Here is a 144179-nt window from a genome sequence, read left to right as displayed (position 1 = left end):
CAGTTTGTATTTGCAGAGTCTCCTGGGACTCTTTAATTCCAAGTGGTAAAAACTTCTTACACTGATGCCATCATCTGTGCTCAATGCCCATCTACAAATGCCATGAACACATCTGGGTAATGGAGCACACCCACCTTGGTGACCTCCCCTGGGCTGCCCCACACAGAAAGAGGAAAGAGGAGCAGCCACGGTGCACAAAACTGCTTCCCATGTCATCAGCCTTTCTCCAGGCAGGGTCATCTTCTGTTTGTGTTATAAAAAGCCTCCATTTTTCATGGATGACAGTCAGGGAGCTCCACATTTGGCCTGGCCAGCTCAGCAGCTGGTTCCCTGCTCCTCCCGGCCCAGCTGTATCCTGCTCCCACTGCAGATCCATGACACCCCGAGGGTTGCTGCTATTTTGTTCCTCCCAGCCTGACGTGCTTCCCACCAGAGGGTGGGTGCTGGGCTGGGTGGAACCACAAGCAGCTGTTCAAAGTCTGTGCAGAGACAAAAATCCCCAGCTGTAGCTGTCTGTTCAAATAAAGGCTCTGAGGCCAAGGCACTGCAATATGAGAAACACATTCCTAGAGGACATGGATTCACATGGGGTGGCATATGAAGGGATCAGGGGAGAGCAGCCCCATGGCTGTCAAAGAGGTACCACACAGAAATCAAAGTGCTGAGCTGTGGCCACCTGCAGGATGCAGCAGGTTACCCAAACTTGATTTTCAAAGTGAAGTTTTTACCAAATTGCATGGAAAATTCTGGTATTAAAAATAGCCTAATTTTTCCTGGTGAAAATCTAAAGCTTAGGATTCAGCTGGGTCTCACGAACAACCTAAGGAGCTGGAAAATGAGGAGAGTGGCTCAAAAGTATCTTCCTCATCTCCTCTCCCAATCTCATGGCCATGGAGTGCTAAACAAGCACTTGGTAATTTAGACATTTCTTTGACTTTTCTGAGCAGGGCATTGACTCCACCTCTGAAGGAAGCCTCCCATTCAGAGCACTGCCACTTCTCCTTGTCCCTCTGTGGTGCAGAAGCAGAAGAAGCAAGGGAAAAGCAGCTGTGGAGGACTTAGCACAGAGCTGGAGCCCAGTCCTGGATGCCTCCTTTCAGGAGGAAAGCCTCTGTGTTCTCTTTTAGGCAGGTCTAGTGATGCTGAAGGGATGGGAAGGAACAGGGATTTGCTTCTCTCCAGCAGCTGACCGGGAGCAGGGAAGCCAAATGTCTGAGCATGGACATCTGCAGAGCTGCTGCCTGTGTTAGAGCCAGCTGTCTGGGACTCCCAGCAAAGTGAACAGAGAGAAGCTGTTTGAGGATGTGATTCATCTCTGATGCTGTGGGAGCCTGAGTCAGGGCAGAGGAGATGCTCTGTTGCACTCTAGAGGAATGACTCCCACTGAGGGCTCAGAGTGAACTCATGGGCTTGTCAAGAGTTGGGTTTCTTGTTCATATTCTGCCACAGGGTCAGTGCACTGGGCTCATGATCAGCTGAGGAGCCTTCTCTAGGCTCATTCCCAAAGAGTCTCAAAGATGTTGGGTGATGTGCCCGGGCAAGGGCAGTGGCAAGAGGCAGGAGTCTGCTGCACATTGTTCACTCTCACCCTGAAGCCCTCACTGGAAGCCTCCACTGCATGATTCCCAGGGAGAAGATTAGTTTCTGCATGATTCCAAAGGAGAGGATGAGTTTCCTGCAAAGTTCCTTTGGTTTCTGGGTGTGTAATGGTGGCTGCTTGGTTGTGTCTAAGGGCTGCAGTTAGCATGTGGATTGCTAGCACAGAGAGATCACAGTGCCACGGAACTGCCCTCATGGATCTGCCTGTGGGGCTTGGCCACATGTGGGACACGGTTTGGACACTCTGCAGTGCTGCAGCTCCTGGGGCCCAGCAGATGTGGCACTGCAGAGAATTGGCTAAGCTGGGGCATGGGAAGGTGAAGTAGTAGGTACTACAACTCTCCAGGTCTTGAATCTATTGCAGAAAATCTGTGGGAGCTGGGGTGCAGTTGTGGCCCAGCTGGGCTCTACAAGGGAACAGCACAAAGGCTGTGGCTGTGGCAGCCAGGAAGGCTGGGATGGGACAAGGCTGGGGAGGCAGGAGTTTGCACAGGACTGTGGTGTCAGCTGTGCTGGAGGTGTGAGAGCAACCCTCAGAGAATTAAACATTTCTGAATGTGACTTCTGATGGCAGAAGTTTTGGCCATGCCCCAAAGAAGGCATGGTGATTAAAACAGGTACAAGGCCATGGTTCTACTCTGAGGGTTGTCAGTTCAGTATGAGGGCTACACAATTTATTGTACCTATAGCATGATGTGTCCAGACTCAGAAAAAGGAACAGATAATACTGTAAGAAATTTGGAAGGTGAATTTGGAGAGGAGGTGGGGAATGTTTTGATCCAAAAGGAGCATGGCAGTGAAAGGGTTGCAGCCTCCAGTTCAAATGTGGAAAGAAAGTGCTGAAACTCTTGCCAGATATGTACAAGGTTATGATCTTGGTCTTGCATTCCTGTCTTGGGCAAGGTTGAGGAACACCAGCTGCTTTAGCAGCCTCTGCTCCTTCTTTCAGGACAACTTCCTTGCCATGGGGACCTCACCTGAAGAAGAGTTTGTTGTGCAAATTGTGCTGCTTCTCACAACTTTTGGCCAGCACAACCTCACTGGCACTTACCCTGCTGCATGGGAAGCTGAGCTGCACACCCAAGCTGTGAGATCCTCCAGAGAGAAGCTGCTATGCACAAATAAAGAACGTTAGAGAAAGTATAAGGGGATGTGGCAGGTGTGTGTGGGCTGAAATGGAAAGCCAGGGGCTGGTGTGATAGATTTATGACAGGACTGGAGGAGAGGCTGAGGAGATCTACTTATTATAGTTTAAAAAATGGTCCCATCAGAAGACTGCCAAGAGTGCTCCACTGTGCAAATTTATGACATGCAGTGGGAGTGATCATGTGTTCTGTACGAGCTAGCTAGAAAAACCCCCACCTTTTTGCCATGAATATTATTCACAGAAGTGCATAGATTAAAAATTAGAATTTTTTTTCCCCCAAGGAAGTTGTTTGCCTATTAGTGGGGGAAAAAACGCTCTTACATTAATGATAACCAAAAACTGACTTGCTTTTTGCAGTTGCAAATTTGAGGTATAATATTTGTTTGAAATTCTTTGTAATTCCAGTTTTTAATTTTAAAGCAAATACATTTTGTTTTTCAGAAATGCATATAAATGTGGAAAACCTATTTTTTCCTGCTCAAACATATTTTACACTGGGATATGTCAGCTTTTCTTCTTAACCATTATTGATACCTACCAACAAAAATAGCTTGCATACGTTGCCATATAACCTGAATATGATATGATTTAGTAATAAAAAATAAATATTTCAGGGTCCTGAATTTAAACAATTCTTCATGGTAAGCAAATTTGGGATTTGAAGCTCTCTGGAAGATTCTTTAGGAGCATAGCCAGGGAGCATTTTGCACCTAAATGTCCCCAGTGCCATGAGAACTTGCCCTGTGAGACACTAAGGGGTGTGGGGGTTCTCAGTCTGGGATAAAAAACCCCTTTTTGGGAAGCCTGATGTCAACCTGCCAGTGTGTGCTGGAGGAGGCAGAGCTATCCTCTTTGTCAGGGTGTGGAGCAGCAAGAAGAGAGACAGTGGTCACAAAATGTTCCCGAGAGGCTCAAACACATGGAGAAGAGGTTTCCCCCCTAAGGACAGTGGATCCCTGGAGCAGATTATCCAGAGAGGTTGCACAGACTGCTGGGCTGGCCTGTGTGCAAGTGAGAAGGGCAGTCCTTTCCACCAGGGGTTATTTACTGAGAGGAAACTGAGCTGTAGGCTCTGCATTAATGAGTTTTTGGGAGAGAAATGGCAAAAAGCAGGAGAAAGAGTCCCACAGAAATGTCAGAAGTTTTGAACCTGGGCATTTCTCTGTCCATGTCCCACCAGGAAGGAAGAGGATTTGTATATATGTCAGCAAGATAAATATGTCTACAACTGAAAAACCAGACAAAATTTAAGCAGATCAGTGTTATCGCATGTATCTTATGATGAATGCACTGAAATGACTGAAACTTCATATTAAGGGGCAAATCTACTGTTTCACAAAATGTCTTACATCTCTGTTTTCCCCTTTTCATCAGGTAACAAGATTGGATGGTGACTTTTCCTTTATTTTGATTAAAAATAGCCATTTTCTCATAAGGGCTAATGATGAATTCTGAGTGTATAGAGTGATACAGCATTAAATAAGAGAAGAGTTTATCCCTAAGAAGTTTTATTGTTGGTGGGGGTTCACAGGTTGAAAGCTAACTTCAGCCCCTGAGTAGAATTGCTCCTCTAAATGTACCACATTTTTTGTAAGCCAAACAAACATGTTATATGCATGATAAGTAGATAATTTTGCACTAGTAACAATTATGGGCTGTCTTTTTCAAGGCTGGATTTTATACGTGAGGGGCACACATAGAGCATTTCACAAAAACTGCCCTCTTTTGACTCTTCAGGAAATCAGATAATTTTAAAATTATAATTTATACATGTTTTTCTTAGTGAGTTTTTAATTATCATTTTGTGAGTGTCCATCACCTTAAATGTTTCTTCAAATCCTCAAGCACAAAGCTGGAAAACAATGACCAGGTCTTTGCAGAAACCAGAAACCAGATTTTCACATTCATTTATTGTAAGAAATAAGTTCCCCTACACTGCCAAACTGAAAAATCTCTACAAGATTTCAAAGAACCCTCTAATGCCAAGAAATGTGCAGCAATAAATTGTCTTGGGTTTTTTTCTACATCCCATGAGGACAGAATAAGTTCAAGGACCCAATTGCATAATTAGTTTTGAGATTTGAAGAACTCCTCGATTTTAGAGGCACCTGACATTTGAGGCCAGTCGGGGGTAACAGGGTCAAGTAGAAATAATATAATAAACTCACTGAAATTTATAAATCTGCAAGTTAGACTGAAGAATTTGCTTTCATCTTCAGAGCATCTGCTGCTTCTCAGGAGGACAGGCAGGAATTTTTCCCTTTCTCTTTATGTTTCTTTTTTCTAAATTTCAATCACAGGGACTACTTCTAAGTTAGGACTTAAGAAGCTGCAGAATTTCTTGGTGTCTGTTCTGGATTTAATTGACTAATGATCAGACTGGAGACACTGACTCTTCTGATTTTCAGTATCTAATGTTGGTCATGCTGTGGCTGAGAAAAAAGTAGCTTTAGGAAATGGCCTCAGCTTGCATGACTGTGAGGGGGTCTAATTTCTGCTGCATGAAGAATAAACATAAGTATATCCTTTTCCAGGGCTGCCAGTATTCAAAGGAGTGGATTTTGAAGCAATAAGGTGACTAACAAAGTCGCCTGGTCTGAGGAGCTCAGAGCCTGGAGGGTGGAAAAGATGGATTTCTTTAAGGCACAGATACTATAACTATCCAGAAATGGCATTCCAAAGACAAAAATACACAGGGAAGGGCAATGCTAGGGTAAGCAGACAGCAAATGAGGTTCAGTGAAAGAAAGAAAATAAAAGATGACAAATAGATATAGCTGTGTCAGAGGCAGGGAAGAGGAGATGTAAAATGAGAACTGCTGAGTGGAGAAATTAGTTAGACCTGACAGAAATAAAGTAGGAAAATGTTCTTTTCCCATATGAATAGAACAAGAAGAATGGAAAAAGCACCAAGTACGGACCAAGGATGCTCTAGATACAGATCCCAGAATAAAGAACCAACACTCAAGCACCTAATGTGAGACTTAAGCATAATATAAACCCCCAAGCCAGCTGCCTCCCTTTCTGTAATGACCTGGCTGCAGGTCACAGGGGCTCTTCTGTTTGCATGTGTCCATGCTGCCTTCCTTGCATGCTCTTACCTGCTGTGCAAATCCCCATTTGGGAAGGATTTGCAAGGTACAGAGGATCTGAGGCAGGCAGGTTTGCTCAAGATGGCATTTGACAGCACAATAACAACAGACAGTCATGCACCTCAACCCCAGCAGTGGAAAAACAAGGGGTGAGTGAGCAGACAAGGCAGTGAAAGCACAGAGGAATGAATCAGATAATACCAGCATAACCACACAGGCTGCGCACAAGGTCAAGACCACAGAAATGAGGGTGGGGAGAGCTGCTATTTAGACTAAGAGGAGCTGAGTTTTTAGCAAATGCAGTACATCCAGGAGTTAAAGGTCTTCTCAAAGGGTGGTCTAGGAAAACTCTGTTACTGTGGTTGGCTAAATCTGCCTGATTCTCTTGCTTCCAGTAGTTACAGCACTCTGGTATCATTTTAGGAGATTTTCCAAAAAGCTGTTCCTGCTGTAATGTGCAGATAAAATGTCCTGCTTTAGCTGCCCTTGCTGGTTCTGTCCCCTTCTATTCTGGTAGTCAGTGGTCAGGAGATTAATCAGTACTTGGGGAGATCCTGTTCCCTGTGTTTAACTTCATAACAAGATAGAGGCAGTCAGGTATATTGATCCAGAGCCACTTGTGATGCCACATCTGCTCTGCTGTTCCTAAGGACTTGGGCATAAGTACAGCTCATGCTGTTGTTGGGGTCCATGTGTTGGGGAGGACAGTGGTCAAAAAAAATAAGACTGAATTTGCATTGAGATGATCTGAAATAAATTCTCAGCTTGACTGAGATTTTATTTATCTCTGTCTAAATGAAAAAACCCAACAAAATAAAACACTTCCAGGCCACTCATTTGTTTCTTACTGCATAGCATCCGGAGAGAGGAAATGTATAAAATATCTTGTGAACCAGCAAGACCTGCTAGGAAACCCTATTATGTTTCCCTCTCTTCAACAGGCTGGAAAGTCTTAATGTTTCCTGTCATCTTATACTTCCTCTTTGCTTTATAAATAATTCCTGGATGCAAAACATTTTCTAGTGCTTTGGCCCTGCACTGAGGAACGCATGCTGAGACAAGCTCCCTGAGACAAAAAACACTCCAACAATTGTCTTCTTGATGCACTGCCAAGCAATGGAGATTTTCAAGCAGGCCCTACAAATTGAAATGCAGCTATGCAGACCATCATCACTTGGAAAAAGGGAAAATTGCTTTACAGGATGAAGGGTCTGTAGAACTGGTGAAAATAACTTTCTGTATCTCATGCTGATTTGAATGGAGAAACTGAGCCAAATTGCCATTCGATCCTGCTTAGGGCAGAAAATCTGGAAAAGCACAAACCAGTGCAGAATATCTTCTCTCATATACCCAGTGTTAGGGAAAGGTCAGTCCTGGATCTTCCCTGAGAGCATCCAGGACCCGGAGCTGGGAACAAAGAAGGAAAGACACCTCAACTCCTTTCTCATTCCCCTCTCTGCTCCTTGAGCAAATCCCAAGAGGTGAGTGAATCTGACAGCTGTGTGAGCTGCCCAGATCAGCAGGACCCCCAGGAGCTTTCTCCTGGGTTTGCTCCAGGGTATTTCACCTCTGCTCATTCAGTGTGGGCAGAGCTGGGACACCACAGCTGAATCCTTCAAAACCAATCTAAACCTGCTCACTGCAGCAATCCTGCTGCTAATTCATCAGGTTGATATGTAATTGTTTCTGTTGCTGGAAGGCTCCATCACCCCCTTCATTAAAATGCAAATTTTACATTAATTAAAAATGCTGGGAGCACTTGCACAATTTATGACCAAATCTTAGAGTCCAGAAACCCCCACGCTGGGGAGAGGCAGCAAGACAGTTTTGAAACTGCTAGAATAAATCCTTATCTCAGAACACTGAGGATGTTTTAGCTGATAAAGGTTCTTTGTGGACTTCTAAAATTAATTTGTTCCACTTAGATTAGGAAACAGACAAAGCAGAAGGCATTCAAGCAGAATTATATTCCTACAGATAAATGCATCTAAAACTTTTCACACACAAGAGAAAGGAAGAAGAAAGATCCCATTTTATGCTCTGATGCAGCAGTAAGTGATCTTATTCCTTCTCAACCTTCCTTTCCCAACCAGAATTTTTGCATATTCCCCTGTATATCTGACCTACTGCTGTTACAGCACTGGGAACTCGTCTGCTGAGATTCCTCAGTTTGCTTGGTGTGAGTCCCATCTGCTCCTAATTAGTCAGTAATGGTAGAATTTCTACCTGAGATGTGCTGGGGTGAATGGGGAGCTGCTCCTCAGTGACACAGAAAGGGCCAGCAAGGGGAGACCCTCAGGCTGTGGCTGCCTGGTTTGCATGCATTGAGCTGGCACCTTTCTAGCTGAGTTCTGCTCTGGGGTGGGATCTGGAGAGGTGCTGGGGGAGCCAGGGCTCACAGGTGCTCCTCAGTTGCTCCCTTACAGGTATGGCTGCAGTGGGGTCTGTGTCTGGCAGGGGGGAAGGTGGGAGTGGGTGGAGTGGGAAACCCTCTGTGAGACCTCATGACACATCATGGCATGTGAAGCCACCTGTGGCATCTTGGCATGACTGGAGCCTTTCATTCTGCCCTAGGGGAGGAAGCTGTGTGATCTCCCTGCTGGGAGGCACCTGGAGCGAAGGATCAGGCTGTAGGAAATCTTTGCTCTTCCTCCACAGGATACCTCAAGGCTATGGCCAGAGGCTCTGCCTCCTCATTCAGCTAGCCCAATTTCAATTTCCAGTGCCTTCATCTTTCCTGAAAAGCAGGCAGACACAGCCTGAGGGTCTCATCTTGCTGGCCTGGTACGTGCCACTGAGATGAAGCCTTCTCTTCTATTTTCTTTAAGCCATCAGTTCTTCCCACCTGGTTTACACCCTTCTGCCCCAGGGAAACCTGTGGCAAACCTGGTCCTTACTTCTTCTGGGAATGAACAAATCACAGTGTGTCACTGGGGAAAAAATATCCCTACAGTTGCAAAAATAATCCTGAAGTGAAAAAAACCTTCTGCCCTGGAAGTGAAAGAAATGGCAATGGAGGGTGGCGGGTCTGGGCACACCCTGGCCCCTTGCAGGAACAGGAGAAGCAGGAATGTGACCAGCATCCAACAGTGTATGGCAAGAGCTAGGCAGGCTGGCACAGGGATCTCTCCCAGTGTTCCACTGGAAGTGGCTGCCCCTGGTGCCTCCATGCCTGTGCTTGAGGTTCCTGTTTCTGTTCTTCATCTCCTGGAAAGAATAAACATGCACTCCTAACTCCAGCAGTGCCTGTTTCTGGCACACATATAAATCAGCAGCAATTTCTACCAAGGTAAATTTTGTTAGTCATTATAAAATTATTGTAAGTTAGGTCAGAATCCAGCCTCCTGAGGGCTGCTAATGGGCCCTGGGGAGTCTGGGCATGCGTGTGTATGTGCGTGGATACGTAAGCAAGCAGAAGGGAGGCCAGGACTCAAACCACTGCTGTTATTCTCATTGCAGTGCCTGTCCTTGGAGAGATGGGCTCCTCTGGTGCCAAGCTCTCTGCAAGCCAGGAATAAAGCAAAGGTTCCTTCTGCAAAGAGCCCACTCTGGAGTAGTGACAGCTGTAACAGGTGAATGATATGGAAATGTGTGAGTGTGGAAGAACAGGGTGATTATGGACACTTGCCTTTGCTCGGTCTCACTGTGGCACAGTGGCACTGCCAGTCCCAGAGCACATGTGCCTTTCTGCAGATGAGATTAGTGACTGCAGATGGGTGAATTTCTGCAAATTTAGGGCATTGACGAGTCTGGTCTGTTATTTATGCAGAGTGATCGAACACAGACATTAATTTCTGTGAGGCAAGGCTTTTTATGGCTCCCTATGGATCACAGAGTGGATACTGGATTGCTGTCCTTCTGGTTGTAGATAAATTGTCTATGAGAATCCAGGATGATCTGAGACTACATTATTAGGATAGTTTCCACATCCTCAGCCCTGGTACTTAAACACAGTAAATAAAGAAAGGAAAGATGATTTGTTTTTCACTTGGTTGAACTATTCTGAGGTTTCAGGGGGGGAAAAAACATCAAAAATCATCCTGATAGGTCCAGAGTTAAAAATAGCAACACAGCATGTACTGGGGAAAATGCTGCATTCCTCTGGGTTCTTGTAAGAAAAAGGATTAAGAGAATGTGAAACTCATAAAATTTATGGTGGCCCTTGGCCGGATGTGATGTGTCAGTGGATGCAAGGCACATACCAAACGTGAAGTCAAGCAGGCACTGAGGATTTATATCTGCTGCATCTCTGTCCCAATAGCACCATATGTTTATATGGGCTGTGCATTTATTACTGGAAATTGAAGGACTGCCTCATCGTTTCTCACTGGAATCTCACAGATTTGTTTTCTGAAGGACACTGAGAGCAATCCATGCTCCCACTTATATCCTGGGTCTATTTTAGTTTAAAGTAAAATCTAAAATATGTGTTCCTTCTTCTCAGCAAGGAACAGGATTCCTGAAATTAGAGAATGGGAGCAGGCAGCAGCCAGCCACCTCATTTCCATGCTTCTTGTTGTGAAACCTTGTCTTCATATGTAGGATTTTATAAAAAATTTACATTTTCCTGGTACTGTACACATATTCCATCATTCGAGCCGGGTGTAAAACAACTCCCCCGACTGAAAAGCTGCCAAAAATCCAGGAGCATCCCCGGTCTGCACCAGGAATAGTCCTGGAAATCTGTCAAAGCAGAAGAAGTGAGAGATGGGGGCTGGGGTGTGTGTGCTTCCCCCCACACACACCCAGGCTGAAGCTTGGCCCCAGTGCCCTGGTTTGCCCCATGGGTGGCAGGGACAGAGTGATGGGGCAGAGCTGCTGCTGACAGAACTCCCACATGGGTGGTGGAATGGTGACAGAGTGCTGCTGGTGAGAGGGACAAAATGGGAAGGGGAATGGGCAAGAGAAAGTCCTAATGTGCTGTGGGACATGATGGGCAGGGTGGCTCAGTGAGAGCTGTCCAGGAGGCACTGCCCAGCTCAGAGCCGTCCCTGAGCAGGCAGGCAGCCAAAACCACTGTGCTGCTGTTTGGGCTACCTGTCCTGTGCAGCTGGAGGGATGAGAGCCATAACATGCCAGAGGAAACCAAGTTGTTTTCCCAGGCACTCATTCCTGGAGCTGGTGGCAGGTGGGGATGGCCTCGGGATAGGGGCCCCCCCAGCCAGGGAAGGGAGGGTCCCTCACACCCTCTGCTGAGACTGAACTTGTGCCAGCAGCAGGAAATGATATCTTAAACAAGCACAGCCATGGGTACTTGTGGTAGCTAAAAACAATATTCCAGACTCCATGGAGATGGGATTGTTGTGGTTAACCAAAGTGTAACTCACCCTATTAAGCGGTTCCTGCTCATGGGGAGGGTTACTTTATGCTTAATGTAATTTTACTTACCTACAGTCTAAGGTGTTGCTTTTTTCCTAGTCTAACTCAGGCCTCTGTGAATTTGTCACTTCTACTCTGCAGAGCTGCTGTTAGGTCGCACTTCTCCCAAGGATACACACACATACACTTTTAGGGTGTATCCTCACTGGGGAATTTAAACAGCCAGGAGGTGTTCCTCAGCCTTAGGCAGGTTATCTGCCCATTGGTGGCATCTCCACATCTCCAGTCAGGCTGCCCACATTCAAACAGCCAATTGGGAAGAGCCTCTGGTCCCTGTTAAATCCTAAACTGTTCCCAGGGATTGCAAGGGCCGTGCTGGGGGCCCAGCCCTGAGCTATGTCAGTGCTGCCAATTTAGCAGCATCTGTGATCAAGTTTCAGGGCTCAAACCTGCACACCTGGACCTTCAGGATGAATTTGCTGCTATGGATGTAACCTCTGCTTTCTTCATGGGGAAGGAGAATAAACAGGAAAAACCTCTCACTTATTTACATAAACTATTATGCTGCTTACCCAAAATGCTGCCTACTAACACATTACCTTGCCTGGAATCTGTTTAGCTTTTGATTTCACAAGTGATAAGAGGCTCTGCACGTCACCACTGCTGTGAAAGGAAAGGGCAGCAGCAGCAATGGGCATCACCCCATAGCTCAGACCTGGGCTTTCAAGGAGGGCAGCACTACCTGCAGCATGGTCTGGGCCAAAACCAATGTGCCCTCAGTTAAATGGTGTGCAAAATCCAGCTGAAATAGAGACAGGGATACCCAGCTTTGAACTAACTGGTCACATGCTTAAAAGTTATCTGACCCCACACACAACAGTGTCACTAAGGCTGAGGAGGTCTTGCCTCTTGTGGGGTCTGGCCATCAGAAACACATCTGAAATCACATATGAGATGTTTGGAAGAAGCAGGGGTGGAAGCAGGGCCCACCCGAACCTTGTGCAAATAAATCCAATCTCTGTCTCACCTCCCTAAGTTTGATTTTGTGCTGCAAAGACCCCAAACACCTCCTGGTACAAAGTGAAAAGGAACAGAGAGTGATGTTTATTCTCCAGACTGGCAGCATTTCAACCCTTGGACCAGGCTTCTAAGCTAAAAATTGCCGAACTAGCTGAATACCTCCTTCTGTTCCTGGATTAATGTGTTTGGCTTCTGCTGATTTATGGGAGCCGTCACTCCCTGACCTCAACACGTGCTCTAAAGAAAGTGAATTTGTGCTAGATACCAGGAGCTACCCACTGGAAAACAAAGCAAAGAGAGATGGATCTGGTCTGTAATTGAGCCCTGTGCCTGGGGCTCAGGTGTCCTGTGCTGTCACCATCACAGAACATCTGTGGCTGCTCAGCTGGGAGGAGGGAGACAGAGAGAGATGCCACTTGCCATTCCCTTCCTGAAGTGCTCAGTGCCTTCATCCCTCCATAACCCCACTGCCTGCACATCCTCAACTGTTCCCAGCATCCCTGGGGCTTTCCTGGAGTGTCTGATCCAGGGGCCAGAAGAATGCCACTTGATTAGAGCATGATCTGATCACAGACACTCTGATGTATTTTCCATATTTGAGTGGAAAAAACTGCAGCTCTGCCCCATTGTAAAGGTAAAAGACTGACCTGGTGGGTCTGCAGAAGGAAAATCCTCACAGGCTTTCAGCAATGGAAAAAAGCAGAAAGACAGACCAGTGATAACAGAGGAACAGCTTTCCATACACACTGAGCTGGCAAGGACACAAAGGACACACACAGAGGATTCAATATTTTTTTCTAATTCCATCTGACATTTAGCAATCGTAACTTTTCATTTGAGTAATAAATGGATTTGTCCTTTCCAGCAAAACTGCTGTGGACATATTATTCCCTTTATGGTGTGTTTTGCTGAATTCCAGATGTTGCTGTTTATTCAAGTCAAAGTTCAACCAAAGAAGAGTCAAAAACAAAAAAAGTTTTGCTCAAAACAAAAAAGGAAATAAAAGATTTTGAAAGCAGTTAGTTTCTGCAGGTATTACTGTTATATGAAACTTTACACTGAACTGAATCGCAGCAATGCAGTGTATCATTCCAGGGGAGTGAAAATGACTGTCAGTGCTTGCTTCTCCCATTAACCTTTTATAATGTGAGCTTGTAAAATAATATGTGGTCTGGGAGATGAGGGAAAAAAGAGTACTCATTGAGACAGCCTCCACAGGAGAAATTGTCATCTTTCCTGATGTAATGATGAAGGAAATAACCCTTTGCTTATCTAGTCTACACCTATATCAAGTGCCTCTCTCTGCAGGAAGATTGAGCAAACAGAGGAAACACATGGTTAAAGATGGGGCTTGTTCAGGTTATGCCCAATTGTTTCTTTCTCAGGTGAAATCCATGTGCTCAGTGCTGCACAAAGCAAAACCTGATCCTCACTAGAACACTGATAGGCACCTCAAGTCCTTGCTTAGAGATAAGAATATGAAACATCCTTCAGATGCTTCCTCAATAATTGAAATGTAATTGCTTTCATTTTAACTAGATTTTAATCTTGGGAACCAGTCCCTCTGGAACCAGCCCAGGTGGCTGCAGAGCAGCCTTGGAATAGCAAACCTCTGACTACACTTGTGTCTTGGTTCTGGAGTGAGAAGATGACATAAAGCTGAATTTTTTCTCTCTGCATAACCGAGCTAAGGCTGCGCATTTGCCTCCAGTTTTGATAGATTTCCTCCATATTGCAAAGGAAAATAAGCAGAGCAAAAGCAAGAGATTTGTTTTAATCACATGGAAGATGTTCAAAAGAGTAGCTTGCTACCTGCTGTTGCTAGCTGAAGGCTGCTGAGATATTTAGCAGCCTATTTGAACTAATTGCATTCCCTGGGACTTCATTTTTAGATCCTAAATCAGCCTTTCATCCCTGTCAAGTGGGATGAAATCACCCCTGGCGGGTAACCCACTCCTGCCTGAGGAGGTTTTGATGTGTGCCTACCCATCCTTCACTGGCCTGCTGCGATGAAGGACAGAGGTGGAAAGACAGAGTTCCCTGTGACATATGGACATGATGGAGAGGTTTCCTGAAGCCATTGGGAACTGGGAACCACCTCCTCAGGAGGCCAAGAGGCTGATACCTGCCTAGTCCAATGGAGGTGAAAATAAAGGTGTGTGGCATCTGGAGTGAAGAGACCTTATACTGGGCTGGAAATGAACAGCAGTGCAAAATCAGCACAAAGCACAAACAAGAGGTTGCTTTTCCCTGGCCAGTTTTAATGTTTGGCCAGCTCCTGAGCAGTCTTTCCCTTCAGTAACCCTTGGAGCACTCCAAGAGCTCATCAGGTTCTTGTGAGCTGCTCTTGCCCTGTGCAGACATGAGGGATTAGTCACAACTGGGGGAGGCGTGCTGGAATGGCCTGTGCCCTCCAGCAGCTCACAGCTCTCCCTCCATCCTGCAGCAACTGTGGGATCATGGAACCATTCAGCATGGAAAAGACCTCTGAGACCACCAAGTCCCACCATTAACCAGCACTGACAAGTCCCCCACTAAACCATGTCCCTTAATGCCACGCTACACAGTTTTTAAATACCTCCAGGGATGGTGACTCCACCACTGCTCTGGACAGCCTGTTCCAGGGCTTGACTACCCTTTCCATGAAGGAATTTTTCCTAATAACAGATCTAAGCCTCCCCTGGTGCATCTTGAGGCCCCAGCAACCCATCTTGTGACAGCTTTGAGGTGGCCTTGGTGGCGGTTTCTGGGTTCAGGAGACTGCCACACAGAGAGAAATGCTGGTGATGGCAAGTGAAGGGCTCCTTGTCCTCTGGTTCTGTGTCTTCATTCCAGGTGAGACATGACTGGGAGACCAGGAGGACATGTCAGTGCTGGGAGTGGTTGCCTTGAGGCAGCAGAGCTGAAGTGCAATTGAAGACTAAAATGTGAAATGCTTGTGCTCAGACAGATTTTTTGAGTACCTTTGCCCCTGCTCATGGGAGGTTTGGTCTTATTTCACTCAGGAGCACTTTCTCCCCATTCAGAAGGAGCAGAGGCACTAATGGGTGGCTGCCCTTATGAACCTTTGTGGCTTCCTGCCACAAAAAACTACCAGAAGTCATTTGACAGCTCCCTAGGGCTTCTGTTTCCCTTAGGTTTGGTTTCTCCTTAATTAAAAACTTACTAGGTATCAAACGGATTTTTATTTTCATTTGATTTGGCTGCCTTTGAGAAGGGGGAAGGGGAAACAACCTTTCCTCTACTTCCTAAAAGGAATATTTGCCTATGGACAGAGCCTAATCCGATTTTCAAGCAAACAGATCAATATTTGCTTTTCACCACATCGAAACTTGCTGTTAGCATTCCTGGTACAGAAATTAATACATGTTGATGTTAGTTAGGGGGCATTGATTTGTCTGGTGTATGTAGGTATAGTCTGCTTCAATTCAGCAGTCAGTAAATTCCATCAGAGAACTTGCCCTCATATATTTCACAGTTGTATCAAGCTTGGTTTCCTAAATGAAGTTGGAATCAAGATAGAAAAGAAATGATGAATGGAAAATTAACTGCATGAGATCAAACAGGAATCAGCATGGGCAGCTGGGGGTGTGGGGGAGAGCCTCATTTTAAGGAGGGGAGTGCTTTTGCAGGCTGGGTTACTGCTATCCCCTGCCTGACTGCCTAAACCTGCATATCTCAAGTTTCCCAGGTCACAAGGTTATTCATATTTACTTCCATTATAGCCTCTGCTGGGGCACTGATGCATCACTCCTTTGGTGTTTGCCATGAGGAAATACATAGCATTAGTCTGCCTGCAGTCTACACAGACAAGGTAAGTAGAAAGTGATAATGCTATTGTTATTTATGAGCTGGGAAGGTTCAGGGAAGGAGATTAAGGGACATGCCTGTGGCAGTCTGTGGCAGATGGAACAGACTGATCTCCCAAGATCCCTGTTAGTGTCCTTCATGTATGGCCACCTCTCCCAGGACAGCACCCTGGTCTCATTGGGATAAATGAAATTTGAGCTGTGCCAACTATTCCTGTAAAATGAACTTTCCAAAACATGAATGTGTTTTACAAATAGATAGATAGACCTTTTCTTTACAAATTAGTAATAGGAACCCATTAGACCTGCTGCAGGTATCTTTGGCCTAGTACCAGTATCACCAATGATGCTTTGAATGTTGCCATGGGCAGGACTTTCTTCCCTGGGCTGGTAAACACTCCAGTGTGTAATACAGTGGCTGGTGAGGAGTGGTAGCTTGGTGAGACATGGGTTCAATCCCCAAAGAGAGCACTCAGGACCTGGAACACGTGCATTGCACTGTAGTATGATCTAAGAAGCTATTTAAGGTCTCAGCTGGAAAACAAACACGGAAAAGATAACCATGGATTACAAGGCTGTTTGAGATCTACGTAGATACACTGTTTTGACAGCAGAAATTATAAACAGCTCATTTTTGTTGACCTGTGCCCTACAATCTGTTTGAAAGCAATTCCTGCTTTTTATCTGAGAAACCCATGGAGGAAAACATTGCTTGCATGGAAAATATTGTCTGGGTCACCTCTTGCCCAATGGTTTGTTTCGAAATTCTGATTAACCAGGCTCACTCTTCCTTGGCAGTACCTGAGTGTGAGTCCCCAAGGCTGAGGCTGACTGATGGGTCTGTGCTGATGAGTCACAGCCAACATGTCTGTGATGGACTGATAAAAGGAGGATGACACTTCAGACAAAACAAACCATGAGAGACCGACACACATCAGCCTGTTCCACGATACTTTCACCAGTGGTGGAGGAGGAAAGTGGAAAAGGGAGATGGGGTAAGGAGAAAGGCAATAGGAGGAAAATCAGGGCATGGATCAGACATTAAGAAACATTTCCAAAGCAGAGAAAAGTGGCTCCCACACAGAAATCTGCTCTGCCTTGTCCTGCTTACTTAACAGAAGTGCTGCAAGCTTCCCACACCTCTCTTTTTGTTACTGGTGACAGAGAACCAGGCTGTTTTAGCATGTTTCTCTTACTCACTAGTAGACTTGACTTGCTGTCTGCTCTTTCCTTTCTTGGGAGAGTGACAAGGTGGAGGCAGGGGACTGGGGTTCAGAGCATCCTTGCTGGAGGTAAGGCCAGCAAGGCAGTAAACATGTAGGTTTGGGCAGGTTTGACCAAACAGCTGTTGCTGTGTTATCGCCAGGTGCTATGAGCAAGGCAGAAACTATAAGGGGAGGAAGGAAAGTCTCTCAGACTGCTAGAAGCAGTGTCACTGCCCTCTGAAGTGTGCAGGCAGGGCTCAGTGGTACCTGGAGCAAGAGCATTGCTGCACCTGTGACAGGTAGAGGATTTTGCTCAAGAAGTCTAAAGAGATTAGACCTCCCTTTACAAACCTGGCTGGAAAAGGAGAATAGCGGCTCATTTTAGACACTCCAAGTGTGTTTCTCTGGGACTGAGGTTCAGCAGGCTCTGAGAAACTCCTACCCAGTGAGAGAGCCATTGCTAGACCTGTGTTGACCCAATCAGGGGTCTGCCCAGTTAGCTCTGAGAAACCTTCTTATGGAACTATCATTGCAGGCCATTTGCTGGTGTGGATCAGTGCCTGCTTTTTGCACATGTGTTTGTCCTTTGACCTTTCCCCAGCAGCATTGCTGCCAGGGCCAAAACTGGGCTTTCATTGTTGCAGTTCTAGGAGTCATTCAACCTGCACAGGATGCAAAGCTGAAGCCAGGCCAGTCTGTTTCTCTCCAGAGACTGTTTTTCATCTGCATGTTATTATGTTAGAAATCTGCATTTATGGAAGATACTCTTAATACAAGAGCAATTGAGACCTCTTGTCTGGCTGTGTTCTGCCTACCCACTGCTGGCCAGACAAATTGCTCCCAGGACATGACAGCCATGGATGCCAATTCCAATCTGCTTCTGTAATTTCTAAAGCACTGCTGTTGATCATCTCTGACATAAGTCAGTTGTCACCAGCACCTCCCCAGGTTCATGCCATAACTGCTCCCTGTGCAGGTTAACAAGCCCTGATCCTCTCTCCAGCCAGGTGTGCTCTCCCCTCCATCCTGAGGCCACCTCAGGTAGGGTAGACACAGAGAACCTGCCTGGTGGGCATAGTCCATATTTCACACCCTGTGCAGCAGTTGCTTGTGAGAGCATTTGATGGTCTGAGGACAAAAACCATGCTGGCAACAGAGCTAATATTCTATTGATATGGAAGCCTCCAGGCTTGTGCCCGGGTCCTATCTATTCCCTAAATCAGACATGGCCCAAATGACTTAGCTTCAGTAAGCTATATAGGGGAAATATCAGTCTAAAGCACCATAGAAGAGAGACCCTCACTCTGGGAGTGTAGCAGATCCTACCCAAGGCTTGACAAAAACCCTGGGGGCTCTTGGTGCTGCAGGCAACACAATAGCTCTGTGCCCACACCAGTGCTGTTCACACCCATGGGGCAGCATTTGTGCTGCTACCTCTATGGTCTTTGGCTGCCAGACACAACTCAAAGTTAAGCAATCCCATTTTTAACTCAGTATCTTCTACTCTCGTGGGTTCTTGCAGAGCAGGATCTGAGCAGGAAACATCTGCTTCAGTGACTGCAGCAGCCAGAGCCTCAAGTGGGCTCTGGCAAAATAGGGAGTAAACAAAGCTCGTGCATAACAAAGTGGTGTCCTGCAGCAAATTCTTCCTATCGGAAAGAAAACTGAATCTCACCCTTGTTTCCCTGAATCCTGGCTGTTTACCGGTTAAGCCCCAACGATTTCAAGCATCCCAGGCATGCAAGGAAACACTGTTGATGTCAGGCAGGCTGCAGGCTGGCGGGAAGAGGGGATGGAGCTCAGGAAGTCTGGGCCCCTGGCAATGAAACAAATACTGTGTGGAGAGCATATTCTGGGTCATAAAAGGGTTTCCCCAGTGTTCAATCTGTCTGAGACAATTTTCTATTTAAACTCCCCAGCTGTAGCCTGAGGAAGGGGCAGTGGAGCACAAAGTGAATCACCCATCCTGTCCAAGAGAATCCTGAGGTGGGAGATTTCCTGCCTTTGGAAAGAAAACAAGATACACAGTCGGGGCTGGTGCCAGAGGGGAGTCCAACGCCATCTAACTGGAACCTCAGTGAGGCCATCCATGAGCCCAGGCATTTATTCCATCTGCCATTGATGCCCCATGGTCAGGAAAACGTGAGCTGGGGGCTCTCTCACTGATGGTCTGCTGTGCTGGAGAAGGCCCACAAAACAGGGCAGGCTGTCCCAGCACAAAGCCCAGCTGAGTCAGGCTGTGCCAGTGGAGGAGGTGCTCACAGACACCAACACCATGCTCCTCCTGGCCACTGGAAGCAAGGGGAGCCTCCCTTCCCTGCTCCATTCCTCATGGAGGCACACTGTTGGCAGGGCAATCGAGTCCACACTGGTTCATGAGCTGCATAGTGTGGAACTCCCTGCTCACCTCACCGAAGGACTCCTACAGAAAATTACTCATCAGAGAAAGGTTCAAGTTACAAAACACCATTATTCACTGAATCAGCACTGAATCATGTCCATACTCAGCACCTAAAGCAGACTTTAGCCACAGGAATGCTTAAACTGCTGACTGTGATGAAGAAAGTTGTGAAGGTGATAAAATGTAGGGCAGCATTAGCTGAGCTACACTTATTGAAACCCAGTTATCTACAGCACTCAAGTATTAAATTTGTACTTCAGGCTAAATTTTGTGTCATTTTGTATATTTTAAATGGGATTAAGGAAGGTACTTTGAAAATGTTTTGGGTCTATTTTCCCCCACATTGAACCATTGAGAGTTTCAATGGGAGCATCCCAGGGAACACAGAAAAGTTGTAGCTATGTGTTTCAAGAATCACTGCAGTCAGACATGCAAAATGCTGACCTGCTAAAAATTCAGTGAACTGATTCAATCATGCTCATATCATTTTAATTAGTTACCTTTTTACAGGAAGGTTTCATATTGGATCAGACAGTTTTTATTGTGTCACTCCAGCTTCACTTGACATGGAAAAGCTGCAGGTGATGCAGGTCACCTGTCTGTCAGACAGGGACTGCCCTACAAGTACTGTTTTTGGGAACTTGTTCTATTTAATAGTGAGTGATATTTGCAACCATTTTCTGTACCATGTTATGCTAACCAAAAAAAACATTTCCATTTATTTGACTAGCTTTGCATTAGTTCTAAATTAAGCATTGTATTTAAATATACAATTTAATAATATGTCCTTATTTTATTCATTAGAGAAGTAAATTTCTAATTGAAATATTTAGTAAACAAATAAGGGGAAGTATCTTTCTCTGCAAGTGTGCTAGAGGTATAGTCCTCAGTCATGGTGTCTTTATGGAAAAAGTTTTTGAATGTTTGACAGGAAAGGTGGGAATTGCCCAACCAACTCCAGATGTTCACACTGTAAATTTCTGCCTGTGGGCTAAGAGTCTAGAGTGTTTTTATAGTCAATGGAAAAATACAGGCACTTCAGGATGCATTTCCCCTAATCCTAATGTCTGCAACAGCTCTGATATCACACCCTGAAAGTGCCTGCTTCTTTCTCCTGGCTGTAAAAGGAACCCCTAAAGTGACTGGCACTGATGCAGATTTCAGGCTATGTCTGCACTAGAAAACTAAAATGCCAGGGATCATCCCTTGGCACTGAAGATGAGGGGCAAAGAATGGCACAAAATGCTCTTGCCCTCAGAAGCAGTGAGGTAGCCCTCAAGTGACTGCTACTGCCCTGCTCTGAGCCCACCAGGCCTTTGGGAGAGCCCTGGGTGGCCCAGGTTGGAATATGGGAATATAATGCCCAGGACAAGCAGCTGGGATGGTGTAGAAACACTGTGGATGGCCACAGGAGGCAGCTGCAGTAGCTGGCCCAGGAAGAGAATTTTGTGTTGTAGACATGCCAAAGAATAGAAGTGAATCCTACCAGATGTCTTGGGGATGTTCAGGTGCTCCTCTTCTGCCTTCTCTGCCTGTAATTGTGAATTATTTGGTTGCTGCTTGGAGGCTGTTGGTGTTTCTTCTGCAACAGAACTATGGTTTCTGGTTAATATGTGGCTGTTCTGACCTTTTCTCTTATTCTTCCTGAAGCAGAAAGGTATTTTTTGTCAGTGCCTCCAGCTCTTTTCACAAACTATGCAGGAAGAGAATGGCTCATTTACCTCCATAGAGATTTCTCTAAATTGATTTGCCTCTAGTGGATTTGTGCTGCTGGAAGGATTAAGGTTTTCACTTCTTATTTGGTGATTATGAAAATCACTGGGGACAGAATTGCAAGATCAAGCAATGCTAAACCCAAAAGGCTTCCTGAGTGAACCTTTGCTGTTCCTTTGATATCAGCACATGACTCTCCTCATCCATACCACAGTCAGTTGCCAACTGCACCCACAAAAAGCACCAGTATCCTTTTGTAAATTCTCAGTCTGGTTGGAACATAGTTGTTAATATAATGGAAAAATCTAATCCTTTATTTTGTCTAGGTTTCATAGTGGAAGCACACTGTTTTAGGTTTACTCTTTGCCTCGTAAAAACTGCTTGTTTGTAAACAGTTTCATTATTTTGAAACAAATTTTCTCATTTTTCATCTTTCAATAGCCCTCTCTTGTGTCTGCAAGACAGAAATATCACTGTCACTATGATCTATTGATGTGGGTATGAACTATGTATGCTAAATCTATCAGACTCTGACCACAGTTTTAGTGCTGCAAGTATAGCATGGCCATGATCAGAGTCTGTCTGCTGGGGAAATAACACCTGAGTTAATTTCATGCAGCTGGGACACCTGATTCTTCACATTTTTTTGCTTTGTCTCAGCAGTTTCAGAGAGACTTCTCCATACAGCAGCATAAATGAGAAATGAGTCTGACCCCAGACACTGAGGACAGACAGAAATGAAAAATAAAGCTCAAACCCAAGGAATTGATGTTTCAGTTCAATTGCAACATAAAAAGTAGCAGAAATGGGATGTGAGAATCTGAGGGGAATCTAGAAATCCTGACATGTCATTACAACTGCTTCTTTTTAGTATGAAGTCTTGTTCTTTTGATAATACATTACTGAGTAATTTTATCTATACACCTTCTCTTCCATGTAAAAATACTGGTTTTTCTATTAAGGAAGCTTACTTTTGTTTTGAGTAGTTAGATTTTATTCCTGAAACTTTAAAACAGAATAAAAAATATTGATAGGAAGAGTGCTCATATATATCACAGGCAAAATTCCTAAAGACAAGGAGTTCTTGAAAATTGGTCTCTAGACCAATTTTTGCACAAATGAGAAGTGCTGTGAAAAATGATAATCCATATTAATTAAATCTTTTGGTGTTAGAGAACAAATTGAGGCACATCTGAAAGCTGAAGGGATTTGTAATGTGACTCAGTCTTTTTGCCTCTAGGTCACCACTTCAGAGTTGGTGCAGGCTAGTAGCAACTGAAAGTCATTATTCTCTGACAGCTGTTTGGAGACCTCTGGGAAATGAGTTTGTGCTATCCTGCTAGCAGTGGTAGTGACTGATGCAGCATCAAGTAATCTATCCTCCCTGAAGGGGGTAATTGGTATTTTCCTCCATCATGGCAAACAGAGAGTCTGTAGCTAAACCTGGCATAAACCAAAATTATCATCCTCTCATTGTATCACCAGCATCAGCCACATATTTTAATGTTCAGCCCCCAAAGTGCTGATGCTGTGTGAAAATTATCACCATAGGGGCTGGGCTCTGGTCACTGGCACTGCCAGCAGGAGGGACACCAGGACTGGCACTGTGCTCCTGGGAAGGGAAGGGAAGGGAAGGGAAGGGAAGGGAAGGGAAGGGAAGGGAAGGGAAGGGAAGGGAAGGGAAGGGAAGGGAAGGGAAGGGAAGGGAAGCTCTCCAACCATTTCCTAGGATGTGTTGTTACTCCACACCACGCATGCTGCCTGCAGTGGCACAGCTCCTGTTTGTTTCTGTTCATGGAACTTGGGCTCAAAGCAGTGTAAATGGCCAGTTGGTCAGGTTCCTCCTGCTCACTGCCTGACTCCCTCACCATTCACTCCTGTCCTCCTGAAATTTTGGGTTGGTTTCCTGATTGGTGGCACCAGCATGTGTGCAGCTGCTGTACCTCTGAGCACAGCATCATGTTAACCAGAGGACCTAAAGCAGCTTTAGATGGGCACCTGAAGTTAAACATCAACAAACTTTGGGTGAGAAAAAGCTGACACAATGCATTAGGGCCTTGTTGGCATTTTTTACATTCTTGTAAATATTTTGCAATCTTTTTTGCAAAAAAAATTGCAAAGAATGAGTCTCCATCACATGTTTTTATCTAGTACTAACACTCCCTAAATTCCAGGTTTATTGTCCTTTGTCACTTTTAGAGACTCTGACTCACATCTCAGTCAAAGCTCTCTCAGTTTAACCTGACCATGTATGAAAATTGGGGTCCAGCCTCCACTGGAATTTCCTGTTATTTCCCCTGTGGGGTCTGACTGAAGGAGAGATCTCATCTAGAGGCACTTTCCTGGCAGACTTTTCTTGCCATGTTTTTCCCATCTACGTCCCTGTGCTCTCAGGCTCGCTGTGCTTTGTGACTGATGCAGCCTCCTGCAGACACTGGTGGTTCACTTAATGCAAAACCAATTCAAACCAGAAGTGTTGCCCTCCAGAGAGGCTTGTCTCACCCCACTGTCTGAGAACTGCTTGGAATGATGCACTCACACTTATGTGTGTGTACCTCTGAGGTGCCTGGTAGAAGGAAACCTGCATCTTAGCATGTGCATTTCTGGAAAGAGTTAATAAAATGGAGCCAATATTCAGAAGAAATTTTAAAAAATACTTTGTAGACCTGGAAAAATATGTTAAAAGATTTAAAGTGATCAGTTTGATTTATAAAGGAAGATTTAGTGGCAACTCAATTTACAGTCAATAAAAAGGCTGCAATGTTAAAGAGCTTTTTAAATCTAATGGAGAAAGACATGACAAGAAACAGTGGCTGGATGCTGAAGCCAAATTCAAATGCAGTCTCATAAACTGTAACTCCCATAAAGCACTGTGCAACCAAGGGGAAATGAAGTTTAATTATGGTCCTAACTCAAAGCAGGTCATTGCTGGGAGGTGACAGTTGTGCCACCATCTACAACAAATTTTTAAGCATTGGGACTATCTGGATGTAGTGATCAGACTCAACCGGCCAATGTGTGATCTGAGCAACCACAGTTAAAACCTGGGATCCTCATGCCATTTGAAGAGTTCTGGGAAGTCTGAGATACCCAGACAGGACTGGCCAGACATGCCATAAGACCTACAGAAGACCCTTTTGGAGTAGAAGCTAGAAACTGGAAAGGATACATGAATGAATCTGCAAGGATGCTGGACTATGGCAAGGAGATGGCTGAGTCTAGTCCCAGTTGCCAAGAATCCTCTTACAGACAGTGCAGAGCTGTAAGTAGGTTACTGGGGGCTCTGAAATAAACCTGATGAACCATGACATGAAAACAACTCTTTGTCTTTGTGCATTGTACAATGAGAGCAGGAATTTGGAAGATATTGATACCTTGCTGTAGGCATCTAATACATATGAGATGAATACAGCACTCAGTGATTAAATGAAATGCTCTGATACCATAGCAATGTTTTTAGATATGCTGGATTCTAAATTTTTAATTCATCTGAATTTTGGATAATAAAAAAACAGCTGTAAATTCAATGTTTTACCTTGTCAAACTAAAAAAGTAAGATAAGAGTACAAGTTATTCCAGTGCTCTCAATGAAAAAAAAAAACCCAACAAAACAACCCAAAACAAGCATACACCCATTGAAATCAGAAATTCTCATTTCTCTCCCAGAAACATCCCAGGCCAGCTTGTGAAGTTTGATGAATGTGTAACTACTGATGTGCCGTGTATTGCTACGGCCCAGAAATCCCTTTGCCTGAGTACAGAATCCCAGCAGTTCAGTGACAACCCCATGCCACGTGTGTGTTGTTGTGCAATGTCCAAACATAAGACTGAATGTTGCCCAGCAATGTACAGTGAAGCAATCCTGGAAGAAAGGGAGAGGAGGAAATAACCCAGCCCACAGTAAGGGAAAGATCAGAAGATCCTTTGGTCCAGTGGCCTTTGAAATCCAGTTGCTGCTGTAGCTCAGGCAACATAAACTTTCTGCTTGGGCTCTCCAGCTGGAACAGAACATTGTTCCCTTTGGATGACTGCATTTCTACCACTCCTGCACGAGATTAGTTGTGTAGCCCAGGTCTGAATTGTGATGGCAAGTGGCAACAAAGACAAAAGGTGTGACCAAGGCTGGCAGAGGTGTGGGACACTGAAGCCAGCTGGGTGCAGAGGAGCAGCACTTTGCCCTATGCACACCCAGTGCTGTTGGAGAGGCACAGGGTGGTTCCACACCCTGCAAACACAGAGCTGCCAGTGAGCAGAAGCACGCAGGGGTCAGGATTATTTTTAGAGACATGAAATTAATGGCCTTCTCTCCTGAGTCATTGGAAAAACATTGTTTGGGGGCAGTTTCTGCTAGGAAATGCACACCACCTTTACAGGTGTGTTTACCTTCTCAACACCTTTAAATGTTTGTTTACCTGCTGTACATATGGGTTGGGCTTCACAGGACAGACATACCAGAAGAAAAGGCAATCTCTCAATCACTCACAAGAAGGTCTTTTAGGACAAGCAGATTATCACATTAAATTGTTCAACAAGTGCTGGAGCCACAGGCCAAGATGTCCCTATAGTGCCTAAAGGAAAGTGGGCCGTGGTTTGAGCCGTGACATGGCATCTCCTCTTGAAGAAGTGATTTTTAAGGTGTCAGCAAAGCCTGTCATTGTTTTAGCAGGCGTTGTCTACAACTCCCCTCTCCCTCACTGGCTTCCCCTAAACTGACTATTTAAAAAAATTTTGTCTGCAATACTATTTTAATGCTATTCATTATTACTCCAGGAGTGCAGAGTAATTTCAACAAGTTTTCCAACTTCTGGAAATTGAAATTGTTCTCATTTAGCAAAAGATGGGTCCTGGTCCTGGCCTCACAGGGGATAGAGGGATAGGTGACAGTGAGAGGTGACTCAAGACACATCCTTGGAGTGATGCAGTGTGGACTTTAGTCCTTGGAGCACAAGTGCTTCTGCATGTGCTGTTACCTGAGCTGGTCCTGAGCTGAGCTCTCCCAGCTCTCTGTGGAGGGAGTGCTCTTGGGTTTGATTCCTGAGTGCTCAGGGTGCTCGAGAAGTCTTATGGCATCCATGTCTTGAGAGAGCCAAGCAGATGGATGTGTAACTCCTGCCTTAGTCCCAGGGTCCTGCAGCTCCAGGAGGGCTCCCAGACTTCAGGGCTAAAGAGGAGTTACACATCCATCTGCTCAACTCCACCAAGAACACAGCACTGGGCCAGCTCCCACTTAGATACTGCAGAAATTCAGAAGGTAAAACACAAGGCTCTGGTGGGGTTTTGATGCCCTAGGGCAAGGCAACATTGCAGGCTGAAGTTCTGGATCTAAAAATTCCCCACTTTTGGGGAAGTTTGGGTTGCATCTGCCCTTCTTAGGGTCAGTGCACTGCAGTGTCCCTCAGGTAATGCCACAACACATCATCATGCCAAAGTCCTCAAATGAGCCAGGTGGCTGAGTATTCATCCTTTGCCCTGTGATGATGGGAAGGTTGATGGCTGGATCCTGTCCAGGTAAGGATGGAGATCCTGGATGGAGCACATGCCAAAGCACTGGGAGAAGAAACATCTCTCACTGGCTCTCATCCAGCCTTTCAAAGCAGCAGAGCCAAGGAAATCATGTGAAACCTAAGCACAGTCAGCACTTTGAGGGCTTCAGAACTTAAACCATTGGCAGTCACAGTTGAAAGTAAAAACTTAATTGACCTCTCTGTCTGATACCTAGCTGATGCATTCCACCAAAAGTATGCTGCTTTTTTTTTTTTTTTTTTTTTTTGGTGAGCTACACTACCTTCTTAGGTAAAAATTTAGGAAGAAAATGTCCATTAGCAGTCAAATGAAATGGCAATTACTGTATAGTCAGACAGCATGGAGCCTGTACTTTTAATGCAATTAATTCTCTCATGGCTTAATAAATTAATTACACTAGTGTAGTTAAGACTGAAGTTCGAGAAGCACAATTGTGAGAGTTCTTTAGTTTTTAAATACATAAGCATTGAGATCCTTAAAAGGGAATTTTGCCTATTCCGAGGCCTTGACTGCTGCATTATTGAAATAAGGCACCTAAAAAATATGTGCTTTTTTGACATGGTATTTTTATTTTTTCACTTTGCATATGCTTTACAAAATTGGACTTTTTTTTTAATGTAAATTGAATTTACCAGCATTTTTGTATCCTAAAATCCTTTGAAAATGAAAAGGAATTCTGCTTTGCTATGCACCTGTGTGTCAGAAGAGCAGGGCTTTTGCAGGTGTTCACCCTTCCTTAAAGGAATGCAGGAGACACTTATATCCCTTGTAGAAACATGCTCCCCGTTTTTCTATAATGGATGACATGGTAAGAGGTTCAGAGGAGATAGCAGGAGGTTTAGGTGGGAATCACCCAAATCTCAAAAACATAGGCAGCATTAAGTCACAGTCAGCGGCAGGCAATTCTCACCTTCCTTGCCCAGGCTCCACCCCCTCATTCCCATCAGGCTTCCTGTGACATTTTAGGGCTCTTGCAGTTGTACAAGAAACAGATCTGGTCTCGTGGGAAAAGAAACAAAAGTTGCCTTCTGGTGGATCTGTTCCCTGAACTGACTTGGTGCACGTTTTTTGGCTTTTGTATTCCACTGGCATGAACCATCTTCCGATGGCATTAGTCAATGCTACATGGGCTTCTCTTCATTAGGCAGTGCTAGTCAATAATTGTTCCTTTTGCTTTGAGGCTCTTGGGAGTACCAAGGCAGAGAGGCAAAGTGACTTTTCAGGGCCCACAAGGACCAGTCTGTGTTTCTCAGCCTGGTGCTGGGTGTGAGAGCACGGCTCACTCTTAAGGAATATGAAAGAACTTTTCAGAGCGAGCTGTTTAGATTCTTCCATGCCCACACAGCCACAGACCAATGTAATTTCTGCAAAAATGATAAAAGCTTCTTAAATCCTGGCTTCCTATGGCTTAGGCATAATCTCAGATGCCTCAGTGCTCATTTTAATTTGCTAGCTCTGAACAGCCAAGGAGCAAGGTGAGGGGATGTGCCACAGCCAACAGGTGCTCACAGGCACTGTGGTTGTGGCTCACATGCTGAGGGCATTTACTCACACCTGCAGCACTGGTGGGTGTGCAGGATGTCTGCTGCCTCTTCATGGTGGTGACAGCTCTGCACAGTCTCATCCCTCGGTCACCTTGTTCTTCAAGGACTGATCCCCATGACAGGTGGAGGGAGCATTGCCATTTATCAGCACCTAGCTGGGGCCTAGTATGCACCTTGGTCACTGCACTTGCAGAAGGAGAAGCTGGAAGAGCTTCAGAGGGGAGCAGCATGAATGATTTCAGGTCCAGAAGATAAAATTTGTGGATTGTGAGAAACAACTGCTCATTTTGAAAATTTAAAAAGGTTTATTAAACCTTGACAAAAATACAACAAAAAGACTACATAAGGAAATAGCTGCAGCTGAGAACTGCCCCTCATGGATACCACGTGGCCAGTTCATCTTCAAGATGGATGCTCAGTCTTTTATACTCGTGGAGGTTGCATCAGCTAACTCTGGCCCCTCCTAAAGTCTGTCAGTCAGCTCTTCTTTGCTATTTATCAGTGGAAACTGCTTTCTTGTAACTTGGTTGGAGGTCAGGTGTTGCCATGCCTCGCCCCCTAAGCAACCCCCTGAGCTTTTCCATTCCCAGCTGCCCCAGGTAAGGGACATGTGTGCAGCATTCTTTGTACCTGTCCTAGGCAACCCCGGCTGTCTGATGGTCACAATACAGGGGGGAAAGGAGAACAGAGGACATCTAAACTACAATAACATAACTATACATCACTAAAGCTTTTTTTAATATTCACACAATAGTAATCTTTTAATTGAGAGAGCCAATAATCTCATTATCCATCTATAACAGATTCAAAGGACTTGGGGAACACCAGTTTGGGCAACAGGTGACTGCCAGGGAAAGATAAATGTTTGAAACAAGGCAAAAATGCCCTCAGAAAGGAAGGGAATAATCCATCTGTGCCTGGAAAGGGGTCAGAGATTATGGATTTTAACTACAGCAAAGACTTCAGTTAGAAATTATGAAAAACTTTCTCAACCTAAAATATTGAAGCAAGGAGTTGGACGCCCAAGGGAAGCTGTGAAATCTTCACACCAGTCTTTTTGAGGACCGATTAGAGAAGCAGCTGTCAGGATTAGTTTCAGTACTGTCAAACTTGTCTTGGGGCAAGGGATCTGTATAGTGACCTCTCAAATTCTCTTTCAGGCTGGTTTTCTCTCATGATATTAACCTGTGAAACTTTGTCAGTAATCTCTCTGCAAGGATGAGATGCAGCCAGGTGGTACAACAAGGCATGGTTGTAAAGGTGCCACAGAGCTGCTCCAAGCTGGAGTGCAGAGCCCAGGAACACAGCACAGGAATGCAAAGCTGAAATGGGAATGAGACTTTAATTAAGGGTGCAGCTCTTGAGAGGGGTGTCCTGCAATACTTAAGGACTGCAAATGGTCAAGACCTCAGTCAAAGATTTGAAAGGGACTGGGTATTGATTTCTCTAGGGAATCAGATTATATTTTCCCTAAAATTCAAAGCCATTGCAGACTCCCAAAGGACCATAAACTGTCTGCCTTGCTGATTCATTTCTGTACAGAGGAGACTTCCTCCCCTAACAAGCCAGTGAAAACTTGTCTCCTCCACGTGTACCTGAGCAATCACCAGTAAATGTAGTTTTGTTCAGTAAACCTTGACCCATGATGTCTGCAGGATTTTGGAACTCTAAAGCCAAATGTATCATTTGCAAAAGGGCTTTTCTTATTCAGATGCCACAGAAATGCATGCTCTTTGAGATCCTGCACTTCATTTGACATCTCTAGAGTGGTAGATCCTGCCTAGGTAGTTGGAAAATAGCATGTCAGGAGTTTTCTCATTGTAAACACATTATGAGCTGAGATAAATCCTGGGCAAGCCAAGCTCACAGCAGATGAAAATAGAAACAATGAAAAGTTTTCTAGTCCCACAGAGGGGGTGGAGCTGTCTCTTCTATTCAAATGGGGGGATATATACCTCTACAGGTATACACAGGAAATGAGAGGTGTTCCTGGTAATCCTTTTTCCAGTTGTGAAGCAGTCACAGTTCACAAGCACTGCAGCCAGGCTGGAATTTCACCTCTTGTATGTAGTGTGTCTGCACAGGGGAAGCTGGAATCAGGAGAGGACCTGGCAGGAGAGGGAGGCTCTGAAGGAGGGATGCAGACCCAGAGCAGGAGGTGGGAGAAGAGGAGGCTGTGCTGCACCCAGGTGCCTCACATGAACTCCAAGCACAAAGCACAGGATCCATCATGGGACATTAAGCCCATGGGTAATAAAAACTGCAGCATCTCAAAGTGTCTTGAGGCTGTGAGGAGCACCAGTCAGGCATGTTGTGGTTGTGTGGGCATTTTTACACAAAACCCCTACTGATTGTGTATAGATCATTTTAGTTTGGGATCATCCCAGTGCAAACATGATCTGGGTTCATATGCACAATTTTCAAGGGGCACTGACATGGCAGACAAAAAAGGGATGTATCACAATCCTTGACTCTCAAAACCTCACCAGCTGCCTCCCCTCTGTTCTCAGTGATGCACTGATCAGTGATGCCAGCCTCCCTCCATTCCCACCTGGAGAGCCACAGTGGTCCTGCACACACAGCTGCTGTTACAGGCTCTGTGTTTCAACCAGCCCTTGCTTCACAGTGCAGCTTGAAAGAGGCCTTGGGTGAGCCTGGGTGTTTTGGGGCACCTCTGAGAACCAAAGGTAATGGAAGTTCCTTTTACATCATCTGTCACGCTGCTTAAGTTAATGTTAGCACTGGTGTGAGCATTTGCCACAAAAAGTTCCTAGAGAGTAAGAGAACCAGCCAACCCCTGTGGCATTATCAGCAAATGATATTCACTAATATTTCTCTGGTTTTGAGACAGTGAAAAAAGATGTGATCTGGCAAAAAGCTGTGGAAAGAAAGACCGTATTTCTGACCTGCCAAGGCTTACATCATCATCTCCAGGAATTTCTTCTCTGCAGGGAGCACAGAGCAGCCTTTCTCTAGAAGGTCGACAGGGTTACTTAAACTTGGGTCATTTTACACAGCTGGCCAAATGAATCTGGTGGAACTGAGGTGGCAGAAGCCTCTGTCAGTGAGACTGGAAGGGATGAGAGACAAGGATGACTGTCTGGAGCTACAAAGCACTGATAACTGACTGTTCCCAGTTGAAATAGCTGGTCTGATGGTATCTTTTCCATTGCAGCCTTCATCACCCATCACTTGTTCTGGGATGGGAGTACCTGACCAAGAGACCACCCAAACCCAGTGCCTCTTCTATTTGCTCCATACATTAGGGAATAACAATGGGAAAGCCTTAGGAACCATTTCTGGACTGCAGCATGCCCCAGGAGCTGCTCCAATTAGCCAAGCTGAGACCAGAGTGCTCATCCTGGAGAAGATGGATGCATGCTGAGCAGAGAGTGGTGCGTGGGAGGACTGTGCCCACTGCAGGAGCAGGGTCTGGTTGCACATTCCTCAGCCCTGAGTCATGTGGGGCTGCCTGCTGACCCCTAACCTCACTCCAGCCCCAGGCACAATTTTCCTGCCTTAATTCTGTGGGAGAGAGTGCCTTCTCAAAGAGGAGTGATGAAAAGCAACCACTGAGGTCTGTAAAACACCACTCCTCTGACGCCACACTGTGCCAGCAGGGCTCAGTTGGAGATGACTCACTAAGGGTTTTCTCCTTTCACTCCTGGCCTTAGGGGGTGAAGGGGAGCCCAAAAAGCTTGTTAATTTTGCAAAACATGTGAATGGCATTATACAACAATGGCAGACATCTGCAGAGCATGCAAATGAGAGTTTCAGTCTTTGTATTTAGCAGAGGTTAATGAATGATCAATAGATGATCATTAGCCAGATGCTCTGTTAGATGCTGCTCATAAACAGGTAGCTTTGGAGGTTGCTACAAGCCCAAAAAGGCCTCATTAAAATGTTTCAAGAAAAAGCTTCTATAGGTAGAAACTGAGGCACAATGTTGACAGTAGCTCCACACCAGCTCAATCCATGTCTGATGTGATCATGACTTCTTGTTGCAGACACAGAGTTCCCATCACAGGAGTTTCCAGCCTCAACAAGGTCACAGAGGAAAGGCCAAGACCCAAGTTCTGGCTGCTAATATTTCTCTATCTTCCATCTGAGTTTAGTGTTGTGACTTCCCCTGCCAAGTGGAACCCATCAGGAGGGGCTGGTCTAAGCAGTTGTGCCCATTGAGCTGTGTGGGATCTGCCTGACAGGCAGCAGACAGAGCTGCATTTCCCAGGGATGATAGAGGGGTTGGAGCACTTGGAGCCTTGTCCCACCACCCCACTAATCACTGCAGATGCTACAGCACAGCAACACTTAAGGCCAGGAGGGGAGGGTGCATTTCATCTAAGTCTTGATGCCTGCTCCATCTGGACTAGGAACTGTAAAATCCCTCTCTGGTTATTACATAGAAAAAGACACTTCTAGAATTTGGTTCATTTTCAAAAAGAAATAAAAAATGAGAGAAACTAAATTGCTCTCTCATATCCCTGCACCTGACCTCCATGAGCAGAACAGACCCATGAAATCTTCCTGCATTTTCCTAGCTCTCATCTGAAGAACTTCTTGTGTTGGCTATTCTTCTTTAAAACAAAAAATTAAAAAAAAAATCTGGATTCTTCTTTAAACAAATATTAAATGCAGTAAAAAGAGCTGAAAATTGCCAGGTTTGCTATCCTGCTGCAGGTATGTGAGTAGTTAGTCTTGTATAAAAGGAACAGATGTTGCTTTTTTCCAAATGGCTCTGCCTATGCTCAGGGTGCAAATATAACATTGTGCAGTGATGGTGACAGGGAGGTGATACCAGTGGGTCTGTACATGTGCATGGCAGTTAAATACCTGCTTAAATGCTCCAGCAGGCTGCAATCCCAGCTGACAGGTGAATGAATTGGAGTAGAAGAGAAGCAAATGTAGATGGTGTTTTTCCAAAGAAGGAGCTTTAGTCTTCACCCTTCCCTTACCAGCCTAAAAGGAAATCATTGTCTCAGAAGACAAGCAAACCATATTCCAGATGTCCAGAGTATTTGAAAAAGGATGTTTATTAATGACCTGGGGACTGAAGATAAACAGGCTGCACAAAAATAACCCTGAGATACAATGGTGGACTTAACCTCTGCATGCCAGAGGTCTGGGTAGCCCAGGGAGGGGGCAGACAGGGCTGCACAGGCTGTGGAGGCAGCTTCAGGCACAGCTCAGAGCTTCTACTCACAGGTAGTAACAAATGCAGTGCTGCAGAGGGTGAATACAGATCTGCAGGAGAAGTGTCTCCTATTGTCTGCTTCCATGATCAATTATAACCAGAGAAAATCCTGCCCTCATCGCTCATGTCAAAAAGAGCAGCCAATCCATCTTCCTGTAGCAAACACTGCCATGAGAACAAAGGGAGGTTTTACCAGTCCTTCCTTTTGGACACACATAATTTATAAACCCACAGCAATATTTTTGCCAGAACAACATCCATGCAAAAGCAACAACCACAATAAAAGAAATCCTCTTTACTTAGCTTTGCATGCCCCCACCTAGCACAGAAAAGCTGCCTCTCAAGATCAATAATTCATGTTCTGAGCAGGGGGAGATCCACCTTCCCCCTTCTGCACATGCATATTCCCACAGGGAAAGGCCCAGGGACTCAGATTCCTCTTCTGAACTGCATTGCACACCCTGAAACTCAGTGAGTCTGGGCTCTGTGATAGCTGTAGAGGAGAGATACTCATGTCAAAGACACGCTGCTAAATGGCCTTCCTGCCAGCCCAGATTAGGCAGTGTCAGCTCCAGCTGATTACACTTATCACAGGTCTGCCCAGGAAAAGCTCAGCTCCATCCACCTGCCCTTTGGGGTGGATTTACCACACCTGTTCTATGGCTTAGTTGGTACCCAGTGTGAAGGGACACAGCAGCAAATTGCCTCTACTTTAAAAATTGCTTCTGCCTTAAGAAAGTTTATGTAAATAAATGCATAAATGTACATATAATAAGTTTACATAGAAACCAAATAATGAAATATAAAATTAGTAATATATAACTTTAAAATAAAAACATTTACATACATAAATAAACAGCTTAAAGAAACTCACAGCCACAAAGGTTTGGGTTTATATTGGCTAGGGCTCCCTGCCCTGAGATGTGCCTGGCTTTAGTCAAAGTCTGCACTGCTCTCAAGTATGTGCAAGGTGCTCTGATGGATGCAGGCTCAGGACTGGAGACAAACCCCTTCTACCACTTCTGAGGAGCTCCCATCCTATCCAAGCTACTCCCTGTATCTCCCTCATCTACTCCCTGTATCTCCCTCATCTACTCGCTGTATCTCCCTCATCCCAGCCCATTTCTCCTTTCACCTCAGTCTCAACAGCTCTGATCCTCATTTGTTCTGTTTTCCTACACTGGCCTCTGACATCTCCCTTCCCTAGCCATTACTCACACTCAGCAACTGATATTTTGGATTTGAGGATCAGGGCTGGGGAGAATTCTTGCTTGACCTTGCCTAAGCCATTGAATTTCTTTGTATCAGTTTGTAAGCTGCAAAACTGAGCCATAATTCCCATGTCAAACTGTGCATCATCTACTGAGGCTTCAGGGAAAATCCTTAAATCTCTCTGGTATATAACTCAAGAACTGAATATCCAAATAATGTGGAAGACTTGGGCCAAAGCTCTTTTGAGATTGTGTAATATCTTACTACATATAGGTGTATAAATCTTTGTGAACCTTGGTCTTAGCTGAAACCTATGCTGAGCACTGATGATGTTTGTGCAAACCAGGAATCCCATGAAGATGTGTCAAACACCCATCCTGCCCACGCACAAGGAGCTTCTCTGGCTTATTCCCAGGTTTTCCTGGTAGAAAATGGTTAACATGACCTTTATGTTCCAGACATAATGAGACCAAGATTTAAGACTTTTCAATATATAAAAGAAAACAAAGGTCAGGTAAAAATAAACTGATGACAATGCCTGGTACATGGCAAAGTAAATGGAATGGCCCCCTTGTGAAAACTTCATATTTGACCTCTTCAAAAAGGTATGAAGAATACTTCCCTGACTCATCAACTCTTTACATCATTTACCTGCTGTGTGCAGTCTTCCCAGGCTAACTGGAGTCAGCTGGAATTCAGCTGCATTTGCAAAGCTGCTGCTGACGACTAACCTAATAACTCATCATTTCTGCCAGTGCCTTTATCTCATCCAGGAGAAACAATTTCACATTTGGCTGGAGTGAGGGCCTGTTGATTCAGGAGAGCCCAGTCTCCCCAGGCTGTTTGTGCACTGCTGGCTGAAGGTCCCCTCGGCAAACATGCCACAGTGTCTGCAGTCTGTGTGCTGTTTACCCAGCCCATTTCTGGGGCTCTCCCCAGAGGAAGCCCCAGGCATTATCATCAGTTGACACTAGTTAACTCTTCTGCTTAATGCATTCCCACAAGAGATATTGCAAACACACATATATCAGCTGCCATTAAGCTGGAAAATAACTCAGGCCTCCATTACAAGCCATGGCCAGTTGTATTCATGCTTTACTGCAGTTGCTACCTTGAGGTCAAAAGTTGAAATAAAAATGTCTAGTTGGTATTGTATTTATAATGTTCTTATTGGCAATGAACTGAGCTGGCTGGATCATTGTACTAATCCTTGTATTCACTGAGTGGAAACTCCAAAATATTGATAAAGTGCTGCTATTTAATCTCCAGGAATGCTTTTTGTTCTAAACCAGAGGCCTCTAAGACATTACAAATGATACCAAGAGGCCGCAAGTTTATCACAGTATCCCAAGGTTTGGAAGAGAGAAGATCCAAAATAGAACTGCTTGAGAATTTTTAAACTCCCATTTTTCAACCATTGCACATCAGCTTTTTGAAATGGAAGTTTTTAGTGGAAGGATACTAGTTCTGGTGAAATACAGAGCTGTAGCTTCACAGTTCGCTTTGTGTCTGTCACTCCTGAATGAATACACTTCACTCAGAAAATTAGAGATTGGCTTCAGGTCTCTGCTTCTGTTATTCAGAGCAAAGAATACTCTGGAAATGCCATGGTTCAAGCAAGTGTTTCACTAACTATTGCTGCAGGCTATTTTGATTAGCCTTGTTCTTTTAAAATGTCCAAAAAAAATCACAAATTAAAAATGATCATTTTCTCCATTGACCTTCTCTCCAAATGGACATCAGATGAGGGAAGGGATTCCCCTTTCTGTCCAGGGTGTTCCATGTTCCCACTGCCCTGCGAGGTGGCTCAGCAGGCTCCTCTCACAGGGCTGTCTCCTGCCTGCCAGTGCTGAAGAAGATGGCTGAGGAGGAAGGCCTAAATACTGAATCAGCAGGGGAGCAGTCTGGAGTGAGTCCATCCCGTCAGCAGGGAAATAATGTACTTGGTTCTTCAGTGGCTACCCACATCACTCCCACTTTGAGCCACCAAGCAACCAGTCAGGTGAGAGTTACCCTTTCCTTGCTGTCAGAGCTTGGGTGAGGTACCACTGCATGGAAGATATCGAGCCACCACCATCTTTCCCAACTTCACCAGCAACTTACTGCTGATGGGATACACTGTCCTAATAATACTGTGGCAAAACCAGTGTTCTGGGGGATGCTGGTCAAGGGCTGAGGTGTCAAGAGGGAGCAGTGCTGGCACAAATCTTGCTGTGCCATCTTTAAGAAACACTCAAGCACCTGGCTGAGAGCCCAAGCTCCACCTGGCTGAGGGAAGCCTCAGATCCATGACTACTCTGTCCCTGCCTCTGCTGAAAAAAGCCAGAGGAAGTAAAATTTGGAGATTTTGGGTTCCTTCTGGGCTTCCATTTTCCTCTCTCATACTCAGTGTTTTGTGAAACCGAGTATTGTTGTTTTGAGGAGCCTGTAAATCTGCCACTGGGGAGCTGGTTGTCCTTGGAAACAGATTGCAATCTCAACATGCTTCGAAATGAACAAGAAATATCTGGAGATTGAACTGAATTTGTGGGACAGAAAGAAAAGCCACTAGCCCTGTGCTTTAAAGCTGCCAGGGAAGATTCAGTTTCATGAGGACATTAACAAAAAAACCCAGCCAAGAACACTTTCAACATCCCCAAAAGAATATGAGCTTCTTTGTAATTAAGTCCTTCCTGGATGCTTATATATGTGCAAAGTGAGAGGGTCCCTGGCATGACAGTAGCAATGCATTTTGTTTGGCAAAATACCACTTTCAGTGTGTTTCAGCTCATAAGTGATTGTTTTCCCTGCAGGCAGCTTTTAGCCTTGATATAGCAACCTCCAGCACACAGGGGAAAAAAGCACCTTTCCTCTGAGCAGATTAGCAGCAATTAGGGAAGGAACACAATGAGTTGGTTGAACAAATTCTTTCAGCTCATGGCTGCTTTCTGAAACCTAAACAGTCTTTTGGAAGGGAAGCACAGCAAGGCTGGTTGTGTTTATACTCCAGATTTAAATATACTGACATACTGCCAGGTTTGGAGCTGTGTATCAGGCGAAGGTCAGTGAAAACTCAAACTCCTTGTGACAGGTTATTTTGCGCTTAAATAAATTCAGATAAAACATACAATGAGTTTATCTGTAGCTTTCAAAAGACTGACGTGCACCATAGCAAGGCTGCAGGCAGTTGGCCAGCTGGTGAAGGCAGTGGCCAGCATGGCCCTGGACACAGCTGTCTTATTGGAGTACAAATACCTGGAATGAGTATCTTTTCCAAAAAGAGGAAGCCTCACAATAATGAAAAATGCTGGAATATTGATGATATTATTTACACTTGTAACATAAGGCCTGCTAGTGCTTTCAAGTTATGTCCCAAGTAGCCCAAATATGACCATATTTTCTCAGACTGTTTTCTGTCAGTGGTTGGTGGAGCCTGCAGAGGAACCAGTGTTCTACTCAGCCTCTGTGGATGGAGATCACACCTGTTCAGCCTCAGCATCCTGTGCCTGCTCCTTCTGACCTCCAAGGCGCTCTTTCTTTTCAAAGCCCATGCACAGATCTTGGCTGCACAGCTCAGCCATTTTCATGCTTTTTCTTCAAAAAATGGAAGGACTTGATGTGTCAAACCTGCTCCCTGATAGCATTGTCCACTTTCAATAGCACTAAATTGTCAAGTGTTCAGTTTAGAGCTGTTCATGCTTTGGCCAACAAGCAGAGCCCCTCTCCCCCAAAACCAGACAGGCAAGGAGCACAGCAGGTTTGCAAGGAGTTTGTTACATGATGGTTCTGCAATATAGGTTTTATTAATTGAGATGACTACTCCAGTGTAGCAAATTATAACATTAATTATTCATCCTTTAATTCTCTCCTCCCTGCTTTTTTCATTTCAACCTGTTTCTTTCTTTTTCTCCTCAATTGCTTCAAGACCAGCAACATAATCTTCTCCCTGTTTTGCAATCCTTTGTAATTACGGTTTGGCCAGTGTGACCCCATGAAAATCCTTGCACTGTGACAAAAGGAGTCAGGGTTGCATATTAAGCAGAGAGAAAATCTTCATTTACTTGTGTCTTAAGAAAGACACTCATCAGAATATAAGCAGATATCAAAACTGTTATTTATCAGACCCAAACTTCTATTTAAGGGAAGCAATGATAAAGCAGTAGGAGTAAAGTGGAGAAAAGCCTTGCAGGATTCACACAGCATTTGTCTCAGTAGAAGACAATGAATGAATTGTGTCAGTGATGTTCAGCTTGCTCATCTTTAATTTCTCCTCATTGATTTATCAGAATTCATTTATACTGCCATTAATCAGGAATAAGCTGCTGCTCTACAATTACATGGCAGGATGATTATTTCTCCTGGGAATCAAGGACTGTATCTGCCTGTGCTGCAGGATATTGGTAAAATACCTGGGAAGCTGGGCTGGAATATGAGGTGCAATGTCCAGCTGCACTAAGTCTGCATTTTGAGTAATAGAATCACAGAACTGCTAAGTTTGGAAAAGGTCTCTAAGATCATTGAGTCTGACAATTAGCCCAGCATTGCCATGTTCACCAAACCATATCCCCAAGTGCCACACCCACACACACTCACATACACACACGGGTGTCCATTTTGAACACTTTCAGGGATGATTTCACCACTGTCCTGGACAGCCTGTTCCAAGACTCAACCATTCCTTCCTTCAGTGGTGAAATTGTTCCTAATAACTAAACTTCTTCTGGTGGAACTTCAGTCTGTTTCCCCCCATCCTGTCAAACTTCTGCCTTTGGTTGGGACACAAGTTTTCACATGTAGAGAGGGAAGTTGAGCTAGGAAATCAGCGCACACACCTCCTTGGGAATTGGTGCCTCCTGAGGAGTATGTCCCACTCTTCTGCAAACACCAAGACTGCATTCCTCAAATCCACCTGCTTTTCCAGGCACTGGCAGGGGTAGTTGCAATGAAAGCTGTCTCTCTTTGGAGGACATACTTTGGTGTGGGTGGGTGTAGTGTGGATTTTCTCCATCCCATGTAGTTCTCACCTGGTTAATCCAGGCTAAGGCATGTGCTACTCAACAGCAGGAAATGAGCTGGGGAAAGGAGAGTCCAACCTCCTGGGAAAGGCGTGACAAAACACATCCTTCTCCTCTGACTGACTCAGAAAAAGGTCCCAAAGTTAGCTGTGGGATTGAAGAGGGTTGACCAGACAGTCCTGATCTTACCCATGAGCAGTCAGGTTTGCTCGGAGGCAACCAGCCTTCCCGAGGGGAAAACAGCCATCTGTTGGCTGTTGCCATCTGTTGGCACTTAAATCTGAGATCCATGTCCACTGGCATTTTCCATTGGGACAAAGAAACCATTCCAGAACAGTTCTGACAGTTAGGGCTTTCTACACATGTTGACATTTTGTACCAGTAGTCAGAAAGCTGGGAGGGAATGTCCTTCTGAGAACACACTAGGCCCTATCATGAGGTTTTTATTGACATAGCACTGTCCCTTTAAGGCAAGCCTGTTTCAGTTCACAGCGTTAATAACAAATTACATTTATGTTTAAAACCATACCAGTATGTAATTACTCCATCATCCCTTGTGGATAAGTCCTCCTCACGACTTTTTATGAGCTATCCATAAATACCAAATGATTTATCCAAGTACGACCGTGCTGTAAACTTGGTCACATGGAACTGTTGATGAGGGACAGCCATAAATTTTAATTATGCTATTGATTCTTGCTAAAATATTAACTTGAAGCTGGATATAGGATACTCCAGCCACTTGAAATCAAATGAAATTATAAAATGTCCTGTACTTTGAAGATGTGCAGCATGTACTTTTCAGGTAGTGACCTACAGGAAAAACCTTTCCTTGCCTGCTGTAAAGATAACCTTTTGTATTAGGATTTAATGCAAGCAGTTATAAAAATCAGAGCCAAAAAGGATCTATTAATTCACCTCCTGATTCTCTGCCAGCATAAGTTTGTTCCAAAAAAATGTATTATTGAGTGTTATTGGTATAGCAAAGCTTTCAAAGGGCCAACTAATGGGAATTCCGTAACTCTTTTTGGATGTTGTCCCCCAGGCTAATAGACCTTGGCTTTGGAAAAAGCAGCTCTGACATTTAATCTGCAGCTTCTCTTTTTCAGTTTCACCTCACTGCTTCCAGTTGTACCTGCTTGAATCAGCTTGAATTTTGGCTCTCCAGCCCGGGTGTTGCACAACCTCTAACACAGAGCCTTTCTGCTGTTCTCTGAAGAGCCTGGGTGCTTGGATAAGTTTTTCAAAGCAGGCTCAAGGATCCAGATACAGCTGTAAAGGAGAAAAACAGGAACAGACCAGATGATTCAGCCATATAACTTTTCACTTTATTTTTGTGGGCATCATGTAGTTGCTGCCCAAAATTAGCTTTGAAAACCTCACCTGTCTGGTTCTTTTTGTCATGCCGAAGTGGACATCCCTCCCAGCCTCCAACTTGATTTTCCTAAGGTTTTTAAGTTTTAATAATTCTAATGTTTAAATATTTCTTTAACATCACTATCAATGAAATTACTAGGCCAACTTCCACATTACTGAATTTTGTCTCCTATTATGCAGTTTGCATAAGTAGTTATATGCACAGACATATATGTGCACAAATCTATAGTGGCACAAACCCATGGGGTTGGTCTTATCTGCATCTACAAGCATGTTGAATTTCTTTGGACTAACATTTTAGGGGGCTGGGTTCTGTTAAATTCCACAAAATGACTGTTTTTTTTCATCTGCAGAGTGTAGTAGACATTCAGCAGGCTGAAAAGCCAACAGCACTGGAGTGGTGATATATCTGCCTAATTTGCTTATGGCAAATCCCCACAAAGTCAGACTGGCCTGGAAGCAGATCATCTTCACTTCTTGTGTCATTACTCCCCATTTAATGCCAGTCTCTCCTCATCTGTAGGCTGGTTTGGAAGAGCCATGGATGTTCCTTCCTGTTAGTGAAGGAAACAGATTGCTTGGAGGAACCCACAAAGATGATGAGCAGCACCCAAATGCTGACTCAGGTCTCACCTGGTCCAGATGAAAGAGCCTTGTCTTTCAACACAGATGACTCAGTTACTTTGGAAAGCAGCAGAATAGCCATCAAGAGCTAAGAAATCTCGAACAAATGAGGATATTTTTTATGGCTTGTGGCTCCCTGTATCTAAACAGTAATACTTTAAATTGCAGATTAGTGTTCCTCTACCAACTGTGAGAAGAGTCACGTGGATCATGTGAAGTAATCTCCAGAGGTAGTTCAAAGCAGCCTGAACTCAGAGTTGAACTTACTCATCTGAACACAAAGTAATTTATGAGGTAGTAAAAACAAGGTTATAAACTGTCATTTCCACTTTCTCTCTCATAGGACCATCTGAGTTTGGTCACTGAGGAACCTGGTGCATCCCAGGCAGCCGTGGCTCAGAGGTGATGGGCACCTCTTCACTCTGATACAGAGCCACAGTGAGCAACTAGGCAGAAAATGGAATTGGGTGCCCCTGAAGATTTATTGGGTGTGACATGTCCATGAAATGCAGTTATATTAATCTTGCTATGGACTATAACAGCACATCCCTGCTTTTGGGAGATTCCAGCACTGCAGTAAAACATCACAGATGTAATTCTGATCTATTTAGGCTTGTATTCCTGGGTTTCACCTCAAGGCCTTGATATTGCACCTGCAATGATTTCCAGCAAGCAGGGGAGATGCACTGCAAACATGAGCTGTTTGAATAAGTCCTCAGCAGCTCCAGCTTTAATGACTTATTCATGAAAGTAAATTGGCAGATGACAGGCCGCCATCTCTGGAACAGAAAGGTTGCAGCTTTAATTAAACTCTTTAATTGGCATGGCCATCTCCTCCCACCCAGAGCAGACACTGAATAAACATAGAATGTCACCGCATCCTTATGAACAGACATGGAGCCATTTCAGAAAATCAATGACAATGATTAAGAGAGCTTTCATCCCTTGCTCCTACCTACATTTTGCTTTCCACACCAAGTGTATTGACTAAATGTCTCCTCCTAGAAGGTTATGTGTACAGGCTTTCAGCAGACAGCACCAGCCAAATTTCTTGTTAGAGGCAGGCAATATTGCTCAAATTCCTAGCTAGCACCTTCCTTTGCTTTTGCAGTACAAATTCTGTGGGGTCTGGGCACTGTATGAGCCTGGCAAGATATACGCTGACCTCAGACATCTTCTGGTCACTAGGACAGAGTAAAAGTGGTCAGGGATGAAGTGAATTTTGTCTGCTTCGGGAGACAAGCAGTAGGAGAGGGCATATGGCTCCTGGATGAGGACAGAAACCTCATCTTAGAGTCTCCTTTCACTATCCTGTAAGCAGAAAACTTCCTCATCACAGAGGTCAGGCCAGCCACTGTACCATCCCACAGCTCAGCCAATTCAGGAGAGTTGCTGTGGTGTCTGAAATGCAGCTGTAAGAACACCACGTCCAAATGAGTAAAACTCTTGAGAACTGATGGGCTTGTTGGCCCAGTCTTAGCCATCCACTCCAGCTACTCTGCAGTTCTGGTGATGTTCAGGTCTGGGCTTGAGTCTCAGTGTGATACAAAGCAGATGGAGCTCAGTGACAAGTCTGACTCCCAGATAATCAGACTGCTGCAGAGCAACCTTCTTGAAGAGCTGTTTCCTGTTTTGCTTAAAATCAGCAGCCAATCCAGATTAGGAGCTTTTACCATAAACAACAGTATTTTGTACATAGTGCAAAATTTCTAAATTTTTTTTTTAATATGTTAAAAAGTTTTATTTATTCACCAAAGTTTTATAGCTAATTTGTCACATAAAGTCCTAGGGAGAAGCATCACAACAAGTACTGGTGAAACATGCTTCAGCAGCTCCAGCAAGGGGCAGAACAGCCTACATCTTGTTTCCTTACATGGGTTTGAATCTGTATTAGGTTAAGTTAAACAAACCTTCACCTCCTCTCCTCAGAGCTCCAATGAACACAGATTGCTGTAGTTGATTCTATATATGAAAGGCTCAGAGCCTGGGCAATAGTGACAATCCAGCCTAATACTGCCAGCTTGTTGATGCCAGCTGAGCCATGGTGGCTGTGCTGCTGCTGGCCAGGTTTGCCCTTCCAGCCCATCTCTGGAGCAGAGACTGCTGGAGTACCTTTCACCCCATCAGCTGAGAAGTAAAGTGACTGATCTTAGACCTCAATAAAAGAGGTTTACACTGTGTTGCACATGAAGACTCAGCAGATGAGTACATGAGCTTCACTGGCATCAGCTGATGGAATGTAGTTCATTGAGCTTCTTTCTGCAACTCAGCTATGTGTCCTAGCACTGAGGGGTTGCATATATGTATGTGTGTGTATATATATATATATATATATATATATATATATATATATATATATATATATATATATATATATATATATATATGATGTAAATATATGCGTGTGGAAGTGTCTATCACAAAGTCACCAAGGAGCTGAGGTTGGAAGGGATGTCTGGAGATGATCTAGTTCAATCCCCTGCTCAAATCAAGGCCAGCTACAGCAGGTGATTCAGGGCCATCTCCTGTGAAGTTTAGAATGTCTCCTAAGGCTGAAGCTCCACAGCTTCTCTGGGCATCCAATTGTGGTGGAAAAGCATGAAGCCAGGGCTTTAATGCAAGCTTCATGGCCTCTGCAAACCATTCCAGCACTGTAGATGGCCAGGACAATGTGCTGCCTCTCTGCTGTCCTCCAGTGAAGGGAGCAACTTTTGTGATGCAAATACACTGCTGAAGAAATCTACACATATATGAACATAGTTCTCACCTCCAAAGCTATCAAAGTATTTTGGAGTCTTTATTCTTTTGAAATGCTTCGGGCCTAAAAGACCTTCATAGTTGTGGGGACTATTTGTAAGGCTCCAATCATTGTAGCCTAAATGTCCTGTGTTCTTAAGAACATTTTTCCTTATAGTGGCCCAGGATATGTAAAGAAGGAATTAAACTATTTGTCCCTGTCAGAGACACATCAGTGACAAGGACAGCAACTTGCTTCACCTGAGCCCCAGACCTGGGACCTCAGTTTGTCTTCCCTCAGTTCATCCATTCCAGTAGCACTCTACAGATTGGCAGCTTTAGGGAAAGGGAAGTGGCACATGCACATGCACAGGGCTTCAAACTGCAAATATTAGAAATGGATTCAAGCTCTTGGATCTAAATAACCCTGGATCTGCATGCAAACCTCACAGCTGATGCCTAAGAAGTGGGAAGGATTTGTAAATTGTGTCTCAGGAGACATCTCAGAGCTACTGATACTCTTAGTGGAGGATTTGAATTGTGCTGCTGATTTTGTTATCAGGTCATGACTAAGTAACAGATAAAAACTAAACTATGCAAAGTTATGACTGTTTCGTGTGGGGGCTGAATGACTTGGCCAAAAGGCAAGTGTCCGAATGAGCACTGAAACAGAGCAGCTGCTGTACTGCTGCCTTTCCTCCTCCTCCTCCTCATTCACCTCCTCCTCCTCCTCTTGCTTCTCTGCAACAGTTGGAGCTTCTCAACTGCTCCCCAAATCCATGAAAAGCTGTGAGAGCACAGGAGATACTGCTAGGCACAATAATTCAGTTTTTTTCTGCCTTTTGGCATGCAAAGGCCCTTCTCCAAGTTCTCTCACATGGATATGTATTTTGTATCCATCTGCAGGCTTTGTGTGTTGCATATAAATGGAATCATAGAATCAGAGAATAGTTTGGGTTGAAAAGGACATTTTAACCCCTCTGCAATGAGCGGGGACTTCTTGTTTTGTGGAAATACTGAGGGTGGGCCCTACACCTCTGGGCTACCTTAGAGAGGATGTACCCATGGATGTATCCACAGAGGCTGGGTGAGTCACAGTCTGATTGTGCTGGACAAAGTGTAAATGTTCAGACAGGGTTTGGGGACAGCTGAGCTCTGGGGGTTAGGGATCTGGACTGCTCTGCAACAGCAACTTTCTGTCTAGCAATTTTAGGTCTCCCACCACAGATTTCCTTTTCTTAATTAATTTTTTGCACAACTGCTTCCAAGTAGCCCAGAAACCTTCCAGGACCTGCAGACCACAGTTGAAAAGCACTGGTTTAAAAAACAAAACATTACTAATAGTTGAGACATACAAGCATGGAAAAGGCAGAAAGAAGTAAATTGGCTCTGCATAGTTATTAGCCAGAGCAATTACCACAATTTCTTGCCTTCTAAACCATCCTCAGGCTGCAGTTCATAACACATGCTGTGGAACCCCTTATTTTAATTTATATTTTTTTCCCCCATGTTTTAATTTCTAACAATGTGTATGAGGCCAAGTCTCTCAGGAAGCCACATGCTTACACAGCAATCCAGGGAAAAGCACAGCAATTGGCACTTGTTTCCCTGAGCAGCTGTACCTCATCTGATGTGCACAGGGTCAGTGTGGTCAATAAAAGAGCTCAATGGAAGGTAGGAATTATTAGGCTCAGCATCACTTCTGGTGGTCATTATTGCCACACTTTCCTGTGAGTTATTTAGGAGGAGAAGAAGCTGGACAGGAGGTCCTTGTGGGTCAGTGAGGGCAGTCTCTCAGAAGGCACCAGCCTCTGCTGTCACAAGCCACCCTGTCACACATATCCCCAGATGTGCGGCCATCACCTCCCAAAAGGTGATGAAACCAAGATTCACTCCTGCATCCAGTGCTCTTCCTGCTTCTCCTGTTGTATCTGAAGCACTCTCCTCCAGTGATTACAATGACTTTTAATTTCAAGTCTAAAGTTTTCTGTGGCTGGCTGATATCATTTGTACTGGTGCCAACAGTGGCTTTAGCTTACATGGTTTTTTTCATCCTCTGGTGTGTATCTGCTTGATGTATTAGTAGACAGCACAAGTTAATTGCTTCTTAGCTTTTGTTTTGTCAGACTAAACTGGCCAAATTCACTCAATTTCTTCTCACTGGACATGTTTGCTGTTCCCCCCAATATTTCTTCCTTGCATGCCATCCATTTGGGATGACTCTGGGCTAGAGGAGCCCATGATTAAACACTTTTTTCCCCCAGAAAACATTGTAAAGGAGCAAAAGGATGCTTTCAGAAGCCTCTCTCCTGATGCAAGCTGTGACTGTATTTGCTGTCTGGTGCACATTTCGTGTTTGATCAGAAACACTGCTGTTTCTTAGGCCACATTTATGGCAAGCCAGTACAGTGAGCCAGGGCCTGATGGTGAGGCATGGCTCACATCCATGACTCTCTTAATCTGCAAACCAGAGTGACCTCATCCCCACAGCTCCTTGGAAGCTGTCCCTGGCCGCTGCTAATCCCCAAACCATGCCTGGGCATTGTCTAGCAGGGAATTGCTCAGCCCCGTCAAACAGTGCCAGGAAGCACATAAACATTTATCCTCACTGGTGATCATGGGGCAGTTCATAAACCTGCCCTGGCTCAGTTTAATTAATTAGTGTAGAGGGAGCCTCAGTGCATGCCAGGCACTTTGAACTCTTCACTCCAGGTCTGCTGATCCAGCTCTCCAACACAATGTGTTTTTCCTTTCTGCTATTCCCGATTCACCGATGCCTCCCAACCGTGTTTGTCTGCAAATATCATTAGCTCTTTCTTAGTTTTTGTTCCAGAAGAGAACTATCTAAAACTGTCTCCAAGTAATTTCACCCATTATGTCCCCCTGGTCCTATCATTTTCCTTTCAGAAGAACCTGTTGTGTTTGTTCTTTGCTGTTTCCTGACAGACCTTCAGCTCAAATACCAGTCCCTGCTTCTTCCAACACAAACAATGATTTCCCATGTGGCTCTTTTATCAGAAGTGTTGCTGAAGTCCAGACAGATTAGATCTAAAGCATTTCCCTTGTCTAAAAAAGCCCACGGAGAACTTTGTTTGCTCTTTTTTTTTTTTTTATTTTCTTATCAAGTCAGTCTGACTCAAGTGACCTTGGTAAATCCTGGATTTATTTTTATCATATTTTGTCTTTTACTACCGTGCCTTCAGGTGTTCCTTCAAAATTTGTTTGCATGTTGTCCAAACATCCAAACATCCAAGCATCCAAACAACCCTTTTCAGGGGGTTCAGCCCTTTTTCTCTGAATTCATGTAAATTCAGTCCCTAAGTAGTCTGTGTCACTTACATATCACAGCCTCAGGAGGTCTGAAATTCTCCCTGCTGTGTGAGGACCCTCAAGAAATGGGGCTATTTTAAGATGAGGGGCAGAAAGAAAACTCAGAGCTAGAGCTACCTCAGTGCAGTATGGGAACACCCAGCCTCACTTGTGCCAAGCTAAATATCCAGTCATGGCAGAAAAAAATCACTTGCATACTAATCCCCATCATAATTAACATTTAGGCCAATGCCCCTTGATTCTCCAAGGGGGTTTTGCAGCTCTGTGCCTGCCCTACTGACCAGTCTGTCAATGCTTCGCCGCCCCAATCCATTCACATCTGAGTTTGCAAAGACAGGTGAACAAGGACCTGCAGGGCCAGCACTGACACTGCATAGCACAAGGCCCAGCTAGTTTGATGTGAATTTTCTGGAACACTCATCTCAGAATACAGTTTGGTCAGGACTTGTGGTCCCCTTTTAAGGGATTTGGTTGCTATCCCTAGTGACTGTGACAAGTGCTGCAAGTGCTCCTAGGGTATTTATTTCAAGTCTTTTTTACTCATGTTACAGCTCTTCCCTGGCAAACCTGTCCCTCAATCAGTATCTTTCCATAGCCTCCTTTGTGTACATAAATACATATCAAAATAAAGTATATGAACATATGTGTATATCTATCTATGCATATGAAATCAATGTATTTCCAACAATTCCCTGTCTCTTTTTTTTTGCCCAGTCTAATGCACACACAGCAATAATGCAGGAGAGTCCCACCAGCTGCAGACAAGCTCCTTCCCCAGTCTCCATCAGGCTCTGATCCAAAAGTCTGCTGGTCTTAATCTGGGACAAAGGAGCTCTTTCCCTATTTAGCTGGAGGGTAGCTATGGCAACATGGCACAAAGACATCTCAATAGCTGGCTAAGGCCAGACCAGCCCCCTGTCTAGCAGACAGACACTGCTTGCTGGCACTTTAATTCTCCTTTTTTTTTTTTTTTTTTTGACAAAGAGAATGTTTATTACCAAAAACTGGGCCCCTGGCTCAGAATGTCCAGTAGCTGGAAGTGAAAGCAAGCACTGCAATTCCCTCGACAAACGGGACATTTCAGGGGATGTCCATGAATAGGTCTTGTAGTGGGTAATGAAAGAAGCAGTGGAGAGGGAGGGGAGGAAATGGATGAGCAGAGACTGCAGCAGCTAAAGAGAAGCTCGATGCAGGAGACGGGAAAGGGCGCTCTGATTTATGGCTTGTCTGTCTGGGAAAGTTGCACTGATAGAGCTTTCCTTTTTTGTCTCAAATGTGCTGCCTGTGGCCACACACAAATTGTCTCCCGTCCTTTGGTCCCACCTTTCAATGGAAATGCTGCTTTCTTTTCCTGCAAGGGCTGTTCCCCTCCTTTGTGTTGTAAAGACAAGGGTGCAGCCACAGCAAATCGCTGTCTGCACCTACCAGCCTGCACGTGTGGCCATCACTGGCCTTGGGGCTTACCAGAGGCATGTTTGGGAAAGCTTTAGGGAAAAATGGCCTCTAAACATCTCACATTTAGCAGTGTACCTGAAGATCTTTTGGGGAGCACCAGCACAGCCACAAAGGAGCTGCACTTCCACATCCCCACATAAAACTCCACTCCCACACTTAACCCCCCCATGACATTTTATCTTTTCTCCTATTTCTAACTTCTTCATTTTGGGGGATTACCCTGGCAAAACAGACACTGTTTCAGCCTGTAGGCTGTGGCAGCTCAGAAGTCACTAGAGCCCCCTCTGCTCTTGCCATTGCTCTGGCCAGAGGGATCCCAAACACACCAGTTCTGAAGACCCAAGGCAAAGGGCAGTGCAGAAGCCTAAACCAGTAAGCATCCTTTTCTTTCTCCTCCTAGACACTGGCAGCATTCCTCCCTCCACAATCTTGGACTACAAAGATGCCCATGCTGCATACATAGGCCTGGCTGTGCAGTGTGGGGGCACAGCCATGGGATGTGGGCCCTGTGGCCCTGATCTCACCTAGCATGTGCCTCAAGCAATCCCACACATTTATTAAAGAAAGCTGGGGGTATCTCCTGCTCCATCCTGCCTCACAGTGTTTCCAGCAGCAGCAGGGCCAGGAGGTGCCATCCCTTTGAGCACTCCACTACCCAGGTAGGCTCATGTCAGCAGCCATTGGTGCTGGCTGACATTAGGGTTGTGGTGTCACTGCTGGCACACACAGGCACATTTATCACCATTTAGTTTCCTTAAGAGTGCCATGGAGGCTGCAGAGCCACCAGGCCCAGCACAAGGCCATCTGTCTGGCATTCCTGTCCCTGTCACCTCCTGATGACAAGTGGCTGGAGAGTGGCACAGCAGCTGGTGCTCAGCAGTCACCGCTGCCAGCAGGACGGCTTCGGGCTCTCTGTGTGCTCCCAGCTCCACCTGCTCTCCCTGGGCCCTGAGGGTGTCAGGGAGTCAGCTGTGCTGCTGGATCAGCCTCACCTGCCTGAGCCCCAGCCCAGCCAAGGCTGGAGGCAGCAGGCAGGGAGTCAAGGAGCTGCCTCGTGCCCTGCCGAGAGAGGCAGCACCAGCTGGCGACCAGCCTGTGCTGGTTGTGTCCTGCACTGACACATCCAGGGCGTGCAGAATCCTCTCTGCTCACTTGCAGGACAGCTGGAGGCATTCAGAGGATGGCTGTCACCTCACATGGCCACCAGTTCAACTCAGCCTCGTGCAGGTGTGGAGGTGATCCATGACTTGCTTCCAAACATGAGTGCAGGAGGCTCAAAAACACCTGAACATGATGTTAGCAAACAGCTCATGGTTTATGTTTGCTGCTGAGGAAGGCTGATGTAGTAGCAAGCTGTTTGCAAGGCAATGATCAGTCATCACTCAAAAATATGCTAATATATTAGATTGGGTAATTTATATTTCATCTATGCTCCTCTGTATTTCCATAAGTAACCTCCCTCCTGCTATTGAGCCCAGCAGACTGTACTTACCTGAAGCAAGGAATTGATTCAACTCATTTAAAGGGGAGAGTTGGCTGCTGCCAAAAGTCTAACACTTTTTTGGTTCTTCTTGGCAAGCAGCACCGGTTTTGGGACCAGTGGGGATGCTTGTGTGTACATCCATGAGAAACCTGCTGGCACTTTGGTACCCTCCTGCTTCTCACAGTTGCTGTGGTGCGCCCTAACCCTTTAATTGCCTGTTCTCTGGGCCTGCCCTCTACTCTGCCTCAATAACTCAGCACCATCTGCTCCCATAGAGTCACACTCCAGCTTTCACCACAGTCTGCCTGAGCCATCTTGGATGCTAATGCCATTGAACGCCACTCATTTGCTTTTCTGCATGAGGGTGCTGAGAATTCCAATGTACCCCAAAGCTGGGGTGAAGGGAGGTAGAGGAAAGGGAGAAGGACCCTCATGACCTGGGTGTCAGCATTGACATGACCTCTTCTGGCTCCTCAACTTGCTGCTTTGCCCCAGGCACATTACTGTGTGCCATACAGGTCAGGATATTTTTTCCTGGGCAGCATCAGTATACCTGTTATTATTTTTCTCTTTCTTCTTGTGGGACCAGGACCCACCTTTTCTGAGACCTTTGCCCAGCACCTTCAGCCAAATTTGATGCAGAGGCACTGAAGGCGCTAACTTCCAACAAATTCCATGACTGCAAAGCAGCAGGAGAGAGAGAGAGAGAGAGAGCAACCCTCTGGAGAGGGAGAACCAATGGATGTTTCAGGTTGCAGGGACACCAGAAGGCAGGCTGGGGTCTGGGGCACAGACACCCACAGTAGGTGTGTATGTATGTGTGCCTCCTGGCATCCAGCAGGGTCCAACAGCCATGCTCTGTCCAGTAGGGTATGTGTCATCACTCCAGGGTCTGGCCCCTGGGAATGCCAGGAGGGATGTCCACCAGGATTGTCCCAGGTGCCTGTGGGGATGGCAGAGAGATACTGAGATGCTGCTTTTTGGGTGATGAGAGTTGTTTCCCCCCACTCCTGGCAGATAGGAGTGTTTCCAGCAGCCTGGGACACCTCAGCTGAGCCTCCCAGGTGACCAGGGACAGCAGACACTTGCATTTTTTAGCTTTATACATCAGACACCCAAGGAATGACATCAGTATGACTTTGTCCAGACAGGGTGGAGGCTGGATCCCACCCTCCACAGCACTGCTGCTGAAGAAGCTCAGCACACAGGGAAAGGGAAGCTGAAGGCTGCAGCTTGCTCCCAGTTTGGGCATGTCTTGAGTGCAGACCTTTTCCTTTCCGGTGGCCTGAAACAGGGAAGACTGCTCTTATCTAAAGGTCAGCAAGGAGACAGCTGACAAATACCTCTGTCTTCAGCCTGTCACTGTGCACATCACACAGATGCTGAAATAATCTGCCTGGGGGTCTGCTGGGGGCGTTGGAGGGGTTCTGATTAGTTCTAGAGAGAGATGCATTACCTTGTGCTAAATGCTGTGCTAAAGGCTGTGTTACAGCCTTTTCCTCTGCTGGTTAGATGAAAGGGGAGGGGAGAAGGAGGTCTGGAACTTGTAGCCTCAAATAACTTAATGGTCATGATCTGTACTTTGAAGCAAGATAATAAAAGATGTCTTTTTATGCTATTCATTTCAGGAGCCTTTACTCTTCAGCCAGGATTTTTCTGCCTGCTGGGAATGGCCTGATGGAAAAAGTTTTAAACTTTCAGAAATCCCATCTGAGGCTTTTACTTTGTTCTTTACCTCTGAGGTTTATGTAGCATTTCTATGGCCTTATACATCAGACAGGACAATAAACATCAAGAAACTCCAGGTCCCACAGGGACCAAATTGCCAACTCAAACTCAGCTGATCTCTTATAAGTACCAGATGCTGCACCAGAGCAGTTTAAACACCAGAGAGCTCTGGAAAGCCATGGAGAACTTATCCCTCAGGCTCTGACTAACTCCTGAAGGTGCTAAAACCCAGTAGGAATGACCAAACTGAGCATCCAACAACAGGCCTTGATGATGGTTTGTTCATCACTGCTGGCATATGCTGCAACATCTGACTTTGAGTTCTGGAAGAGTTTTAGGGAGCTTACACATACATGTGAGAGCTGAGCCTTAAATTGGGGTCTGAAATGCCCCAAGAGACACCAAAATGAGACATTGCCAAGAATTCTCTTTTAGGTATCAAAGATGGGGGTGTGATCATGAGGCAAATGTCAGCTGCAGCAGCAGCCCCAGCACCCTGACATAGCCTGGGAGGGCAGGGTCACACGAGCAGGTTTGGCTGTAAGGTGGACTGAACCCAGCTAAACTGATGTTTCCAGTCATTACAGGAAGAAGTTCTGGTTCTTCAGAAAATTCATGGTAAAATCCTGAGTTGCCCATGCAATGCAGGAACCTCCACAGACAGGCAGAAGCTGTGGAGATATCTACAGAGCTGGAGGTCAAACCTAGACTAGGTCTGAAACTCCAAGTCTGGACTTGTACACATTTTGTCATGGTTTTCCCCTATTTCTCTAGTCAGTTGGAGGTTAATGCAGACCATCTTAGCTCTCTTCCAGACATATCACTATAATAAGCTGTTCAATTTTTAATGAAGCCAAGAGACTGCTTTCCTAAAGACCTTCTGAAAATCAATAGTGCTCTTTACAGTGATACTACTTTACAATGGTAGGTCAATAAGGAAGGAAAATGCAAGGCCTCTGTGGGAAGGCTGCCTTCTTACCTGAAATGATGAATTTTATGTGACAAAGTTCAGTTAGACATATGAATGATTTGAGGATGCATCACCACCACGTCACTTGCTCTTTAGAGTTATTAAATTGGTTGTTGGCAACAATTAATTATTCAGAGGTCAGAGATGGTTTAGTATTTTAGAATTTTAGTACAAGATCATTACTGGTCTGAATTTCTTATAGCACTTCCTATACCATTGGGGCATTATTATTATTATTATTATTATTATTATTATTATTATTATTATTCTGCAAAAAGCAATTGGCAAATAGGAACACTTTTAGGTAACCTGTTATTAAACCTGAGCATCTGTATTCGGACTTGTCATGTCAGGATAGGTAATCATCTGGAAAAAAAATTAAACTCTGTGGTAAATTCACATTAGTAATAAATGTCTTCATTGATTAGTTCAGAAATGCTTTGTTTGATTAAAAAGTCAACAACTAAATTAATCTGGATCCAATATGGGAATTCATATAAAACTCTTCTTCATATGTTTTTTCTTCTTTGATTTCAATGAGATTGAAAGAAATGCCTGAGGTTTTTCCTAAATTTGGAAATTTCCCAAGCTGAAGTGTATGTTTGTGAGCTTTGACTCACGCTGACCAAAGCACATTCACACTGCCAACATTTGGACATCTCTGCTGGAAGTGATTTACTGGTGTTCCTTACACCTTTAATGGGGAGAGCTGGGAGCTGCTGAGCAAGGATGAAGAAATCCTGGATCTACTTACATGTAGTGACCAGCCTCCCTCTCCAGCCCTTCCCAACATTCTGCAAACTTTGGGATTTTCTCCACTGCTGCTATTGAACAATCTTGGCAGCTGCTGGCGCCTTTGACTCATCTGTGTTTACTTGGTCTGTCCCCAGTGTGGGGGAGATGTGACGTTGGAAACAAAATCTGCTGGACTTGTCTCCATCCCACCCCCACTTCCCTTTGCACCCTTGGGCGGATGTTGTCTGCACTTAATGCCTTGTCAATACCAAGAGGCTTGAAGCCTTCACAAGCTATTTAAAGGTTTATCTTACAGACTTCCTGATTTTTCTGCATTTCTCTCTCTAAATATCTTTTCACCATTTTAGGTAAAAGCCTGTACTTCTGAGCTTTGAAAACAATGGCCCAATAACTCTGTTATTACTTTTTTTTTTCAGTTTATATTTTTTCCCTGTATCATTTCTGCAAGGAAAAATCGCTTCTCCTCTCCTAGTGACATTAATCATAAGTTTTCATATCTTTTTGGTTAATCCTGCTGTCCAGGGACACTGGGTCTTATTTTTGTCAATTTTCTTCTTCTGTGTTTTGTAACTTTCTTGAAGTTTTATTCCCCTTTCACCTTGCTCCAAAGTTTTTAGGTGAGAATAGGTATCATACATTCATGGGTCACCCTGGAAACTGAAATGACAAGGCATTAGAAGTTGAATTGAAGGATAACATTGGATTTGGGTGCTTTGGATTTTAACCCAGTTCTGGCAGAGTGGGATCAATAGCCAGGAGCAAATCACTCAATAAATCCATCTAGTTTCAGCTGTCTTTGAAAAGGGAAGAATTTTTGCCAGTCTTTTATTGCAGCTCATTTCAAACATAACACCTTGGTCAATCGTGGTTGAAGGGCACTGGAGAGATCTCAGATAAAAGTGTGGCTGGGCCCAGGTAAAACACTGTACAGGGAAGAGACAGTGAGATAGGAAATTCTCTGCTAGTACAGCTCATGGACACCAATGTGGCAGATGTACCACAAGTGTTCACAGGGGAAATAATAGGATGAACAAAAGCAAAGTAAAATGAAACTTATGTGATGCATTTGTTTTACACCAAAATCATCAGGTCTTTCCTTGGTGACATTAATATGGGATTTCCTTACTTTAACACAAAACCCAGTTTCAACACCAAAATAGGTGACAATTCAGCTGGTATCTGCATCCACGCTGGACTTCAAAAAAGCAATGTTTTCTTTACAAAGAACCTTGTTGTTTTTTGGGACTTTTTCACTGAGCTTGAGATGAGGTTCCTGGAGTTGAAATACTCACAGTGGATGTGCAGCCACATCTGAGAAAGGGATTAAGCATTGCAAGCCTTCCCACAGCACTACAGTAGGGCATAAAGATAAAGGATTCTATATCCAGGAGAAATCACATTTATCTTGCAGTGACAAGCAGGAGTGAGAACAATGCTCTTTATTTTATCCAGCATCAACCCCTTCTCATCTCCTTTGCAAAATACTTTCAGTGGCCAACTGGGCTGTGTCCTGGAAAACCATATTAGAGATTAATTAGTAATGGATTTTTAACAATAGTGGAGAAGATATGCACAGGAGAGAAAGATCAGGCAGTTCAATTGAATTATTATATTTCCATAGGTTTTCAGATTGACTACTTTATGCTTTTGATTAAATTATTATAATTTATGTGCTTTACAAGTAGCAATCTTCTCTGAGAGATTATTTTCTCTTGACCCATCTCCATATAGAATTATTTCCATGGTAAAAGTTTGAGTGATTTGTGAAACGAAATTATGATCTTCCATTACTATTGGGATAAAACCCTAAAATTTTAGAACCAAAATACAGCAGATTTTGGCTTTATAAATGATAAAGAGTAGCGTCTGAAGGAGTCACATTTATATAAAGAGGAAATTGAAACTTGATCTTTCATTATCTCTTTGCAACAAAAATGTTATCTTCCAAATAGGGTTATAAATTGCTATCATTAGACCAAATAAATCTCATGTTTATATGCATTTGAAAGTATCTTTGAAAGTATGGGGTTTAAAATACACAATATTTCTCCTGAGTCAGCAGACTGATAAATCAATGCATAATAACTACTATTTGGTATATCCCTGGAAATTTCCTCAGTGCTGAAATGTTTGAATCAGTTAAAGGTTTTAAATGTGAGGCATAAATTAGAGAAATTAGATAAGCCATGAGAGGCAGATGACAATCACCCAAGGGTAAGTGAGGGATCAGCTGAAGTGCTCCTTGAAACATTAACAATCATCTCTGAGTGCAAAATGAGGGTGGGAAGGGGAGATCCCAAGAGGCCAGAGAAGAGCAAGCAACAGAAGGAAATGGAGAAGGATGTGGACGGAGAGAAGCTAAACCAGTCAGACTTGCTTTGGTACCTATCAGGATTCTGTGAATTATTTACAACTTTATAAGCACCAGCAGGATAAAATGCAAATACAACAGAAGCAGATTTTTCAGCAACAAGTCACATGAGTCCAGCCTGATTCCTTTCTTTGGCAGGATAACAGGTCCCAAGAACAGGGAAGAACTAGCTGCTGTGTTGCATCATGACTTCAGAAATGCTTTTGTCCTGGCTAGATGACGTTCTTACATACTTCTAACAGAATGTGAAAGAGATTAAATCATAGCAAGGTGGGAACTGAACTGCTTGGCATATGGCCTTGAAGGGCAAGCTGTAAATAGTTTGCTCTCTAAAAAATTTGCAGTGTTTTTAGTAATTTTTTTTCACTTTGAATTCATGGTGGAGTAAAGGATGCACTTTCATTTGCTGAGGGATAAAGCCTCTCAAGGGAATTTTCAAATCTACTTGAGGCATGCAGCAGGGCTCAGAGCAATCTGCAAGACAGGGGAAAAGCACAGCCAGTGAAGGTGAATGAAATAAAATGCTGAATTTGGGAAGGGGGGTTCAAATGCACAAATACCAAGGAAGCAGCAAAACAACACACCCTCCCAAAACCAAACCAACCAAACAAATAAACAAATAAAAAACAAATCCCACTCCAAACATCCTCAAGCACAAGTTTTGATTAGATAGAAGATGAAATGTGAAATACAAGGGGAAATGCACTAAATAAAAGGGAAAATGCATTCTGGGTTGTATTGGTATCAAAAGCTGTGGTTTTGCTCTGCTCTTTGTTGATGAGTCTTGGGTTTACACACTAAATCCAGTTTAAGAAAGGTTGGCTGCTGTCCAGGATAGGCAGCTGTGACAGAGATTTAAGAACAATGAGTCAGGAGGATTGGCAGGGAAAAGAGAGGAGTGAGGGGAGAGGAACGTGCAACAGTCACTGAATGTGGGATGGAGGACAGCAAGGGACTCCTGTCTGGTTGGTAGCACTAGGCAAAACATGTTTGATGGAACTGCCACAAGCAATATTTGTACGAGATATTAGGAAAATATCATAACTATAGAGTGATGAAGCTGTGGATTGAGGGTCCTGAAGAGTTCCTGAACCTCTTGCACTGGGGAATCATACAGACCAGGTTATGCAAGTCTTCAGCAGGGAGGGTCTAAATAAGTTTGTTCCTCCCTTAAAAGAGGGCTAAGAAGAGGTAAGTGCTGTCACCTGTGTTGGATGGCGCCTGCATGGGAGGTCAGCATGGGAAGATGCAGCTGGATGATGTTCTCCCCTTCTGTTTGAAAGTTTTCCTCATGCCCAGTGGAAGCTTTCTTTTCCAACACTCAGATGTCAGCAGAAGAGATCTGGAAGCAGAAGTACCAGGAGCATGTTTTAAATCCCAGGTTCACAGTCCTGCCCTATGAAATCCTCTTGATGCCAACTCCCTGACTACACTATCAAAGAGCATCTGTGCCTCTCACAGCTCTGTTCCTACACCCACAGGACACTGTCTGTCCTGGGCACCAGCCAGACTCATACCTCAGAAAGACCCTTTCATATACATATATATACCTCAAAAAAGACCCTTTTGTCATTACCAACCTGCTTTGAGTATCTGTTTATGTACCTGCTTACTTTGCTGAACAGAGCCCAGAAGAAAAGTAGCACCAGGAACAGAGTCAAATTTGCCTGAAGGCCTCCCAAGGCACTTGCAGGATTTATCTGGAGTTTCATTAGTAAAAACACCTCCTTCACCTAGGCAGGCTCTAAGCCTCTAATCTGATCCCATCAATAAACTACTATCAAGAATCCTGTATCACAATGCTGAAACTGCTTATTCTGATTCTTCATCTTCTTCTATGTTTCTTCCCTTTTTTGTAAATTTTTTTGTAAATTGTAAATTTTCAGGCTTCTCTAGGGATTCTTTTTAAACTCTAATCCTCTAATCTCAGTGTGATAAAGTCTCTCTTAAAAGCTAGCATTGGAAATGCTCTTAAAAGTTGCTTGGAATGCACACAGGCTTTCAGAAGAAAAAAATTCATGCTTATGTCTTCTTGCTAATTTAGATCATGTTCTCTGTGCAAGGAGGCTTCAGCCAGGATAGCTAAAAATTAATCAGGGAAGTTTATTCTAACCACTGCAAAACTTTCCTCTCTTGTGGTAATTGGAAATTAAATATTTTTTGGGGCAAAAATGTTGGCTATGTGGAAGAAATAGACAAGATTTGTTTTAATAAGAAGATCTTGGTTCATACATTATTTTGCACTTTTCAGGGTGCAGAAAATCCATTAATAGTTAAATTTGAATTTCCAGCAGATGTACTTCTTGTCCCATCAAATTTTGGTACTGTCTGAGTTCAGTCAAAGCTCAATGGCTTTGAAAACACTAAAATAATCTTCTCCAGGGACATTGCTGTCCTGGCTGCTGCCTGCTCTGGGTCAGCATGTTCTACTCCTTCCCACAGGGAGTCATTAGGGACAATGCTCTGTGCCAGCATCTTGGGGAACAGGACACCTCCCACTCTGGGCTGCTCAAACACATAACTTCTTACCCAGCTGTCTTCCTGGCTAAGGAGATTAGGTATGTTCAAAAGGAGATTCTGGGAAGCAGTGGGTGCAGGTTTGGGACACACAGGCACTGGGATATTTGCTGGTGGGATCCAGGCATTGCTCACAGACCAGAGGTGTCAGTGAGCTTTGGTGCCAGAGCCAGGCTTTTCCCATCTGGCAGGGCACTTGCCACCCCAGCCTGCCACAGGGGGTTGATCACCTCATGAAAAGCCCATTTTCATTAAATAAAAAGAGCCTACTTCAGGCTTATTTTTTGATTTTCAGCAATGGTTTTACCTCCACTTGATTAATGTCACAGCACAAAGCCTTGGATCTAGTCTTGATAAATGAACCCTTTAGAAGATAAGTGAACACACAGAAGACCAAGTTCAAGGTGAAGCAGCCTCTCCTGAGCCTCCAACTGAAGGACCAGAGTGAAAACCAGAGAGCACCTCTGCCTCTAGTCCCTTCCACAGTATTTTTAAAAGTCATCTGGCTGCCCAGGTATGAGGTACCACTGCAAATAAGCAGGCATATGGCACTCCCTGACATCAGCCTCTGGGCCATGACTGGGACTTGCTCCTGCCCAGGGTTGCAGTGCAAAGGCAGGGGAGAGCCCGGTGCTCCTCCTGTCCCAGCCATCCCCTGTGTCCCTGTCCCTGCAAGCACAGGTGCCTTGGGGAGGCTGAAAATCACAACTGCTCCCAGCACTGGCAGCAGCAATACCCCTGCATCTCTGCTCTAACCACATTGGGCAAGGTTTGTCCAGTTCCTACTGCCCTTTTGTTCTTTCTTACTACAAGGCTTGACCTGTTTAAGGGCCAAAGGATCTACAGGCCTTTCTCTGACTTAGGTATTTTTAGGCTTTGAAATTCAGTGGTGATCCTTACCTCCTCCTCATATCTGAGTTCTGTCCTGTTGAGATATGAGGGAGAGCCTGTCCTTCCTTCAACTTCAGTCATCACCTCCTCATTTTAGAGGATAACAGTCTCATAAACAACATAGACACTTATGTTTCAATTTCACAGGGAAGCTTAATTTTTGTGCTGCAACAGCTGAAGATTGAAGGCAGAAGAGGTCCACAATCAATTCATCAATTTGGAAGTGCCTTTACCCATCTTCCCTATGTTTGCAATACTTAGTTAGGCATATTAATAAGTGAATAGAAATCAAACTGTTCTATCAAACTGTTCTCAGACAGGCTGGGCCATCAGTTCAATAAGAACAAAGTATTTCATTAAAAAGAGCTCAATAAGATGTTCTCAAAAAGAACACTTTAAGACCAATTTAGACGACAAAAGGCAACAAACCACTATCCATGCCAATTGCAAACCAAAACCAATCAGAGTTTGCAGAGATACTGGTTTAATCACTAACTGAAAGGACTATTGTTCTGCAAATCTCGAGGCAGGAGCTGTGTTGCTGTTATGGGATCCAGCCCAGTCCCACCACCACAAGTCCCACTCCTGGCATGCTGTCTGTGAGCAAGGGGGGCACGGGGCTTCTTCTTGGCATGGAAAGTGTCACACCTTCCTTCTGTGCCTCCCTGAGCCCAGAAAGTAAAATACTCATCTTCACGGGCAATTTAGCAGGGTGAGAGGCAGCTCTGCCATCTGCATTCATTAGCACTGTGGTCAGTGCACCCCATTCTGGGCACAAGCAGGTTTCTGTGTGCTGCTTTTTGGGAGGATGCTTTGAGTTGTGAGGCCTTTTCCATAAATAGTCATGGCCAATTCAGCCCTGCCAGACCATTTCTGGTAAATGGGACGCTGGGTTTCCCATATTCCGAGGGGGGAACTGGAGCGTCACGTGGGAAAATGCCAGGCACCAGTGGCAAGTCTTTGTGCCACTTGTGTTGGTTTCAGCAGCATCTGTCTGGATTTAAATAAGAGCCTTTCAAGGCCAGAATTTAAATGGAGCATTTATGGCTCCTTTGTCCCAGCACAGTAAATGTTGGGAACTGTAGGTCTGTTGCAGCAGTCTGGCTCGGCTGACGGGTTTTTTGTGCAGCCCAGATTTATGTGACCTTTTGTCCTGAGATCTTCTATCTGTGGCCAATATTTCTGTGTCCCCTGGGACATGGAAAGGCAATACTGCAATGACTCTGCATCCAGAGGTGGCAGCTGGCTCTTGGAGAGCTCTGACAGTTGGAGTTTGGTCGCTGATTTCACTTTGATGCTGCACAAAGCCACCTGTTGGGAGAGACACAGAGCTGCCTGAAGCACATCCCTGTGCAGTAATTAAATGGGTGGGAAAGGCTGTGCCCTCTTGGGACACATTTTATTTTCGCCTGAGATAACTAAAGATAAACTGCAAATTGCCTTACCAGAAAAGAGATCCCTGTTTTTGGCCTCTCCATCCTTGTTCCCATGGATCACAGGGGGACAGCACAATTTCCTACTAAGGTGACAGGGAAAGGCTCTCACCCCCCAGCCTTGACAAGGCTGGTGTTTTCTCATTTTCCTCCTTCCAACCCCATCAGGTTGAAGACATCCATCACTCACAAGCCTAGAGCCTTGTCTCCCAGCCTTCTAACCCCATGGGAGTCATGGGGAGGTTTTCCACCTGAAATAACCTCATACTGTTGAGGGTTAGAGCATTCCTGCATACAGAAGCTGTGGGTGCAAGTTTTGTGGAGTAGGGGACAAAAGAAGCAGAGAAAATAGGATTTTTCCCCAAGCAAAAGCTCTGACTACTCTCCTGCAGAGGATGAATATCAGCTTGGCTTGTCTGTTCCTGAGCACAGACATGGCACCAGGATGAGCAATGCTGACACACTTGTGCAAGGCATGCATGTCTGGCTTCTGCTGAAGCCTTGGATGCAGGGGGACATGGAGCAGTGTCAGCAGCCTGGTGTTATGTGTCACATCCAAAAGTAGTCTGGGTCCCACAACTGCTTATTCTATGAATTTAAACCCAAACCTCAGTGTAAACTGCACTTTAGTTGCATTAATGACATTTTCCTTATGCCACTTTCAAAAGATCTCACTTTTCCAATCTGGAAATTATATTTCTAAGTATTAAAACACCTGTTGATATGCTTTCCCTTGGTGTAAATTACCTGTGAAATGAGGTTATTTAACTGGTGTAAAATAATGCTGGCTGTGTGCTTACATCTCAGGAGACAAGAAGTCTGCAGCAGCAAGGATAACAGTGGTTTTTTCATCGGGTGTTGGCACTTTTGGAAATGGTTGGCAGTGTTTGCTTAGAAATTGGAAAGGGATCAAACGATCCAGAACTAATCTAATTTGCATGGATATTTTACCTTAAATGCCACCTTGAACAAAATTACAATTCTGCAGAAATTTTAGGAAGGCAGATAAGACTGAGGAAATGAAGACAAACAGAAAACAATACATATCTTAAGAAGGTTGAATCATCCTCTGGGAGTTCTGGTCTCTCCCTCTACAGAGAGCTTGGCAGTACTCAGGTGACCAGCTATGACTGTACACCTTTGAGCACCCAGTGTGTCACTGCTGCTTTCTGAGCATGAATGGCAATTGCTCCTCACTCTCTTGAATCCAGTGTCTGATGGTGATGCACTGAGATCAAGGCTGTCCCTTAGTTCTGTGCTGTGTGATGTTAATAAGACTTAGCTTAATAAGTCCATATTGAAAGTTCAAACAGTTAAAGAAGAGGAAATGAGGCCCATTTGAAGGCAGGTAGCATATTTGAAAAGTCATGACAACAGCAGAAACTTACAGGAGGCAAAAGGGAAACAAAACAGAGGATAAAGCTTGTTAAAGTAGAGGGTTAGTCAAGGTGAAGGCAGTCAAACTGCAGTCTGCCTGATTCAGCCCCTCCTAGAAAAGAAGGATTAGAGAAGAGTTAATCCTCTCACTGCTTTTTGAGTTACAAAATAAGTTCTTATTTGCTTTCAGGTAGGAATGGGACTTGGCTGTATTCCTGAAGAAGAATACAGCAGAAAAGAGGGAATATTGCAGCTTTGCTGAGCTGCTCAGGGCTACCAGGCATAAGGGTGACTGCAGATGCATGTCTGCTGCATGTCTGCTGCATGTCTGCTGCACATTGCCTTCAGAGAGCTGATGCCTCAGTGTTGCAGGATGTTGTGTTTCAAAAAGGGCTGTGTGACACAGGAGCTCAGCTATCTCTGATTGCCCCCAGAGATGCTAAAAAATTAAACTTCAGTTTTAAAAGAAAGAATCTGTCTATGAGGAAGAAGGTTCAATGAACAAATTACTACATGTTATACTGCCAAAGTCTGTTTATGGTTATCTGCGGAAAAAATGAATGACCTCACCAACATTTGCAATTGCAGATCATGAAGAAAACATTTCAGGATATGATATCCTTAAAGGAAAAGTCTGGCAATTGCCCAACAGGAATGTCTGATCATTTGGGCCCACAAAAACTCCATAGAGTAAATTTTCTGGGAAAAAAAGGGAAAAAATAATCTATAAAAAATTTATCCAGTTTTACCTGCTTCTGCTGTGACTAATATCAAGCAGTGCTCTATTCCTCCTGCAGCCAAAGAAAGGGTAAATGAATTAATTAAGAAATTAGAACAAAGGGGAATATATTTAGGACACATTCCCCATAAAATAATCCTGTTTGGCTGCTAAGAGAACCAGATGGGAGCTGGCACTTAGCAACTGATCATCAACAACTTAATGCTAACACAGAACCACTCACTGCAGCTGTCCCAAATATTGCAAATCTCACTGCTGCCCTGCAAGCAGCTGCACATGCATGGATGGCATTTTTTAATATTAAAGACATGTTCATGGTTCTGCCTCAGGAAGAAGACAAACCCAGATTTGCATTCATTTGTGAGGGAACACAATACACCTTTAATTGCCTGCCCCAAGGGTACAACTATATTTACCTACCACAGCACACAATGCTTTAGTTGAACTCCTTCAACAAATGAAAATCCTGGAAGGAGTACAAATCTATCAATACACTGATGATGTGTTGACAGAAGGTGAAGAGGGAGATGCAGTAAGAACAACAGCACACGATATATGGAATAAATTAAATGACAAGGGGATAGAAATGCTCCTACTAAATGACAACACCCTTCTAAAGAGGTAAAATTCCCAGGAACCTGGTGGGTTGCTGGTCAGGCTGCAATCCCAGATGGAACAATTACAAAATTGGATGCTATAGCCACTCCTACTACTAAAAAGGAACTTCAAAAGATCGTGGGTACTTTAGGATACTGGAGAAATGTTTCTGAATTTTTTCTAATAGAAAGACATGAGGAAATGAGGAAAAAACAGACCTGGGAGTGGCCTGATAGTCACAAACAAACTTTGCAAACATTGATAGAAGTGTTAAAAACAGATCAAGCACTAGCTCCTGTTCATTCCAGTGATCCTATAATAGTTAAATGGGGTTTTTCTGAATATGGGACTTATTGTAATATGTTCCAGAAAAGTCCACATGTACCCAAACAACCATTAAGGTTGAGTTCCACAGGATTGAAGCATACTGATATGAGATACATTGATTGGGAAAAGGGATTATTATCTCTGACCTGAGCTCTTAAACAAGCAGAAAAATTCACCAGCATCAACCTGTGCAAGTCCAAGGACCTTTTACCTGTCAGTCAGTATTAAGAAGGGCAATGCTTCACCAAATGGAATTCCACAAAGACCAACAGTACACAGAAGGTTTGTCTCAAGGATCAGATGGATATAACTGAAGGGACAACAAAACCTGCAAAATTACATAGCTGTGACCCCAGATAGCTTTGCAACAGCTCTGTAAACCTAGTCCTGTACTTGATGCTCCTGCATTTACATTAGACTCTGAAGTTAAAGATGTCTGGTTTGTTGGTATTGATGGTAAAGGGAAGTACAGACCAGTTGCTTTTAACATTCAGATAGGAATGGAAGCAATAGAAGAAAGAACGGTGCACAGATGGGAATGTTAAAAGCTGTATTGCTGGCAGGAAGAGAGAAAGCAAAGCAATATATGTTGACTCTTATGCAATCTGTGCCAGTGGTTGTGTCAATGGAAAACAATAGTGTGGTAGGTAAATGGAAAAGAGGCGTGGCAGAAGGAAGATTGGAAGTGATGTGTTCACAGGCTCAAACCCAACCAATCCACATAGAATGGATCCAAGCTCATGCCAATGGTCAAGCCTTCCAGGACAACCTGAAGGTGTTCCAACCTGTCAAGGTCAAAAACTCCCCCAGCTGGGATTGTACCTATGACTCTAATGGACACTTGAGGACCATTAGCCTGGGTGGCTACAGACTCTAATGGCCACCAACACAGAATCAGTTCATGGATAATTCCCACCTTCTGAACTAAGGAAATTAATCTATCCTATCCAGCACAGCTGCCAAGATATATATTGTTTTATTTTACAGATCAATGGCTGCTCCTGGTCATCATCCTGACAGCAAGATCTGGAGCACTCCAGTGGAAAATATCCTTCAAACAGCCTGGAGGCTGCTGAAGTGTGGACTTGCAAACACAACAGATCTCATGGGCCAGCAGGTATCTGCCTACAAGGGTCCCTCTACAACTTGGAGGTGGTGTTGTCGTGCAGCAGCACCTCTGGAAATGAACATTGCATTGGTTAAAAACTATTGGAACATCCTGATCTACACCAACTGGTACAACTGAAGAAGGACAGTTGAAAATTATTAATCACTGTCCATCATGATATGGAAAAATACACTGTTGTCCTAGAGAGAGTGAAAAGGGACAGAGAATGTTACTGTATGATGACTTGTTTGGATGATCCCCAACCACGATGGGCATTCTGAATTTATTGTTACACCCTGTTACTCTAATATTATTATTAATCAGAATCTGGTTTCTATAATAATTTTTTACATATTTTATATGTAAGAGTGTGGTACTTAATCCAACAAATGAGGATACTAATGATTCCAGAAGTACATCAATTAAAATAATAACAGTGTTTCTTGCCAGAATCAATAGCTAATTCTATAGTATGTTCAATTTAATATTATTAACTAAATTCTAACTGATTTTTATAATAATTTTGTATGTTAAAGTATAAGGTATGATTATAATATAGCTAACACTATTTCAAACTATCTACCGATAAAATAGTAAAACCTAGGATACTGATGAATCTCAACATATTTAGCAAGACTGGGGTTTTGAGGATGCTCAACAAGGATTCTCCTCAAGGTTAAGAGAAAGAGGCCTGCCCATGAGTGTTGATATTGGTGAGTTACATCAATCTCTACTTAAAAGTAGTTTCTTATTGTCAGCATTAATATAATTGCTTTAATATGGTCCATCTATTATACTGTACATTACTAATACTTTTAGCTTTTATGCTGTATAGTGAATAATCCCAGTTAAGATCTTTTTTCTAATATTTTTTTAAATAAATAATTAATTTTATGTAAATGCATCTGATTGGACATCTTTCACTTGGGATGGGAGAGGGGGAAGTTACGTAAACTGTTGGCAAACTGAGAGGCTGAGATTGGCTCCAGCTGACCCCAGGCTCCTCTCTGAGGAGGAGTTAAGAAGGCAGGGGAGTCCTCTCTGCACCTTGTGGCTCAGCAGTGGTGCTGTGGTGAGAGCAGCACAGTCCCTCAAACTGGTTGCAGGTGGATATCAAAATGGGTTTTTTTGGGTGGTCTGGGCTCAGGGTTTTCCATTCACAAAACACCAAATATCACCCCTGGCTCACAGCTGACTCTGGGCTGCAGTGTGGGCATGGTATGAGGAGCCAGAGGATGGTATTGCATTTGTTTAAATTGCAGTGGGGATTCTGCTGCTGAGTAGCAGCTAGCATTCAAACTGTTGGTCTCAGTATTTCAGAAAGAGTTCATTGTTGTGCTTCTGCCTTTTCCTAATTTAGATGGCTGCAGGGTGCTAAAGAGCAGCTCATTGGTGTCCCTGCAGCTCACTAGCTCCAGCCTGCCCAGCATCCTCAGCTTTAGAGCTTCAGGCACTGGCATGGGTGCAAGATCTGTCACTCACCACAGTGCTGCAGAGAACAATGGAGACCTCAGCACAGGAGGAGCCAAAGATGCCTGGAAAACAGCTGCTCCTTGTTCAAACATGCAGGCTGCATCCATGCAAGAAGTCAGACCAGCCAAGAAGAGAGTTTTGAGAAAAGGGCAGGATTGGCATTAATCTTTATCTGATAGTGAGGCTTCCTGCTTTCTTCTGAGCTCAAATTCAGCATTAATTAAATTGCTCACCTTTCTCCACAGGAATAAGTATACTGATATACAGCATGGGATTTGAGTGTAAGCTGACAGGCCATGGTGGCTTGGGTGAAAGGTGGAGAGACCTGTGATGACAAACAGCCTTTGCATGCAGGACAAAAATCTGGGTAATACTGGGGAGCCACAATGATGACCAAAATGATGTGTAAAACCCCAGGTTCCATCCTGCACTCAGTTCTCTTGGCTTCCACAGAAATACTCCAGTACTGGTGGGCACCAAGTCTTGTGGGAATTCACTGCTCTTCTTCCAGCTCTTTGGGAAGCTGGGTTGATAAGAGATTACCTTCAACAGAGGCCATCACAACACCTCAATATGTGACTGTTCCCCCACCGTGGGCTAAGAGTGCAGACACCACAACCTCCCTGGGCAACCTGTGCCAATGCTCAGTCATCCTCACAGTAAAAAAGTGTTTCCTAATATTCAGAAGGAACCTTCTGTGTTTCAGTTTGTCCCCATTGCCTCTTGTCCTGTCACTGGAAACCACCAAAAAGAGTCTGGCTCTAACTTGATGGCAGCCTTACTTCAGGTATTTATGTGCATTGAGGAAATTCCCTTTGAACTTTCTCTCCACACTGAAAAGTCCCAGTCCTTCCTCACAGGAGAGATTCTCCAACCCTCAATCTTTTTCATGAGCTTTTTCCAGAGTCTTTCTGGTATGTCCATGTCTCTCTTCTATTGCAAAGCCCACACCTGGACTCAACACTCCAGCTGTGACAAGTGCTGAGTACACTGGAAGGAGCTTGACCTGCTGGCAGTTCTTTGTCTAATGCAGTCCATGGTACCATTTGCCTTCTTTCTCACAAAGGCACACTCCTGACTCGTGTTCTGCTTGGTGTCCAGCAGGACCCCCAGATCCTTTTCTGACAAGGTGCTTTCCAGTGGGGTACCCCAGCATATTCTGGTGCATGGGGCTGTCCCTCCTCAGGTGCAGGGTTTCACATTTGCCCTTGCTGAACCTCATGAGGTTCCTGTTGGTCCATTTCTCCAACCTGTTGAGGTCTCTGGATGTCAGTGTGGCCCTGTGCTATCAGCCTCTCCTCACAGTTTTGTATCATGTGCAGACTTGCTGAGGGTACACACTTCCCCCTCATCCAGACCACCACTGAAGATGTCAAACAGGACTGGACCCAGTGTAGACCCCAAGCTCCCAGTCACTGGCTTCCACCTAAACTGTGTCACCACCCTCTGGACTCAGCTATTCAGTTTTCAATCGCCCTTACTGTCTGCTCAACTTACCCACACATCAAGAGCTTGTCTATGGGCATCTAATGTGAGATAGCATTGAAGTCCTCAGAGACATCCAGGTAGGAATTATCCACTCCTCTTCCTCTGTGTCCAGGCCAGTCATTTCTTCATAGGAGTTTGTAAAATTGGTCAAGCATGGCTTCCCCTTAGTGAAACTGTGCTGACTGCTCCTAGTGGCTTTCCTGTCATTTATGTACCTGGAAATGGTTTTCAAGGATAAAGTTGAGGCTCATCAATTTGTAGTTCTTTGAGTTATCCTTCTTGTCCTTCCTGAAGATAGGAGCAACATTTGTTTCCTCCAGACTTTAGGTGCTTACTCCTCTTATTTTATGGGAAAATGTGTCAGTCCTTAAAAGATGTGGTAAAACAGCATCATCACTGAAAAGACTGCATGTGAGAGAGAGAGACTTTTCCTGGCCTGGCTGTGCTGGCAAATACTTCAGAGATAAAGGGTGTCTTGGAAACCAGAGGATTATTTTTGATGCTAACCTGTGTTTCAAGTCCATCCATGGATTCACAAATAACCTCTGGCATGCCTCTGCTTGGGTGATCTTGTGGGCTATAACAAATTTGTGAGTGCAAAGACAGGGAAAAAGAAGTTCAAGTCCCTGTGGGCATCTCTCCATAATGATTCACTCCTGGCATGACAGGGAGCTTGTAGCACTCTCCATGACTGATCTGTGCTCAAGAGTGCCAGCTCTGCAGTGAACTGTGTCAACCATTCCCTAAATGGCAGAGGAAATGCCCTAATACTCATCCATATGGTAAAGGAATTAAGGACATCAACAACAAAAAGATAATTAGGGAAAGATATCCAATAGAGATGCAAATTAATCTCCCTCCACAAAGCCCTTTATAAATCCTGGGATTTTGTGCATTTATTACTTCTATTAAATGTGACATATTTAAAGCTTCCCTTTGCCAAAAGTGCTCTTTCACTCTGACCTCACTTAGCTAGTTCATGAACAAAAAGGCAGATTAAAGGGGAGATAAATACAATTTATTAAACACTTGGGACCACTGGAAAAAAAATACCATGTACAAAGCCTTCATGAAACATACAGTATTCTTAAACATTTTATTTTGCTGAAGATTTTTAACTATTAATTACCAGTAACATTCCAAAGTTCAGTGTTTCTCTATCAACCATTCCCTTGCTTGCTAGGAGCTTAACCAGCCACCTCCTCACCACCTTTGCTGCTTCTCTTGTTTCCTCTTTGCATCCAAACTTATACCAACCACTGCTTGATCTAGGTGGAAAAAAAGCACTAAATATACCTTGGCTCTAGGCTACAGCTCAACAAAAAAAAGGGCTTTTAAAAAAAAATTGGATGAGGTGTTTGCCTAACATGGAAGGTCCCTGGCAGGCCAGCACACAGCCAGTGCAGTTTTTTGGTATCCAACATGTAAGGTGAAGCTCAGGGTGGAGGTCATTTGGGGCTGGGTCAGCATACTGGGAAGCAGGTTTTGCAGAGTGGAAGTGGTGGGCTAAGTCCGTAGCAGCTGATTTTGACTGACTTCAAGCAGGGGTGGAAACTCTTCCCTTCTTCTTCTGCCCCTCTGGGGCTTTTTCTCATTTCCAACAGTTGTCATTTGCTGCTGCAGGGCACCTGGGTTTTAGCAGGAACATCCTGTCCTTATTTGCAGCTGGAGCCTAGCGAGGATTTTGTCGGTGGAAATCTCTGGGGAGGCAGTGCCACCACACGGTGCACGTCCAGCAGGAGCACAGCAATCCCACCTGCCACCCCATGTGTCAGACAGCTCTGGTGGCTGCAGGCCAGCATCCTCAGCAGGTGTGGAGTTACTGACACAGCTGAATGCCAGGAGACCTTGGTGCTCACTGGACAGCATAAGGTTCCAGCATTTGGTGTATCCATGGCAGGACACGGAGCTTGGCTGGATCCAGCACTGCTGTATGTAAGTGGAGACAACACCCTAAAATAGCCTGGGGCAATCATGGAAAGCATATTCTGCATGGAAGACAGTCAGACACGTTTCCTCCCACGTGCAGTGGGAGTTGTCATGGCTGTCTGGACCAACATTTCAGCCTTCAGGAGATATGAGGCAATCTGGTGCAGCTGTATCCTCTTTCACTGTGAGCTACATGATGTCATACCCAGCCTCTGCTGCCAGGGCCTCACATCACACTTGGGCACTTGCTGCTGCTGAGGAGCTGTGTGATAACCTGCCAATCTGCAGTCATGTGTCAGAGGATCTTAATGGGTGCAAATTGGGAGCAACTCCATAAAAGTTAATTACACTGGTGGAAAACATGGGCAGTGAGCCTTCTGTGCACTTATCAGTGAGGCTGGGCCTATTAGTCATGATTTACTCAAAACTGAACAGAGAACAACAAATGTCTGGCTGGCACTATTGAAGTAACTGCTTCAAGTTAACATTTATGGGAAATGGTCTGTGTAATGGGAAACAGCTCTTTCCTTCTGAGCTCATGTGCTGCTTAAGAGTTTACTTTCTTCTGCATGTCCTTGCCAGTCATCTTTTGTTATGTTGAGAACGTATTGATTTTATTAACATCCTTTGGGAAGTTAAGGTTACTTTGGGAATTAATTTATTTCAAAATCATCCTCCTTAAGATGGAATATATGTAAAAAACTCATGTAGCATAGCAAGAAAAGAGGGAGTTCTGAGAACTGCCATGTTCTTCCCTTACTGCAAAGCTGCAGTCCCCAAGCTTGGCTCGGACCTTTAGGGAAAGTCAATCTGCACCAGCCCAGGGTGCCAGCACCAAAAGGACTTTTTCAGTGATGCCATAATGGACCTTTTTGGTAGATCCCTTGGGGTGGATTAGAATGAAATGACACTGAATGACTGGTATATACATATCTATTTTTAAGGGTTATTTTAGAACAATTTGGTTGCAATGAAAAGGAGGTGTAGCCATTTTTGTTATTCTCTGTAGAAATGTAACAATACAAAAGTATAAAAGCATCACTTAAGAAAATATATAAGGAAAAGTAAGAGAAAAAAAGGAAAAGAGTAGACAGTAGAGATGAAAAGTATCATGTGGCAGTCATATTTTCTGGAAAAATCCCTTTGCCCAGGATTTCTCTCCTGGGAAGCTGAGACGCCTCAGAGAAAAAAGAAAACAATATTATCTCATGTGCTTCTCCTGTGATTTGCTGCTTTGGAATGTGGTTGGAGATTGTTTATCCAACAGGTGATTGTTTCATTGGTTCCTGGTGTGAGTGTTTTCACTCATTGGCCAATTACGGCCAAGCTGTGTCGAGGCTCTAGAAAGAGTCATGAGATTCATTAGTACCTTTCTAGCCTTCTGTCTGTATCCTTTCTGTATTCTTTAGTATAGTTTAGTATAGTATTCTTTAATATAATATAGTAATAAATTAGCCTTCTAAGAACATGGAGTCAGTTGCATCATTCCTTCCATTGTCGGGGGTCTCTGAAAATACAAGAGTATCATAACTCGAGGATCTAGCAATGAGACTTCATTATTGCAAAGTGATGGCTGCAGTCTTGATCCATCGAGGGTGGATCTACTTCTTATCAGCTTTTTCTCTTATTTGGCTCAAAAATCAGGGAGTTGCTAAACAAAGGTTGGTTTGCAACAGTCATCCTCCAGTGGTGGGTGTGCACCTGGGCTGTGCTTGTGCACAACAGAGGTTTCAGCACCACACACCCAACAGGTCTCCTTCTCCCCTTCAGCTGGGGGTGCAAACCTGGGCTCAGCAAAGCACACCTGCTGCTTTTACCAATGGTTGACTGTTTGAATCATTAACCCTTAACATTTCAGTCTCTCATAGACCCGAGGTGGTTGGTGGTCCCTGGCACACATCTGGCCCTGATGATGTCCCCTGGTCTGGGGGCCAGCTCACACCATGGACCACTCCTACAGCAGTGTGATCCCCCTGTGCCACTGGTCTCAGTGCTGGAGGTCCTGCAGGGAATCAGCTACCAGTAGGGTTGTCAGTGCTTTTTAATAAACACCTGAGCATGTCCTGGGCCAGCAGAAATGATGTGAGTAGGCTGTGGCAAGAAGAGGTTGGGCAGCACTGCTGGGAGCCAAGAGGGATCAATCCTCTCATGGCAGGAGGGCAAGAAGCCCCTGCTGCCCACAGCCCATCCCAGCCCAGCACCACTGAGCCTTACAGCACTGTCAGGCTTTCCTAGACTGAGGTTTAGATTTCACCATCCCAGGTGGGAGTTCTAGAGAATGTAGTGTTGGAATGATGTTCCCCAGGAGAGGGCAACCAGACCTGCTGAAGAATGTGGCCATGAAAAGGGGGCAGGAAGCAGGAGTCACAGCAGGGATGTTGAAGGAGAACACATTTGTTAGGTGGTGATTAGGTGGTGCCACCCTCTGTGCCAGCACCTCTGCCGGGACACCCATTGTTATGGTCCCCAGGACACGGCAGCCGTGGCATTTGCTATCCCAGGGATGTGCTGATGCACCCTGGCTGTTCAGTGCTCCCCAGCTCTGGGCTGATGTGCGGGCCCAGGCCAGTCATGGAGCTGAGGGTTTTGTTAACATCAGGGTTTTGTTAGCACATTCATCTCAGCCTGACCTTTTGTCTTTTAAATCCCAGTGGCAGAGAAGTTACTCAGATTAGGAACTTAATTGGCTGATTGAAGCAAAGGTTTCTGCAAGGTTTCATTATCAACAGAAATTTCAGCTTATTGAAGCAATTTTTGGAGTCTTTTAACCTTACTCTAAACCCAGCAGTTTTACCCTGAAGAGCAGGGAAACATTTGGAAACCTACTAGACTCTCTACTGTTAGCTATTCCTATGGGAAAATGGAAGGTGGCTGTAGGAGCAAATGAACAGTAGTGATACCCAGCAAGTCACTCCCTGCCATTTTTACTGCACAACAGTGCAGATCACACAAATGCTGTGTCTGTACACATGAAACTCAGCACCTGGACTCTGGTGTTCCCCCAGCTTCTGTAATGAGAAATATCTCAACACTCCCAAATACTTCAATTAAATGCCAATCCTTCCTATACAACATGAAGGCAATGTCAAATAATTACTTGAGGTACAAAAGCCCCAGGGTAGTAATCCCTTTAAGATCAAAATATCCGTGGAAATTTTTTTTAAAGCAAGCACAGGTTTCAGGTTCGGGTGAATTTATTTCACTGGGGTGTCAGAAAGGCAGTAGTTAAATATCAGTGTGGCAGCTCATGTGTGCTGAACTAGAGAGGGCAAGAAGCTCCTGCTGCCCACAGCCCAGCCCAGCCCAGCACCACATGGCCACAGGAGCAGCTGCTTATTGCAGGTCAGTGGAACAAACTGTGCTAAACACATGTCTGGGGAGAAGGTGTCCAGGGCTGTGTTTTATGTTCCAGGCCAGCACTCAGGCAGCTGCTGGGGGAAACGTGCACAGCTGTGCCTCCCTTAGGGGAGACAGACCTGTGCCTCCCTCTCAGTGGGTAGATGCTCTAAGTGTTCACCCCAATGCTTCTATAGCCCTCCCAGGGTTAACACTCATGAAGCAATTTTTAAAGACTCCCTGTGAAAATGTACTTTTGCCACAAGGCCAGCACCTGGTAGAGAGAGACAGACCTCTGCTCCACAGGAGATGAACCTTCATGGCTTGAGAGGAGCCAAGTCCCTCCTGGGACAAGCCACTGTCTCTCCATTTCCCCTCGTGTACCCACTGCCAGCGCATGCTTAGGCTGGCTCGTCTGTTAGCAAATGACCCCGAGCACATGTGCAGAACAGGACCAAAATAACACTCATGGCATGATTCCAGCTGATGGGTCACAGTCTGGAGCAGCCTCCTGAGAGCCAGCTGCCTCCTCTGCTAACAGCCCAGGGACACCCAGCCTGACTCTTGGGAGAAAGGCTCCTTGGGCAGGATCCCTTTCACCCAAGTTTAGATGCTCCCAGCCTGCAGCTGAGCAAGCTGGCCACAGTCCCTTGGAGAGGAGATCAGGCACTTCCAGAGGCCTTGTCACCTCACCCTGGGTTACATGGAGGTCAGATGAAGCAGCCTGGAAACACCAGTTGTTTCACAGACTATAAAAGGGTTCTCAGCTGCCAGCTCTGGGATGAGATGCACCATCCTTGAGGTTTGGTTCCTTTGCCTAAGCGCAGATGTCCAATATCTGCTTGGCCTGCAGCTGCTGGCCCCCAGGTCTGTCTTGTCGCCAGATCCAGGCTGATCACCACGTGCCACAGCCCCTCCAGAGCAGGACACTGGTGGCCAAGAGTTGTGCAGGTCTTGCCCAGCATCCTCCTGCACTGAGCTATTGGAGGAAAGATGTTGTGCCCAGTGACCAGCTGCAGATGGGCACTGACAGTTCATGGCAAAATGTACAGAATTGCCCACAATATTTCAGTACTGGCAGTTTATACATCAGGCTTTTTCTTTTTTTTTTTTTTTTTTTCTTGTTTTCTTTTTTTTTTTCTCTTATCATACACACAAATTTCAGAAGATGTGGGGTTTGTCTGCTTCTGATTAATAAACCAAAAGAAACAACTGTGACATCCAAGTGATTTCTATGCTGATTCCCAAACCATTCTTTCAAGCTTTGAGACCATAAAGCCTTCTCACCCACAGTTCTAAGAAAAAATATAAGTAGAACTTCCTACAACTACTTCATATGAAGACTCATGAGCTGTTTGAGTTGAAGCATTCTTACTATCTCAAGTGGAGCCAAATAATGGGGCATGTGAAATGTTATCCCGAACAATTAAAACCTGGCAAAGTTTAAGGAACTGAAAACAGGAAAGAAAAACACAAGGGAAATGGCTAGATGTATTTTTCTGCATCAGGAATAATTTGCCACTTAATTCTAATAAGGATCATGTTCATATTGGTTTAGCCAGGTGCCAAATGGGATTATTGTCTCATTTGTGACATGTAATCAATAGGGAAATAATAGCAGGAAGCGTGCTGTGATTAGAAACAACTCAGATCCCAGGAATCTTCGCTTCTATTCCTACTCCACGACCTCACTTCTCGCTCTGCCTGCTGTTCCCCCTCCCTCCCACACCCGTAACGGGGCGCGGTGACAGCGCCCGTCGCCACCGGTGACCTGGCAGTTCTGGGTTCAGTCCCTGCCCTCGCTTTCCCTTTCGGAGCAGCACAGTCACAGTGCCGGCGGTGCCCGGTTAGTCAGCATTCCCTCAGGCTGCGAGCATTCCCGCAGCCCTGGCGTTCCCAAGGAGCGGGGCTGCGGCCGTCACTGTGGGCCTGTGGGGCCGCAGCGGGAGCGCTGCCCCGGCTCTGCTGCTCCTCGGCTGTGCCGGGGCACAGCGGCTCCGCTCGGCTCCGCTCGGCTCGGCTCGGCTCGGCTCGGCTCCGCTCGGCTCGGCTCGGCTCGGCTCCGCTCTGCTCCGCTCGGCTCGGCTCGGCTCCGCTCGGCTCCGCTCGGCTCGGCTCGGCTCCGCTCGGCTCCGCTCGGCTCGGCTCGGCTCGGCTCGGCTCGGCTCCGCTCGGCTCCACTCGGCTCGGCTCGCCTCACAGGGCAGCCGCTCCTGCAACGCTGCAAAACCGCAGGGAAAGAGGCCTATCCCATATCTATAGCCAGTACCTGTTTGTGGGAATTCAGGACATCCCTCCGGCTGTCCTGGATTGCCAGGTCCCCTGCCAGGGGGCTCAGAGACCCTGGCACAGAGCCCAAGAGCCCTGTGACTTTGATTATGACCCATGGAGCAAGTGACCAACCTTGTATGAGGATCTGCTAGCTACAAAAGTAGAATAATAATTAGTGTAACAATTAATATATATAAGTAGAATAATAATTAGTTTGTCACGGGTCACGGGGAGGAAAAATAGATTTTTTTGGGTTTTTAGAATCGGGGTTCAGGGGGTAAGATGGAATAATCTGGGCGTGTCCAGCCTTTCTCCTTCTTGGCCTCCATCTTCTGCTGTGATGTTGGCACTTACAGATTGGTTTAGAGTAGAAGCTCACTGTCTAACACAGGTGATAGGTATTGGGAAGTAATTGTAAACATTGTAGGTGTAGTTTTTAGTATAAAAAGATAACACCGCCCCGGGGGCAGGCAGTGTGCCTCTGTCTGACCTGCTGAGCGGACCTCGGCAGGCCAGGAGAAAGAGTTTTATAGGTAAGAAACAATAAACAAACTTGAGAATGAGAAATGAAGAGCTCTGACTCCTTCTTCGAGCACCAGGCTGGGAAAAGAGACTTTCAAATGCATCCTGGGGACACAGTGACCAGCTAAAGCCCCCAGACCTGTTCTTTTAACAAACCACAGGGCCTGCAGTGCTTCATCCTGGGGAAAGCCACACTGGCAGCTTTCTGAGGTCTGGGCCTCTCCAGGCATCTTTGGGTTTTGCTGTCTCAAGTGGTTTATGAGTTCAGGAAAAAGTTTCACTAAAAAGTTTTGTCTTACAGTGTTCTGACACCAATCCAGTTGAAGTTTTATTTGTCCTGATTCTGAGCAGGCTGTGGTGACTGAATGGTGACTGGTTCAGGGACTTGAGACTGATGGGGGAAAGATGATTTTTAAAGTAATTTAGAGTTTGAACCTGTTTTTCTGACATAATAAAGAAAACACTTAAGCTTTTCCTCTTTTATTTTTAAAGGTCAGTCATTTCCTTTTTATATTTTATTGGGAAAAATAGGAGGAAACCCAGATTCTCACACCCTTAGTGTTGGGAAAATTCTTTAGCAATCCTAACAAACATTGTTTTTCTCACAAATATGGTTACATATTTTAAAATTCAATAGAAAATCAGCTGGAAAAGAAATGAAAACCTGTAGTACCAAAATAGATAGTTTTCCCTCCTTTCATCTGTCACAATGGGACCAGTTCACTGTCTGTCCAGCAGACAAAGCATATCCCCAAAATTCTAACAAAACACAGAAAAGGCAGGCAAATTTTTTTCAGAGGATGAATATTTCAGGTCATCCTTATGAATATCACAAAAATGTGAAAACAAATCAGAAAATCCCTTAACCCACAGGATTGTTTGGTTTATATTTTTAGTTTAGCCTTGAGGTTCATGGCCAAGATATGAAACCAGACAAATCTTTTCCTGGCTCTGCTACAGAGTCCCTCTTTAACTATGGGAAGGTTAAAGAGCCTCTCCGATATTTCCATGTTCTCATATGTACTATATATTTACATATTGTCAGACAGAGAGGAACACAGGGTCTATAAATTACTCCCAAGCATTAAATCCCAGTCTCTACTGAAGTGTTGAAAATAACTGAGTTGTTTTCATGTTATTAAAATAGCCACAGGAAAAGGAAAGGGGGCAGCAGGTCTCCGACAGTCACAGGGGTGAATGCTCCAACCCCAGGGCAGGGGCACAGCACTGTCACCCTTCCCCAGCACCTTTTGGAGTGTCCCTACCAAGGAGCACAGTGCTCCCAGCCAGGTGAGACAGCAGGCAGCAGTGGTACCTGCCATCTCCTGGGATCTCTCACTGGATTCTGATGCTGCCCTGTGTGGATCTCTGCTAGAATGACATGGAATTTGTTACTCAAACATGGCTCTAGGGAAACTTCTCCTTTTTTCCACTAAACTCCCCATTTTTTCTTTCTCTTCTTATCCTCTGGCTGAACAAAAGAAACTCCGTGATTTTTTTAACAAAGCTGGAAAATCTGCAGGTCAAGTGGAAAAAAGAAAAAGAAGGGAAAAAAAAAGGAAAATAAAGAAATAGCAACAGAAATGGGAAAAAAAAAAGCTGTGGTAAATGAAGACATTGTAGATTTCACCTGCAGTGATTCAGGGGAGGAGCCACTGCAGGTCAGTATCTGGGAGGGGAAGGCAGTCAATCTGCTAATTACTGCATTAAATGGAGATGGGTGGGCTCATGGCTACTCTACAAAGCCCAGTTATCATGCACACACTTGGAAATATGGGCAAACTGGAGCTGGTACATGAGGAAATGCTACAGTATTCAGAACAGCCCTTGCTTGTCAGCCCTAGCTGAAGGCACACCTCAGGGTGGCACAGAGCTGGCACACACAGCCCATCCAGACTGTGTGGTGCCAGCTTGGAAATGGGAGAAAGCAACAGCATCTCATAGTGACCCCCAGTGACAGGTTTTTAAGCCAGACCTGGGACTGAGTCTCCTCTCTTGTTAAATAAAAAGGAAATTTTTATTTCTTCTGACTTTCCCTGGTGCAATGCCTGCTCACCCAGGAGGGCAGATGTGCAGGCCTTTGCCCTTCTGAGCCACAGGGACTTTCATTTCCATTTCTCCAGCAAAGAATCAAGGCAGTGCCAAAATCATGCATTATCTTCCCAGCTGAAACTGGAAAGAAACAGGATTCCTAGAAGAAAAACCAGAGATTTTACTGCAAGTAGGAGAGCAGGAGTTAGTTTTCTCTCCTGACATCCCCACACAATACAATTTTTTCCTTTAGTTGAGCCAGTGTTTGCTTAATGCAAAACTCACAAACAGCGTGGGCAGCAGAGACAGAAGATCAGAGGCCAAGGTGTTACAGCAGGGGACCTGGCTGGGTATTGTGAAACCCACCCCAGCCCCTGCAGACCATGGAACACCTGAACCTCCCTAGGATTTTGCCCTTCATCCCTGTGCTCCCTCAGTACAATCCCTCACTGCAGAGCTGGAAGGGAACTGGCTGAGTTCAGGGGGATTTGGGGCTCAATTTACCACCAGCTGCAGAGTGGAAGAGCTGGTGGTGAGTCCCCACTGCCCACACCTAGGGGAGGTTATTTCTACCTCTGGGTGGGTCTCTGGACCCAAGTGTCTGGTTTGCTGCCATGGCAGCTCTGTGATGGGAACCAGAGTATAGGTAGGTGAGCCAACCAGATGTGTACTATGAAAATGCTCCCTTGAGCTAAACTAAACCACTGATGAAGACAGCCTCAGATTTCTTTTCTCATTCCTCATGAAAAAGATGAATTTTCCACACAATTCGATGTAAATTAGTTTTGTTTGTTGGTTTGTTTGCTGGTTTTTTGGGTTTTGTTTTTTTGTTTTTTTTTTTTTTTTTCAAGGTAGGCATTGCAGCTATAATTAGAATGTAGTTCTGGACATAAAAAATTCCTTTTGGGGACTGTACACAAGATTAAATAAGCTATAAAAATTTGAGATGGAGAAGGCATAAACAGGAAAACAAATCATAGTAGCCTGCAGATTTGATTGCTTAAGACAGGGGGGAAGCATTAGGCAGTTTTGTTCTCAGTATCCAATGTAAATAAATGATTGGTTTTTTCACAGTAAGAACTTGTTAACATACCCAGACATTACCAAATTGACTGTTTCATTAAGCTCTTTGGGAGCACAATCAGTATCATTAAACCATTATTGCAAAAAAAAAAAATCTGAGAAGTTTGTGAGTGTTAGACAAAATCTCTGGGAGGACTTAAAAGGCAGATAGATTACCAGAGAAGTAAGAAAAGTGCTCCGTAAATACCCCAGGAATTTTATAATTTTGTGTTTTATGTTCATTTGAAAAACCATGGAGCTTCTCTCACCACAGAATCACTAAGCTAATTGCTGATTCCAGTCCTACAGCTGTGATATTTCAGGGGAATTGAATGGCTCTGGAGCTGTGTGTATAAATCAGGCAGATGCCTCCTTTCATTTTACCCTGTCTCTCCTGTTTCTCAGCGTGCCCTCCAAGCTTGTCAGTGGTGTCACATCCCATTCCTTTACCTCCTCTCTCCAGCATCAGCAGGACCAGGCTTCCACTGATCTGCACCAGGTTTTGACAGCTTAGATTGAGAGCATGACCCTCACAGCAGTCACAGGAAGCAACATTTTGATGACATCAGAAACATTGCCTTTGGTAGAAAATAGCTAAACTGCATTCTGAGAGTATTTAATGAGTTCAAGGAGAGACTGGTTTGCATTTCTTTTACCAAAACCCAACAAAATGATAGATTTTCATACATTGTTAGGATGTTTTGGTGACTGAAGGACCACAAGGAAGATGTCACACTGACCGTAATGCTTCCCCATGGCTTTAACAGCTCCACATCTCCAATTTAATACTGTGATTCCTTGGTACTTGATAATAAAAACAATATATCTGAGGGTAAGAAACCATGGTAGCTGTTAATGCAGCAGGGGGCAGTGGGCTGTGAGGTCTTTTTGTATTTGCTGATGACTTCAGACTCTGGGGTTCCTGAGCACCTCACTGAAAAAGATCATAACATAACATCAGCTGCTCTGTTTGGGGTATTCCACTGCCATTTGATGGTGTTGTGATGATGCCCATTTATTGCCAGGTTACTCTGCTAAACCTCCTGTGTGTGACATCTTAAGCAAACTGTAGTGTATCCTAACCTTCCCATCCAGGCTGGCATCAGAGTCTCAGAACAGTTTGGGTGGAAGGGACCTCAGAGATCATCCATTTCCAACCCCCTGCCATGGGCAGGGATACCTTCCACTAGACCAGGTTGCTCAGACCTCCATCCAACTTGGTCTTGAACACTTCCAGGAACATCCATAGCTTCTCTGGGGAACCTGTTCCAGTGTCTGGGCACCACTACAGTAAATAATACCTTCCTAATATCTAATCTAACCCTGCCTCTACTTTGAAGCCTCTTTTCCTGTCCTATCACTACAGTTCCTGAAGAAGATTCCCTCTCCATCTTCCCTGTAGCCGCCTTCAGACACTGGGAGGCTGCTCTGAGGCCTGAACACAACCTTCTCTTCTCTGGGCTGAACAACCCCAACTCTCCCAGCCTGTCTTCACAGGGGAGGTGCTCCAGTGCCCTCACCAACTTCAGGGCATCCTCTGGACTTGCTCCAACAGCTCCACGTCTTTCTTATATCAGGGGCACCAGAACTGTGTGTTGTATTCCAGATGGGGAATCCTCAGTAGAGCAGAGGATCTGGATCTGGAAAGGCATTCAAGAATTGTTGGAATCTTCCTCTGATACCATCTGAACTTTTACTGCTCACTAAATGTCAAAAACGGCTTTTGAAAAAGTATAGATTGGAAACCAAAATTTCCACTGACTCCAGGACTTTCTCCTGAGTAAATGGGAGAACCTGCTTTGTTGTTGTAAGGCCAGAGGAGGGATCTTTGGGAGGGTGCTGGGAAGCAGGGTGATAAAGCACTGAATATGTTCTGTTCCCTCAGTCATCAAATCCTCCCTGAGTGACTTATTCCATGGGAGTTTTGGGTTAGCCCAGAACAGTGTTCCTTACAACAGCCAAGAGCAAATCACTCTAGGGAAATATGACAGTATCTGGCTGTTGAGTATTCTCCTTGTTTCCAGTAACTTGTAGCTGAAGGACTTTCCAAGCTCTGAGTGGCATAACCATCAATTGATTTATCTTCCATGAATCTAACTGGCGTCTCCTTGACCCCATTTAAATTTTAGGCACCCATAACATCTTAGTGTGAATAAAACTTAGTCCCTAAATATCTAGAACTAATCAATCCTGTAAGCAGCTTTATTGACTTCTGAACTCTCACAGCAGCACTTAATTCGAAAATTAATTTAATTTAATAAAATTAATTTAGCACCTTCCGGTGCTAGTATCTTTACTCAAAGCAGTGCACAAAATTTTCCCATCACCTGAATTCTTTATTAGGTTCAATGCATCACATGAAATAACAATATGCAGGAGGCTTTAAAGGAAAATCAGTGATATGGTGAGGGCTGAAAAAAATTTTATCAGGAGGGTTTAAAGATAAATTAAGGAAGAAATGGGCACAATACAGAAAGCAAGTGACTTAATTTACTCCAGTTTTTGATGTTGAGATGAAAAGTAAGAATACAGATAAAAAAATACAGATAAAACTTCATAGTAAAAGTCTTTTATCTTCTTGACCCACAGACATTTAAACTGTCACAAATGTGTGATCACTTCAGTTGAGATGAAATGTGGTTGATGCATGCACACACACACACACACAGAGATTCAAGACTCCTTGGTGAATTAGTGACAGTCACATTTTTAAGTGAAACATCAGTGCTTTCTGGTACTCAGTATTAAATCTAACAACCTCAGGGATTGCTCATTTACAGTAGGTAGTGCCCTTGAGCATGCTGGATTTTCATGGCCTTAATCAGAGATTGAATTGTGTATTCTGCTGTACCCAGCTCAGCTTCTTTGCAGAACCTAACATCTGGGCAAAAATTAGCAGAAATATCAGTTTCAATTAATATTTTGTTTTACAACTCAACCCAAATTGTCACTGACAGAACTAGGCCTTAAGTGCTACATGGGAATTAGCTTTCCTAAAAATTCAGCAACTGAACAGACCTGAGTAGATGACCCACAACTCATCTGTGAAATACTCAGCTTGGGGAAATAATTTGTTTAACTGTGACCCAAATAATGAAGTATACAGCATTAGTTGTCAATTAGTGCTGTACCACAGAGCAAGCAGAATGTTATGCAAAACAAGAAGCTGCTTATAAGGCAACAGAGGTATCAATTATGAGTTCTAACTAACCTCCCCATCTTTTCTAAGGATTTAAATATAACTCTTTCTTGTCAAATCTTTTGATGAACTCTATTACTGATGTTGGAAGGTGATGACTGTCAGCCAAGAACTACATTAGAGTCCATAATTGAATTTCAAGAGTTGTCAAGAGCAGGCTAATCAAATAGCTGTTACTAGAAGTAAAATATTAAAGAAAGAAAAAAATTAAAGTTCTCTTCTGGCAGGATGCAAAGTATGTTGTATAGTTTCCCTATGTCATTTCTAATAGTATGTTCCATTTTTCTCAGCTACCTTTGTCTGACATTCTTCTCTTGTATAATAATGATTCATTATATATAATATATTCAATGACTGTAACTCACCTCTTAGTGCCCAAAAATATGACTGCAGCTAGACAATTGCATTGTAAAACAAAAGCATAACACCAGGGTTTATGAAGGTTTCTTTTATATTAGTTTCTTGATGGGAATGCAAGATTTTTTTCTGAAGTAAAATACTGACCTCAAAATAGTCTTAAAAATCTAGCACAGGAAACAATTTACAGCTCTTCCTTCCCTGTGCTTAGGCAATTTGACAATTTTAGGGAGAGCTGGGGGGCAAAATATTCCTTGGCCATTTAAGGAGGGTGAAGAATTGCACTCACTGTATGATCATTAAATCCATGGCCTGCAGTTGGGAAGTTTTAGCAGTGTTCAGGCTATGAGATGGGTGGGCTGTGGCCCAAAAATACAGAAATGCAGGCAGAGTTCCCAAACAGTGCTGAGTAAAATGGAGATGATGCTCCCTGAGCCCTCAGTTAAATATAGTGGTTGTTCATGACAGCAGGGAGTGCAACAGGAAGGCTGCCCTGAATTAATTTTTCCTACCTGCTATTCCCTGCCTGTTCTTGGGCAAGGCATTTATTTTCTCCTGACTGTTTTTATTCACCTTTTTTATTCCTAATTGCAGCAGGACACTGGGGGGGACAGACAGGACCAGGTAGTACCTTTGGTTCTGCCTTTAGCTGCTCTCAAAGGAAATATGAGCACAGCTATATTTTCAGTTTCATAGTTATTTACACTTTAACACCACATAGCACTCCTGAGCTAAATGGAATTGATTCTTTGCTGCTACTCTACAAGGCAGAGAACAACAGCAACAACAGTAACACCTGCAGGTTAGCAAAATGTTTTATTATAGTAAAACATACCATACACAGAGGAGAACCAATGGTTATATTTTATCTGTCCCATCAAAGCAAAATACCTTTCTAATATTTCCCCCTGGCTTAAAAAGGAAATGCTAATAGAAAAAATTATTAAAAATAGATAATGTTTTCTATTTATTTTGTTCTATATTAGAAAGGCAAATATTGAGATGATGATATGGCTTAAATATATTAATATTTTCCCTCTGGGGAGCTTGTCTTCATCTCTAGCTAGACCACACATGGAATGAATTCAGGAAACTGCATGACAGCAGGTATCAACCCACATTAGGTGTAATTTTGGTATCTTCAACCAGAGTACCTGAGTTTGACAAGAAGAGGGAAAGTCTTGGATACCTACTCTACAATGTTTTTCTTCTCTTGCATATTAAAATTTCTCCAGTATATTTTCTTCCTATTTTTTCCCTCTAGATAATGCCAAGTTTGTCTTCCCTTGTTTTAACCATCACATAGTAAAGAACAGACCACCATCTTATCACACAAACTCATTTTAGCTTAGTGGAATTAATCACCATGGCTGGTTCTTAAAAATTCTGGGAGAAGTGAAGGAATAGGAGAGAAAGAGTGACTCCAGAGAGCAACTCAGATTTCCTCCATTAACACACCTGCACTGAATGACCTCCTGGAGAAGCCCCTCTTTCTCTCCACTAACTACAGTGGAAAACCCAGGAAGACTTGGCTGGAAAAAATTAGCCCTTGTGAATCTGGAGTTCACAGGAGTCTTACAGTATCCAAAGCTCCTGGGCACTGCAACTTCCATCTATGTCTGGAGAGTGTTCTTAGCCACCCCCAGTCATCTGCTATTCTCCCTGGGAATCAGAGGTGCATAGCATGGTCTTTGCAGGCCTAAAGTTCTCTTACAAGTTGGCATTTGTGCAGCAATTAAGGCAGCAGGTTGTCAGGGTTAGCTGGGATTTCAATGTTCCATGGAAAGACAGAGGAACTGTTAACTATATTTAGCAGTTTCTGTTAAAAATTACCAAAATACCAGACAGGGAGGAAGAGGCTTCTACAAAAACACACTGGATAAAAGGGAAATGGCCTTTCCACTGAGCTGAAAAACACTATCTAAAAATGACAGGAACAGCATCCTATCATGCCTCAGACCATTTGTTGGACATTATTAACAGTTCCCATGTGTACAACATCCTCAACATTTTCAATCAACTGGCCAAAACTGTACGATGTTGATACTAAAATAGCAGTAGACAATCTGTAGTGCTGCATCCTTGTCCACATTGCCTGTGAAACCCTGAAAATCTAAGGCAACATTAGATCACAGCTGCAGTGTTTTGCAAACCTCACAAGGAGGTTCTGCTACTCAAACCTGCTGCTCTCTGTGTCCTGGTACACAAATGAGCCCTGTGACAGCAGAAACACCTGGTCAGTTCTTGCTGCTGTCACTGCAGCTCACTGGGAGGAGGGGCCAAGAAGCCATCAGGACATTTTAAAAATACATATGTTCAAAAAAGACTGGTATCCTGGTTGTTGATAGATTCATTTTCCTGGATATACTGGAGAATGTCCACTTCATTCATCGTCTGAATCCTGTCTTCCTTTTGCTTTGCCAGTGAAGGTGAATTAGTGCTCCTGGGGGCAACTGCTGGCTTCTGAGGCAGAGGTGGCTTTGGTGGGACCTTAGGTTTTGGTTTGGAGGTAACCTCTAAGAGTTTCTCAAAATCATCTTCAACTCTGGAATGAAAAGAAAACATCATTAACATCCTGGGAATTTCTGAACTGTTTTTTGTTCTGTAAGAAAATGCCATCTTTCAAAACAAAACTTTCTGCAGGAAAGGATCTACTCTGATAAATTTCCCTCTCCACAGAAGTTTCCAAAAGAACCATCTTTTTTATAATGTGGCTATACAAGTTAACTTATACAAGTTAATTTTACAGCATGTTTTCAGATGTCTAAATTAAATGCAATTAGCGATAACTAAAACCACCAAACTTTATTTTAGTTTGGGAAAAAAAATGTATTTGTGACAGGATGCTTTGCTTCCCCATAAATTTTCATGGGAAAGTAAAATTATCCACATTCATCTCTGTTCCCTCTTCATCCCCATCACCCAATAATGAGATTGAGCATCCCCATGCTCAATCATGAGAAACTGTAAACACTAATGGATTTTAAAATTCCATGTTCATATTTAGTTCTTTGACACTGAAGAAGTTTTGCAATCTCTGACCACATACAGCAACTCTTTTTGATGATAATTTGCTGCTGATTCCTGCTGAAATAACCCAGAACAACTCAAACACTTCAGGGTATTTTCTGCCTGCATTGTTTGACCTTAACAGATATGCAGCAGGCTGTGCATGCCCAACTCTGTTCCCACATGAGCTGTTAGAAGATTTCAAGAGAGCCCTTATCACAGATTATCTGGTGACTCCAAGAACTGTGTGCCTTTGAAAAGTCAAAATATGGAGTAAAGAAAAAGAAGGATTCTCTTCAGCAGCTCCACTCACTGGAACAGGATATGGTGCTAGAGTCTAAGGAAGATGCTTTTTTAGTTTCTTCTTCTCCATTACCTATAGGTAGGCAGTCCCTGGAGCATGAATAAATAATTTCAAGTCATGTATTTTTTGGTTCTTCCTCTCATTTGCCTTTTGTAGTTAGCCTCATGGGACCATTGATAATCCTGATCTGGAAGGGACCCATCAGGATCATCAAGTCCAGCTCCTGGACCTGCACAGGACATCCCCAGGGTCACACCATGTGCCTGAGAGAATTGTCCAAATGCTCCTTGAGCTCTGTCAGGCTGGTGCTGTGAGCACTGCCCTGGGGAGCTGTTCCAGTGCCCAGCCACCCTCTGGGTAAAAAACCTGTCCTAATATCCAGTGTATAACTTCTCCACTGCCAGGCAATGAGGCATCTTGGGGTGTTACCCAGATGTCTGTGAAACCCCTGGGATAATTTCTGTTTCCTAAATGGGACAGTGATTCCTCCCTTTACATAGAGGCATTTACAGCCTCTACCACACAGCAGTACAACTGGTGGGGCTTTCTGCTGACAGTTAAAAGTAAAGCTCAGCTTTTCCATAATTTGGGAAGCAACTGATGAGGCAACTGTCCGGGACGACCGGGAACATGATCAAAGAACCAACATCTCTGAGACACTTAATTCCTCCAACCCCAGTGAACACTGTTTGAATGTTAAGACCATAGGTATTTCAAGAGCTACAGCCCCCTCAAGCTAAGGCTCCCACTATTACTATGATAAACAGCATGATTTCAATGGTTTCTTTTTCATGTTCACCCTCATTAAAACCTGACAGGAACTTACAACTCTACTGCCCAGGCTGAGAAAAACTACACTCACCATGAACCAGCCATGAAGTTAGTAAGGATTAGCCTTAATTTTCTGGTGTAGAGACAGTCAGAACTCTTTAAAGTAAAACCATTCCTCAAGTCAGACAGATCTTCTTGTGACTCCCAAAGGGAAACTTAAAAGAATCACTTTTAACCAAGGCTGCTCTTGTAAAATCAATAGCATGACCACTGGTATCTAAAAGTAGGGAGCACCTTAACAGATCAGCTGATGGACAGAGCCATTCACTTCCCCAGAGTTCTGCACCTTGAACTCTACCTCTGGTATTACAGCAAGCAGCATCTCAAATTTCATCCTCTAAGTAACTCTGGAAATTATATTCTTTTTTATTTAGCTAGGACTTTTGATGTCTTTTATTTTCCATCATTCTTTGTGGGTGACATATCCTACTTACAAAACACACTCAATGTATTTCTGAATTCCTCATCTACAAAGAAATTAATTTCATTTAAGCCCAGGCCTTTGTGCTTGTTGCAAACTCTGATATCCAAGAGGTATCACACCTGTGATCACATTGCCAAGACATGTTCTTGTTCTCTTTGCTGTGTAATAAACAAAACTTGTTAAGGCTGGTATTTCTGAAGCCTCCCTTCTTGGCATAAACAAATAGTGAATCAATCAGTGTCCATGTCATAAAGTTTTGGTCTTAAATAACAGAAAACATAATAAGCAGAGGAACAATGTACAATACATAGAGACCATATGGAGGAAGCAGGATTTTGAACTAGATGCACTACCCATAAAGGGCAGCAGTAAATCCAGCTCACTAACCTGGTATGATGATACAACTTCCTGAATTGTCTACTCCAGTTTCTGTGCTAATCACAGCAACAAAACCACTCAGCACAGCCAAAAAAATACCCCCAAAAGATCCAGTCCAGTAGGTTGTAGGGGGTCTTTAGCGGGTGGGGGTTTGGTGTTCTGCTTTTAAGCCAAAGATTCTGCAGAAGAAAGTCTGGAAGCTGATGATGTAATTTCCTTTTTCTGTCCTGGATTTTTTCAAGACCTTGGTTAGACAGAAGTCTCTTAGAGAGAACACAGCAGATAATATGTGGTCTTTGTCTCAAAACCTGCTTTTCAGCACTGCAGTGCTAGGCAAGCTGTTTGATCCACTGCTGTTTGATCATGTGAAACACAACTGTCTTTGCAAAACTAAAGAGGTAAAATGCAAAACGCCTCAGGCAGAGATAGAAACAAGGACTTCTACTTCTTGAAAGCAAATGAATTGCTACAGTGCATAACTACCACCATATTTAACTCCAGGCCAGGAGAAGGAAGAAAAAAATCAAGCAATTATTCTGAAACATGATTAAAGGAAGAACCTTCCCACCCCGTCTTTTTATAGAGAATCAGACAGAGAATCCATGTAATTAATCATTCTTTAATTAGTCTCTTTCTATTTCTGTAAAAGAAAAGCAGTGCCACATTGTTTAAAATTCTCGCCATATTGTTGTGCTGATTCACTGACTCTATTGGTGGAAATTCTCTCAGAATTCCAAAAGAAAGCCATCAAAGCCCTTACTGAAGAAAGGCTGTCACAAAGGCCTTCATGACTGCTGGCATGTGGACTTTCAGACAGTAAATGAGTTCTGACTTGGAGACAGATGCAGCTGCCACAAGAACATCAACATTTTTGATGCCGTTTCCCTGGACTTTGTCCCTTCTCTCTGGACCAATCTTTGGGACAGGAATGACTGTCTGCATGTACAACGTGATAGGGACAGTGACCTCTGCTTGCTGGGAATGCTTTAATGAGGAGAATCTGTAATGAAAGCAAGAGACAAAGACCCCCATAATTTGCGAAGAATCCAAAAGGCTCATGCTTGAAGCTCAGTTGTGTAACTAACTGCAGTTCTTGCAGAACAGACTTTCATCTTTTGCTATCTTATGTTCTTTATTTTGTCTGGTGTTAATTCCAAGTACAAGAGATACTTTGGTGAAGCCTTGGGGAGTGCTGTAACATCACATCTACAACTTGGGAAAGGACTTGTGCCCAAAAATAGGCAGGGACTTCAAAGTATCTGTTACCCATCACATCTGCTATGGTCAGGAGAGACAGTGTGATGTCCAGCAAGGCCCAGGGAAAGATACAGGCTGGAGTTAATCCCAGGAATGCCAAGCACTGGGGGCTGTGAAGATCTCTCTCCTCCTGCTTCAGCTGCTTTCCCCTGCAATCCATTACAGGTAAATTCACAATGATATTTTAACCAGAGCCAGAAAATATGTCTGGACACTGGAATGTGACAGTCTGTATTGTTTAACTGCTACAAGAACCACTGGCATGGCTTTGGGCTGGGAGAGATCAGCCCTCCTCCAAAAACCTCTCTGGCAGACTCGAAGCTGCAGTGGGACAGTGACCATTCCCTGGAGCAGCTGCACACAGTGCCCTTGTCCTGCAGCTGCAGAGTCCAAGAGGATGGATGCAGGCAGCCTGGTGGTGCTGCCTGGCTGAGTGCCAGAGAACAGGTTCAATAGTGCAGGTAAGTCCCACAAGAAGCCCTCTGAGGAAATCAGCCTGCTGGTTATATCACTCACCTTGGAAATGAGAAAACTCAATTTTTCCAGTCTGAAAAAGTTAAAAACCTTTCTCTCCTGCCTCTCTAGAAAGTTCCCCAATTACCAGCCAAAGGCACAGCTGGGGCAGGGGAGAGCAGGCAACTTTTGCCCCTTGAGCTGATGATATCTGTCAAAATGCAAACAACCTGGGGCAAGATGGTTGAAATCTGGTGGGTCTCAACCCATACATGTTCCAAGGGGTGGGGCAAGGATTAATGTTTCTGGTCTAGCAAAAAACTGTTTGTTTTGTTGGCAAGTTTACTTTATAGCTTTTCTAATGGTTGTAAGTAGCATCCCGATACATCACAGGAATGAAATAAATTCTTGAAAACCATCACAGAAAAATTTGTTTTTCTGTAACCTACTGCAGCCAAATCAAGGACCTTTCCCCACAGCTCCATCATAGCAAGCAAGAGAAACTGCCCTGGAGTGGACAGGAAATTTCTGACTCAGTTATTGCAACCTTCTCTTCCACCTGTACATTGCCCAAATAATCCTCTCCCCAGAGGATCTACATATAAACCCTTTGTTTCTCAAAGCTTTTTTCCCAGCTATAGTGTTGTTCTCATACTCTCAGGACAGTGAGCACTGGTGCTGGAAGCACTGCTCCACATGACTCTTGGATAGGCTGAAGATGTGTTACTCTTGTAATTCAGCATCTGCTAATGCCTGCTGAAAGAACACACAAACATTTTCTCCTTCAAGGGTGACAACAGTTCCCTGGCAAACCTGAAGCTGATGAACCTGCTCAAGAAGCTCAATGGACTGAATGGTGTCTGGGGTGCAGTGTCACAAACAGCCTCAGCCTTAAAAAGTGGTATGCTTCTGATCAGTGTAATCCTAAGAAGGAATACCCCAGATCTGCCATCACAGGGCAGTAGAACTGGGATCCTGCTGCTGACACTTTTTTTCAACACTGGAAAAAGACAAATGTGCTCACAGCTGCTTCCTTCCATCTCAGCTTCCTATTCATTATCAAAGGTGAAGCTAATTAAATCTCTCCTGAAAGGCTGCTCAGACAGCTGTGATAATTATTTCAGGCTAGGATGTGTGATAATTTATGTAATTCTGTGGGCACACAGAGCTGCTGCAACATTCATAGGATCAATTCCAGCATTGGTTTTCCACAAAAACCTGATCCATCACACCAGGCAGGCATGATTGAGATTAATGAGGCAGAAGAGTTCATGCCTGCAGGGCTATGATCTCATTGGCATCATGGAGACATGGTGGGACAGGTCCCAGACAGGGACAGGTGAGGACTGGAGTGTTGGAATGGAAGGATACAGGCTCTTCAGGAAGGACAGGCAGGGGACATGAGGAGGAGCTGTCACCCTCTATGCCAGTGACCAGCTGGAGTGCACAGAGCTCAGCCATGAGCCTCAGCTGAGGAGCCATCCAGGAACTCAGGGGTCAGGATCAAAGGGGAGGCAGGGACAGGTGACATTATTGTGGGGGTTTGCTACAGGCCACCAGACCAGGAAGAGTGAGTGGATAAGGTACTCTACACACAGGAGAAGCTTCCCATTCACAAACCTTGGTCCTCATGGAGAACTTCAACCACCCCATCATCTGCTGGAAGGACAGCCAGCAGGGCTTAAGCAATGCAGGAGGTCCCTCAAATGCACTGAGACCAATTTCCTCCTCCAAGTAAAGGAGCAAACAAGGAGAGGTGCTAGGCTAGACCTCATTCTCACCAATGAGGAGGGGCTGGTGGGGAATGTAAAGCTCCAGGGCAGCTGGGCTGCAGAGACCATGAAATGGTGGAGTTTGACTCTCTCATGGCAGTGAAGTGGGTGCTCAGCAAACCCTGGATTTCAGGACAGCGAACTTTGGCCTCTTCAGGGATCTGCTTTGTAGAGTCCATGGGATAAAGCCCATGAAATCTCCCACTGCACTTAGAATGCAATTAGTTCTTCTCAATGCTCAGCTCTTGTTAATGTCAAGTTGGTGATTCTATTTAAAACAGTAATTCTCTTGCATATGAGCAAGTATCCACAGAGAGCACAGTCTTCAGTTTGCAGTGAGAACATTTATCAGATTCTCTTCTCCCTCAAGTTGTGACAAGCCCTGCCCACGCACATTTTGCAGACTCATTTGTCTCCTTAACAGCCTCTGCCTCATGAGTTACAGCCACTGCTGAGGATTCACTGCTGTGCTGACACTGCTCTGGGCTACTGTTGCTCAAACCACCCAGGTACCATAAAGATCACAAAGGATTTGGCTGCTCCTGTGTTCTGTGCTGGACATTATCTTCTTGCCAACCCCCTCTGGAAGAAGGTTCTGCCCTCCTCTGCCTTAGGCAGCTCTCTTCTAACTCTGCCCATGATTCAGAGTGAGTCAGACACTTCTCAGATCTACCACACACACGAGAGCAGACCCTGAGGTACATGTGACTGTTCACTGCACCAGCAGAGAGCTCCCACATCTGCATTATTCAGCTACTCCACTGGAGTGCAGTGAACATGTCCAGGTTTCTGGACCTACCACAGACCTGCTGGTGCATCATAGCTCAGGACAGTCCTAGATCTCAACAAAATGTGTCCACATAAACTTTTGGCATGATAGAACCGAGTATGTCCAAGAGACCAAGAGGTTTCCATTTCCATTTCCAGTAGCATATCCAGCTCTAGCCTGCTAAAGGAATGGGTTGTCACAGCCCCTACTTTGATCTGAGGGCTGCAGAGAGATTTCTTCAGTCCCTTTTGGGAAAGGAGAGCAATTGTCAACACATACATGGTAAAGGCAAGACTTATTCTTAGGCCTCAAAATAAGCTCAAGCTCCCATGCAGGGACATTGCAGAGTGCAGCTTATACTAAACATTTTGTCACTACAAAGGGTCACTGCCTGGAAAAGAGCCTGTAGTACTGCCCTGCAAGAACATTCAACACCAGTTTGATGGGAAGAGAAGGGGGGAGGTGAAGTGTTGCACTAGGTTAAAACAGCACTGCCACTCCTCCTCCTCTCTTGGACAGCAGCTTCTCCTTTACCCTCAACTGCCTTGCACTGAGTTCACCAGCTCTCTATGATGTGCAGATAACACCATGAATTGGGTTTACCAGGGGAATTTCAGAGGGTGTTAGGCACCTGAACAGGTCAACAGATCCTGATCTATGTGCCAAAACCTCTTGCACAGCCAGGACCTGCCTCTGGATTCCCATAGCAACTTTCCCATTGGACCACTTGCATGGTTTTCTGCTTCATTGCATGTATTCAATTCCAACTGGACCTCGATGACTTATCAACTATTGGAAGCACTGAGACAAATCAGGAATAACCAAAAACTACTGGAATTTAAAAGAAATTACATCTTTTCCCATGGGTTCCCATAACCATCTGGGTGTGCTGCTGTCATTGATGATCCCAAACTGATCTGAAAGCATGGTCTATTGTTCTCAGAGCAGACTTCAGAGACCTTTCTGAACATATATAATCCAAAAGACATTAACACAACAGATGGAGAAGTTCTCTCTAGTGGATAAAAATGCAAGGACTGCAGTGGAACAGGCCCTTCTCCTGTAGTCATATGAACACTCTGGATGAAGTGCTGTATGCTGAGATCACTAGCAGACAAGAAAATATTGAAAGCACACGTGTGTTTGCTCTCAGTATGCTACAGCATAAAATCAGGTCATGTCCTGCCCCATCAGCTTCTATAAACATCAGGTGGGCTGTCAGGGTCTAATGCAAGATGGCACCCAGCCCAATTTAACCTTTGTTTAAAGTCAGTCAGGTATTACTGCTGAGATAGCCAGCACTTTTCCATGAGTAGAAAGCAACAGCTGCAGAATTACCTGCTTCAGGAAAGCTTTGAAACTACACACAGAGTCTCTCTCCTGGGCTTAGTACCTGCTGTGGAAATCATACATCCTAACAGGAGCTGGTTGACACAAATTAGCACTGGAAGCATAATTCAGATGCCAGCTTGAGACCCAGAAGGAAGGAATTTGACTCATTACTGCAGCACAGATTCCCTGTGTTCCCTGCTCCATCTCTGGAGGATTATCAGCACAGGTGAACCAGCCCTGTGAGGGAGGTGTCAGGGATAAATGCATGGTGTGCTGATGTGTTCCAGTGCTGCACTACCAAGGGAGAAGCAATATATTATACCCTCCTGCAACTCTGAGCTCCAGCCCTCCTTCCCACTAGATTAAAAATTAAACACAGGGTGATAGAGTCCTTTATGGCTGTGGAGGTATGCACAGGGTCCCTCCTGGAAACATGCACAGAAGTCTGTGAGCCATCAGCATGAAAATCATTCCTCCTGTGACAAGAGCCCCTGATTTCAGGGCCCTGAAGCTGAACTGCTCTTTATCTCTGGGCTTTGTTCCCCACTTTTCACAGTGGAAGTCAGGTTCCCTGTGGATCATTTGCAGAAAGCAGAAGTGTCCTTTTAGAAAACAAGAACCAGATAGCACACCTGGGGCCTTCAAGGCTCTTCCTTTGGAGTCACAGAATAATTCCTTGCACCCCACCTCTCTCAAAGGGTCTTCCTAATTTCCTTTTAAATGTGTTTGATGTCCAAGTTCCATGACACACGTTACATTTTACTTGCTGATACAAGTACTGATTCACAGTTTGCATTCTGAGTATTTAAGTTTTGTCCCCAAATTCATCTCTTTCAAGATCTAAACAGATCAGAATAGATCAGACCCCCTTCATCCCACATGCCAGATTTGAGATGAGTACCTCAGCAGCTCCTCAGTGTCCTCCTCAGGATCGCTGCTCAGCACATACTTGCTGTGCTCACAGGCAGCTGGCAGCAGGAGTGAGTCACCCAGTCTCACCACCCCACCAAGGTCTGGGTCTTCAAATAACTTCAGATCTAGAAAGGGGAATCAGAAGCTGCTGTATTTAAATCATGCTATGTAACACAAGGCCTGCACTAACACTAACTAGTAAATCTGGCTAGGTGGGTTGAAAAAACAGATCATGCAGACAATTCTTTTTTTCCAAAGACTTCCAGTCTACAAAGTGCAGTGATACTATGCACTCTAAGGACTTGGTAAATCTGCTTTTTCCTTGCATTCAAAAGTAGGTCACATTACTCCTGTTAGTGTGGCATGAATGACTGTGGGACAGCCAGCTCCCACAGACCTTAATATCTCAGTTCAAAATGTTTACAGAGAACAGCTATGAGAGCTACAGGTTTCATTTGTTCTTTATGAATGATTCTAGATGATTCTGCCCAGCTGAAGATTTGCCTTAACATTTCCAAGACATTATTTAGCCTGTATACTATGCATCACTGTAATTTAAAGGCTCAGTTATACACATGCTTTAGATAAAACAATCTGTGTATATACAAATATAGAACAGATTTACTCTCTTTAATCTTTCTTCTGGGACCGATTGATGAGAAATCTTTTTCTGGACCAAAGAGTCCTTCATTTGGATCCACCTCCTCTTCAAAAATGGTTAATTTGGGCTTCTCTTCCTTGGCTGGAGGAGCAGCTGTCTTCTTTGCTTTTTTGGTTCTAAAACATAAGAGAAAAGAAAGTTAGCTGCAACTCTGCCTTTAACAAGCAAGATTTATGGCTAAAAGTCTCATAAGCTGAAAATAGACGGTGGGAGTCTAGGAAAGGTTTAGACAAAGGTGCAGAGGCATCTGTTAATTGCTGGCAGGAATGGGATACTGACCTGGAGGGACAGTTGGTCTGGCATTTTCTAGCTGGACCCATGTTGTGTATTCTTAATATATGTCAAGGAGTCCAATGGGAATGGGAAAAGCAGAGCTAACAATACTGCACTGTGCAAACTACTACTCAGAAACATTTAAGCAGTTTTACTGCTCCCACACAGAAGGCTTAAAATAAGAAAGATCAGTTCCATCAACACTGTTTGAGACAGACAGAAAAGGATGGCTTGAAATACAAAGTGCAAGTTGGTCCATTGCACTGATCCCTGTGGACAGGTTTTAAAAAATCCCTTTGGCTCCATTTCCTTGCCAGCTCCTGCTGCTGTTTATGATTGCTGCATACTCCTTTCACAAAGGTATTAGACACTCCTCTCATTTGCACATGGCTTAAAGACAGTTGACTTTTCTTCCAAGAGCAAAATGAAAAGCACCTGCCTCTTGCTCTCATACCCAGCACTCACATTCCACCAGCTGAGGCTACAAGGCAGCTCTCACAATAATTGAGCTTGAGTTATGAGGCAAACCAGATGGCACAGAAAAGAAAATTTAGAGGACAATAACCTTTGGGTGAAAAGTCCAATTCAAACTAGGCTGAAAGAGAAGCAGTCCCTAGGACAACATGCCCTTCCAAAGTAATTGCCATATTTCAGAGATCTTCACTCTCAGCAGCCCTGGCACTGCAATTTCTAGGGTAGCCCCTTTTGAGTGCCCCTTCCAGTAGAAGATCTGATCTTCTCTGCAGAGAGCAGGTCAGGTTTCAGCCTAGAGCAAACCCAATTATCAGCACTTAACATGCCATACTCATCAAAAACTAAGAACAAGGTCAAAAGATTACACACACACTCCAACTACATTAAAGAGTCTTGTAAAATCCTCTTCCAATTACAGCTGCACACAAAAGCAGAGTCCAGTTACTTCCAGATATTTTCACAAGTTTATTATCAACAAACTGGAACTCACAGATGGTATTATCTTGCTGCCACCACTTTGTCACAAATGCAGCCTAAGAGCAAGCACCAGGCAGAACCTAAACAATGCTTTATTTGGAAATAAATATACCCTATTTGATACTCTAAAGGTATCTGCAGGTGTCAACAACTACTGTTCATGACAAAAACTTTCATTTTAAAGCAGCAGGAACTTTAATGAATTTTCTTCTGCATTCATATTCATTAGGGATATGCCTTGAGTAACTTCTGAATTTGAGCAACTTTTGAAAGCACAGCTCCAAGGAACTGCTTCAAAGTGAAGCATTTGCAGAAGACCCTTCTTCTAAAACCTGTCAAAATCTAAAGTTATAATAAGTACAGGCAGCTTTCACCCAGGATACTACACAAACTCAAATCCATTGCTTTATTAACTGCAGTAAGGGATTTATCACTCAAATGACCCTAAGTATTAAAGGTAAACCAAACAACAACAAAACTGGAAGAACAGTAGGACTGAGTCATTCAGAGCTGAAAAACCCATTAAAAAAGATTTAGCAAACACAAATAAATCTGATCTACTATGGAAGAAGCAACCTTTATTTGCATAATTCACACCTCTCAAAGTATTCTTTGAGAGGTGAATGACAATACAGGTGAGGACTTGCCAACCTAAAGAATGCCAAAAGTCTTTGACAAGAACTCTTGTCCATTTAGAGTTACAACAGCTCTCCTGATGCTTAAGAGCCCATCATGGCACAGGTAATTATATACAGGAGCCAGTACGTTGCCAAGCAACAGGTCTCCACCCCAGTGAAGTTAGCAAGGAATTTACTATTAGTTAGCTCAAGTTTTTGCAGTGAACAATACCAGAATAGTGGAAACACCAAAGAAGAGAATCATAAAGAGCATCATACAGAACAGCATGTAAAACAGAAATAATGGAACTGAAATGTCCTGGTAATGACCTTTTGTGTGGTCTGGCCACCAAACCAGCCCACTGACAAGGGCTCACTTTCTGTTTGGCCAGGGGACTCCACTGGCAGCTACAGGGCACAGGGCCAGACCCGCTGAGCTTGACTGGTACCGGTAGGAACAGGAGGAAATTGTTTTTCTGCCTTCAAGTTGTTTCCCTTCACTGCCCTTCTAAGGAAGCCACTGTTGGACTGCCAAGTAATTCCAGCATATCCATACAGGGCCACTGTTGAGGTCAGTCCCTAAGTGGGAAACAGGATTCCCATGGTTCTGTATTTAGCTGTGCCAGCCCAGACTGCACTGCTGAGCAGAGGTTAATAGATGAGAAGGGGGTGTGGGAAGTTTAAGAGACTGTCTGAGGTTCTGCAGCTGGCCTGAGGCTGCATTTGCCTGCCCACCCATCCCCTTTCTGTATATTGGTGCTACCTCCCCATAAGCAGGGCCCAGGGACTGTGCTGGAGCCAAGCTGATTGTGAAGCCCCAAGCAAGCAGGCATGCAGAGGAGAAGCTGCAAGGACAGCTAATTCCATGATCATGATGTACCAGGGTGCAGTAAACTTGTGCAGGAATGTAGAGTCTTTAGAGAAGACAGAAATGAAGGAACATTAAGTCTTCCAAAGTATTACTGTATTCAAACCCTGCACTTCAATAGCACCTTCTTCATACATCATGCTCACAACCTTGGCATCTGACATTTTGAAACTACCAGCATCCAGCTGGCAGAAGATGACCCATGTTATTGCTATTTCTTCATTTATGAAACAAGTGAACTTTTGGAGCATCACTCTAGTGACTTTTAAAACCTTAACAAAAACCAAACCAGCCCTAAAGATGACGTGATCCTTTGTTCAGCAGAAACTATTTACTCAGTTGAGCCTACTGATGTCTACACAGGAAGCACTGAAACACTGTGAGAATAACTCAAATAACCCTCCTGTCTCCTGCTCTAACTAAAAAGGAGCCTCCTAAGTGACTGTACATAAAGAATGACCTTTTAACTGACATGGACCAAAACTGGATGATCAAAAGTTAGAGTACATGAATCCACCAAGTCAGGCTGCTGGAACACTCGAAAGCCCAGCTGAGACTCCTGCCTCCCATATGATCCTCAAATCACCCATGAAAATGTCAACAAAACCCTGTATGCAGACACTTTCATACCCCACTCACTTTGTGAGCACAGCTCTCCTGCTACTGTTTACTGACACAATGTAGGTCACTCATCTGGCAGCCTCCAGGTCTCCCTGGCACAGCAGCAATGCTCAAGAGCTTTCTGGTCAGCTGTGGAAAACAGCCATGAGGATGACTAAGGCACTTCAAAGTCAGAAGATTTCCAGACCTGTGTGTGACAGCTGTTTGTGAAACACTGGAACCACAGATCCAATGCTGGGTGACCCTGGTTTAAATCACAGTGTGTCTACTGTCTCTATACAGAGAGGAGTCCCTGCCCCGTGCTCACTGCTGGGTTAAAACAGTGAGAGTTGTAATCAAGAGCATGAGTAATCTCAGCACACAGGCAGAAGTCTTCAGGTGTTATTATTCTGAAAATATGACCATATCTTTTTTACAGAAGTAAAATTATGTTTCAGAAAAGGAGTGCTACAGTAATATTAAAAAAAAGACTTATTCAGAATATACATACTTATATGTTAGGCATACATACTTATATATTATATATACAATATATATAATATATACTTATATATTAGACATACATACTTCTACATTAGGCATCCATGGAATTTTACAAGGGAAGAGCTCACTAATATAAATGGACATCCCCACTCCCACAGATTTATGTTCAGGCTTGAACAAAAGAGCTACAGCCAGAATAGCAGCAATATTTGCACATCTTCTTGAAAACCACGTCTGAAAAACAAAGATCCTATACAATCGTTTGTGCAGAAAACAAAATGTCATCTGCTGCTTTCTTTTCACTCAACAGTGCTCGTTTTCCAGAGCTGCCTGATAATAAAAGACAGGACAAAAGGGGTCATTCTCAATTGCTCTGGCCAAGGGATGCCCAATAGAAACTCTAAGCCCATCAGCTCACACAGCCTCACTCCTAAGCATTAAGCTGCCACCACAAGTGCTGGCTGCAGGGATACTGTACCTCACACAGCAATCTTTTTCTTGTGAACATGATGCTAATTTACAGGATTTTAAATGGCTTTGGCATGTCCCAAATTAAGATAATGTGTAATTGATGGAATAAATCTCCAATTAGCAATCATTTGGAACAAGAGTATCCAGTTGCAAAGTTTGTCTGCTGCTGCTCTGAGATTAGGTCAGCCTTGGATTATTGTTCCAGCAGAGCAGCAGACAGGAAAGAAAGCCTGAAGGAACAGATTTTCAAGAGTTCAGCTCCCATCCAGGGACCTGCTTCTGTGGAGAGATTTTTCTGAAGGGCTCAGAACTCAAGAGTAGTTCTTGAGTTTAGGAAGAACTTTGTTCTTCCTAAACAAAGGCAAGCTGTGTTTATAATCTGTCCTCAAGTTTTCTGATTATATCCTTTTCCAATGTAATTTGAAAGCAGATGAGAAGACCACAGATGGACAACTTTTGTTTAGTACACAGCTCATTAGCAATAATCATAATAGAGAAACATTTCCTAAAATGTTTTCAACTAAATAACTAATAAAACACTCAAGCACTCATAAACCTGGCAAGGGAACTGGGGTTTGAGACTAGATTGCAAAGAAGGAAAATTAACATAAAGGAAATTTCTTTATAATTTTCCTCTGATTTTCTGGACTAAGCCAGAGTGTAAGACTTGCTGAAACAAGTTAAAGAACAACAAAAGACAAGTTTCAAAACATAATCATGACTAAATTAAACCACAGTGGTTCAGAACAAGAGAAGCATAATAAAGTTGTCAATAATGATGTGAAAAAGCCAAAAATACTCATTAGTATTTTGGGTTTTGTCTGCAAAGCAGCAAAATGGTAGTTCCAAGGTTTCTGACAGCAGTGAAATTTTTCTTATCCTAATACTCATGCTAATGATGAACATTTTCAGATATGCAATACCAGATAACATGAACTAAGATGTTTTGGAAAAAATTGGCCAGGCATTTTCTGCACCCTGGATGTAACTACTCAGCACAGTTTAGAACTCCAGGGAAGTTACACAGGGCTAAAAATAAAGCTATTTTAGAAGTCAGAAAAGTTAAAAAAGTAGAACATAAGCATGGGCCAGTGAGCATTGCCTTGATGCTCAGTAAAATTTTAGAAAGGCAGATTATCAGATATAACCAGTTAGTAATTAAAAGAGCCATGAAAAGCATTCATTACTAAAATCTGTCCAGAGTCATGCTATCTTCTTTCATCAACCTACAGCCTTGATTAATAATGGTATCTTACCCCAGGTGTGACATAGCAATCCTGAAAGTTCCCATAATTTCTTTCTAAAGCAGGAGCAGGACAAGGGAAGTTTCTCTCCTCTGGGTCCTGCAGACAGTGATCTCACTGCACCATTGCAGGAACCTGCTTCTCTGTGGAGATCCTGAGCCATCTCTGCATTAACTTGGACACTCAGATGCCACAAGCAACAGGGGATAAAACCACAACACTCTTTTGGTAGGACAAGGACACGAGAATATTATGTCTGTCTATGAATTAGTAAAAGAGCTACAAGGCAAATATGATGATGATAGCATCAGGGCATGATGCATGCCAGCTTTTATCATGCCCTTGATTCTCTATCTGTATGTCTGGCAGAACTTGATTTTAAATTGATAAAAGGAGAGAAGCATTGATTTTTGCTCTGCTTCCCTCTTCTGGTGCACCTTTTTTTCCTCAGGTCCAGCCTTTACAATTTCTGCCCAATTCCATCCTTTTTCCCCTTTTCATCCTTCCTCCTCATTTTCCCAATGTTTCTGGCCAGTATCAGACATTTTCCTGCTCCACCTCCAGAATCTGCAGTGCTGCCTTACCCTCCAGACTGACAATAAGGCCTCCTTGTCATCTTGAACTCCCTCCTTCACATCATGTACCTCTTACTCTCTAGACCTCTGCTCTGGACTCTTCTTTTTCTGCTTTAACCCTGAAGATTATTATCATTGGTCAAATTATGCTTCTGAAAAAGACCCCAGGCAGTAAGGGAGAAGGAGAAACAGGAAACTTCACTCAGAAAGTGGGAAAATGCAGTTGAGAAAACGTAAGGGGAAAAAAAGGGATAGAACTAAGCAGAAGTTGTTACTTCTGCAAAGGCAAAACAAGAGAAAGGGGAGAGGTTGAAGCTGATCACAAATGATAACTAGCTGTAACTGCTAGCCCCTAAAAATAAACAACATTACTAGTCAGTTTTCAATAAAAGGCAAAATTCACATCAAATCTTAAATAAAAGCAAAATCTTTCTGAAGAAACAAAGCTTTATCAGGAAATAAAATGAGGAAGAACAGTTTGCACTTAAAAAATTCTGCAAGACATTATCCCTTGGTTTATTTCCTTTAAGGTAAAATTCAAGCTAAAGGAGTTACTTTCAGGAACAGTTACATTTCAGGAGTTACTTCTCAGGAAACTTTCTTTCAGCCCTATAAAAATTGCACTCTAAGAAAAAAAAAAAAAAAGCCATTCCCTTACATTATTTAATGATTGCTGCAGGTCTGTAGCTCCAAAATGAACAAATTCTTGAGTAGGTACTGTGTTGCCTGTTAAGTGATGTCTATATGCAGTATACCTCAGCAATAAAATCTGCCACAGGAATTTAAATTTGACCACTGTAATGAAATCAACCTCCCAATATCACCCCTTTATGAGACATTCTTCACAAACATCCTGAGAAGCTTCACGATCCAAGTCACCCAAGCTGAAACAGCATGTGAAAAAAAAACTTGCTAGTAAGCATGTTTTCTGCCACACTCTCAACAGATTTGGGAGCAAACACTTTAAAAGAAGGCCTCACAAAAAGGGAGTTAAAGGTATAAAGTATGCAATGTCATGTTGAGAATTCTTACAAGTAGCAGCTATAAGTGACAAATGCAAATAGCAACCGTTTTGGAGAAGTGATGTTTCTTCTACACTGAAATGGTGAAACCTGCTCCCCTCCTGAAATGAACATACTACTGTAGCTTCTTGTTAGATCTGTTTTCTGAAAAAGCACTGAATGTGTGAATAGTTGATACCCCATTTTCAGATGTGTTGGGCACTCACACCTCATGGAACAGTCGAATCACAAAATGGTTTGGGTTGGAAGGGACGTTAACATCACCTATTCCAACCCCCCTGTTGTGTACATGGACACCTGCCATTAGGCTGCTCAGGGCCCCATCCAACCTGGCCTTGCACACTTCCAGAGGTGGGGCATCCACAGCTTCTCTGGGCCAGTGTCTCACTACCTTTACTGTGCTTATATCTCACCTAAACCTACCCTTTTTCAGCTTAACACCTAAAGTTTTATAAAGTGTCGTCTCACTACAGGCCTTGGCAAGGTCTAATCAGCAACTGTTTGCTTCAAAGGACAGGCAGCCTGTTTGCAACTGCTACCTCTACTTAATAAAGTTTTAATTTTGGGTTATTTAATCTTTACCTCCTCACAACAGAATGCAGTCCAGCCCCCTGGACTCACACTGTGCTCCTCAGGAGGAGATAATTTCCACTTTGCTGCTGCCTCACCTGAATTCCCTCTGACTACATCCTACAGCATAGGGGGCACAAGAGCCCAGACTGCAGACTCAACTCTAACTTTTCTATATGTGAACAGAAAAGCTTCAAATTGGATAGAGGATGTTTGCATGAAAAACTTCTGGCCTCTCTAATCCCTGACACTCCATATAAAATTCAGTCTGAAAGGAACCTTTCCTTTTCCTTGCTGGTACCTGCACAGAACAACCCCAGCCTACAGAAAACCTCGAGTGTAACATTTTGTCTGACATACCTGCCACAGCATATCTAAAGAGCTTAGGAGAAGCTCCAGTCACCAAGGCAGTGAGCAGATTCCAGCAAGGCCAAGCAAGACTTGCATCAACTCCAGGAGGGATGATGGGGCTGAGCCTGGCTCCCCACTGCCTTCCCTCCCCCACATCTTGCTGTTCACAGAGGTCACTTTTTCCTCTTGGCTGTGCCATGGGTAAAGCAGACCTCTCACCACAACTCAGAGATGGCTCCACAGGAGCTACAAGAGAGAAGGACACAGTAAGACATTGTCAGAGCTAAATGGCACTGCTGTTGCAGACACAGTGCTGTGCTCTGGCTGCTGCCTCTCCTGCTGATCACGACACCAAAACAGCTTCCATGAAAAGAGAACACCGCTTTCCTGCCTACAGGTTTCTTGTGATGATTTCTTTTTAAAACAGAGGTAAGATAAAATTGCTCTGGGTGAAATATTGCCTGGGCCATGGATATACCTATTGCATGAAGCAATTCCACTTGTGATGCTGCAGACACTGCTGGAGGTCAGGCTGCAGGAACAGTCACACCAGAGAGCACCCCAGACACAATCCCTCCCTCCTAAGCCAGAGACTGAGGCTCTGCAGTGGCAGCTGCCCAGGGGCTGCTTTCTGCTGCCTTCTGCTTTCTGCATTTTTTAAATTGGATTCCTATTTATGATTTTATTGTTAACTAGCTTGATTTCTCAGCAGAGAGTTTTTGCAAGGTCAGTAATTCCAGGGGCTGGCACTGAGCTCAGTGTGCCAGTGGCTGGCTGCCAGGCTGGAGGGGGGTCCAGTGGGGAAGCACCACAAACCCCTTGGGGAGCACAGTGGGGCCAGGCACTGAATCACTGGAACCTGCTAAGCCACAACACATGACTGAAAGAAGAAATGAGCAGTCTTCACAAGTGCTCTGGCTTATGCATGTGATCCAACTCAGCGCTGGTGTTATTTGGCAGCCATGACAATATTCCAAAATCTCAACAAAATTCACTCCCCTCCTACTGGCAAAAAAAAATCTCTGAGCTCAGCCCAGCCAGAGGACACTTGCTATTCCCTCAGCACTCTTCAGAGCTGGCAGACAGATGATCTCAGGCCTCCATCTAGCATCTCACATCCCCAGAGGATTATCACGTGACACAAACAACACGAGCCTGTAGATCCACACAAGTGACTCCTTGCAGATCCCCACTCCTTGCTCCTGCTCAGCCACCTGATGATCTGCTCCTGCCCACCAGCCCTTGAGATGGCTGTATTAAACCCTGAAGATTCCTGTGCTGAAGGGTGCAGCAAGAAAAATGGATCAGGGAACATTTCTACCCACAGACTGTGGGTAGAAATGCTGGTAAACATCTCAGGCTCTCATACCCCAGATGACATGAGATCTCAGGCTTGTGTGGGGACAAAAACCAGCAAACATAGAGTTCCAACAGCCAAGGAGAGCTCTTTCCAGGCTTAGCTACTGGTCACTCACAGGGTGAGCCAGGTTTAGCTACTGGTCACTCACCTGTGAGCTAGCTTGATCCTTTGGGTCAGTTTGCTGACTCACAAATCCTGAATTCATTCAAAGAACATTAAAGCTCTATGCTGTGAAGAATCTTGTACCATCTAGTAAGTTGGAGATGTGAGAAATTACCTGAGGTTTGCTAAAGGAGGATCTTTGGTTGAATACAGAGTGGGAACACAAATTGTATCACTGATGTCTGTCAGTAAGAGGGATGACTGGAAAAGTGCTGAAATGATGCTGATGAGAGCAGGGGAGTAGCAACTACAAATAACTGCACAATGTTCTGAGCTTATACTCCCTTGTGTTACAGTGGCTATGGCAGTGTTGGAGGAAGAATGATTATTACAGACAGAAAATACAGACCCAGGGCACTTCAGGATTTGGATCCATAAGCAGACCTTTCACATGCCACACAGCGAGGACAGAGAACACCACAGGGTCAGTGTGGTTGTAAACATACAGTACATCAGAAAAGCTTCAAATAGGATAGAGGTCAAAATGCTGATTCACAGGGCTGACTTCTTCCTGTAGCCAACCCCTTCATGCTGCCCACCTAGCTCCTGGCCTCACTCCTGTCTCTCTTCATCTTCCTTTGCTCTTCCAAGAAGGGACATTGGTACCTGTACTGGGTTGCATGGCAAGGTTTTGGTAGCAGGCAGGGGCTACAGGGGTGGCTTCTGTGAGAAACTGCTGGAAGCTTCCCCATATCTGACAGAGCCAATGCCAGCCAGCTCCAAGAGGGACTCCTCAGTGGCCAAGGCTGAGCCCATCAGCCATGGTGGTAGTGCCTCTGTGATGGCATAGATAAGGGGGAAAAACTATTCTGCAACTGCAGCCAGGAGAGAATGAGAATGTGAGAGAAACTGTCCTTCAGATGCCCAGGGCAGTGAAGAAGGCAGAGAAGATGCTCCAGTGCCAGAGCAGAGGTTCCTTTGCAGCCCCTGGTGAGGCAGCTGTGCCCCTGCAGCCCATGGGGGAGCAGAGATCCACCTGCAGAGATCCAACCCAGATCAGAGGGATGCCTGAAGGAGGCTGTGACCTTGTGGAGACCCCAGTGGAGCAGCCTCCTGGCAGGACCTGTGGCCCATGGACGGAGGAGGCCATGCTGGAGCAGGTTTGCTGGCAGGACTTGTGACCCCAAGGGAGTAGGATGTGAGGAGTCCTCCCCCTGAGGAGAAGGAACAGCAGAGACAACTAGTGATGAAGTGACCCCAGCCCCCATTCCCCATCCCCTGCACTGCTGGTAGGGAGGCAGAGAAAAGCAGGAGTGAAGCTGAGTTCAGGATGGGAGGGGTGAGGGGAAGGCATTTTATAATTCAATTTTATTTCTCATTGTCCTGCTCTGATTTGTCTGGTAATAAATTCAGTTCATTTCCCCAAGTAGAGCCTGTTTTGCCTGTGACAGTCACTGGTGAATAATCTCGCCCTGTCCTTACCTCACCCCATGAGCCTGTCACTATCATTTCTCTCCCATGCACAGCTGAGGGGAGCAGTGATGGAGTGGCTTTGGGAAGATTTTGATACTGAATTCCACAGCAGAGGTGCAATGAACACGGGAGGCAGCACACACCTACACCTTGTGCTGAACAAGAGGGCTGGCCCAGGAAGGACTTTATCCATACTTTAAAACACTTGGCCTTGGTTTTCCCTTGCTCTTGGTGGCATTCTGGAATTAATGTTTGTTCTGTACCTGTTTTTAAATTCAAAGTGCTTGAAATGACATGAGGGTTGTGCTAGAGCTCTGCAAAGTCATAGCCTGAACTGATGGTAATGACATGCTTTGGGCACAGAACAAAGGCACATGGGGGTGTTTGAAGAAGCAAAGGCTGGTGTGATGCTGCAACAGGACTATATATGGAGGGAAGCTTGATGTCCCAGTCACCTTCTAGAAAGGGTCTTTGTGAGGCGTTCTGGGTACCAGCCCCTTCCAGGAAGAACTGATAAGCAGAGAGCAGAAAGGAGACTGCTGTCCTTTGCCATGTTGTCCATCTGGCTGTAGGGCTTAAGAACACCTCATCATCTTTCATAATATCCACCAGCAGCACACAATGGCACCATGGCAGCATCCCCCCTGTGAGCAATGGATACAATGGGCTGGGTAACATCTCCAGCACCACCTCCCAAGGGCAGCTAAACCAATGTTTACTGACAACAAACCACAATGTTTGGATAGCCCCAAAACACCTCACAGCCTTTCAGAATTCAGTGTCTTTGCACTCCTGCATGTCAGGACATGCCAGCATTGTTCCTTTACAGATCAGGAATGAAATCTGGTCCTGAAAACCAGAAGTGAGCTATCTGCAGCCTAAACAGGATGTCTTTGAAATGAAAAATTGAAACTAATTCTCCTGAGACTTTGGTGTACAGTTCTAGACCATGTGCTTCTCCTTCCTTTTCCAGCATCCTGCATTGTGTGGCACTGCCCTTGTCTCTTGGCAGCATCACTGAACAAACAAAAACAACTCCAGTGAGGTCAGGGTTTGGTGTTACAGCCCCTGAGGGATGAAGTGAGGGTTAACCTTCAGGAGTCTGGGGCCATGGCTCTGTCACTCATAGCCAAGAGGAGAAAGACGGATGATTCAGGAATGAGTTTCCAGGACAAGACTGTTAACACACAGTGACAGCCAATGCTGGCAGATAACCCATCACACAGAGGAAAAATGAGATGTCTGCTGCAAACAGGTCTAGATAATGTAGTGAGTTCTCATTAGCCATGGAGGCACAGGGCATGGCTTTCCTCCGGCCAGTGGCACGGTGACTGAAAGAGGGCTCTGCACCCTCAGGCAGGGCTGCAGGTTTCCTCCTGCTAGTGGGGTTTGCAATTTGTTTGTTGTATTTTCATTGGCTGGTTGGTTTTGAGGTTTTTTGTAAGTAATGGCTTTTACACGATCAAAAACTGCAGTTAGTAAAAGTTTTTGTAGCCAAACAGAATCCTCCAAAAAGAATACATCTGTCCAGACCCCTTCCTGTGCAGAGTGTTTGAGCTTATCAGTGGTACCAAGGGGCATTGCAGAAGCCTGATTTCAGTGTGAATGGGTGAACAATCTCTTTTTGATGGTGGCCAAGCTTAGGGAGGAAGTTGAAAGACTAAGGAGTATCAGGAAAAGTGAAAGGAAATAGATTGGTGGGGTTCTGCCCTTCCATCCTTGAGAGAGGCCCACCAGGAGTCAGAGGACTCCCATGCCTCCTACTGGCAGGCAATAGGAGGACACCTGGTATCCACCAGCGGAGTGGAAATGGGTCCCTACTCAGGTAGGGAGGTAATAAAAATTCCTCCCAACCCCCATCACCTATTGAGGTGCCACTTCAGAATAAGTATGGGGGCCTGGATCTAGAGGGTCAGCCAGATGATGTAGAAGAAAATGATCTGCCCAGTGAGCCTCCCAGTTATGCTTCATCTGTCAGACAGAGCACCTCCTCTAACATTAAAAAGAAAAGAAGGGTAATCATGGTGGATGACTCCCTTCTGAGGGGAACAGAGGGCACCATGACCCATTGACTGGACCCATCCCACAGAGAGGTCTGCTGCCTCCCTGGGGCCCAGGTACAGGATATCACTGAGAGACTCCCTGGGCTGATTCAGCCCTCTCATTATTACCCACTGCTGATACTCCAGGCTGGCAGTGATGAGATTGAAAAGGAGTGCCAAGGGAATTAAAATGGACTTTAGGGCACTGGGTCAAGTGGTTGATAGGGCAGGAGCACAGACTGTGTTTTGCTTAGTCCCTTTGGTGGCAGAGCAAAATGATGAAAGGAGTAGGAGAGGCCACATTCTCAGCAAGTGGCCCAAGGGTTGGTGTCATCAGCAGAATTTTGGGTTCTTTGATCATAGGGCCACTTTTACAGCACCTGGTCTGCTGGAACTGGATGGGCCCCTTCTCTCTGTTAAGGGCAGAAGGATTTTAGCTCATGAACAGGTGGAACTCATTGAGAGGGCTTTAAACTAGGTTTGAAGGGAGAGGGGGATGCAGCTGGGCTGTCTGGAAGCAGGCCCAAGGGTGATAAGCCTGAATTAGGGGTGAAATCAGCAGCCCAGCTGAGGTGCATGTATACCAATGTGTGCAGCATGGGCAACAAACGAGAAGAGCTGGAGGCCATGGTGCAACAGCAGAGCTATGATGTAATTGCCATCACAGAAACGTGGTGGGATGATTCACATGGCTGGAGTACTGCACTGGATGGCTACATGCTCTTCAGGAGAGACAGGAAAGTGAGAAGAGGTGGAGGGGTGGCCCTTTATATTAGGGAAGCTTTGGATGCCATGGGTATTGGAACTAATGTTGAATGCCTGTGGGTAAGAATTAAGGGGAAAGCCAACAAGGCTGGCATCCTACTGGGAGTCTGTTAGCACCCACCCAACCAGGAAGAAGAAGTGGACAACTTATTCTACAAGCAGCTGAAGAAGGTTTCAGGATCACCAGCCCTTGCTCTTGTAGGTGACTTTAACCTACCAGACATCTGCTGGGAACTTAACACAGCAGAAAAGAGGCAGTCCAGGAAGTTCTTAAGAGTGTGTGAAGGACAACTTTTTGTCACAGCTAGTGGGTGAGCCCACCAGGGGAGGGATATGTTAGATCTGCTGTTTGCAAATAGAGATGGGTTGGTGGGAGATGTGGTGGTTGGAGGCCACTTGGGGCAGAGTGATCATGAAATTAAAGAGTTCTTGATATTTGGTGAAATCAGGAGGAACATCGCTAAGACTTTTACATTGGACTTCTGGAGAGCTGACTTTGGCCTATTTAGGAGATTTATTCAGAGAGTTCCTTGGGAAGCAGCCCTTAAAAACAAAGGTGTTCAGGAAAAGTGGATGAGCTTCAAAACAGAGACCCTGAGAGCACAGGAACAGACTGTCCCTGTGTGCTGAAAGATGAGTCGACGAGGCAAATGTCCAGTCTGGATGGGCAATGAGGTTTTGGAGGAACTTAGGAACAAAAAAGGTGTATTATATTTGGAAGGAGGGTCAGGTCTCTCAGGAAGTATTTAAGGGAGTTGCTAGAGCATGTAGGAAAAAAAAAATAGGGAGGTCAAAGCTCAGTTTGAACTTAATTTAGCAACTTTAGTAAAGGATAATAAAAGATGTTTTTACAAATATATTAATGGCAAAAGGAAGGGTGAGACCAACCTTTGTTCTCTACTGGATGTGGGAGGGAACTTAGTAACTGTAGATGAAGAGAAGGTGGAAGTACTTAACACATTCTTTGCCTCAGTTTTTAGTGGGAAGATGGCTTGTCCTCAGGACAGCTGTCCTCCTGGGTTGGTAGATGGTGTCAGGAAGCAGAATGGTTCCCCTGTTATCCAGGAGGAGGCTGTCAGAGAACTTCTGAGATGTTTGGATATTCATAAATCTATGGGACCAGATGGGATCCATCCCAGGGTGATGAGGGAGCTGACAGATGAGCTTGTGAAGCTGCTCTCCATCATTTACCAGCAGTCCTGGCCCACTCGTGAGGTTCCAGATAACTGGAAACTGCCTTATGTGATGCCTGTTCACAAAAAGGGTGGGAAGGAGGATCCTGGTAATTATAGGCCACTTAGCCTGACCTCAGTACCAGGCAAGGTCATGGAACAGTTTATACTGAGTGTAATCATGCAGCGCTTACAGGATGGCCAGGGTATCAGACCCAGCCAGCAGGGGTTTGGGAGGGGCAGGTTGTGTTTGACCAACCTGGTCTCCTTTTATGACCATCAGACCCACCTGCTGGATATGGGAAGGGCTCTTGATGTTGTGTAGCTGGACTTTAGCAAGGCCTTTGACACCGTCTCCCACAGCACGCTCCTGGAAAAGCTGGCAGCCCGTGGCTTGGACAGGAGCACTCTTTGCTGGGTTAGGAACTGGCTGTATGGCTGGGCCCAGAGGGTGGTGGTGAGCGATGCTGCATCCAGCTGGGGCCAGTCACCAGGGGTGTCCCTCAGGGGTCTGTGCTGGGGCCAGCTCTGTTTAATATCTTTGCTGATGACATGGATGAGGGGATTGAGTCTTTCATTAGTAAATTTGCAGAAGACACTAAGCTGGGATCATGTGTCCATCTGTTGGAAGGTAGAAGGGCTCTGCAGAGACACCTGGAATGGTTGGATGGATGGGCAGAGTCCAATAGGATCAAGTTTAATAAATCCAAGTTCCGAGTCCTGCATTTTGGCCACGATAACCCAATGTTATAGGCTGGGGACGGTGTGGCTGGACAGTGCTCAGGAGGAAAGGGACCTGGGGGTGCTGGTGACAGCCGGCTGAACATGAGCCAGCAGTGTGCCCTGGTAGCCAAGAAGGCCAATGGCATCCTGGCCTGGATCAGGAATAGTGTGGCCAGCAGGAGCAGGGAGGTCATCCTTCCCCTGTACTCGGCACTGGTGAGGCCACACCTTGAGTGCTGTGCCCAGTTCTGTGCCCTCAGTTTGGGAAGGAGGTTGAGAAACTTGAGCGCATCCAGAGGAGGCAACGAGGCTGGAGAGAGGCTGGGAACACAAGCCCTGTGAGGAATGATTGAGGGAGCTGGGGTTGTTTAGCCTGGGGAAAAGGAGACTCAGAGGTGACCTTATCAGTCTCTACAGCTTCCTGAAAGGTGGTTGTAGTCAGGTGGGGTTGGTCTCTTTCTCCAGGCAGTAACTGACAGAAAAAGAGGACACAGTTTTAAGCTGCGTCAAGGCAAATATAGGTTGGGTATTAGGAAAAAGTTTTTTACTGAAAGGGTGATAAAGTACTGGAATAGTCTGCCCAGGGAGGTGGTGGAGTCACCATCCCTGGATGTGTTACAAAAAAGACTGGATGTGGCACTCAGTGCCATGGCTTAGTTGAGGTGTTAGGGCATGGGGTTGGACTCGATGATCTTGAAGGTCTCTTCCAACCCAGTGATTCTATAAGATGGTTTTGAGGGCATGACACTGTGTTTTGTGTTTAATGATGCCTCAGATGCTATTACAGACAAAAAGCAATAAAGCAAAGACCAAAGAAGCTTAGAAGTCTTCCATTCAAGCCACTCCAATCCATTTGTGTATTGTGACAAATAAAGAGCAGTTATTACAGAAAATTGTGGTTCAGAGAGCAGACCTCAGAAAATAACCTACACTAGTGAAAATCACAATCAAGACCTTTTCCAAGCCATGTGATACACCATAGCTCACACCCACGGGGCTGAACTCTGTCACAGCCCCAAAGAGGCAGGCTGCACCTACCCAGCTCCAGACCAGCTCCTGAACTGTGCCACCACCCAGAGAGTGCCAGCTGAGAGGAGCCAGCAGCCAGAACCTGGGGGTTTATGGCAGGGAGCATCCTCAGGTGACAGTCATACACTCAGTACTGCCTGGCACCTCCTTACAGGGCCCCAACAGCTCCAATCCTCATTTCTAAAAATGCACATTCCTCAGGCTGCCCAGAGGGCAAAAAAAAAGGCCAACAACAGCAAATAAATGTGGTGGGTGCATGGGCTGGGATAATGGTGCACAGTAACTGCCTTCTGAGTTTGTAGCATGCTCCCCAGCATGAATTTGGCCCAGGCTAATTATTGCTTTCCCAAATGATGGCTGGACAAAGTTTAGGGATCAGTACAAGCTTAGGGCCCTTCCTCTTTTGGACATGGCCAGTTTGCTCTGGGGAGAGGAAGGATTCAACTGTTGGACAGAAGCTACTTTATTCTAGCTGGCAAAAGCAACACTACAGCTCCTGTCTGCTTTTATTTACTAGTTTAGCCACAGTCAAACCACCTACCACAGCTGTGTATTTCACTTTCATAATGAATCTTACTCCCCTATGATCTGGACATGACTGGGCATATCAGGCAATACGGAAAAAAAGGGTTTGACTCTTACCCAAAATGTACAGAAGGTAATGGAAAGCATTTCTTTTGCTTCAACAACAATGTCATTAACAACTATCTGAATGCCATATTTCTGTGCAAAGGGAAAGTTTTCTCCAGGCAGATCTATAAAATCAGTTTTATTCCTTTTACTAAAGGGATAATGGAGAAATCTAACTTTTAAGTACTGTGATATGACCCAAGAAATTCTAGTGCAGAATGAAGAGCTGCTGATGCATCTGTCCTTAGGGCCATTCCTTTTTAATTGAAAATTCAGGTGATTCCAGACCTGGCCAAATGCTGCAAGGGGCAGCAGTAAAAGATGTGATCCCCAGGTGTGTTAATTAGTACCAATCTATAGTTATACAGCTAAATCATGCATTTTTGGCAAAGTTTTACAGATTGCTTTCAAAAATGGTTTTCCAAAATCTGATTCTTTGATCCTTTGAAATGAAGACAGAAATGTCTGCAGCAGGTCCATGGGGAAAATGAACAATGGTTTTATTAAGTCTGCTGAATTAGGAACCTGACAGCATCAGATGAAAGGAAAAACAAGTCTCCCATCTCTACTTAAACTGAGCCCACATTCACCCCACAGACAGCTTCTTCAGTGCACAGTAAAGCAGTAGGGCAGCTCTGAATCCATCCCTCATTAGCAGTCTGTCTCATCTATGAGCAGTTCCCTGCATCTGTTGATTAAAGATTTCCCCTGCCTTGGTGAAAGGAGCAGGCTCATCGATGAGGTAATGCTTTTTTATTCTAATTAGGGACTTGAGTCATCCTATTATTGTAAAGTCCGTGAAACAAAACATGTTTAAATCTGCCCAATTACATCATGTTCAATCCTCTTCCAAAGGAGAAGTAAAAAAAAAAAAAAAAGACACTTCTGATTCTGTGCAGTCATAAATTTATGCTGTGGCCTCTCTAAAGGATCTCCTGCCTTCTACTCCTCTCTTTCTCAGTTAAGTAAGGACTTGCTGGATATGCTCACAGCAGCTCCTGCACACCTTCAGTGCTGCCTAGCTCTGCTACAAATGCCTGCACGTCCTGCCAAACAGGAGGGGGAAACCAAAAGCCAGGAGTTCACTCAGAGGAGTATGGGAATTATTTGAAAGCTGGTACCAGCTAGTGGCAGTGGCATTTCATTCCAGTTCCCTGATATTACTTGGCTCTACAGTTCTTCTGTATACAGAAAAATGCATGTTAACTTTTATTCCTTTAGTACACTGTAAACAATGAACCAGGTCTGTTAAAAATCCTGTGAAATCTTTATCAAAAGGAGACAATATACTTTGATAATCTGGTCAAATTCCAAGCTGGGTATTTGCATTTACATGGGTGCAATTCTCTCTGCATTTCCAGTTGAATTAAGTGTTCTTCATTTATAGTGCTGCAATGCAGTGTTGCATGAAGCAATTAAGTCCTTGCTGCATTTTACCCCAGGTGAAGTCACATTTGTGTTCTGCTTGGAAGCACCACTGGATGGTACACAGCTGTAACACTACACAGACTAGAGAGCTATTTTCAGCCCTTTGGGCTTAGGATGATGGCATAAACACAAATTAACTATTTATAAAACCCATTAAAGTATATTCAGTGTTCTAATCAGAAAGAAAATGAAGCACATTAAAATAATTACTTAAACTCTTTCCCAGAGGATTCTCATGTTCCAGCTGTGGATGTACTGGAATCACTCAAGCCTGTCATGACAAAAACTCATCACTGAACTTTAAGCCAGGCAACTGCTTAAAAACCTGGGGAAATAATGACTGCACAATCTCATGGGACCAAAAATCCAACACTAGACAGGGAAATATGAATGCAGATAAGGACAATGCTGGCACGGGGAGAACTCACACAACTTTTCCTTAGGCCAGGGAAATGACTATTTCCAAAAGAAAAGAAAACACAGAGCAGCCAACTTTAGAGCTGTGACTTGTGTATCCACTCCCAACCTCTCTGACAGTGTGAGTGCCCTAGCTCTGATCCCAAGGTACAGTTCTTTCTGATTGCCAGGTGCAGACATAGCAGCAACCACCTGTGCAATACACTCTCCTGAAGGAGTGCTTATGGATATGTCAACTACAAGTCCAGGAGTACCCAAAAATCTCAGTTTTCCTGAGCATAATTCCATTCAGTCTGCCCTCCCAAAGAAAGCCATGAGAAAAGAGGGCCAAGTCTTTCACATATCCAACTTGATTTTCCTGGCTGGGAAGTACAGCTAGGAAGGGGTCTCAGTTCCACTACTCAGAGCCACACAAACCTTTGTAGAGTTATCTCAAAAGAACAGGTTTCTGCCACTCAGAAGACTTTAAAGAGAATGAATATGGATGAGTCTGTGAGATCCAGCAGTTAAACATGGTTTCATTTTCCATTGTTTTCTTTCGATCTCCCTCAACCTCCCATTTGTGGGGGCACAGCAAGATTTTCAGTAAGGAAACACATGGGAAGCTGTTCTCAGGAGATGGGATTGGTGGCAGAAAAGAAAGGAAAGCCCTCTGCATAGGAAATACCACTCACAAAGCACCTATAAAACCAAAAATATTCAGGAGATAAACTGAAGGGACAGAATTCCTGCAAGGAGAGCATTCCTGCCAACCTGCTTTACTCCCTAGACACTCAGTTAAAACAGTCCAAGGAGAGGCTACAAGGTTGCCCCTAAAAAAGGCTGAGACCAGACAATTTCTGAAAAGTGAGGCAGGCTTATCCTCTAACTGGTTAGGTAATACAGAATTTTTGCTCCCTTTTCTCCTTCTCTCTTTGATGGAAAAGAACACTATACCAGACTATTATCTTTGGTTTTCAGAAAAATTTCATCTGTCAGTAGAAGACCAAGAGGGTTGTTTACTGGGATGCTGTGAGTTGCCAATCTGACAGCAGCTGGATTGGAATTGTGACAAATACTTGTGTCACTTGGCAAAGTGATGGTCAAGCATGCCTTGCAACCTAAGCTTGTGACTCAACAACTGACAGAAAATAGAGATTTGCCTGTTTAAATCTCTGAAGGCCTCACAGCTGTGAGCACAGATACACACACTGCTAGGAAAACAAAGCTCTATTTTGCCATTCATTGTTTTGACTATCTGAATTTTGTTAAAGAAAAAAATAACCTGTATCTTGACTCTTTGATGTTTTGACACCTTCACTCTCTTTTAGCTGACCAGGACAAACAGACAAGTTGTTTTTATGCTGTGTATAAATCCTACAGGATTCAGAGGGGAAGCAAACACGTACCTGGCTGGACCAAAAGGCAGCTGTGAATTTGTGAGTGGCTGAGGAGCAGGATGCCTGAGGAGTGGCAGCAATACAATCCTGCCAGCCAAGGACCAGAAGGCACAGCAGCTGAATGCACATTTTGACAAGTTTGCTCCAGACCATCTGTCCAGCAGACAGCAGCTGCGCTGCAACACCACTCCAGCCTGCAGAAATTTTCTTCCTTGGAGGGGAAAATCCATGAGCAAGTACACTGCCCTCACCTATTACAGCTCTGGGCACTCCATCAATAAAACCACTTGGTTTTATTGATGGAGTGCCCAGAGCTGTAATAGGTGAATCCTGCTGAATGCAGGATTGTGCCCAGAGCTGTAATAGGTGAATCCTCCCGAATGCAGGATTCCCCTTAAGCTGATTTCTGCCTCTCCATCAGCCACTCTCAGCTGCCCAAGGTTTCTGGCAGAGGAAGCAAGATCAAATGATGCCACTTATTTCTTCCCCAAAGACAGAAGGCTGAGGCTGTTCTCAGCTCTTCTGCCACAACAGGGAAGAGGAAAGGAAAGGGAGCACTGGGATCAACAACTCAGGAGTCAAGCTCTAGCCTGACTGCCACTAAGGGGCTGGGAAACACAAAGGTGTAGGATGCAACCCAGAAACAACTGCTGGCTTGTGTGCCAACCTACCCTCCTCCTGCAGCCTGCCTGGCTCTACAGGCTCTGGCAAGGCCAGGGCTGGCTCCTGGCTGCTCATTCCCTGCCAATCTGCTGCTCCAAGCCATCACCTACTTCATCTGCAGCCAGCAAAAGCACCGAAAGCCTTAATAATCTCCTTACCAACTAAACCCAGCAACAGCAAACCTCTAGCACTAGAGGTGCTTGAGCTTGACCCCAGCAATAACCAGCTACAAAAAGACTTAAAAAACCCCTGGCAGAAGACACCCAAAAGGTCAGCCCTCACCAGCCCCATCCCTTCCTAACTATTGTCAGGACTCAGCTGTGTCTGTATTTAAACACACCAGATGCAAAGCTTCCACCTACCCACGTGTCTGTATTCCTCAGGAGAGGCACAAATTTGGATGAGGAGAAGTCATAAGGAAATCCTCTGAAACAATAGTAAAGGCACAGAATCAAGATAGAAACTCTCCAGGAGCCATGATGAGACAGAAGAACTCTTGCCTAGGGAATACTCACCTCTGTGCAGTTTGCCAGGAAAAACCTATGCCTGGGGAAATACATGCTGTCACTGAAAGATTTAGGGAGGCAAAGGAAAAAGGACGGAAGGGAGGAACCCTGTGTGGAGGAGAGGCTCCTACAAGGGCTGCAGAGAGCTGATGAAGACAGGAAAAAAAGCTCAGGAAAAGGTGGGTTCTCCCAAAGTGGTGAACAAATATTACCTCAGAAGGTAACTGCAGCTGAAGAAATGCATGCACTGAAAGGGCTGCTGCATGTTTTAACCCACGGCAGCCACACTCCTTTTGCAGAATTGCTGCTGCTTTGTTCAGAGGAACTGGTTCACAGTCATTTTAATCAGCTGCTGTCTGAGGTTTTTTGGAATGAACTGAATACAAGTACTAAATTCAGTTGTTGTGACTACAAAGTGGGAGGAGAGGGATGCTAAAGCTCTTGGTTTCAAAATATAAACAGTGGAACTCTGTATTTCACCCACAGAGGAAGAAGACAAAACCCAATTCAGTTGCTGTGATGTGTTTTTAACTAGCTTTAAGAAGAATACCTGGAAATGTGAACTTCATCTTGCTTGAATTAAGCATCCAAACTGGATGCCTGACCTGTCTACAGAAAGTCAAGCCCTAAGGTAACTTGAGGGCAGAGTGGAGTAAAGATGGCAGCAGGCAGAAAGCTCTGTGGGTAGAAGAACAGGGGCCATAATAGTTTTTTGAATAATTTCTTCACAGCCTGGGTCTGAGCACAGGAGCTCAGTTCAACAATTCAAGCTGTTAGAACAGCCCCTGGGTACACCCTGGCTTGGGACAACCTGCCTTCTCCCAAACCATCCCAATCACAGCCCAGGAGGGAGCCCAGGCCAGCAGGCACTTGCATTCTGGACACAGCCAACCTCACTGAGAGGACAGAGAATGTCATGGTACAGCCACAGCCAGACACTGCCCAGTCAGCCCTGGATGAGCACTGATGCTGCTCTGGATCCCTGCTGCACACAGCTCCCCTCGCTCCCTGCCAACCTCCCTTCAAACCACTGGCAAATCACACCTTTCTTCCATTGCAGAATTTTCAACAGTAATATCAAGTTCAGGTGAATAGCTCATCCAACTTGTGCTTCTCTTCCAAGCCTTGTCCTTCAGATGTATTAGCCTCTTTCAGGCTGCTCTTGTTTCTTTCATTCCTAAAGGCATGTCAGTTGGAGAACTCCCTGCAACTGAGACTAGCCACATGATATTATTTTGCAATTTATGAGGAAAATCCTTCAAAACATTTTTAAAAAATACTACGCCTTTAAAAACTCCAATACCAAAGCACCATGGTGGCCTACTAAGGATTTAAAAATACGTATCTGCAAATGGTGAGCTCTATGGATTTAAAGAAGAGTGAGAAAGAGTGGTGACAAAGCTAAGTCAATATACCTAATATTGTCCCTACAATGGGGAGTTAATTATGTTTCCTACTTATCAGGGAAATAAAACATTTTAACAAAGGAATATTATAGTGATTTTGACTCAAGAGAAAAAAAAGGAAACAAAACCCCAAACCCAAGAGATGCACCTTTAAAAAATGCTATGAGAGATTTACAATGACTTACAAGTCACTGTATACTTAAAGTACTAAGAAGAGTGAAATAGAGCTATAAGTGTGCCACTGCTACAAACTTGAGTATACTATAATTCATTCCCTTATGCACAGCTGATATCAAAGAATAGTCTTACTCTGCATTAGGAGTTATTTTTCCTACAGGACCTGTATATTCTGTCCAAAGCTGAAAAGATTTCTACAAATGTCCAGGAAAACCTGCAGAGTAATTGGTGACAATACACTGGAATACCAGTACTCCAAACTATCAAGAAAGGCAGAAGGTGAAGAGAACATATTTCAATGAATTTCAACACTGCATCCCACAAATATAAGTTAATATTTAGCACCTTTTATTCTAGGAAGAACCTGGCTTCTGGGGTAAAAAAATATAAAGGAGGAGGCTTGTTAAAAGATGAAAACTTAATCAGAAATATCTATTGTTTTTGACATGTTCCTGGTTTGGAAAAAAGAGCAAAACCCCAAGCCCTCCTCTTGTTAAGAGGAGCAAAATGCCGTTAAGAGTAAGAATCCTGTTAAGAGTAAGAATCCCAGAATCATTCTGCTAACACAGAGAGAAAGCTTTGAGGCATAAGAACTATACAACAGAGAAACATGAAGTTTGTAGATCATCATTAATACCCACAAAAGATGAGAAGCTGAACTGGCAAGTTTGTAGATCATCATTAATACCCACAAAAGATGAGGAGCTGAACTGACATCAAAGAGCAGCTCAGACACAGCCCTGAAAGTGAGGCAGACAATCAGCACCACTGGGATGTCTCTTCCAGGCAAAAGGAACCAGCCCATTATGAGCTTCCACCTGGATGGACACCAGCAATACAAAACCAGAAAAAAAAGCCCCTAGCTTAGCATTTTACCCCTAAGGCCTGATATTTAACTGGATACTGGGTGGTTCAGCAGCACAGCAGCAGTGCTGGGCCAAATCCAACTCACAGCCTTCTGGCCCAGGAGAAGTTGTTACCAAATGAAGCATGCTGACAGCATATGGAGGCCTGTGCTACTGGAGCAGTTTCATCCTCATCCAGAAAGCAAAAAACCTGTAAGATTATGCCAAACACATGATTCAATTTAGGTTGGAGCTCTGCTGCTCAAAGCACTCTGGACACCACTACTTCACAAAATGGACTGGCTTGTTTCAGTGCTGACTGTACTGCTTTCCAAAGGTTTTTCAGAGGGGAAAGGAGCATGGATTTTTTTTTTTTCCTTTTAAACCTGAATTTACTAGGCACTAGGGGACAATTTACTACTAAACACATTTATCTATCTGCTTCACCTCCTGTTTATTCATTCCCATGCCAAAGTAATTTCAAGCACATGTGAAGCACTAAAGCTATGGGGCTTCAGCACCCTCTTCAAAGCATGCAAGCACCAAACATTTTAACAGGCACAGAAGACCCTAAGATGTCCCCTGAGAACTGCCTATCCACTGACTACTAAGCTCCTGCCTTTGGCCTCTCACCTAGACACCTCTTACTAGAAGGCACAGAGCTGGGATACAGTGCTGATGTACAATCTGATCTCCATTGATGTGAGCTGAAAATAACTTCCATGGAAGCAGGATGAGTTGCAGGAGAACAGCGACAATGAAAAATCCACCTCAGAATTCTTGTTTCCACTTTCATGTTTCTGCCCCAACACTGCACATGTGAGAATCACAGAAACAGTAATAAACAGATATGGAGATGTCTTTTATAGATAGCCAGCCACTGCTTTAGAGTGAAAAACATCTGACTGCATAACTGCTGCTGCAGAGCTGCAGCTCTGTCCCAGTGAAGACCACACTTCTTATATAAATGAAGCTATTTTGATTCAGTAACAATTCTGTACTTGGAAGGAATGGAAGCAATAAACTAAATGAGGATTAAATACCAGGTCTTGTCATCCTTCAGTGCATTAGAAGACCAAAATAATCAAGATTTTCAAATGCTATGTCAAGCTGTGCAGAGCAGAAAAGCAAACTTCTTGCTTGTTTTGGCACAGCAAGCTTTTTACAGCTTCTATTTGTTATAAGTTGGAAAATATAACATTGCATTTGTTAACCCAATAGATCATTTTCCTATCCAAAAAAGGACAGCTGCTTTTGTAAAAATACAAACTAAGGACCATTTTGTGGGAAGTATTGCTTTATCTAACTTCTTGTTGTAAATAGTTACTTGAATTTTTTAACTCTCCTTAAACAAAAGAATAATTTTGATGCTGAGTAATTCAGCACATTTTATCAAAAGAGTAATAGTTAATGTTTTTCTGGTGAATCTTTTCTGATTTAAAGGATTAAATACTTCAAGTAAAAAGGACAATATCTGGGCATCCACAATTACATGATTATAATAGCAGGAGGAAAGTCCAAATGGTGCTTCCAGTATTATTCATCTTATTTGACCAAACTTAGTGTAGGAGACTCCAGCTTAGACCTAGAGTGAATGATCCCCCAGAAATGATTTAATGCCACTGGGAAACACCAAGAGAGGGGTCTGGCTTGTTACTCTCAGTTACTTCCTATTGCTATGCAGAAGCATTTTGAAAGCACAGTCTAGATCCAAGACAACACTCAGTGGTGGCTGGGACTCTGGGTGGCTGGAACCATCCACTTGGGTCAGTCAGTGCTTACTGAAGATCAAGAACAGCTACACCTTCTCCACTTGGACATCTAAAGCCTGAGACACCCTAAAAAGTAGTTGATACTCATGATCCGAGCACAGAAAAGCTTAATTTGCTTCCAGAGTTTAGTAGAAATCAGTTTGGAATTCAGTGAGAAATTCCATCTTGAAGGAAAGAAAGTAACTAGCTGAAAATTACTGGACACACAGATACCAGTATCAGGAAGCTTTGACCCAATTACTGTTTCTCAAGCTGTTACTGCATATGCCTTAGTGGCATTTAGCATCTGACACCTTCAGACAAAGGAAAAAGGAAAGAAAAGGCACAAGTGAGCTCAAAAGCAGTTCCAGACACTGTAATCAGAGTGTCCTGTGTACTCCAGAAGGCACATCCACTGGATGCTGGAGGGCTGATGCTCTGTGGTGGAACCCTGCAGTGCCCAGCAAAATACCTTCTGTAGCTGGGACTGCTACCAAGGCACTCATCATGTCCCTGTCACTTCAATGTCCTGAGGGATGCACTGAAAAGGCACTACCAAGTCTCTTCCCTCTATCAAAGCACCTCATTCATGAAGTGTAGAGGCCCCTCCTCCCCTGTGAAATTTAGCAGTGTGGGGACAGTGACATACAACAGCCTTATTCAGAAAGGCTGAAGTCTAAATACCTAATTTACAGGATTTTAGCCATACCTGATTATACCAAGAGGGTCTAAAATTTCTTCTTCTTCCTCATCTCCCCCTTCTTTTTTCTCCCCTTTTTTGACATCTTCCACTGATAAAAGCTGTGAGATTAAGTCAGGTGTCTTCTCCTCTTGGAAAAAATCCAATGCCTCATTTTCTTCATCTTCTTTCTCCCTGTCATCAGGTATGTTTTTACCCTTGAAGTCAATGGCACTGGAAGATTTTGTTCCTGCAAAACACGATAATGGAGGCAAAACTGAGTATACAAGATAAAAAATACAGTTTTTTAATACCTTGCACTTGTTGCTGAGAGTTTTGTTTAAGGAATGAAGGACATGATCAGCTTTTGTGAAACTCTTTCAAAACACTCCCACTGCTCCCTTTATGTGTCATCCTGTGTCTGATCTGTTTACTGATTCAAAGTAGTTAAGTAGAGAAAGATAGAGGAAATGAACTTTATCTGAGACACAGCAGCACATGTCAAATCTGTTATTTATGTTCCTTCTACAGTCAACAGAAACAATAGAATTTCCACGTGGTGATTCATCCCATCCAAATGAAGTCATGTGAGTTTCTCTCTGAAGTGCTTATTTCTCTTCTACTGGCTACAGAGACACTGTAAATACTCTGCATAGATGTAGGTAGCTAACTTTCACATAGCTAGTAGAGATAAAATCCTCTTTTTGATACAGTTTAATTAACTTGGGTTAAAATTAGAGCATTGGACAGCATGTTTCTACAGCAGCTCTTCAGTTTACACTGAAAAATGAAGCCTGAAGTTCTAACACCCTTCAGTATGCAAGATGCATCCAGCTCAGCAAATTCAGCCAACTGAAAAATAAAACTAAGTCTTCTCACCACACTTGTTCATGCAAAGAGCAGCAGAATGAGGAGAAAATTCTGCTGAGGAGAAAATGAGGTTCTTTGTTGGGGAGTTTCTGAATGTCCAGGGAAGCAATTTGAAATCATGAGCCCAGGTAAAAAAAAGGCTACTGAAAACTGTGATGAATAAAATTCATGGCTACACCATTTTGACTATTGAAGGAACATGGCATGGGAGACTCATCTCACCCAGCTTTTCATGTCTGCATCTGCCAAATCAGGGTAAGACTGACATTATTCTAATGCAAATTCTGATTTCACATTACTTGCACCCAACCTGCCCACAGAATGAAGTCCAGCCTAGTTTACCTACAGATGTGCACCATGGTTAGGTTAACCAGCAAGCAAAGATCAATCAACATAAATTCTGAATACTCTGTGCAAGGGATCTGCTTCCAAGAGAATACTGCTCAGGGAAAAAAAAAGCCCAAACAAAAACCTTACCACCTGGATTTTGCCATGCATTAAGCAGCTTTGCCCCCTTTGACTTTAGGAAGCTCCCAGTTCACAGAACTAATCTGGCCACACCTGACACTTCTGCAAAATGGGCTGTTTACACTTGTTAGCTTCTTGCAACTTCACTTAAAAGTAACCCTCCACTAAGAATCCTGCACAGCACCAGGCTGGAGTACTCCCTGTTCAGCAGCCCTCAGGTGAATTAAAAGCAGAGAACTCATATGTTCCACCCATTCAGTAACTCCCTGCTATGCCCAAGAGACAGCAGAAAAGAACTGTAAGAATCACTAGACAAGACAACAAGAGCTGGACATAAATCTAAGGAAAACTAAGAAAAAATATTAAAGCAAACTAAAAAGAAGAAAAAGCTAGCCATAGAATGTGTTTAACTAACAAAGAATCTGTCTTCCATTTAAATCTTTCCCAGAGTAAATAATTTGCAGGAAAACCAGACAAAACATGGAAGAGAGACCCTGAACTGTCCCTTTAGGGTCCATCTCCCCACTGACAACATATGACTATTAAGCCTTCTAAACTTACATGCTCTGAAGTACAGCAGGAAATCAGGGACAGGCTAGCACAATGCTTGTTTTGAAGGTACCTATCAACACCTCTAAATGAGGCAGGTGTCCATTTAGAGGAGGGAGAAACACTAGCAAACATGACTGTGCAGCACTGTAAATGCACATGAGGATATTTTCAGGGACAGCTTTTATTCTGGCACTCTCTAGTTTTTGGCTGCCCAAGTCAAGAACTTAACACTTCCATAAAGCACATTCCTGGGAGAGGGGACACTCACATCTTTTAGTTACCTAAAAATTCCAGTAACTCAGGACTCGTTGCTAGATCCTCATCTTTGGAGATGAATTTCATGATGTCATTGAACATAGCTCTTCGCTCAGAGATGTCAGATTCCCCCACAAAGAGAACTTTTCTAGGCAGGAGTGGCAGAGAGACCTGTGGATACCGTGCTGCCAGTCTCTGGTAGAGCTCCTCGATCTCGCTGTACTTCTTGGAAACCTGCAATGAAAATGTATTGCCTGGGTTCATTTCTTTACAGGTGAGACAGAAGCAGCAAAGCAGCAGTGAAGTGCTGTGAAACATTAACTGTGGAAGTGGAAAACCATGTATTAGCAAGGAGCTTTACATATGACCTATCAAAAGCCTGTTATGTGCCCAGTGAATCCTTAAGCATTGTTGCTAGTCTTCTAATTCTGTTATTAAAAATCCACTGCTTAATCGAGTTAAAGTTCATTGCCAGAATTCATTTGTCTGACTCATCAGCTAATGAAATACTGGGAAGGTCACTGCTGCAGACACTTTTCTGACAGCAGGAATCCTTGTCCACTAAAAGCAATGCCCAGTCCTGAGAGACAGGAGGGAAGAAAAGCCCTGCCTGGTAGGTACATGGTGGAGAAAGCTGCCCATGTCTTTGCACCACTGTCCCACTCCTCACTCCTGGTGGCTTCAGTGCCCTTTGGCTGCTTAGGCCTAAAAAACTGTCACGTTTTCTGCCCTGAAGAGCACATGACACAAAAACCTAAGGGCAAAGAGCTCAGCTGACTCCTGGCCATTTAGTTCATCCATGAGAAAATAAAAAGCAACAACTTGGCTGTGGCCTAAAAGGTTCTCATACAGGGAGAAGATGCCAGCAGTGAATGGAGTCATTCCTTCTATGGACAAAGACAGGAAGCCTGAGGAGAAATAAGGCTCAAGATATGACAAGGAAAGCAATAGCTATGGGAATGTTGGTTAGAAAAGGTGTGGCTTTTATGCCACATTAAGTATTGAATTCAGTACCTTAAACCAATACACAAAACCCACACACAAACAAAACACTATCTCTAAGTGATATTACAGATGCAATGAGGGTGACTTCCCTGCTCTGTGGTGTTACACAGATTGTTGTATTTGTCAAAGCCCTCCATGGATCCATAATTTACCAAACTGTTTCAATTAATACAGAGATAAAAAACTACTCCAAAAACAGTGCTAGTGGAGTGCATAAGGCACAGATACTCTTTTAGGGTCCAGCTCTAATCCTCCTGTAACATGTGTTGCTGAACTCTAGAGGAGTGAATCCTAATTAACACTGCAATATGTGCAGTATTGCACATACTGAGATGGATATAGAAGAAGGAGAGACTCAAGCACCACATCTTGGAGTGGAGTAATGCAGAGTTCTCCCATCAACACAGTGATAAAGAAAGTCAACCTAACAAAAAGCACAGAAGGGAAATGAGTTATAGATCAGTGCAGAATCCCTGCACTGCATCTATACAGGCAAACTAAACAGCATCAGGCATATTCCCAGCCACTGGAACCTGAGAGCACCTACTAGAAACCTCATTTACAGCGTTTACTGGAACCTGACAATGTCTGGCACAGTTTCTACACTCTGGGCAGCTATCATGCTCCCAGATAACTCTTCAGCCCAAAATCTGGCCCAGTGGAGAGACCCCAGAGCAGCCAGTTTGGGCACTGATGCCCACTGCAGATGGTAAGGAAGTTTAATGCTGTGCATGCAGCCAGACTGTGTGAGCTGCCCTCCAGGCCAGGGAACAGGCCCTGGCAGTAACAGGCACACCTCAGCCAGTTCACTGATTCAGATGTGGGCACAAAGAGCAATAACCACCTCAGCGTCACGCTTCCCTGCCTTTCGCAGTAATTATCAACCTAGCCAGATGATTTGGAAAAGCATTTGCATTTCAGCTGTACAATGTTCACTGTGGGTTCAATGCCCAGGCACGAAAGGCAAGCAGCTTTGTAACAAAGATCTGAAACACAACACCCAACCTGAGTCGACAGGGGAATGAAAACCAAGAATTTTAGACTTGTCTTGTGAAAGCAACAAAGGTAAAGTGTGAGTAACACTGTGCTCCACATGCTGGATCTGAAATGACATTCATCAACCAGGCACTAAAGTGAGGGCAATAGAGATGTTCCAGAACATCACAATCTTCCCTCTGAAAGACCCCCCAAAAAGAGAGGGGAAAGCAATTCCAGAGCTTCTGAACTGCTGTACATTTTTAGTTTGCTAGGTCCTAGTAGTGCTCTGAGCAGGGTAGGATGCCTGAGCCCCTCCCAAACATACTATGTAAGCACAAATGTAAGGGCAGTAAGGAATTCACCGGTGCTCTTTCAAAAGAATAAACATCATTACCCTCCACCCAGGAAAAAAAAAAAGTCTGATTTGCAAAAAACATTTAACATCTAATTAATTTCAATAATAACTACCAAATTAATTTCTGAAAGCATTACAAGACAGCAGCCAATCAAGATTATGCCAAAACAGTTTTTTAAAAATACTCTAACACTGAACTGAGATACACAAACTTATTTCTTTCCCCACTTAATTTTCATTCCTCCTCTATCAAAGTCTGTAAATTATTCATAAATCTCAATTTATGTCTAATTACACCACTGAACCTAAAGCAAACGCACACCCTCGCATCCCATCGCTAATTGCGCCTTTGTGGATCTACGTGGGCTTTGAACAACAACGCCGGGAACGCACAGGCGACACGGAATACCAAGTGTGACAGCTCTGTCCCCAAAGCATACTAATGTGCTTCCCCGAGCCCGCAGCACAGCGGGCCGGCCGATGGATAGATATCCTGCAGTGCCGGGATGCCCTCTGCTGGAACACCTCGATGTACCAGCGAGGCGTCAGCCCCCAGAACACCCTGATGTACCAGAGAGTGTTAGCTCTGCAGAACACCCAGCTGTATCAGAGAGGTGTCAGCCCTCCCGAATAGAGGTGTCAGCCCTGCAGAACACCCTGTTCTACCAGCGAGGTGTCAGCCCTCCAGAACAGAGGTGTCAGCCCTCTGCTGGAACACCCAGCTGTACCAGAGAGGTGTCAGCCCTCCAGCCAAAACCATTCCCTGCTTACCCAAGCCCAGTGCTGGCCCCTGCCAGCCAGGCTCCTCACCCACTGTCCCTGTGCCTCCAGCCCTGGCAGCCACGGGCTCCTCGACACCCTCAGTCAGTTTTGCTGCTCGATTTACCTGGGGTTTGGTGCTGGAAATGCAGTGGCAAGGCTGGCTGAGCCCAGCAGCCCCAGACTGGTGTGCTGAGAACCACCAAACAGTTTGGGTTAGAAGGGACTCTAAAGATCATCCTGTTCAATATGGGAGGGACACCTTCCCCTGGACCAGGCTGCTCAGAGCCCCATCCAACCTGGCCTTGAACAGTTCCAGTGATGGGGCAGCCACAGCTTCTCTGGGCAACCTATGCCAGTGGCTCAGCACCCTCACAGTCAAGAATTTTTCCTTCCATCTAATCTAAACCTTCCCTTTTTCAGCTTAAGGCCATCCCCCCTTGTCAATTCCAGGCCCTTTGTAGCCAGTCCCTCTCCTGCTTTCTTACAGCCCCTTCAGGTACTGGAAGGAATCCAGTGCCACCCTGGAGCCTTCTCCAGGCTGAACAGGCTCTCCCCTCCCTGTGTCCTCACTGTCCCAGCTCTATGACCACTCCTGTACCCTTCCTCTGGATCTGCTCCAACGGGTCCATGTCTTTCCTGTACCTGGGACCCCAGAGCTGGATGCAGCAGCACAGAGGCCTTACACAAGTGCCAGACAGGTTCCACACAGTGTATTTTTTCAAGCCAATCCCAGACGTGATGCAGAGCATTCTCACATCTTTCTAGTTAGAAAGCACTGCTGCTGCAACAATTCTGGACCCTTTCAATTTGACATCCTCTGTTAATCTTCCAGGAGAAAGGTGTATCAGCATGTAACAAAATTAAATCTTGCCTTTCCTGGTTATCACTTACAGTGCTTTGAAAATCCTTGATGGATCCTATGGCCCAAAATGTCAGGATAGAAAATAAGCACTACTCTAAACCCCATTTTACCAATCCTATTAAATAAAGAAAGTTTGATTTGATTAATATTCAGATATTTTTCTTCTGCTGCCTGTAATTCCTCCAGGTGTTCATCCTGCAGTTATCCTCCCCCCTCCATGCCTCTAACTGAACTCTGTGAACACTGTGGAGCTAAACCCCACCACCTGTAAGTCAGCCTGAGTGCACACACTTCAAGGAGTTCTGTCAAGTCACAATATCAAAGGCTCAATCTGCTTCACTTCAAAAGAGTTAATCATGCAAATACAGCAAAGCATGTGCACATTTGCCAGGTCAAGACCTTATTTGCCTGTAACAATTAACATCCAACACAGAACTTAAAAGACAGATAGGGATGGGTTGAACGTTTTTTTTTGGTTTTTTTTTTCCCACTGGGAACAAATAAATAAGTTGAATGTGATCAAGTATAGCTAGAAGGTTAAGAAAACCACCATGAAGTTCAAAGTGAAAGTCTGAAGTTTGCTACTAATCCTTCAAATCTCATGCATGTGCCTTGCCCCCCTCTTCCCAAGGGCCTCACACAGGAAAGTACACACCGGAATGGCTGCGGGATACGAGCCTGGCACTCACAGTTGTGTGCAGAATTTGATCCCACTCAGTATTAATGCCATTTAATGCCTCTTACCCTTCAAAGCTCCTTTTACTGCCCCATTTGTGACCTCAAACTTGTCTTCATATGCTTTATATCTACTGCAAGGATTTCAACAAAATGGAGATCTCAGAGCTAACTTGAGCCCTTTGCCAGCCAGAGCACACCAACAAAGAGCACACTTGATTTTACAGTATTTCATGAAAACCAGGGCTACAGTGACCTTCTTCTTACAAAGCCCACTTCTTAACACTGCAGAAAAGGGAGATCCAGCATCTCTGTCCTTTTAAACAACCACTAGCTTTGGGTACCAGAATCAAAACCCCTTCTCCCAGGCAGCACAAACCAAGCTTTTGCTTGGAAACTCCCAATTCAAGCCATACCAGAATGAATGTTGCTTGGTGACCCCGTGGGTGTGCATTATGGTAGATTTTAATTACATGACCACATGCTGTTCTCCTCATCTGTTTTGCCCAGCAGAAGAGCAAGAACTGTAATATTTCTTTTTAATCAGCATGAATCCTTAGTGGCTCCTGAACCTATTGCTACACTGAGCATGGATTTTTTTCCCCTCCTCTCACATCACAGAAGCTATAAGGTGAAGGAATTTATCTTCACAACATACCTGCACAGTCAGGAAAATGCAACTCCAATGCACAGATTTTCAGATTTTGAGGCCCAAAAAAAAAAAAAAAAAGGGCAACATATGCAAAAAGGCGAGGATGAAAACATAAATGAATACACACCCACGTATTCATATACTCCCTCATTTTAAGAGAGGAAGATAGTTCTATAGTAAATGCCTCCCTAAATTGTACTATGCCTGTCAAACACCAGTAGTTATTTGTTCAGCTTTGAAAAAGAAAAAACTTGACTAACAAATAACTTGTACAGAAGAATCAAACTGGATGCAGATACAAAGAGAAGGCACTAAAGGCTGGGTGGATTTTTAATAAGGCTGGGAAGGGAGAAGTTAATTGCTAAAAAAGCTAAGGTGTGGCTAGAAGAAATGCCTTTAAGAAAAGCAAAGCCTTTTCTTTTTATCACAGAAAATGGCAAATCTACAGGCAATAATTAAATATCACCTTGGTAGCAGTACCGAAGAGAAAACCAATTTCCCTCTTTCGATAGTACAAGAGTATTCTGACCTTTGAAAGAAATGCAACTGACTTTTCCTTTAATTACCAAATATAACCTTAAGGTTATGCAGTTCTAAAACCCATTTGCCCTATTTTACAATTAGCATTTTTTTTAAATTAAAAAATCCCTCCACTCTCTAATAATTTAGAATGTCATCACAGAAGTGAATTTCTTATTCTGTTAATTCTTCACAAATATTTTAATTAGAGATGTCGTGATGCTGATTTTGCATAGTTCTGTTAAGGCTGGGGAATAGGGCACTCTGGATTGTTTAGACCCACAGTAAAGGTTTCACAGGTCAGATCTGAAGTCTCTTTCTGATTTTCATCTGGTTTTTGTTATCCCCTTAACACATCTCTCGATCTTGACAGGACGAGAGGACAGAGCCTCAAGCTGCACCAGGCAAGGTTCAGGTTGGACATCAGAAATAATTTCTTCATGGAAATGGTCATTAAATATTGGAATGGACTACCCAGGGAAGTGCTGGAGTTACCATTCCTGGAGATGTTCAAGAAACATCTGGACATGGCACTTGGTGCTCCAGCGTAGCTGACAAGGTGGTGATCCGTCAAAAGCTGGGTCAAGGATCTTAAAGGCTGTTTCCCACCCAAATGATCCTATGATTCAATCCTGGAGACCACAGCCAGCTTAGAGGATGCTTCTGCTTTGCTCACCAGCCTTTCCCAGGGAAAAGAGGAGCTGCTGGAGCCCCTGGTCTCACTAACCTGTGCTCGCTGAGTGAGGAGCAGGCCCCAAGGGCAGGGCAGGAGCAGCCGCTCCTCTGAGGCCTCAGGGACAGCAACAGGGCAAGAAGGAGCCAAAAAATACAGACCTGGCTCCCCAGCTGGCCAAAACAGAGACAATCCAAAATCAGCATCCAGAGACAAGGAAAATCCTGCCACACCTGCCTGCCTTCTCTAAACTCCGTGTCACCTCAGCGCTGTGACACTGACTCCTTCCTCCAATTTGGCAGTTTCAAAAAAAGCAAAAAAAGATGCCCCCTCTCCCATTCTGCTCCAGAACAGGCACATAGTAGTTTCCTCTTCCTCCTTCAGATGTCTCATCTCACTCTGCTTTGTGATACAAATTTGATGTGTTAGATCTGCTGCCCATTGCAGCCTCGTTCTCCTCTGCTGTTCCTCAGGTACCTCTCTTACACTTCACTGCAAACTCTGGGGAAGGGTCACAGCTCTTGTTTGTGCTGCTCCAGCACCCAGCGGAACAGGGCACTGCACAGACACTCTGCGTGCAACCTGCCTTCCCCAGCAGCCACAGGACTGGCACTTCTCTCCAGGTTGAGCCATCTGCCTACATGCATGAGGTATCTCAGCTCCCATGACAGTCATTGTAAAATGAGATTTTGGTGAAAGTGACTGAAGCTCAACTTGCCTGAACACAGGCAGCCAGTGGCACCTTGGATGCTGCATGTATTCTTGCTGTTTCAGGGCAGTGCCAATGCCTTTATGCCCTCTGTCACTCCTGCCAGCCCTGTGCACACACCTATGGTAATTTAGGGTTTCTCAAATGGTACAAGACATTTATGCTATGCAAAGTGGGTTCCCCCACCCCACAGATGCTCAGCCACATCCTTTTCAACAGCACTGCACCAATGGGGATGGGAGTTTAGAAAACCAAACACAGACATCTGCAGACTGTTCTGCCCAGAAGAAGGCATCCCATGCTATCTGAGATGCTTTGGGGTATCCAAAGGGCTTGTGTGCAGCAGGCTAATACCACACAAGATCTATAGGAAACACACAACTTCTGAAGGCCAGGTAGAAAATCCCAGGGCACCTCCAAGTGCACAGTGATTTGTGCACAACTCTACTGACCCTCAAGCATTTCAGCCTGGAGTTGAAGCCCCCCACTGCAGCTGTCTACAATGTAAGTACTTCCCCTTTATGGTCAAAGAAGAGAGACATTTCCAGAGGATGAGTCACATCATTCCCCTCCTCCCCACTGACCATATAAGCACGGACAGACTCAGATTAAAATATCCAACTTCCAGAGAGATAAGTTACGACAGGTGAATCCCTCTGTTCCCCCCAGTAATACACACAGACAAGACTCATCGGAATGAATCGATGGAAAGCATTCATCCTCAACCTCCCAGCTCACAGTTTTAAATTACTCTCACACAACAAACTATATAGTATATCATATTTAGTCAGCTGAAAAAAATGTAACTGATGAGATAAATGTTATTCTCGTCAGGCTCCACCAGTTATCTTCTTCATGAAGAATGAAATGTCAGGAGACCTCACCAGAGGAGAAATGAGGAAGGTTCACTTCACTTGAGAAGAGCAACTGAGTGCTGAAAATCCTCCCAGAGAGACATGGGAACAGACAACCCCAGCAAGCAGAGGGGGCTGCAGTACAAAGTCTGTTTCTCCTCTTTATAGACAAGCTGATTTTATCAACTTGTTCTGAAATGATACAAAATGAAGTTAGATGACGACAGCCCAGTTCAACACCTCAGGTGTAACCAGATTCTTTCTTCCACAGAGCTGTGTGGAAAAATTACATAATATAAGCAGGCATTGCTGCATGAAAAAAAGCAACTGCACATCCCCATCTCTTATCTGCCCCTGCCCCCTCAAGTGCTTCCCTGCCCTAAAAGAAACTATAATGATACTGTGCAAGTCACAGACTCAAGAAACAGGTGTAAATCAGTACTGAATAACAAGCCCCAAAATACCCATTTTTAGCCAGGAGCAGCTCCTCAGCTGACATTATGGAATAGCCACATAACACTGGGACACAAAAGGAAACACTGCAGGAGCAAGAACAAGCAGTCAGGGATGAGCAGGGTGAACAGAACAGACTCCTATGCCAGCATTGCTGCTTTTACCATGGTTATATATAGCACAAGGTGTGGAATAAATGCAGGAAATCTCATTTGCTGTAAAGCATTTCTTTACAACATTGCTAGATATTTATCTGCAAATCAGACTGTTTAAATAGGCTTTTATCAGCTATCTTCCACAAAGTGTGAGTTACACTACAGGGTCATGGTCTACCAGGTAACCACACACTCACATCACTCTGACATTACAGTTATTGCCAAAACATCTGAAAAGAGCAGATGGTCACAGCATGCAACAAGGTGTGTCCCCTTATGGTCAATGGACAGAGAAATGCACTTCTTGGGAGTGCTTCAGCAGGCAGCTAAAGAAGATCAAAGAGAAAACCCTAAATGCACCTTTTCCCATCAGCTTGACAGACAGTCCCAGGAGCAACAGCTTAAGTGGATGTGCACACGCCATAGATGAGATTAATTTCACCTGTTTTAAGTCATGTGCTGTGCTTTCAAACCTTTACTCTGCAGGTATAGTGAAAAAGACAATCCAGCTAAATCATGTTTTATATGGACACTTCCTTGGAAACCTCTCTTATGAAGGATTTTAAAATCTGTGTCCAGGTAATAGACCCATTCAAATAAGCTACTATATATTTATTTCATGTTTTTATACAAAGTCTAGTACTGATACATATATTAGAGAAACTAATTTGCAGTAGAACTTACAAAAAGTTTAATTGGTTTCTATTTGTTGATCCATAATGAAAAATGCCTTAAAGGCAACAACAGCATCGCCACTTTCAGCTCCTGGAATAAAAAGTTCAATTACTGTGTGGATAATGGAATATGCATAATGGAACAGGAATTGCAGAAATGGTACAGACTGTGCTGTCCTACCAAGGACCTTGACTTGGAGAGGCTGGGACTGATGATGAAGCATCTGCCGTATCATGACAGAAATAATCAAAGCTGGTTAAGAAAGTGATCACTAACTTAGGTCTGATGAAATATTTACCATAAATTGAACCACATCTTCAGGCTTGTGCTTTGATGATTTGAAGGCAGCCAGTCGGGTAACAACAACAATGTGATACTCGACATGGCCAGACATCATCTTCCCACGGATTTCCTGGTATTCCGGTACGGACAAATCCAGCCCCGTGTGTGTATTCTGAATTTGCCTAGGGGAGAAAATACACAGAGTTCAGGCAATGGCACAAAGACTTTTAGCTGTCCCTCTCCCAGTTACAAGCCCTAGAAAATCAATGCAAAAGCTCTCACTGGAACAGGACACCACACAGACCCTGTTCCCAACACTTCCTACTCTGTAACAAGACTAACTGGGACATGGCCTGTTTCCTATATTCCATCCCAAAGCACCTGCCGTGAGCCTCTGCAGGCAGCATCCCAGGAACACATAATTTCTGTGAAGAGATGTGGTTTCATTCAGAATGGGACTTCACTTGCAGGAGCTGAAAGTCCTCTTAGCCCACCTGGCAGGTGAGAAGATCCAATGATCTCTCATCAGGTTTATTTTGAGACAAAGGTCTGTTCATAGTGACTCATGCCGAGCCCTATCCACCTCTCCTTTATCTAAGGACATTCCCAGAAATGACAGAGACAATAACTGAAAGTGCCATGAAAGAAAGAAGGAGCTCCCTGGAGCACAGGGACAACTTGTGAAGAGTCAATCAGGAAAGTGGATTAAAGCCAAAATACAAAGGAAGCTGCTGGAGCAGACTGATGGGCCAATTGCAGTTTCCACTTGTGAAGATCCTTGAGGAAAATCAGACAAACATCAGGACTTAGCAAGTTAAAGAAGGACATGATCCCTCAGAGCTGCCTTCTGGTTTTGACTATCTGATACACAGTCTTGCTGCCAAACAGCCTAAAGGGCACACTAGCCAAAACATATTGGCTTTCCCACAGAAGATCCTACTGGAAACAGAACTACCTGTCCTTTCATACCCAGTTAAATAGCATTAACCTCTGAGAGCAGTCATAACCACCCATTGTTACTCCTGGAGGAAAATGCAACAGGGGAGTTGCTGCTGCAGTTTACTCAATGGATTTTTTCCTCCTGACCTCTTCAGATGCACAGAACTGTGGCACCACCTTCCCCCTGGAGTGCCCCCTGAAAATATTTATGACGTTTTTGCAAGAGGAATGCCAGGTCATATTAGAGTGCTCACACATCAAGAGTAAGACCAAGCACTTGCTGTTGGAGCATCAATTGGTACCTATATAATGAAATAAACAGTCTGTTTCAATAGCCTGAAAGGCAAAACTGATCAAAGACCCCTTCCCCAAAGTCACCCTATGCCAAGCCATAGACCACTTGCTGTTGCTGGGTATTCTGCCAGAATCAGAAGTTCACTGTCCACAGCACTGAATACCCTCTGAACACATCTCTGAGCACATTCTTCCTATGTGTGAGTAAATGTTTTTTAGAGAAATCAAAAGGGACCACTTAAAAGAAAACTAAACTAGGATTATTAAACATTTTTTCTTTCATTAAACTTTAACCATGAGGATTATCAAGTTCCATCTTCCCTGGATTTCCTGTGGACTGCAGAGTTTTTGTGGAATTCTTAACCTCTTCCTTCAGGAAGTTCAGAATCACACAAGTGCCCTTTCACCTAAGGATACACAATGCATAGAACTTAATATACACTTTCAAGAGGCTTAAACAATCTAGTTTCAAACAAAGTTTCAAAAGATCCTCTCATCATGTCAAAACTTGATCAGTTCTTATGAAACTTGAGCTTCCCCAAGAAGACAATCTCTGAATCTCTAATTCAAAGCTTGAATCAAAAGCCTTTTAAAGAGAATATCCTGAGAGCTCCTGATAAATAGGATAACAACAAACAAGGACACAGACTCAGTTTTGTACCCAATCCTCTTTGCAAGCCATATTTAAAGCATTAGGGCTTTAACAACAGCTCTTACCATCTCCAGAATTTTGATGATGCTATTCTGACTGCTCTGATTCTGTTCTCATGCTCTGCCAGTCAGGGACTTCACTTTACACATCCAGACAAAATTTTGTTCTCAGTTACAGGTGGTTGGCTCTAAAACACAGAACCAGTAGTGCTCATGTGTGAATGCACAGGTGCCTGGCTTTCACACAGCATCCTGTGGGACCTGGGAGTAACAACCATCACCTGTAACTCTGCCTCTTCCAGTAGCAGCCAAAATGCTGGCTCTAAGGGCACCTGCCAGTTACCTCAGCTGGATCTGGACTTTTTTAGAATATACCTGCAGCAGAGGATATGCTCTTAGAAGAAACTTACAGCTCACAATAGCCCTGAACACTGTTAAGATCACCAAAGGACTTTGCCCACTCTGGCAGACTGTATAAAGAAGCAACTCCTCATCTGCAACCACCAATGCCTCCACCCCAAATCTGCCCCCACGAATTCCTGGAAATATGGACAGTAAATTAAGCCACATGACAGGGACTTGAGATAAGATAAAGGGAGTACTATTGTCCAAGTTATCTCAAGCCTAAGGAGAGATAAACAAGAGTGGGGGAGAAGAGTGTAACACTGCAAGGAGTCCATAGAGAAGGCCAGCTCAGCAAATGTGCTGAAGGTCAGCTCTTGACTGCAGGAGACCATAGTCCCCTGACTCCAAAGAAGAGACACACTGAGCACAGGACAGTCACACTCCTATGTAGGCCTGAGGGTACTTATCCCTTCTGATGGGGCTCAACTACACAGGCATGAGAGGCAGCTGCCATGTCTTAAAAGGTGTCATAAACCAGCAAAGTCACCCAAAGCACCGCCAGATTTATTTCTGGGCCATCAGAGGATTGTATATGATTCACAGTGTAGCAAAAGACAGTGCAAAACTCCACCCTGCAGGGGAGGTGCTTGGGCATGCCTCTATATACCTGAATGCATATTAGCCCATTAAACTTTATGTTTTGTGGGACCCTTACCACTAAAAAGAGTGAAGAAGGACCAACAAAACAATGCTGGATCCACAAGGCTAGTGATTATCTTTCTACTTAATTGTTCTCTCTCTGCCTTTCCCTCCACCCTTTCTGTGTCTTTGTCTCTCACACATTTCACTTAATAAAATCTGCATTATTGATTTTTAGCATATGATCTCACTGGCACCTTAATTTGGGGAGAAGTATCTCTCTCTAATAATCACAATAATCAGATCTTAACAGCTCTCCAGATGTACAGTCACTCAGGTTGTGACTGCAGCTATGGCAGCCAAAAGGTCTGGCACTCATACTCAAAAGTGACCCACAAACCCAGGCAAGTGTGTGATTACCAGTCCTTGAAAGGACGTGTGGAAGTGGCACCTGGGAACAGGGTTTAGTGTGGACCTGGCAGTGCTGGGTTAATGCTTGCAGTTGATGATCTTAAAGGTCTTCTCAATCTCAAATGAGTCTGTGATTCTACTTCTGTTAACACAGAGTATAAATGACTAATTAACCTGCTTTTCACCTCTAATATAAATGAAAGGAGTAATGACCGGTGAACCATCCTCAATGGCCTTTAGCTGAAAACAGCAACCTTGTACAGATGTTCTGAGATGACACAATGACAACTTCACTGAAAGAGCTGCTGCATTAGAGAGTTCTGAAACTGCAATGAAGTTAGTAAGTACCTTATGTATACCCAGGGTTTTTCTTATGAAGTTGTTAGAAGTCTGTGCTAAAATGTCATGGAAATTATTAGAGGGAGGGGGAATAGCTACATTTTTGTTTGTTTGCTTTAGGCCTTATGATCATTTTCATTATCATCTCCTACAGGAAACCCAACCCTATTATCTTCTATAGCAATAGGATTTCTTTTTAAATATAAAACTGATTCTAAAGAAACAGGAATCAGCAGGGAGGCTGAGACAAACAGAGCATACTATCAAAGTGCTCCCTAGTTCTTGTAATGCCTTCAAAATAAGCAGCCTTAATGTTTTAACTAATTAAATACTGTTATTGTTATTCAAACAGAATCAGCACCTGCAAACCCCAAGACAGAATATAGCTTCACTGCATCTTTCACATAAAACCAACTATTTTTACACTTGTATCTTTAAAAAAAAAGCAGCAAAAGGAGAAAACTGGTTGTTTAACTTGGACACACAGGTTTATTGCTTCTACTCTTTATTTGAATCTAGCTTACCTCCAGTTTACACTTCTGTCTACAAAACAGACAGTTCACCAGAGACCTGGGCACATGGTTAACCTTCCTAACAGGAATCACTTCACCCAAATACAAGGAGACTGTTCATACCAGCAGCACTGCTGTGAATCAGAGCATTGCACAATCAGATCATGCAGGACCAGCCCAGAACAGAGGAAGTGCAGACTATAAAGGTCAGCTGAACTGAGCAGCTTCCACAGTTCATGGAAGAGCTGGGTGTTCACTCCTGGTTTTTTGATTTGCATATAATCATTAAATTGTATTTCAGTTAATCTGCTTTCTGTGCTGAAAGGCCAACATGGAGGGTGGTCAATAGGCACCTCCAGAAAGAAAGTAAAACAAGAGATGCAAGTGCTGTGACCAGAGAAACATTTATTCCAGCATCTGTATGGCCAGGAGAGCAGTCTATGCTTCCTGCCTTGATAAACTCAGCCCTGCCAGCAGCACCCAGCTCCAAAAACCTCTCTCCAGAGGGGACCAAATTGTGACATTCCTGGTCATAACAGAAGGAGAAAAAAATGTACAACCAGTTTTATTTATTAAGTGAAGGGAAAGTACTCACCAAACAGTTTATTTCTCTGTCTGGTCTAATTACAAGTATACAGATTTTATAGGCTCCCCAGAGAAGTGATCACAGCACCAAACCTGACAGGGTTCAAGAAGTGTTTGGACAATGCTCTCAGGCACATGGTTTGACCCTTGGGATGTCCTGAGCCGAGCCAGGAGTTGGACTCCATGATCCAACTCAGCATAGTCTGTGATTCCATGATTTATATTACCACAGCAACTAGGAATCCTATTCCCAAAACAAGTATGTGGAAAAAAGAGGGGAAAAGGTCACAACTATACAGTTATTTCACCACAGAAGCTAGAAAGTATGTCCACTTACTAAAGTCTTAATCCCACACATGCATATATACCCAATTTTATCACTGAAAGCATTCCAATTTCAGTGGGACAATTTGCAAGTGGGTCTTTTTCAATCTAACAACTGTAAAATTAATCCAGGTGTTCCAATTTCCATTTCCAAGGCTAAACTTTATATAAAGTCAGTCCTGCAAAACGTCTGTTAGTCACATTAGATACATTTGAAGGTTCAAGGCCACTGCTTCAAGCAAAGTCCAGCCCTGATACAGCCGAATATTTAAGGATTAAAATAATGACTTTGAAGTTAAATCGACTGAAATACTCATTATTTATGTCCTAGGAGGTAAGGACCTTGCTGAATCAACACTTCTGCTTCTCATGTCTCATCTGATAGGAAACTGCTTTCATGTGGTCTCAAATATCTCATGGGTATTAAAAAAAAAAAAAAGAGAGAGAAAGAGATCTATCAATTTCCCTATAAGAAATTGCCATAAGCATTTTCTTCTTGAGGTATTTCTCATCAGGATTCCTTTCCCACACCTAGGAAGAAACAGGGTTTAAACATTTAATGCAAAGGAGAAGAGCGCCCCTGCACCACGCAGGGGGCAGCTTCCAGGAGGTGGGAAAGGAGAATAAACTCTTTTTCTGCCCATTCCTGGGCTGCCGGCCAGAGGGGACACGAGGAGGGGACACAGGGATACAGGGCACAGCAGCGGGCATGGGCACCGGCCAAAGCACTGGGGACACCGCCGCACACCGCAGGATAAACCCTAATTCCTGCCCACCCACCGCCAGACACCGACAAGGAAAGGATGTGTCCGGTGGGCAACAGCACCCAGAGCTGCGCCAGAGCGGACGGCAAAGGACGCGGAGCTGTCACAAGAGGAGAGGGAGGGCACACAGGACGGGCCAGGGATCCCCCCGGCTGTGGAATGCAGAACTGGAGAAGATCTGAAGCGCCCCGGGGCAAACCCACACAGCACTACCCGGCTTCCCCTCAGCCTCCGCCGCTCCTTCCTTTGCTTCCCCTTCCCTTTCTCCTTCCCCGCTCCCCCCGGCCTGCCCCGCCGAGGCCGCGGCCGCTGCGGGCGCGGGGCGCTGCCCGGCCCGTCCCCTGACGGTACCTGGTGGTGGCCAGCACGGCGGGAGCCGCGCCGCGCTGCTCCATGGCCGCGGGAGGAGGTCCCGCCTCCCTTCCCGGGGCCGGACCCGCCGTCCTGCCGGATGTCAGGCGTCGGCGGCTCCGGTGCAAAAGGAGCCGGGGGAAGAAAACGTCCGGCACGGGGAGGAAAAGAAGAGCGCGGCTCGTAGTCGGCAGGATTCGAACCTGCGCGGGGAGACCCCAATGGATTTCTAGTCCATCGCCTTAACCACTCGGCCACGACTACACCGACGGGCGGGTGTGCTGCCACGTGAGCCCCACTAACTCACCCTGCAATTCCTCTTCCTCCCGGACCCAAACTTTCCGCAACTTCCCCCAAACCTCAGTGAATCCCTGGGCGCTTCTCTTCCTCACGGGAAACAGCTCGCACGCACCTCCCGCTGACACAACGGGCACGGCGCTGCTTCCCCAGGCAGCACCAGCCGGGTGCGAGGCACGGCCACCCCCGCAGCCTGGCCACACACCTCGGAGCGGCTGTGTGTTCCGAAGTTTATTTTGGGAAAGAAGAGGGAAGCAGCCGGTCCTTCTGCTGCCCTTGGGGCACCCGCGGCTCGGCTGGGCTGCCCTGGTTTGTTTGCGGGCTGCTGGGCGTACCCGGGCCCTTGGTTATCCCGCGGCCTCTCCGCGCTCCTGGGCACGGCTCCTGCAGGGAAGCGCCTGGGAAAAAAGCTTCGCAGCGGGCACAGCTTCGTGGAATCACGGAATTACAAAGTCGTTATGGTTGGAAAAGACCTCTAAGATCATGGGATCTAATCGTTTACTCATTCACCATGTTCACAACTAAACCATAACCCTAAGTGCTACAGCCACATGTTTATTTGAACACTTCCAGTGACAGCAATCCCACAACTTCCCTGAGCAGCCTGACCACCCTTTCAGTGAAGAATTTTTTCCTAATATCCAATTTAAACCTCTTAAGGTGCAACTCGAGGCTATGGCTATGTCTTCATCTGTCACTTGTTGCTTGGGAGAAGAAACCGACCCTCACCTGCCTGCACCCTCCTGTCGAGTAGTTGTAGAGAGTGATGGGGTTCCCCCCAGGCCTCCTTTTCTCCAGGTTAAACACCACCAGCTCCCTCAGCTGCTCCTCATCACATTTGTGCTCCAGACCCTTCTCACCAGCTCTGCTGTCCTTCTCTGGACAGACAGAAACCACAGCCCGAGAATATTATAAAAGTGATAAAAAAACAGATGCTGATACTGCATCAGTGCAGCCAGCCTCCAAACAGGCTCAGCACCTCAAGTGGGTATGCAGCAGTGTCCCCAGAGAGAAGCAGCCCTTGAAAGATGACCTAGTGAGTGGATTAAGACTTTTCACCCCAGAAAGGAGCAGTTGGAGGAGTTTGGGAGTGATGGAAATGTCAAAATCAAGAGCAGTCCAAAGTGGCAGACACAGAACAATCTTTTGATACTTGTGGTGAAACAAGAAATCTGGAACATGAAACCCACGAGTCAAAACAAAAGGGAGACTTCATGGGTGGGGTCCCTTCCTAAATCCCCATTGTTTTCTCTCCCTGCCACTACAAATCTTTTGTTAAGCAGAGTGTAAACACCACCACCCAGCTTCAGCCTTTCTGGCACAGGAGTTGCAGTTTCCAGAAATGCTGCAAGCCACCAGAAAGTGCTTTTGGAAGATTAATTGTTTTCATGTGGCCTCTGAAGGGTTAAAAAGCTCTGGGGTTGAGTTCCTGTAAGCTTATAATGAATAGTTCTATGGCTAAACAAATTGCTTCTCTAATGGCATTTTTATTCCCATTTGACTTCCTGGATAATGCAATTTATTCAGATAGTAACAAGGAGTAAGCAGCTGGCAGCTTGCTGTCTGAGACAGCAAAAATAGAGCAGGACCTGAGCCCGTGAGTTCCCACTGAGGCTTGTCATGCTCACTGAGCAGTGTCCTTCCAGATGTTGCTAAGTGCCTGTGAAGGGGCTTCAAAAGCTGGGGATTTTCTCCCCAAACAGAAGTGTCTGCTTGGCTTCAGTGAGCTGCCACTCTGTGTCCTGGAGAGGCTGTGTATGCTGTGTCTGTGCACTCAAGGAGAAGTCTGAGCACTGCCAGTTTATCTGATTTCCTAACAAGTCTTATCATACATGGCATTTTTATAACTCCACAGCCCACATCATCATAACATGTGAATAAAACAAGTCCCTCAGTGGTGCTAACCTCTGAAGTTGTGGAAATAATCAGCTGATTTTCCCACAAGGTTAGGGCAGGGTCTTTGTTCAGATGGTGACTGTGAAGAGTGAACCTCTGCATAAAGGTGGACATAAATCAAACCTGTCAGGAGAAAACTAATATGCCAGTAGAGCTATCTGCAGGACATAACCATCAACTTGCCTCTTTGAGAAGCAACTCCCAGAATACTTGGAGTTTGATTCCCATGTTGCTTTGGATGCTACACAGAAAATTTCTTCCACTGAACCAATTTTTTTACGCAATTATCCATTGGAAACATGCAGGGGGATGCCTATGGGAGAATGTCCAAAGAATCTGAGAACCAATACCAATAATAATCATCACTTATAAACTTATATTTTCCTACCTACTACTTGGGTTACCCTCAGCTGTTTCTCTCCCTTTCATGGTCCCTTCTGCCTCAGTTAAATTCTCTATGAGCAAAGGAAAGACAAAGAAACTCTCTGAAGTTTCAGGACTATTTTCTTTGGGATTTATGGCTTTTTTCCCTGCCTCTTAGCTCTGCAGTACTGACTGGTTAGTACGTTGCTTGACTTAATTTTATCCATTCTTTTTCTGTTTTATTTTCCCTTTCTTTCCATACCCTCAACAAACTCAATCAGCATAGTCACACAGTCTGTATTTACTAGCCTAATTTATGCATAGCCTCTATTGTAAAACTATTAATTAATTTGCATAGAATGACTGCCTAATCAGAAATGCATGTTCTTTTACTGCAGGTATGTGTGGTACTGTACTAAACCCTCTGTGGTTTCTGCATAAATGAGGCAAGGCCAAAGATGACTGCTCCAAGGGAGAGAAGATACTCGAAGAAAATTAAGTCCGATTTCTGTCAAAAGCTTCTAGAAAGTGAAGGAAAAGAATGAGTGGGAGACAAGTAATTAAGCTCAATAGGAGGCTGAAGGAGGTTTTTGTTGTCTTCAAGATGTCTGAGCATTGGGAAGTGTCCTGCAGCAGTGCGGCTGCGAGAGAGACGTCCGGCTAGCTGGCCTGCACCGCTAGCAGCACAGGGGGCACTTGTCCCGATAGCTCGGCTCCAGGACAGCGCCCAAGGCCAACGCCCAGCGTTGCAGCTGTGGGCATTGCCTTGTGCAGGACGAGGCCGTATCGAAGCTGCAACCAGCGGAATAGAAGGGCGGACTCCAACTACGGTTAATCCAGGCTTTAATAAATCCTAGGGGAACCAGCAGGAGAAGACCAGGAAGGAGGGACTACAGCAGTTTTTAAAGGGTGGAGGATGTAAGGGAGGTGCCAGTCCCTGGACCAATAAGGATACAGTGGGGAGTGGGATCCAAAGGACTGAGATGGGGAAAACACCAGTGGGGACAATTCTGAGGAGGGGCCCCAGTCCCTGAACCAATCATCCAACTCTCCAGCTGGAAACTTCTAGCAACAAAGGTGGGAATGGAGAGTGACTGGCAGGGCACTGGGGAGGGGTTGAGGAAAGGATACATTGGTTTCTAGGGAAACCGGGGAGGAGCTTTAAGAGATACAATGACAACTGGGGTGGAGTTAGGGTGACAGACACTAACAGGGAGAGGAGGGAGAACCGTGGCAGAACCATTACCAACCAAGGCGGGAACAGAACAGTCCAACCTTAACAGAACACAGTACAACAGTGTCCATGTAAGAGGAACTCATGCTGAAAATGGTATTGTCCAGGAAGGCTAAGATAACTCTCCCAACACAGTGGTAATGGAGAAGCCAGGTTTTAAACAAAGAGTTTATGGGAAGTTGCATATAACCTCTTTAACTAGAGGTGTTGCTGTTTCATGAGTCAAGGGGCTGTTCCTGGTTTTACTACCACCACCATAAAAAATCTTTTAGCTGTCATTTCACAGAATCAAAAGGAAAATGAGTTATTCTTAGAGCTTAAAACTCAGATACCTGTCTCGGTCCCTCTGCGAGCCTCTCAGGAACCCTCAGCCAGTCCCGAGTCGGCAGACACCGGGGGTGGGGGGGCAGCCCCGACACGGCCGACAGCGGGGAGACACTGTCTGTGTGTGCCCCGAGGGTGCTGAGGGCACCTGGGCTGGGGGGAGACACTGTCTGTGTGTGCCCCGAGGGTGCTGAGGGCACCTGG

General features: G+C 44.4%; 1 protein-coding gene and 1 non-coding gene across 2 annotated transcripts; both read right to left on the bottom strand.

Moving 5' to 3' along the window:
* Nucleotides 1-84057: 84057 nt before the first annotated feature.
* Nucleotides 84058-139985, bottom strand: HS1BP3 (HCLS1 binding protein 3). The gene is made up of 7 exons (XM_071440061.1): nt 139862-139985; nt 133724-133889; nt 124125-124332; nt 121984-122203; nt 95325-95476; nt 94689-94824; nt 84058-85803 (listed from the first exon to the last, which is right to left on the bottom strand). Exons 1-7 carry the CDS (start codon nt 139903-139905, stop codon nt 85575-85577), a joined length of 1155 nt encoding a protein of 384 aa, XP_071296162.1. The 5' UTR covers nt 139906-139985; the 3' UTR covers nt 84058-85574.
* Nucleotides 139986-140043: 58 nt separating this feature from the next.
* TRNAS-AGA (transfer RNA serine (anticodon AGA)) lies at nt 140044-140125 on the bottom strand. Its single transcript has one exon. It is a non-coding gene; the product is annotated as a tRNA-Ser (tRNA).
* Nucleotides 140126-144179: the final 4054 nt, after the last annotated feature.

Source organism: Agelaius tricolor, unplaced genomic scaffold (assembly GCF_023055355.1).
Source record: "Agelaius tricolor isolate 1412-34295 unplaced genomic scaffold, bAgeTri1.0.p SCAF_1, whole genome shotgun sequence".
Classification (NCBI taxonomy): Eukaryota; Metazoa; Chordata; class Aves; order Passeriformes; family Icteridae; genus Agelaius; species Agelaius tricolor.
The sequence above is the reverse complement of the archived record's forward strand: the minus strand, read 5'-3'. Positions and strand labels throughout refer to the sequence as shown.

Bases quoted from the DNA above. Each gene is read 5' to 3' on its own strand.
- HS1BP3 (XM_071440061.1), bottom strand. From the start codon at position 139,905: ATGGAGCAGCGCGGCGCGGCTCCCGCCGTGCTGGCCACCACCAG. The intron at 94,825-95,324 runs GTAAATCTGTTC...TCCCCTTTCTAG, and splicing joins CAGAAGAAAGATTAAAGAGA to ATCTGAAGTTATTTGAAGAC. The intron at 85,804-94,688 runs GTACTCATCTCA...TTTTCATTCCAG, and splicing joins GACACTGAGGAGCTGCTGAG to AGTTGAAGATGATTTTGAGA.